The sequence below is a fragment of the Prionailurus viverrinus genome, chromosome B3, assembly GCF_022837055.1.
Source record: "Prionailurus viverrinus isolate Anna chromosome B3, UM_Priviv_1.0, whole genome shotgun sequence".
Classification (NCBI taxonomy): Eukaryota; Metazoa; Chordata; class Mammalia; order Carnivora; family Felidae; genus Prionailurus; species Prionailurus viverrinus.
In genome coordinates, this window is record NC_062566.1 from 59,811,189 (window position 1) to 59,955,367 (window position 144,179).

General features: G+C 41.1%; 2 protein-coding genes across 2 annotated transcripts; one reads left to right on the top strand and one right to left on the bottom strand.

Annotated features, from left to right (window-relative positions):
* Positions 1–8,190: 8,190 nt before the first annotated feature.
* On the top strand, positions 8,191–88,339 carry RASGRP1 (RAS guanyl releasing protein 1). The gene is made up of 17 exons (XM_047862147.1): positions 8,191–8,401; positions 12,834–13,018; positions 52,199–52,304; positions 57,969–58,031; positions 59,005–59,136; positions 61,236–61,389; positions 65,244–65,417; positions 66,386–66,502; positions 68,671–68,946; positions 70,277–70,357; positions 71,618–71,722; positions 72,437–72,546; positions 73,329–73,473; positions 74,424–74,460; positions 75,217–75,369; positions 76,529–76,914; positions 85,812–88,339. The coding sequence occupies exons 1-17, from the start codon at positions 8,367–8,369 to the stop codon at positions 85,944–85,946; spliced, it is 2,394 nt and encodes a 797-aa protein (XP_047718103.1). The 5' UTR covers positions 8,191–8,366; the 3' UTR covers positions 85,947–88,339.
* A 3,109-nt stretch (positions 88,340–91,448) lies between these two features.
* Positions 91,449–128,182, bottom strand: FAM98B (family with sequence similarity 98 member B). Its single transcript, XM_047862148.1, has 8 exons — positions 128,060–128,182; positions 119,406–119,551; positions 118,158–118,292; positions 110,859–111,037; positions 107,946–108,026; positions 107,266–107,382; positions 94,785–94,952; positions 91,449–92,273 (listed from the first exon to the last, which is right to left on the bottom strand). Exons 1-8 carry the CDS (start codon positions 128,128–128,130, stop codon positions 91,866–91,868), a joined length of 1,305 nt encoding a protein of 434 aa, XP_047718104.1. The 5' UTR covers positions 128,131–128,182; the 3' UTR covers positions 91,449–91,865.
* Positions 128,183–144,179: the final 15,997 nt, after the last annotated feature.

The following is a 144,179-nucleotide window of genomic DNA, read 5'->3' on the forward strand; positions in this document are numbered from 1 at the left end:
AGAAAAGATTAAGTGAGATTGGAAATTATCACAGATTCTATAAGTAGAGCACTGCCAGGAAGACTAAGATTTCAGGAGTGACCTGTCTAGTGTGCAAAGCAAAGAAACAAAGAACTGAACTAACAACCCACCACTGTTTACTTAAAAGCTAAGGAAAACACTATAAACCTCAAAGTCTGATGGTCCCTGACCTGCCTTTTGAAACTAGTTTAAGGGTATCCTGGCCTTTGCAGCTCCAGAGAAGGAGAAAGGAGGGAAGTATACCTCCGGGACCATCTAGCCCCTCCAGAAGTTCATTGTATTTCTGATCAGTGCTCTTTGGGAATTTTTTTCTCAAGAAAACAAGGTATGAAATTCAGGAGATTTTTGACGTTTATGTCCATAGTAAAAACGAATGGATGCTTCCAGTTTATATACACAAGTCCCTATTAAAAGACAAAAATGACATATTCAAGGTCAATACTAAAACTGCTCTTAGGCATCGAGTTGAGTACTTGCTTACCTAAACTATAAGACCAGACATGGCACACAGCAAGGGCTGCAGTAGGGATGATTTCCAGGATACACACAGTCTTTGATATGTCATTTTATTTTATTTTTTGTTACATGGGTTTCTGCCTTTTTAAGTGAAACAAAATGACTTAGCAGAGAAGGAGTGCATAAAAATAAAATTGTATAATGCAGATCAATTACGAAGGCTAGCCAGACTTTGCAAATACCTGCTAGAAACCAGGAAACAGAAATGAGATGAACAAAGGCAAAGACAAAAGTTTTACTACCTGTGACATAATCTTTTCCAGAAAGACTCGATGCTGTTTCGGTCAAGAGGCCAAATTTGAAGACATGATGCAATTCTCAATTTGTTACTGACTCACCTTGCAGCCTAAGACAAGTCACTTATCTCTATGCCTTGGGAAGGACTCTGGTGAGTAATAAACAAATAAAAATGGAAAGTCCTCTATGAACTAAGAGGCACCTCCTATCTACAGAAGTCCCAGGAAAAATTCAGGAAGATTTGGGATTCCCCACCCCTCAGCCCTGAAAGTCTAGAACTTTCCTGTGCTAGACAGTCCCCAGTCATGAAGACTCAGTCTAGCATGTTTCCAGAGGACTCCCACAACCCTAAATCTCCCCCAGCAAACCAGTGCATATTTAAACATTTTTTTTTAATTTGAGAGAGAGAAAGCATTTGGGGGGAGGAGCAGAGGGAGAGAGAGAGAGAGAGAGAGAGAGAATCTCAAGCAGGCTCCATGCTTAGTGCAGAGCCCAATGCCAGGCTTGATCCCACAACCCTGGGATCATAACCTGAGCCATAATCAAGAGTCAGATCCTTAACCAACTGAGCCACCCAGGCGCCCCACAGTGACTTAGATTTTTAAGAGGACTTTCTAAACAACTGCCAACATCAATTATATATAATTGTCCAGATCCATCCTGAGTCCAACTCAGATTCCTCACCCCCTCCCCACACAAATACAAACTTCTGACATCAAAGCAATAACACTACAGCGGGATCACACCTGCCTGGGCCAAATTAAGATCCAGCATGTGCTAACCTTCCTCAGGGAACAAAGCCTCACTTCTGGGGCACTTGAAAAATCACAAATAATGGGCACTGACTGGATTTATCACAACATATGGCAATGCTTTTAACCGATTAATTTAAAATCAATTAAGCAGAACACTCAGTTGACTATTGACAGTGAGGTCTCTATCCATACTTACGAAGCCACAATGTAGACTTCTCCATCCAGCTGCACACTTTGCTCAGAGTTCAAAGTATCCTCAGTTTGATACAAGGTACAGCAAAAAAAAAGGGGGGGGGGGAGGGGTTGGTGGGAGGACCAATATGAAACAAAAAAGACAGCTTTCTTTTACAGTATATTTTGGCTATCATTTGGCTGGACGCTGAGATCAGTTGCTAATTAGACATGGAGGCAGATCAGTCTTGGTCAATATTTGCAGCAAATTTAAGCTTTGAGCTTTGTTTTTTAATCAATGCATTTCTAATTGTCATATTGGTTGCTCTCTTGGGTGTGACTTTGTTATTCGTGAAACGCAAACTCTGTACTCAGGGAACACAGTTACCCACAAGGTTGAAGATACACCCTTCTTAGTGGGGCCGACAGAGCCTCATGTCCTACTTCCAAAACCAGAGGAACACAGAAGACGGACGATTCCAGCTCACTTTATACTTTCCTAAGCCTGCTCTCTGCCCAGAAGAGTTTCACTCCTGTTCCTATGACAAAGAATCAGACTGAATACAAAGACACTTACACCCCACGTGGGGTGGGGAAGACTGGGCTTTGGCACAGAGCAGTGGGATGGGGGTGAGAACCCCACCTACTGCTTGTAAGTTGTGTGTGAAATAAGTTACTTCAGTACTTCTTAAATATGAATAACGTATGACCCATTTTAAAGGGAAAATTGTTTTATCTAGATTCTTAACTATATGTCTACAGATGGCCCCCATTTGAGAAACACTCACCCCTATTAATGTACGGTGATTTTCCCCACTGCACACATGCAAGTGCATCTATTAATATTCAGGAGTTTTCATTTCAATCCTATACTTATAACAGTGCTTTTTTGAGTGTGTATTAAACAGTTTTTGTACCCAGAAAACCACATCCTTTGACTGGTCCAGTCCATTTGAATCTTTCTATGAACTGTTTTTTTCCAGCTTTTACCTATGTGTCTTTGTACAGGTTAAATTATTAAGCAGTAACGATGCTGACACGGTGCCAGGTACACAATAGGAGTTTTAAAAATAGTGGTTGCATTCCAAAACTAGCTTTAGCATTTAGATTATTGCCATTCTGTTTGCAATGCCAGCCATTTGAGAGGGAGCCCGGTGTTGGAGTTTAATTAACTCCGGTCCTTTTTCAACAGTTCCTTTCAAGCACGCAAAGGCAGACTTGAGGAGTGGTGTTAATTGAGTCACGTCTAAAGTGGAGGGGATTTAAAGAGCTCATGGGGGGACTCGTCAAGGTGTGAAGCCTCTCAGATTCTGTCCAGGCAACAAGATTAAGTCAGACTTGAGAACCTTATTTATCCATTGGCAGGGGGTGGGGAGAATCAGAGTAATTTCCTGAGTGTCCTACTTAGTTCAGCAAAGCACTTGTTCTTCCCCCTCCTTACTTCCACATCCTCCTTTTCTCTGAAAGACTCTCCCCTCCCCTCCCCTTCCCTGGCCCTTCACCTCCTCTCTCTGTTTGGCTCACTGTTCACCTTAACCTTTGCATAGTAGCCTAGACCTCACTTCCTCTAAGAAGCTGGTTCCCCATGAATCAACAGCTAGGGTACTATCCCTTTGGGTGTCATCACATAGCACTTACTAGGTTCTGGAAGCATTCACTTTGTATGCCCACAACTTGGCACCGACTCATCCCTTAGCGGTTGCTACATGCTAGGTCTCGGCCATGTCATATCATCACCAGCAAAGTTCCATGAGGTAGGCCTTGTTTGTATCCATTTTCACAGACATGAAAATGGAGGTCTAGAAAAGTTAACTTGCTCAGGGTCACATTACCGGGAGGAATGAGGGCTGAAATGCATGAAAAATATACTCTTTGACTTTATATATATATATATATATATATATATATATATATATATATATATATATAAACTTGAACAAAGCAGATTCACCAGCAACTCACCTTTGCTGGTCCCAGCCTCTGGTTTTTTAAAGCCACTCAGGCCAGAATCAGAAGGTAAGCTCTATGTCAGAATGATTCAAAATAGGATTTATTTATTGAATAGATGCTTGTGCATAATACAAAAATAAAAGCTACAAAAGAGGAAACAATGAAAATTAAGATTCTGCCCCCCCAACTCAGAGCCAGCTAGATGCCTTTTCCAGAAGTAACTATGAAGATCTATTGTTATCATGACAGGTAGATCTAGAACTATATTTTATAAACGATGAATCCAGCCTAGTAATGGATCAATGCAGTGGGTCCAGAGCAGCATTCATTTTTTAAGGTCATTAAAAAGATATATTTGAATGAGCACTGGGTGTTGTATGGAAACCAATTTGACAATAAATTTCATATATTAAAAAAAAAAGATATATTTGAAAGGATTATGTTTCACACAGCTTGTGTGTTGGTTTTACACATAGCGTAAATGTACATCGGAGCCACAGAGTGTAAAATGTAACTTTACAGTTCTCATCACAAGGTAATGTTCCAAGCAGTCTGCAAGCCACTCACCTGGTAGACCTAGAAGTTGGAAATTATGAAAGCCACTCCCACATAGAACCTCCATCCTTACCTCCCATGAGTCACTTTGGAACCCAGAAACCTGAATGACCCTAATGAAACAAGTCAGATCCATTTCTTCTCTGTTCAAAGCCCTTCAGGGGCGCCCGTCTGAGGAGGGCAACAGCTATGAGGCAGCATGTATTTCTCTTTGTTTGTTGTGTTAGCATCCTAAAAAAATACATATTCCAAATCAAAAATATGGGCTGCATAATATAAATAAATATGGCTTTGTGGGGAAGGGGCTCTGGGAAGAGACTTCACAGAGATCGGCAGCATCCTTCAAAGCGGCTGAAATTAAGAATGGATATTCACAACTAGGGTCTGTATATGAGATGAGCCATTTTAAAAACAGGACATTTGTACAATTCCCCTGGAAGAATTCTGGGCGTACCTGAAGGAGAACACTGCCCAGAACAGCTGGCCCATAGACAGAGAGGCTCCCAGGGAGGCAGGACTCTGCATCCATGAGAGGATGCCGAGGACCAAGAAATGAGCAGGGGTCCCACACAAGCCCCCAGTCTATAGGCACGAAGCAAGAGGGGCTGCTTCTTGTGTAGGCAATTCCTGCAGCCTTGGTCCAAGGTGAACGGCAGCAGGAACGCAGTGTCTGGTGTGCTGCTGCACGGGACAGCAGCACCATAACAAAATAATGAGGCCAATTCTCCGTGCCTCAGAAACAGGAGCAGCACTCAGCAGGAGAGTAAAGCGTGATGCCGCATCGGCTCCTTCCCTTCCCTCTCCATCCCTCTTCGCTCTTCTCTGGAGCTGTGGCAGCTTTGTCCTCTCAGTTGCATGTGGGGCCTCCACTGGGACACCTCATGCTGTCCCCAGCAGCACAGGGGTAACCAGACTCTGAAGGGGCAGCTGCTGGAAGTCAGAGTGTAAAATCGTGGTGCATTTGTTCATTTGTTGACTTGGTTACTGTCTGTCTGTTGGATTAGTGAGCTTGTATGAACAGGGATCTCATCTGTCTCGTTCTCTACCAAATTCTCAAGGCCACGGACAGCATCTGACACAAAGTTGGCAACCAGTGAATACATCTTAAACGGATGAATGTTCAGCAACAGAGAAAGTGGGAGCTGTGGTGGCCATAGGTTCTCCAAGGACAACTAGGCAGACTGCGAATGGTTTGTACCCCTCTGTACCTGGAAGGTAGCCCTGTATATCCCCTCTAGGGTGACTTGACAGTTTGCCATGCATATGGTGTAGCTGTGCCTTTGTGTGTTTACCAGGTGAAAAGAGACGGCAGGCAGAAGGAAGTTTACAAGCAAAAGCACCAAGGCTTGTAAGAACACAGGGCACAGCATTACCAGGAGTGATGGAGGTGCCGCCTAAGAGGTCAGGTGCCTGGGAAGGCATGGCTAGAGGCTAGGCTGGACAGGTAAGGTCCGGTTGTGGAGACACACACCATTAACAAGTTTGCACTTTATTCTGTAGCCAACCCGGGATCCCTTAGTGGTTTGGAAGCAGACTAATGACGTGATCAGGTAACTCTGAAAGCAATATGAAAGAAGGATCAGAGAAAAGGAGGTTCTGTAAGTAGGGAAGCCAATTATGAGTCTATGACACATGTCCAGATTCAGAGATAATGGGGGCTGAGATCAACGTGTCACCATGGAGATGGCCTCTGGGACAATGAAAAGAGGTGACCAGTTGGAAATGTGAGTGTGAATGTTAGATCAAGGTCGAATATTCAGACCGAAAGTCACATGGGTCCTGTTGAAGTCATGGAAGAAAATAAAAATGCCTAATTTGAGTAATGTATCATTTAGAAAATCTGATGAAAATTGGTGTTTTTAGTTTCAGAGGCTTTGCACATACCCACCAAAAAAGCCAAGTAAAGGTCCATGGACATCAGTTAAGAACACCTGATTGAACAGAGGAAGAATGACGGAGCCCCACCCTCTCTCAACGACTACAGTTGGTATTGGCTACAGCCCATCCGAGAGGTAGGAGAAGAAGACAGGACCAGAGAAATGGAGAACTTTGTTCTTGAGGTCAGAGGTGCCTCACACAACACCAGGGAGACTAACCACATAGCAGAAGATGAATAAAGAGATAGAGCTCACTTCTAATTTTTTACATGTTTAGAAAAGATAAATTGTTTACGTAGAAATGACCAGAAAGCCTCATCAAAGAACTCAGGTGGGTTCAGACACAGTCAGGTGCAGGTGGAGTGCAGCACTCTCAGGAAGCCAGAGATAAAGACGTTTCCCAGGCAGAAGCAGGTCTCTTTCTTCAGTAAACTCAGCAAGACTTGCTTACCGACTGAATCACTAATAATTTCTATACTTCTATACGTAACAGACTCTGGTGTGCAGGTGTGTGCAACTGCCTACATGTGTGTATACACCAAATATATACACGATACACAGTATTGTGTGTATACACCAAATAGCATATTTATCTATATATGTGGATATGAACACATATTTACATATAATTTTTCATTTACATAAAGGTATGTTTATCCACTTAGCATATATACATATGCATATGCCATATAGTCTAGAAAACTGCCATAATGTAATATTTAATAAATATCCACATGTTCCTTCTGTATACGTGGCTTGGACTGAGGACACCTTGGCTGTGACCCAATGTTTATGATGATTCTCTGGAGAAATTTCTTTGTGGTCTTACTATTAAGAAGAGTTGATATTCTCTTGAATAATTTTTTTTGTCTTGCACGTGACAGAAATTTTATTCTAGACCAAGCTCCCTTTTGAACATGACTACTAGAAATCTGGGAGACAAATTTTGGTCCCAGTTGTAACCAAGTGCATAGGGATCTATGTGGTGCGTTAAAAAAACAAAAAAACAAAAACACGACTTTCACTTCTGGCTCCATTTTATATGCCTTATTTTTCACTTTTCGTTTCACTCACTTCTTTCTGTAGGTTATGTGCCTTTGTAAGCTTTTCTTTTGGCATATAAACATGAAGAAACATAGAAATGACATCACAGAGGGAGACTTTAAGGTCCAGAACATTATGGCTGGGAAGAAACCTATTATTGTGGCCGGAGTTAAGGCATGTAACGATGATAATGGGTGTGTTATTAGGACAGCCCAGCAGCGATTACAGGGAGTGAGACAGATCTCAGCCCAGGTCACAGTTCTCTCTGCTGTTAACCAGTCGTGTGGTGGGAGGCATCTTATTCTCCATGTCCTCTCATCTCGAAAACAGTGACTTCTTGGGATTTGGGGGGATGGCTTAAACGAGGCAACGTATAGAAAGCACTTTAGCACAACGCATTCCATCAGTTAGCTACTGTTACCATCACTATCTTTTGGACAAGCAGAGCTAGGTCGCCATTCCTGGCTCGGTCCGCTGTAAGAAAGTTCTCTCCCCCCCACACACACACTCCCCGCATCTCCCACACCCACAGTCGCCAGGCGGCCAGCCGTCTCCCGCCAAATACGGATCACATTTCTGGAGCGCACCTCCGCTCCCGCCGCCTCCCGCGGGAGTGCAAGGCGCCAATCTCCGGCCAAAGTCCCGCAAATTGCTACCAAGAAGGCCCGGGAGGCGCGGGCTAAGGCAGATCCACACCTGAGCGTTAGCTCCTTACCCCGCCCCGGCTGCCCTCTGACACGTACAAGGGGGCCTGCGAAGGGCCCCGGGGTCCTCCGCGAGGCCGGACTGGAATGCGGGGGCGGGGGCCCCAGCGCGCCGCCGGGCTCGCACCTCCCCCGCGGTGCCCCCGGAGCTTCCCCAGCCCTCGGCTCCCCTTCAGACTTGACCCGGGGGCCGGGAGCGGCGGGCGGCGCCGCGGGGCGCTCGCGCTGGATGGGGGCGGGTTTCGGAGAGCAGCCCGACAGCGCCACACATTTCCTACACCGATAGCATCAGCGCGTGTCAGGTGGTTGGTGCGGGCGAGAGAGTGCGCGCGCGCGTGAGGGCGAGAGGGCGCGCTCACAGAAACTTTGTGCCTGCGGGTGCGCCTCGGGCGGGCTCGCCGGCTGCGAGAGCGGCGTGTGGGCGGCCGGGGGCGGAGGGGCCCGGCAGGCGGCGGCGGCGGTGGCGATGCGCCGCGCCCCGTCGAGCCCGTCCCGCCGCGCTAGGTGAGGCGGCCGCGGGAGCGCCGGCCGCGGCCATGGGCACCCTGGGCAAGGCGAGAGAGGCTCCGAGGTGAGTAGGGGCCCGGGGCCTCGGCGGCGCCGACTTCCTTCCTTGGGGCGGGCGACCCCGCGAGCCCTCTCAGGGGGCGGGGGGAGGAGGTGAGTGGGGCGGGCGACGTGGGTGCCTCCTTCTACGGGAAGTTGCTGACCCGGGGTCCGGGCGGCGGCAGGCCAGGGTCTCGGCTCAAGCCCGGGGAAGCGGGCGGCCGGGCAAGAGGGGCGGGGAGCTGGGTCGTGCGCGCCACGAGCTCCGGAGTTGCACCGACGGCCCTCCCCACCCGGTCCCGGCTCCCCGGCGTCCGGCACCTGGGTCTCTCCCACTCGCGGACTTTCCGTACCACCCGCACCTGCGGCGGTCCCGGGGCTCCGGCAGCGCCACCTGCCGGCCTCTCCCTGCCCTGCGGATCCGGGGCAGGGCCCGGAAAGGCCAGCGGCCGTTTGCAGGGAGCGAGTGGCGGTCCCTGAAACATACAGCCTTCTGGGTGGAAACTATGCGCCCCTCCACCCCCACTGCGATTCTAGAGAGATGTGTTAGGAGCGTCTCGAAGATGAAGTTAGTGTGGTAGTGCAAAGTCTTTTGGCAGGGGAAAGAGGCCTGGGGGGTGGGGTGGGGGGGTGGCAGGCAACTTTGAGTGTGCCCCCTTAGAGCAGGGAGGGCCTGGGCACAGCACGCCAGTGCGCTCTTCCCAACTTCCTCCACGTGGACTCTAGTGTGACCGGCCCGCACAGACATGCCCGCGAGAGGCAGGAAGCTTTGCTCTGCTGGACTTTTTGGAGCCGAAGGTTCTTGGCCCTTTCTGCACTCGGGCACCCTGACGGTGTTTGCCCCAGGGTGCAGCCCTGCACCTTCCCTAGATTGAGGGGAGGGGTGTCTGTAAGTTAAATTGAGTATACATTAGAGGGCTGAGGGAGAGGACAGGACTGGAAAGAATCCTAACCAGAAGCCAACCAAAGCCATCTTCTGCAGAGAAAGTTGTGGAAGTCTGTGTTCTCATTCCTCCGTGTCATCGCTTAACTCACTCTTCTTGGCTAGTTTTCCTAAAAAGTTCAACCTGAAAGTGTGTGCCCTCTGCTGAGGCACCTGTGCTGGAGAGGATTTCACCTGAGCCAGGTCAGAGTTTCCACCGCCTCCTTGCTTCCTGAGGCAAATTCCATGCAGCCTTGGCCACTCATAGTTCTCAGAAAACCCCTTCAAGTTAATGTGTTTCTCTCTGGCCTTATTTTTTTATTTTATGTTTTAATTTACATGGGAACATTTGGCTCCAGTCCTTTAAAAATATGCCTTTGGAGACTTAGAGTATTCTTTCTATGATTTTTAAATACTCTTTGATCTACCTATAATGAAACATTTTGTACATCCTTATCTGTAGACCTTTCACCAGAAGACCGAGTGGTTTGAAGGTTTGTCAGGAAGCAGCAGTCAAGAGACTGAGCAGCCAAAGAGCCGAGTTTCCTACTTTATGGCGCAGATAACCCTATCTTCCCAGACCTCTCGGGATGCAGTGTGGTTTTTAGTAGCATCACTTCTCCCTGGTGTCTTGGGCCCAAACTGTGCGTCTCTTTGGCCTCCATTCTCCCAGATTACATTTCTCACTTTCCCTTCCCCCTACCCTAAATACTCCCTTCACACTCTTTTTCTTTCTGTGTGGATCTACCCTTAGTTCCCTCTTAGTTCTGATAAAAGCATCTGCCTCTAAGAATCACCTTGTGAGCCAAAGTGGTTTCCCCTACGGCTGACATTAGGGAGCATTACCAGAATTAGAGCCAGCGCACTTTTCAGAATCCTCAGTGGTCGATGCCACCAATCGAGAGAGAAAATGGAATGTTTCCTGGATCCCACAGTTGAGAGACAGAGATTAACACCTCCCAGCCCCAGGGGAAAGAGCTGTATATGGAGATAGGGCCTGTGGCCTGTGGTTGAGTCCAGTGGCCGCCTGTCTTTGGAAGGCCTAAGAGAAAAAGACGTCTCTTGAGAAGGACTTCGTTTTCATCTTTTTTCCCGCCTTTGCCTTGGTGGGGGTCTTCGTGGTGGAAAGGCAGCAACGGAGGCAGAGGTGTTTCCAACACTGGACAACGAGCACCAGGTTTAGAGAGTTGTCTGTACTTAGAGGAGGGGAAGGGAGCCTAGCCGGCGAACAAAGCGTGGGGTGCAGGAGGGCCGGCTTCTACCAGCCTCTGCTCCAGTGGCATTGCCTTTCTGAGCCTGGACCTCCACATATGTATATGAAAGTTTGGAACGTGACCATCAAGAGCCTGCCCAGCTCTGAAGACTGTTCCAGGGGCCCACAGGAGGGTATGAGGTGGAGACTTTATGTTATCAGCTATGCTTTTGGATGATTTTTGAGTCTTAAACTTTTCAGCCTCTCTGTGGCAGTCTCCTTCTAATTCTAATGTAGTGAAAGTTGTATGGTCCCAAGCACAGTAAATACTTATCAAATAAAGCCAGAGAGGCATCAGGTACAAATCTCAGATCTAGCACATATGAGCTGTACAGCCGTGGCTATGTCATTTAGCAGCTTTTAGATTCAGTTTCAACTTCATGTAATGGAGGTGATCTCTTTCTGGGGTATAGGCTTTAAAAATCATTTAAACCTCCCAGTACAGTGCATGTGATATCATAGGTGCTAAGTTCATTATGGTCATTATTACTTTCTCTTGATTTCAGATACTGATCTGATCCTGGGGTTATCACAGGGCCTGGATAAAAATCAGTCATGGTCAGAAACTTAAGTCCTGTAACACCAACTTGATCTTTCAGAAATCACTTCCTTGGGTTAGTAGATTCTGGGTAGCCAGTTGTTGATGCAATTTCACTGGGCCCACCCCAGGCCAAAAGCAGAGTCCAGTGGTCCCTGCCGGACCAGCGCCACGGAGCTAGTTTGAAACAGATCAGAGGGCATGGTCTTCCCTCCACTAGTCTGGCTGCGTACCGGGTGGCCCATAGTTCAGTACACTCTCTTTTAGTAGAGAATCCATGTGTGCCCCCAGCATTTCATTTTGATCAAAGCATTTCAGCCCCTTCTGGGGGATGAGATTATATCTTACTGGAGCAGCTTCCCCCAACACTCCACCTGGAACTGGTTCTCTCTCTTCTGAGAACATCACGCTTCTTACGCTTGACACCCACAGGACACTTAAGATTTATAGAGCTGTCTTTTCATGGTGTAGGTCTGGTTCTCCAACTAGATTTTTGAATTAAGGAACGTCTAGTTTACCCTTCTACAACAGCAGCAATAACTAATGTAAGGAGTATGTCTTACAGTTTACAGAGTACCTCACATGGACTGTCTCACTCCAGTCCCCTTCCCCTCTGGCCTATCACAGTGTCTTACTAACAGAATAAGTACTTATTAACTAATGCCCTTACGTGTTTAGCAAAATACATAGTGAGTAGCTAAAGTTATGGATCTGAGGTACAAATTTTTTTTGTCTGCTCTTCGGTCGTAAACTCTGAAATAACCAAAGCCACAGAATTAATGATATGTTCAAAGAAGTTAACCAGCAACGACACCCATCACTATTAAACCTGAAAAGATTATAGATATGCATCTGTGTGTTTAAATAGGAAAGAAAGTAAAATACTTCATCATTTTGCAAACAACTTGACCTGTACTGATGAGGTCATGACCAAAGACAAAAGCTAAGTGAGAGAGAACATAGGTGACCTGTTGGATTCCTAAGCCATTTCCAGATCCAGACTCCTTTTACATTCAGTTCTGAAATAAAGCTCACATAAGCTCTGCTTTTTTTTTTTTTTTAAATCAGTATTCCCCAATTAAGGACTTGATAGAATAATATTTAGTGGTAAAAACTGACATATAATGATTGCCAGTATTATCAACAATGGAAAACAGAATCTTCAAGATTTGTGAGAAAGGCAAGATTAGCTGAAAATCTGAACACCTCCACTGTAAATCCTCTCCCTTGCACATGGGTCTTTAGTCTTTGACTTCTCCCCTAAAGTTCAGAGGTGTTTTTGAGGCCACCTGACCTTCTGCAGCATCTCTGGTACTGCTCAAGATGAATGAATTTAGTTGAAGATGAGACCAAATGAAAAAATGCTTCAGACCCAAGTCAGTGGACTTCCAGCTAAAATATTGGTAGGAGCTAAGGACTACCTACATGGCCTGGCCTCTGCCTCTCTGGTTCAGGAGCCAGAGCCAGCACGCCAAAGCAGTTCTAATCCCAGACTGAAGAGCCCTTGTTGCAGCCCTGAAATCTCACCTTATTATTTGCTTGGGAGATGTCTCTTTAACAGCCAACCAGTCCGTTTGGTGCATTTGCCAAGTGGGAGGGGTATGTCTTCTATCAGCCCAACTCTCAGGATTAATTGTCTTATCTCTACTCCTTTCCTGCCCAATCTGCCTTCAGAGCTTGGAGCTGCCAGTCTGTCTGTCCCCTGGCTGCTTGGCTTGCACTCACTGCCTCCCCTCTTTCCCCAGGAAACCTTCTCATGGCTGCAGAGCTGCCACTAAAGCAAAACTAGAGGCGAAGTCAGCCAGCAGCCCCTTCCCTTCTCATCCCAGCCTGGCCCAGATCACCCAGTTCCGCATGATGGTGTCTCTGGGACATTTAGCCAAAGGAGCCAGCCTGGACGATCTCATCGACAGCTGCATTCAATCTTTTGGTGAGTTCACTAACTACCCACATGCATAAAAATCTATTACTTTGTTCTTCCTTAAAAAGTTGCTTTGTGGAATAGCAACCTAGATTGTATTTTGGCTTTAAAAATATCTTTTGAGCCTTTGAAATGTTGGAGACCGTGTGCAGTGCCTATGGCACATGACTGTGTGGGTGTAATAGGTCGTGATGAGAGGCGTGATTTCAAGTGAGAAAAGTTACGGAGGAGAGTTTGCATTTCCATTTCTCTTAGGATGGAGGTTGTTCCTGTGATGAGAAATCTCATAAAATGCTACTGTGCCTCTGGTGCTTTGACATTCTTCTGCCCTTGTATTCGTGGCACACAAAGACAAGGTTACGTGAGCAAACACTGTTATCAAACAGAAATTTGAAAGCCTTTGGATCATGTGGATGATAGAGTGTAATAATCCCCCTTACAATTGGAGGGTAGTTGTGAGGGACTAGGAAAGGACAGGATTTAAAGCCAGAATGTCTGTGACTGGAAGATACTGGTTAGGAAGTATTTGTGATTGGGGGTCAGGGATCTGGGCAGGGGGTAAGCAGACACACACATGGACCGTGAATTCTCTAGAATGCTGCCCTCTGTCATCACCATTCTCAGCCTGAAGGGTGCACGGTTTCATGCAGCTCATGAGCGGTTATCTGCAAAGATGCCCATTTTTTTAAAAAAATCTTATAAGCACTGTCTTTTTTTGGATTGTGATTTGTGAAATAGTGATTGAAAAATACTATATATTGGTTCCCCTCAAAAAAGGAATTATTAAAATCGATGGAAAATTCATAGATTTCCAGCATCACTGTTCCCCCCTCTGTGCCCCCTTTGAACCCCTGCGTCTCCCACCAGGAAGCAGATGAGCACAGGTGGCTCAGCTCAGAAGTGCCTGCCCATCTCAGACCCTCGTGGAGCCTCCTGGGGGATGTAGGGGAGGCTCGACCCGATCCCAGGCAGCACAACACGCAAATCAGTTAGAATTCAGAACTAGGGATTCTTGGCTGGACATGTTTACCGTTGGGCCCGACCTTATTTATGGAATCGGGAAAGATTTGACATCTTAGGGATACTTGTTTAGTACACTTCAAGTACAAAATTGAGTAGTTCTGATGATTTCCACATTGGTTTAAAGCAGCAGTTCTCACATGTTGGTGCAGAATCACACGGAGGTTATCTTTTTTATGAACACAGATTGCTGGGTCCTCTGGTGGACCTGGGGTGGGGCGCAAGGATTTACATTTCTAACAAGTTCCCAGGTGATGCTGATGTAGCTGACCCACGTACTCACTTTGAGAACACTACATTATTGTTGTAGGCTTTTTAACTTGGAAAAGAGGCAGCACTTTTATTATTACTAGGTGAGCCTCAAATTTTAATTAAATTTGTATGTATTTATACTCTAATTTTTCAGTTGAGAATGACACGGGGAGTGGAATGAATGATTGTCTGTTTTAAAATAATCTTAGAAAATACATGGGCAAGGAGGTGAACCTAGAAGTCAGGAGACTAGTGGGCAGGTGGCTGTGAGGAGCCATTGTTCTTCCTGGGTCTTACTTTCAACTGGCTCCCAACTGGAATGAGCTGCAAAGTTCCTCACGCAGTCTTGGTAGTCCTACATACCAGTCTTTTTGCAGGGCACTGTTGCTGTTTCAGGAATAAGGATGTTTATTCTTTTTCCATTTCACTTTTGAGAAAATGGGGACCGGGAATGTATTTATCAGTAACTTTCTTCCTCTTGTGCCAATCAGGCAACTGCTGGCTGAGGTCAAAGCTGTTTTCCTAACCTTCCAATAATCATGACATCTACCTGAGAAATAGATGACCAGTTCTGAAGTCCTTCCCCAAAAGAACCAAGCCTAATCCACTCCCCTCAACAAATCCTACAGGGGCAAAAGATGTATTGTTTTCTGGAATATGTTGAACTGAAAAAAGTACCTTAAAACCCAAAACCTTTAAAAATCCCATAGAGTCCAAGAGTCTTATCCACTCTGAGGAAGCATTGATTAAGCCCCTAATGGCAACAGACACAGGCTAGGCAGTGCCCAAGGAGAATTACTGTGACCAGACCCCTGTTCCAGTATCAGAGCTTAGAATACCTGAGAAATGCACCTTTCAAGGGAAAAAAGATAGATACACAAGGCAGGGAAATAATCTAAGGCATGTAGGAAGAATACATTCTTTATACAGGTGGAGTTTTGAGAAAGTTTATTTCAAGGGTAAGGATGGATTAGGGAGAACAGCCACTGTTCAAACTCCTCTTTGGCCATGGGATTGCAGGGGGAAGGTGGGTAAGTAAGATCTCAAAGTTTTGCATAGTATGCATGCACGGTTTCCTGCCACAGAATTTATATGAAAGAAGTGGAAAAGAAAAGACATGCTACGTCTGGAGGGAGTGGGAGACAGCACGTGATTTTCACTCATGGGGTATCGTGGCCATGTGTCGCCAGGGAGGGGAGGGGAGCGGAGTTCGAACAACAGAGGTGAGCAGAGCTGGGGATCATGAGTAGCTCTTGACAAAGAATAATCCGTGGCAGAGTGCCTGCCGGTGCTTCTGGAGGTCTCCTCGCAGGTGATCCGAAAATAGTACAGAGTGAGCCTTCTGTTTCTCTTGAACCTCCTCTTACTAGTTATTTTCCCATGTTTGTGTCGGAAAGTTTTGCTTTAGAAGAAAGCAGTCTAGCTTAGTTTTTTGTTAATGAGTTGAGATGTCTTATCATTTTAATGCCTGTGAAAAGAGAGGGAAATGGTACAGACATGTGGGGAGACTATTATTGGTTTGGTTTTGGTAATCTTGCACTTCAGACTCTGGTTGCAGCCACTCTCCCACCAACTTGGGGGGAGAAAAAAAAGGAAAAAACACCTGTTTTGAGAATAAAGACTAATTAGTTAATTTCTACTACCTTTTCAGCCGCACCTTCATGCAGATGCTTTGAGGAGGTTTGAATTACCTAAAGCAGTATGGTACAGTATGGTTGCTATTAGCCAGATCTGGCTATTTACATATACATTTCAACTAATTAAAATTAAAGTAAATGTAAAATGTAGTTCCTCAGCCTCACCCGGCATATTTCAAGTGCTCAGTATCTGCAAGTGGTAGCTGCTGCTGAACAGAGTAAACAAAATATTTCCGTCATGTATGGCAGAAAGTCTGTTGTGCAGTGCTGGATGGGGTAGATGGTTGACTTGAAGGGGGAAAGCAACAGAGAGACCTTCTGGAAACTGTGGAACTTGCATATTTCTAGCATCTCTAGGTAATAGCCTGAATACTCGCTAAGGTATCATAGACATTTGGATTTAGCATCCTTACTGATGCCTCTCTCTTTAGTGTTATTAACTATTAATTACCACCCACACTGTTCTCAGAGAGAGGACTTATGACAATGCTTTTAAGGATGGGTGACCAGCACATACATATTAAGGGTAGTCTTGAAGGTCTCACAGCAAGCCTCCTATTGTCACATACAGGGTTACAGATCTGTGATTAGAAACTCAGAGCCTTGAGTCATAGTTCATTGCTTTAACCATGAGACAACCCACTCCCACCTTCTGTTTTAATTGGAGGTCATGCTTTACATTCTCAGCAAATTATTGCCCGTTAATCCACTCTTCAGCTGAGCATAATGAGGCAAATCATCACAACCTGGTACATTTATGTCAAACGTATGTGAATCACACCATCTGTTTCAGGGGTAGAAAAGACCTATGAGATCATCTGGTTTTTAATGTTTTTACTTTTTAAGAGGGCTGCCAGCATTTGGGGCCAAACGGAAGGCTTCTCATGTCCAAATTCACAAAACTTCCCTTGTTCCCTTCTGAATGCCAGACAACTTTCAGCAGCATGAGAAAGAAAGCTGTGAACGTGTCCCAGAAAGGGACCCTCAGCAAGGAACCCTCCTGCTCCCAGGTGGGGTGTAGGCGGACATTCAGTGTCTCTGTCGTACCTGTCAGTGTGAAGGGAAACGCAGCTTAGCTGATACCTCTATATTTATAGAGCGTTGTTTATTTTTTATTGGCGCTCCATATGTATTGGCTTTCTTTTAAACTCAAAACAGCTCTGAAATTGGAGGGTCAGGTGGTATTGTCTCCCCTGGACAAATGAGAAAATAAATTGGGCCTCTGAGAATTGATGCAATTTGCCTCGTGCCCTCAGTCTAGAGAGAAAACATGCTGCTCGAGTGCTTTTTCCTCTGTCCCCAGCAGCCCCTTGCAACCTGAGCTGGGGCTCACTCAGACCCCTCTCCCAGGAAGGCCCCTCTTCATGCACGGGATACCTGCATGGCACACGGGACATGCCTGAACCCTGTGCCCACCTTCTGCAGGCCTTGTCTCCCCCAGATTAGAAGTTAAACTCATTCAATATGAGGACTGTTCATTGGACCCCACATATATATGTCTGCCTGAAATTCTATCTTGAGCAAAGTGTTAATTAAAATATTCCGTAGGTATTGTGCTAATGCTATACAAAGGCCTCCCAAACTAATAGGTATATTTTCTGCAGCACGGAACACTTAGATGTTAGACGTATTTTATAGACCTCAGCTTGTTAAGGGCAAAACACTACACCCACTTTTAAAAATTGGAGCCAAAGAAGGCAAACACACACTTTTTGGGACCACACACAGTTCCCTCTGTGGCAAAGGGAAGGCTAGGGATTTCTCACCACTCTGCAGGTTACAGGCTGTGCACCACAGTGAGGTGTCCAGAGGCAACAGGAACACAAGACCAGAAGCCAAGGGCCATGATATCAAAGGGCACTCAGACCCAAGGATGGGCAACTCCAAGGAACAAAGCCAAGTGTAGTGTCAAGAAGGGACGGAAAGCCATGTCCATTGTCGAACACAGGCCCTTTGTGAAGAAGACCCAAGGTGACCCAGTAGCCTCCTCAGTGGAACCCCCAGGTGCTTGGGTGTCACATACAAAGGATAGTCCTTGGGACACCCATGTTCTAAGGCTTCTAGGCATCAGAACAGCTCCAGGGCGTGCCTGTCGTTAGCCCTCTGGAGCAAATTCACATCCTGTGATCCAGATGCTATTTATTCCAAGCAGTACCTTTGCTGCATCTTCGACAGGCTGGCATCACCCAGTTCCCAGCCTGGCGTGTCCGCCTCTCATGAGTGTGAGGTACAGTGACTGCCAGGCTCAAGAAAGAAGGAGATGGGAAACCCCTGTCACTCGAATCTGTCTCTCCGCCTGGTGGTGTTGACGGCAGGCTTCCCTCTGTCCAGAGACATGAGGGTTACCACTGGGAGACATAGACGGTGGACTGACGTTGGTTGAACACTTACTTCTTGTGGGCTGTAGGGTACTGTGCGTTTACCTGAACTGGGCCCATCAATCTTTACAACAATCCTAATTAATAGGGAGTGGGAGCTCGGGGTGTCACATAACCTGGGGAACTTGACCCAGTTCATTAGTTGGAGAGCCGCTGGGATCTGAACTGTGGTCATCTTGTCTCCGACGCTCTTGTTCTTTCTACTCTACCAGAGGTTCTCCAACTTGACCATGAACAGTAATCATCAGGGGTGGGGTGTGTGCATTTAGATTCCTGAGGGTCAACTCCAGAGATTTTCATTCAGCCAGCAGTCACTGTGGTTTTGATGGAGGTGACCCACGAACTGATGGTGAGAAATACTGTCCTACAGCACACTTGCTATCCCTTCTCAACTGTGCCAACTTCCTTCCAAACTTCCTGCCTGTCAGCGGTTTGGCCGTGGATATAGACAGCGTGGGTGTTCCTTACAACTACAGTTTGGTTCTTTGCACTCAAAGGCAGCATTCCTCGCCTGCATTTCTGCCTTTAAGCCATGCTCAGACCAGTTTACTGGAGTGCTTAGGGCCCTGGACCCCGTTGTATGCTTGTCCCCCATAGGACAGAGCGTGGCTATGCTGGGAAACGGGACAGGTGCTTCATCTAAGTACTTCTCCAGAAGTGCCGCTTTGCCAACAGATGTTTTAAGGCCAGTTGTTGACATGAAGGTTGTTGAGTCCGTGATGGAAACACATCAGGAAAGGATGTGAAAGCAAAAGCACTGTAATCAGTAGTTGACTGAAACAGCAGTGATTGGGCGGAGGCCACTGGAGATGGTCTGAAGTGTGGGTCCTGCCCCAGGCCCTCCTCCTGGTGGTGGGACCCACCCTCTTCTGCTGGCGAGGTTACAGCTGCTGGATTTGGTGGCTTGTTCTGCAGGTAGTTTGGGCTACCACCTAGCTGGGGTTGTCCTAGAGAGGGAGACAACAGGGGAAGACGAAGAGCCTAAGCAAGGCCGGCTTCACCAGCACCATACTCGGTCTAGTGCTGTTACAGTGTTGAAGCTCTTAATCTGCAAAAGCAGTATTAGATTCCCAGGAGTTTTCAAGCCAGTTGTTAGACACAACCACCATTAAAAACCTGAAATTATATTAAAAATGAAGATAAGAGGGGCACCTGGGTGGCCTCAGTTGAGCGTCTGACTCTCAGTTTCAGCTCAGGTCATGATCTCATGGTTTGTGAGCTTGAGCCCCGAGTCAGGCTCTGTGCTGTTAGCACAGAGCCTGCTTGGGATTCTCTGTCTCCCTCCGTCTCTGCCTCTCCCCTGCACACACACACACACACACACACACACACACACACTCTCTCTCTCTCTCTCTCTTTCTCTCTCTCTCTCTCTCTCTCTCTCTCCCCTCCCTCCCCCTCTCTTTCTCTCTCAAAAATAAACATTTTAAAAAATGAAGGGCCTCCTGGGTGGCCTCAGTTGAGCATCTGCCTCTCAGTTTCAGCTCAGGTCATGATCTCACAGTTTGTGAGCTTGAGCCCCAAGTCAGGCTCTGTGCTAACAGCACAGAGCCTGCTTGGGATTCTCTGTCTCCCTGTCTCCCTGTCTCCCTGCCTCTCCCCTGCACGTTCTCTCTCTCTCTCTCAAAAATAAAGAAACATTTTAAAAAATGAAGGGGCTCCTGAGTGGCTCATTTGGTTAAGCCTCTGGCTTCTGCTCAGGTCGTGATCTCACGGTTTGTGAGTTCAAGCCCCATGTCAGGCTCTGTGCTGACAGCTCAGAGCCCGGAGCCTGCTTCAGTTTGTGTGTGTGTGTGTGTGTGTGGGTCTGTCTGTCTGTGTCTCTGTCTGCCCCTTCCCTGCTCATTCTCCGTCTCTCTCTCGTTCTCTCTCTCAAAAATAAATATTTTTTTTTAATGAAGGTAAGAACCCTCAAAACTCATCATTTCCTAATGCATGACCACATTTTACTATTATTCTCTATTCTCCCGAGGTTATGCCTGTGGTCCCCACACGGTATGAATGCTACACGGTGGTATGCTATAGTATATGCATCTCCTCCCCACCCCCTGATCCGTGAAGTCATGCTGGTTGCTTGAAATTGGCCTGGGTTTGGGGTATTTATACCATGGAATAAATGTTTGTCTACTAATCAGGGCTTCACACACACTAGTTACTAATCAGGGCTTCTGGTTGAACCCTGTCCCTGGAAAGGCCACTGTTACAGGTTTCTGAGCATAGCACTTACTCCCAGCTGCAGGGTTTACTTACATAGCGAGGTGTCTGTGGTAAAACGAGAAATGTTATTTTGTATCCCCTAATTAGGAGAAATAATATTTTGTCATCCTTTGGCTTCCTTCATGTAACAATCATATACAACAACTCCATGTGCTCTTCAAAGAAAAGGAACAGTTCACCTCAGCTTAGAGATAAGGAAATCAAATGTGGCTGAAGTTGAAAACTTTTCTTAAAGTGACAGTGGAACTTAAAACTAAAACTCAGTCTCACTCAGAAGTTGAAACTATTTGTTTTCATTTTTGCTTTTTTGGTTTACCTCCTCTAAACATTCCCCATGATTCAGCTGTCTCTCATTTCTGACCAGCCAGACCTCAGTTTTGTGACCTCCGTTCTCCACGTGTTATATGCTCTGTTTCTCAGTCCATCTATGTACTCATTTGCCTCCATTTCCCGCTACGTGGTAACAGGTGCTATTGGTAGTTGGATAGATAGGTAGATCCGTATTTATTTTATATATATATAGGGGTGCCTGGGTGGCGCAGTCGGTTAAGCATCCGACTTCAGCCAGGTCACGATCTCGCGGTCCGTGAGTTCGAGCCCCACGTCGGGCTCTGGGCTGATGGCTCAGAGCCTGGAGCCTGTTTCCGATTCTGTGTCTCCCTCTCTCTCTGCCCCTCCCCCGTTCATGCTCTGTCTCTGTCCCAAAAATAAATAAACGTTGAAAAAAAAATTTATTTTGTATATATATATATAAAATATGTATATGTATAATATATATATAAATATAAAATATATATATGTATAATATATATATATAAATAATTCCAAGCTTTTGTTGAATATGTTTTCATAAGTTTCTTTGCCAACTATATTTCCAGTTTTGTGAACTGTTCATACCCTTTATCACTCGCTGTTTAATGTTCTTATTATTAGAGGTTTGCAAAAGCTTTTTATTTTTTTTTTAAACATTTTTTTAAACGTTTATTTATTTTTGAGACAGAGAGAGACAGAGCTTGAACAGGGGAGGGTCAGAGAGAGAGGGAGACACAGAATCCGAAACAGGCTCCAGGCTCTGAGCTGTCAGCACAGAGCCCGACGCGGGGCTCAAACTCACGGACCGCAAGATCATGACCTGAGCCGAAGTCGGACGTCCAACCGACTGAGCCACCCAGGCACCCCTGCAAAAGCTTTTTAAATGAAAAGCTCTTTGAATACCATTTGCTATAGGCATCCCTCCCACCCCAATCCTATTTTCATATTTTATGTTGGTTTGGGGATATTAATGTCTAAAAATTTTACATTTTTATGTAGTTAGATTGTACCACATGTTTAAAATATTTTGCTTTATTAACTCAAATTTTTTAAAAAATATCCTTTTTACACAGATACAGTGAATGCTCCATTGTCATTTTAATCAAAGTTTGAATAAATCTATTGTATGATACAGTTCTGTATCCCACTCTTGTGAATGATCAGTGAAAGCTTGTCAGTAGGTTTTTGCTGAAGAAAAAGAAGCCTCCAGTTTTGTTTCTGCGACTCATTGGCTTAAAACCAGAGAGTCTGGACAGTCGCTTTGTCACTCAGGGCCTCAGTTTCCCCTCGCCATGATGGCGTTGAAGTGACTTCTGAAAGTGACAGTGTCTGGGAGAAGGTGTCATAAGGTCTTCTTGATCATGATGTTGAATGTGAATTTGAAGAAAGTTCTTTACAAGTAATTTCTATGTTTAAAGAAAATACTTTGTTCTATTTGAAGCCAGTACGCTTAGGGTGGAGACTTAGATAACCAACCAAATTTAAATCCATTTTTTCCTAAATTATTAATATAGAGTGAGTCTGTATTGTTCTTACACGTTTTTACTGTCATAAAATGTGCAAAGCATAAAATTTACCACTTATATAGACTTTTAAACTATTTTAGTAGTAGTTAACTTGAGTATTTACTGTGAACAATATGGTGTTCATATTAATATGTTATAGATACATAGTATCACTTAATCCCCACCCTTTTATAAGTTCTTGTATTTACAAGATCTGACACTTAGCTCTCATATTTACTTTTCACATTTTAATAACTTTAAAAATTATGTTAACTACAGAAAATTTAGAAAATACAGATGAGCAAAAAGAACAAAATTGCAGTCCTCCTTTCTACCACCAAGAGCAAGATAAGCACTATGAACGTTGTTTGGTATATCTCCCTCGATTCTCTTCCGTGCATGTTTACATGTACTGTAGTCTGGTTGACTTTTCTATGGTAGACTTACTGTTATTAACTCTTTGTTTTCCATAATTCACATTTTAAACAATTGTTATCTTAAAACCAATATTAGTATTGGTAAAGAGGTATGCTGGCATACAAAGTTGCTACTCAATCATCAAATTGATTTTTTTTTAAAGTTTTGCCATAATCCCTTCAAATGTGGGACATAAAGTTAAAGGTTGTTTGGCAAGTAAAATGAACCTAACAAGGATCAAGAAAAGTAGCTACTCATTTCTTTCTAATGCTAAGTGCTATAAGCATGACTGATTAGAGTTATGATAAATCAAGGAAACAAAAAAATGCTTCCATTAGCTTAAAATTCTAGATGTGAAGGTTTGTTTTGTTTTTAATGCACAGAGAAACTCAGATGGCTTTTGTTGAAGATAAGCTTTGCTTTCAGAAACAATGAAAAAAATCTCCTGTCTTTATTAACTTTCTGAGAGAATCTTAAGAAGTAGCCACTGGGAAAGATACATAGCAGAAACACAAAGATGCCACAGTTTGGTACATCTGTGATTCTTCTGCAGACTAAGAGAGGTGGTGGGCAGTGGTGTGGCATAGGCTACGTTGAGTACTTTGGTTTTTTCCAGAGAGTGGTCAAGGGCCTTGCTGAGGTTCTTACCAAAATCTTGAAGCAGAAGATACTGCCAGGCTGGAGTTTGGATTGGAGGGATACCAATGATTAATTGAAGTGGACAAAAAAAGTGAGGACTTGAGGCACTATCCTTTTTTTTTTTTTTAAATGAAAGTTATTGTCAAATTGGTTTCCATACAACACCCAGTGCTCATCCCAACAGGTCCCCTCCTCAACGTCCATCACCCACCCTCCCTTCCCTCCCTCCCAACCCCATCAACCCTCAGTTTATTCTCAGTTTTTAAGAGTCTCTTACGGTTTGGCTCTCCCTGTCTAACTTTTTTTTTTTCCTTCCCCTCCCCCATAGTCTTTTGTTAAGTTTCTCAGGATCCACATAAGAGTGAAAACATATGGTATCTGTCTTTCTCTGTATGACTTATTTCACTTAGCATAACACTCTCCAGTTCCATCCACGTTGCTACAAAAGGCTATATTTCATTCTTTCTCATTGCCAAGTAGTATTCCACTGTGTATATAAACCACAATCACTGAATTTACCCAAGGGATACAGAAGTTCTGACGCATAGGGGCACTTGTACCCCAATGTTTATAGCATCACTTTCAACAATAACCAAATTATGGAAAGAGCCTAAATGTCCATCAACTGATGATTGAGGCACTATTCTTGATGGGGGGAGGAAGAAGCAGAGATTGCCAGTTTCATAGTGAAGGAGAGAATGGGCTAACCAGAGTAGTCAAGCGCTCAGAGATGAAGTCATCTGGGAATTTCCGGGGCGGAGGAGAAAAGGTAGCCATGTCTGGCTTCCCTTCACTGATCACTCTGAACCACCATCCAGGACTCATTTTTCTAAGTTTTTTTTTTTTTTTAATTTTTTTTTCAACGTTTATTTATTTTTGGGACAGAGAGAGACAGAGCATGAACAGGGGAGGGGCAGAGAGAGAGAGACACACAGAATCGGAAACAGGCTCCAGGCTCTGAGCCATCAGCCCAGAGCCTGACGCGGGGCTCGAACTCACGGACCGCGAGATCGTGACCTGGCTGAAGTCGGATGCTTAACCGACTGTGCCACCCAGGCGCCCCTCATTTTTCTAAGTTTTAAGAGGGCACCCACAGCATTTAGGAGGCCAAGAAATATTCCAGCATTAGCATTTATGAGTCTGTTGTGTTAGACTTTAGTACAGTCTACAGAAAGTTCTTAAATCTGATGAGCAGTTAATCATTTTGGTCAGTTTTACCTCCAGTTATTTAATGCCAGGTATATAGGGGGGTTTTCGTGCTCCCTTGCCCTCTTACTCCCCAGTTCATTAGCATCATGGGTTCCAGATTTACTCCATCCAAACCTGCCTTGGTGGGTTTACCATTTACCTCTACTCCCAGGTAGTTCAGGTCACACAGTGAGTCCCTCCAGCTTCTATGTGCTGTCTCCCAGAACTTAGTTGTGGTAGTCATGCTGCTGGCTGCCGGGCCCTTCAGTTAATGCCAAGGGTAAGCTGAGTACTTGGTCTCAGCGCGTGACTCTGGGCTTCACCTGTTTGGTCCTGCTTCAAGCCCCAAAGGAAAACTCCCCACACTTACTATACCCATGGTTCCCCAACCCTCTCTGTCCCCAGTGGCTTTGAGTCCCCTTACCTGGTCTGAAACCACCAATATCTACCTGAGATGGACTTAGCTTTAGTTAACTGAGAAACTGTGCCCTCAAAATTGCGAGAAAGCTAGAGAAGAACTCTGGATTGAGAGAGACTTAAGGGACATTTCACCCAGTCATAGTGTGTGAATATTTTTTCTAAAAATTGTGTGCATGTGTGTATGTGCATATACATACACACATACACTGGTAATTATGTTAGTATATGATTATTTGTATTTAGAAATTTGTATGCTGACTGGATAATTCTCATGTTAGGGAATTACTATTCATTTTGTTTTAGGCATGTTAATGCATTTTTTCTTAAGAGTCCTTATTCTTAAAAGTGTATACTGAAACAGTTACTGTTGAAATATCGCATTTGGGATTTGTTTTAAACTACTATGAGACAGAGAAGTGAGTGGGGTACACATGGACCAAAATTGGCCATGTGTTGATAGTTGTTGAAGCTGGCCAAACCCGTAGAGGTTTGCCACAATTGTTTTGCCTATTGTGGTAAATGCTTATAATTTTCCATAAGATCTTGGGGTGCCAGCCGGTAGATCATGCAACTCTTGAGGTTGTGAGTTCGAGCTCAGCATTGGGTGTAGAGATTACTTAAAAAAAATAAAATCTTAGAAATAAATATAATTTTCCATAAGATCTTGAAAAGTGTTCTCAAACCTAAGAAAAGTAGATGATTAAGAACTAAAGAAAATTCAAAGGAATGTATTGTTCTAACTTTCTTGGATGATGAGCTAGAGTACCAGGTTTGTGTTAAGGAGGGAAGCAGAGAGTAAAGAATAAAAATGGGGTACTTTGGTTCCATATCACTGAAATTATTTATTCATGTCCCGTACTCGATTTTCCCCATCACATGCAGCCCGTTCTCTATTCAGCATAGAGATGTTGAGTTTCTTGTATCCAGAAAGACAAAAAATAAAACCAAACACTTGCATCTTCAACCCCATCATCAGAGGTGGGAGTTGGAGTGAAGTGAGAGAATGTCGTAGACTCTCCCCACCGCACCTCACCCCTCACACAGCCAGTTTTGATCTGGAAAATGCCATGGCTTTGGCACAGCCTGATTTCAGCAAGGCAGTGAGCAGACTGCAGAGGGACCCGTGGGAGACCACATAGCACCATGGTCTTTGGGATCTGTCCTGACTCTGCCACTCACCAGAGGCTGGCCTGTGGCAGGCTGTTTTACTGTCATTTTCTCATCTGCAACTGCCAAAGGATCCAAAACCACATTTTGGAGATCTAAGATGGAGATATGTGGCTGGAATGGCTTTGTCAAAGAAATAACCAGGATGTTACCATGATAGACAGGCAGTATGAGCCTAGGAAATAGTGCTATACATATTTTAAAATTTTACATGAACTTGAGCTACATTAATAGTTGTTCAGCAAATAAGTTGTTCAGTAAATAAAGTAATTCTCTAATTTTTCAAACTATTAGAACAATGACAGAAATCTAACATGAACTATCCCATGGAATTTATTAAAAGGAATATAAGTATTTCATATAACTAAGGCACGAGAAGAGTCTAGGATGCCTGTGGAGGCCTTGGAAACATCTAAAATTAGGGACTAGAACATTATCAGGAGACACTAACATGTCTCTGTCTCTTTCTCTGCCCTTACTGTTCCCCTTCTTCTATCTGTTCTCTTTCTCTTCTCTCGCTGGCTTTGCTTCTGTTTGGCAGTTAATCATTCTCTTTCAGTGAAGATTTGTTTCCTTCATGGACAGGAAGTATGGCACTAACATCTGCAAATCTTGCATCTCTTACCATTGGAGATTTAATTTTTCCCCCCTCAAGTTCAACGAAAAAATTGCCAGGGAAGAACTTGATTGGTTCCAATTGAGGCTACTGCTTGAACCAGTGATCTGTGGTCACAAGGGTGAAGCCATTTAAGAATGGAGCCTTTCTCTCTAGAAACACATGAGTGAAGTTGGGGAAGTAATGTTTCCCAAAGGAAGGCTGATGTTCTGGGCATACAAAACAATATCTGTCTATTGCACCAAGACCTGACCAAACACTAGAGTACAAAGTGTTATTAAATTCAGGTTTAGTCTCTGGGTCTTAAGATAGGAATGGAATGTTAGAGACAGGATAGAGGAGATAAACAGTTAAGAAATGATATAGAAATAGAAATTATGAGGATATAAGATGGCAGCACCTGAAAAGAAGACAAATAAGTGGCTTTTTCTTTCTTCTTTGACTTAACAGTGTTGGGCATATGTATGCCCTGATACTGTTAAGCAAAGAAGAGTTGGTATGAATTATTTACCTCCAAGAGGACGAAGAGTAAATGGATTTAAATTTCAGCAAACAACTGAAGCTTCCCGTTCGTAAAGGTATTAAACATCAAAATAAGAACTTCCAGGTTTGGCTGTAATTAAATATTGGGTACTGGAATTATTTTCCTTCTGTAAACAACTATGTAACTGGACAAAATATGTGAAGCAGGTATTTTCAGGTATTGAATGACAGGACAGACTTGTAATTGTGGATGAAATCAAAAGACACAAGGTAAACCCAAAATTCATCTTGGCCCTCTGCTTGGGGGCACTTTACAAATTGTGGTACAGGGAACTAGGGCCCAGATAGCAGTGTCTTACCTGACAGAGGAAACAGAGTTTATATTCAGGGCTTCTGGGATGGCTGGCATTGGTGGAGTTGGGTACTAGGGAGGAGGGATCTCCTTTAGTCTTAGACCAAATACTAAACATGGTGGGAATCCATGACACCAAATAGTTAAGGAGGTCTGTGAGACAGAAGAAGTTTCATCTCCTGAGAAATACTGCAGTTACAACTGGCCAGAATGGAGAGAAAGAACACTTTGGGCATTCAGTTGAAACATAAAAAAGATTGCAACATAGGCGTTGAGATACTCTAGCCCTAGAATAAGAGCTAGTCTTGACCCATCCTAATGAAGCCTAAATCTAAGCCTTGACAAGATCAGTTTGAGGTTCCCATAAAGTAACTGCCTCTGCAAAGAAATGTGATCCAAATTCTCAGAATTGTGTCCACTGTGTCCAGCATGTAACATCAAACTGCAGGAAAATATGACCCATGACCAGAAGAAAGAAGGTTAATAGAAATGAACTGAGTTGATGCAGATGTTGGAATTAGTATATAAGGAATTTAAGAAAACTATTATAAAGATGTTGAAGGATTTAAAATAAGATGAATGGGGAGTGGGGTGCCTGGCTGGCTCAGTTGGTGGAGTGTATACTCTTGATCTTAAGGTTGTGGGTTTGAGCCCCACTTTGGGTAGAGATTACTTAAAAATAAAATCTTTAAAAATAAATAAGGTGAACAGATGGGCAACCTCAATAGAGAAATGGAAACAATAAAAGGAATCAAGTGGAAATTCTAGAAGTGAAAAATACACCAAAAGGAAAAATTCACCAGATGGGCTTAATATACTCCATTGGATACTGAGAAATGGAAGATCTGTGAATTTGAAGGCAAGTCAGTATCTCAGAAAAGACTGGGAAAGAAAAAATGGAACAAAAACTAGAGTTTCAGGTGACACAACTAGAGCTGATATGGAGATGAAAGGACCTGGGACGGCCAAAACAACCTGAAAAAGAAAAGTAAAGTTGGAAATTTTACAGTGCCTGATTTCAAGATTAACTGTAAAGCAACAACAATCAAGACCATGAAGAAAAATATATCAGTGGAACAGAATAATGAATCCAGAAATAAATCCACATATATGGGCAATGTACCAAAGCAAGTCAATGGAAAAAGGAGTGTCAACAAATGGTGACAGAACAAGTGATATCCATGAAAACAAACAAACCATTACCTATATTTCATACCATATACTAAAAATAATTTGAGATGAGTCTGGGACTTGAATATAAAGTTAAAACAATAAAGTTTCTAGAAAGAAATATAGAGGAATATTTTTGCAAACTTGGGGCAGGTATTTTTAGACAGAATGCAAAGGACTTGCCATTAATGATATATTTTGTAAGTTGAACTTCATAAAAATAAAAAAAAATTCTGCTCATCAAAGGATACTATTAAATAAGTAAATGGCCAAGCCACAGAATGGGGGAAAATGCTTGGCAATACATACCTTTCAAGAACCTTTATTCAAAATCTATATATAAAGAACTGCAGCAACCAAATAGTAAAGACCAATGTAATTGCATGGAAAAATAGTTGAACTCCAGCTTCACAAAGGAAGATACATAAATACAAATAAACACATGAAAAATCCTCAACATTACTGGAAAATGTGAATTATAATCTGAGATACCACCAGGCGCCCACTAGAAAGGCTAACACTGAAGACTGACAACAGCAATAGGTGAGGAGGCGGAGCATCTGGAACTCTTAAACATTACAGATGGTGTTGTGAAATGATCTGATCACTTTAGAAACTGTTCAGTTTTTTATAAAGTTAAGTATACATCTACCCGATGGCCCATCACTTCCACTCCTAGGTGTTTACGCAAGAGGAATGAGAACATGTATCCACAATATGACTTGTGTAAGAGGGCCCATAGCAGCTGTAGACCCAAAAATCCCACACTGAAAGCAACCCAAATGCCACTGAACATCAAAAATAATAAGAAGAATGTTATTTATAGAATAACATACTCACCCAGCAATAAAAAAGAATGGACCACTGATACAGTTAACATGGGTTAACCTCTAAAACATTTTGCTTTGTTACACACAAAAATACATACTGTATGATTCCAATCATGTGAAGTTCTAAAATAGGCAAAACTAAATCTGTGATATGAAAAAATTACAATAGTGGCTTCATGGTGGGTCGAGTTGGAGGAGCTGACTAGGAAGATTAGGGAATTTGCTGGGTCATAGAAATATGCTAAGTCTTGAGAGGAGTCTGGGTTACATGGATGTATGTATTTGTCAGAAGATGTCAAACTGTACATTAAGATATGTGCCTTTCACTGTACCTCAATTAAGATAGAAAAAGTTATTTAAAAAAAAAAAAGACAACAACAGCACCCAAACAGGTGATGAGAAAACTGTAGAAGTTCATTCTGTAGGAACTTTAAGAGAGGGGAGGTCTCCTTTTAACAATCCGTGGCCCCGTGGCAGGGTTTGCTAGAAGGCAGAGCAAGACTTTTGAAGGCAGCAGCAGATGACTAACTTCTGGTTCACCTCTGGTCTAATCCTTTGGGTTCCTCTGTGGTTGTGTGTGCTCTAAAATGTGAGGAACAAGATCTGAGGGACAAAATGTCTAGTAACTCAGAAGCTAGGGCTCCCCTGTGATGACTCGTAGGGCAGGGGTAGGGAGATAAATAAGACCACCCACATATTTTGTTTTTTAATCATTCTTTTGAGTTTGTTCCGATTGTTTTACCAGAGTTGCTGAAATGCTATAAAATAACTAGCGTTCAATCAATCCCCCTGTGAGTTCTCTCCCTGGCAGAAGTGTTGTTAGTGGTAAAAAGCCAAGAATTGGGTGGTGAGAAAGGGAATGAGAAGTGTTTTAATATCATGGATAAAATGCCCCAGTTTAAACAAAGTAGACCAGGGTCATCCGTGGGATTGAACTTTTGGTGTCCCTTCATCACGCCTGGGAAGTGATAGACCCCAGTGAACACTTCCTACCATACCAAGGGCAGAGGGGAAGAAGACTGCCTGCACATCACCATAGACAAACACCATTAATGAGGAGAGCCTGTGAAGACCCCAGGAGAGCTGACATCCTTATTTTGGAGAGTTTGAAGGGCCCTCATCTCTGCTTCAGGGGTAAAATACCACCTCAGCATAGGGCTGTGCAAGCCCTATCAAAAAGAAAGCTTTGCTAGTTAACAGTAGGAAGCTCCCTGTGGCCCAGATCAATTACCTTTGATCATGGTCCTCTGGCGCACCCCACATTGATTTCTGATGTGCTTCTGATTGTGCTTTATAAGTTAGAACTAACCAAGGCCCATTGGGCATCGGTAATGTTGATACCAGGTCGCCTGTTTACTTCCCTTGCGTCTAGCCCTGAAAACAGCCAGAAGACCTCACCACTGATCTCTGGAATTGGATGTGTCCTCACGGGGTCATATCATAGCTTGCAGACCTACCCCAGGGTGTGGAATGAACTAAACAGTCTCAATCAGCCTAATCAAACTTGACCAATCATCAGATCCCTAAAGAGATTTAAAAAAAAATTCTGTGCCCCATCCCTGGCTATCTTGATGCTAGCAGGTATGAGATGGGGGCTTGGAACCTGTTTTGGGGGAGGTTGTCTGGTTTATTCTTGCTTGTTTTTAAGCTACCCAGTAGGTCTTGAAAAATCAGGTTTGATACGTTCATATGCTTCTGGATAAGCCTGAACATATTCTTTCTAATATAGAAAACCACTGATTTCCAACCCCCCTCCCTCCCTGAAACTCTTCATTAAGGCCTCCTCACGGTGGGGGGATCCACTTCACCTACCAAAGCCCAAAATTTTACACTATTGGGAACATTTTCTATTATGTTATCTCTTGTCAGAATGACTGTTATTATGTAAATAGTGGTTGACGATTATTGAAGTCTCCAACACCTTAATAGGGACACCTTTCCTATGGTTTCTGTAAGTAGCCACATGTGCGGAGAGGCAGAAGGGAAAGGGAAAAAACACACCAGGTAGGGAAAGCATTGAAGTGCTCACCTGCTTCATACTCAGCTCTAGACCTCTCTGGACTGGCCGAAAATTATACTTTTACTTAAGTCACTAGTATGGATTGGGCAGATATGCCAGGTGGTGCTTCTAAGGGACCAAAGATGAAATGAGGATATTTACCCCCACTGTGATAAAACTCAGCCCAGCAGGTGAAGCGAAAGCCTTGCCAACTTTCAGCCTCCCTCCCTGCTGACTTCTTATACATTTGGGGGGTCTGAATTTGTTTGAAAGTGAGTGGTCCAGCATCTCTGTGACAGATCCGGGGAGCCCTAAAGTCTTTGCTCCCTTGTAATCATGGATGGCTTCCGTATGGTTCCTCAGCTTCTAAAGCAGATGGGGAAGGGTGTGAATGGGGAAGGAAGTTCAGAATTAAGATGCTAAGGCTGGCAAAGTGAGGTGGGAGTGATAATAATTGCAAATAACTGTCTTCTTTAATTGAAAATTAGTTGAGTTTAATGAAGAACAGCATTTCATACTCTGATATGACCTCACTGTGACAGCAAGTGCACATACATATACATACACACTTTCTAGCCTTCCCTTGGTGGCTGTGTCTCTTTGGGTCTTTGCGGTTAGGGGGAAATATGCACATAGAAACTAAAATAAGTTCAAGGTTCTTTAGAGATGATCCACCTTGAAAAGAGAAGGGCCAAGGTTGTAAGGTGCAAAATGTGGTAATTGGAACAGAATGCTGGGTGAGAGGACACTGCTTTGCTCCTTCTGTAGACCATCTGCTCTGGCAGAAGGTGAAGGTCAGAGTAAGGGCAGCTCCCAAGTTTAGTGTGTGAAGTCCCCACAGTGCAACCCTAATCTCCATTTCCACATTTCTCTCCCTGCCTGGCCAGTGCTTTCTGATTCAGCCAAACCGGGCTTTACATCTTTTCCCAGATATAGTTGTAACTGTCTCGTTTCCCACAAAGCCATTTCTCCCCCAGCCCAGAATATGCTCACTTCCATCTTCATCTGTCAAAATTTGAGCCCGCCTCCACACTGCCTTAGTGTTCTGTTGGTACCTCTCTCCAGGCCCTTGCTGTATTTGTACCGTATTTTTTTAGACCTGGTAGCTCCTGAATACTTAGTGGGACAGGATCCTGGTTATCTCTGCACACCCCCCACCCCATACCTGTCACAGCACTCTTCAAACAAAATCCCTCGACTGATGATAAGAACATCCAAACCTGAAACTCCCAACTCTGCTCTTTGGTGATGGTGTTATCCATGAGCCAGTTGTTTATCCAGGAGTGATATGCAAAATACTTAATAACCCGTATGGCACAGGCCCTCATCAACCTGAACAGATGCCAGTTGGGCAGATGGAACATCTGCCCTGTTGTGCCTTTCTCATCTGTAAAAGAGATAGAGTCCCTAGCCACCTCCCAAGTTTATTGTGATAGTCCAATGAGATATGCAGGTGAAAGTATTTTGTAAAGTGAAAAGTGTTATGCAAACCAAGTCAGGGTTGTTGAGTGGTACTTCTGGGGTATGTGTGTGAGGTTGGTTGTCCTGCCCGTTTGCATTGCCCTGTCCTGTGCTCTGAGCAGGATCCCAGGAGCTGACTGAGGAGGTGTTGGTCAGTTGAACAGGCTACAAAATTAGAGAAATCTTGCCATCAACCTATTAGATCCCACAGAAACTCAGGATCTCAACTTGTTCAAGCATCTCCCCTTACTTTTCAGTTCTGAAAATGTAAATTTTTCAGTAAATAAGTTTTGGAAGATCTGATCAAAATGAAAAGACTAGAAAATGCTTTTTGAACATTAGTCTAAAAATTTTCTCACTGAGGGCTTTGTCTTATTTTTTATTGGAGTATAGTTGACATACAATATTATATTAGTTTTAGGTGTACTATATAGTGATTTGCTATTTATCTATATTACAAAATGATCACAGTAAGTCCAGTTACCATCTGTCACCATAAAAGTGATTACAGTATTACTGACTATATTTTCTATGCTGTAGTTTATATCCCTGTGATTTGTTTATTTTATAACTGGAAGATTGTACCTCTTAACCCCTTTTGCCTGTTTCACCCATCCCCCTAGTCCTCTCTCCTCTGGCAACCCCCAGGTTATTCTCTATATTTATGAGTCTTTTTCTGTTTTCTTTTGTTTGTTCCTTTCTTTTGTTTCTCAGATTCCACATATAAGTAATCATGAGGTATTTGTTTATCTCTGGCTTATTTCACCTAACACCTTCTAGGCCCATCCATGCTGTTGCAAATGGCAAGATTTCATTCTTTTTTGTGGTTGAGAAATAGTCTATTGTATACGCATACCACATTTTCTTTATCTATTCCTCTATCACTGGACAAATAGGTTGCTTCCTAGTTTGGCTATCATAAATAATGCTGTAATGAACATAGGGTTGCATATATCTTTTTGAGTTACTGTTTTTGTTTTCTTCAGATATATACCAAGAGGTAGAATTGCTAGATATGATATTTCTATTTTTAATTTTTTGAGGAAACTCCATACTGTTTTCTATAGTGGCTGGACAAGTTTACCTTTCCACTGACAGCACAGGAGGGTTTCCTTTACATTCTCACCAACACTGGTTCTTTCTTTCTTTCTTTCTTTCTTTTAACATTTTTATTTTATTTTTGAGAGAGAGAGAGAAAGAAAGAGAGAGCGAGCGAGCATGAGCTGGGGAGGGGCAGAGAGGGAGATCCAGAATCTGAAGCAGGCTCTAGGCTCTGAGCTGTCAACACAGGGCCCAATGAGGTGCTTGAATCCACAAACCTTAAGATCATGACTTGAGCCAAAATCATATGCTTAACCAACTGAGCCATCCAGGCACCCCAACACTGGTTATTTATCTTTTTGATAATAGCCATTCTGACAGGGATGAGGTGATAATTTATTATGGTTTTGATTGGCATTTCCCTGATGATGAGTGATGATGAGCATCTTCTTATTTATCTGTAGGCCAGATAAATGCCTTCTTGGATGTCTTCTTTGGAAGAATGTCTATTTGTGCCCTCTGCCTATTCTTTACTCACATTTTTGGGGAGGTGTTAAGCTGTATCAGTATTTTACATATTTTGGATATTAACACCTTGTCAGGTATATCATTTGCAAATATTTTCTCCTATGCAATAGGTTGCCTTTTTGTTTTGTTAATGGTTTCCTTTGCTGTGCAGAATTTTTTAGTCTGATCTAGTCCTAATTATTTATTTTTGCTTTTGTTACCACTGCCTAAGGGGACAGAGCCAAAAAAAAAATATTGCTAAAACCAAGATGTCCAAGAATTTACTGCCTATGTTTTCTTTTAGGAGTTGTAAGGTTTCAGGCTTTCTATTTAGGTCTTCAGTCCACTTTGAGTTTATTTTTTGTATGGTGTCAGAAAGTGGTCCAGTTTCATTCTTGTGCATGTAGCTGTCGAGTTTTCCCTGCACCATTTATTGAAGAGGCTTTCTTTTCCCTATTGTGTCGTCTTGTCTCCTTTGTCATAGATTAATTTACTGTATATACATGGGTTTATTTCTGGGCTCTCTGTTCCATTTTTCTAGGTGTCTGTTTTTGTGTCACTCTCGTACTGTTTTAGTTGCTGTAGCTTTATAGTATATCTTGAAATCTGGGATTGTGATACCTCCAGCTTTGTTCCTCTTTCTCAAGATTACTTTTGGCTCTTGGGATGTTTTGTGGTTCCATACAAATTTTAGGATGATTCATTCTAGTTCTGGGAAACTACTGGTTTAATTTCATTACCGGTAATAATTCTATACCGATTTCCAATTTCTTCTTGATTCAATCTTGGAAGATTATGTGCTTCTGGGAATTTATACCTTCTAGGTTGTCCAATTATTGATATATATGTACTTATTGTTATTTTGTAAATTGTCTTGTACGGTTGTTTTCATAGTTCATCTCTGTTTCTTTCTGTCTCTTCCCATATAATTTGATGACTTTCTTTAATGTTATTTTTGGGTTCCTTTTTTTTGTGTGTATCTATTTTAGGTTTTGGGTTTGTGGTTACCATGAGTTTCATATATAACACCCTATGTGCACAACACACAGTTCAAACACATTCTAAAAGCACTAAGTTTTTACCTCCTGTCCCCTAAATGTTTTATGTATTTGACATCATATTTTACATTTTTATTTTGTGTATCACTTAACTAATTATTGTAGATCCTGTTGTTTTTACTACTCTTTTCTTTTAGCCTTCATACTGGCTTTTATAGATGGCTGATCCATTACCCTTAGTATATGTTTGCTTTTACCAGTGGTATTTTTTCTTTCCTAATTTTCTTCTATTTATAGCATTTCCTTTTCTTCTTAGAGAAGTCTCTTTGACATTTCTTACAAGGCCAGTTTAGTGGTGATGAACTACTTTAGCTTTTGTTTGGGAAACTCTATCTCCTTCAATTCTTAATAGGTAACCTTGCCAGGTAGAATATTCTTGGTTGTAGATTCCTCCCCCCTGTTACACTTTGAATATATCATGACACTCTCTTCTGCACTGCAAAGTTTCTGCTGAAAAATCAGCTTATAGTCTTGTAGATATTCCCTTGCATGTAACTAGTTGCTTTTCTTTTGCTGCTTTTAATATTGTCTCTTTAAATTTTGACATTTTATTTTATTCTTGTTTTTTATTTATTTTGAAAGGCAGAGCACAAGCCAGGGAGGAGCAGAGATAGAGGGAGAAAGGATCCCAAGCAAGCTCCATACTGTCAGTGCCGAGCCCAGTGGGGGTGGGGGTGGGGGGCGGGTGGCCCTTGAACTCACGAATTGTGATATCATGACCTGAACTGAAACCAAGAGTTGGCCGTTTAACCAGCTGAGCCACCAGGTGCCTGTAACTTTTAGACATTTCAATTATCATGTGTGTTGGTGTGGACCTCTTCGGGTTCATCTTGTTTGGAGCTTCCTGCAATTCCTGGATCTAAACGTCTGTTTCCTTCCCCAGGTTAGAGAAGATTTTGATTATTTTTTCAAATAAGTTTTCTGCCTCTTTCTGTCTTCTCGTTCTGGGATTCCTGTAATGCAAATGTTAGTACACTTGATGTCCCAAGGGTCCCATAACCTGTCCTCAGTCTTTTTTCTTTCTGCTATTCACTATGGATGATTTCCACTATGCTATCTTCCAGATTACTGATCTGTTCTTCTGCATCTTGTAATCTGTTGTTGATTTCCTCTAGTATAGTACTGGTATTATATTTTCTCTTTGTTGAAATTGTGACTATATTCATCCATTCTTCTCCCAAGTGCAGTGAGCATCTTTATGACCATTACTTTGAACTCTTGATCAGAGGTATTGCTTATTTCCATTCTTGTAGTTCTTTTTCTGAGGTTTTTGTCTTGTTCTCTCTTTTTAACCGTATCTCTGTCTCCTCGTTTTATTGAACTCTCTGTGGTTTTTTTCTATGTATTCAGTAGATTAACTCCATCTCTGGGTCCTGAAGGACTGGCCTTGTGTAGAAGGTGTCTGTGGGGCCCAGAAGCACAGTACCTTTCGTCACCAGAATAAGGTGCTCCACAGGCATCTCCTGTGTGGGATATATGCACCCTCCTGTTGTGGATAGGCTGCAACTGCTCTGTGTGTGGTGGAGGGAAGGGCTGACTGTAAAGCCTAGCCATGACTATTATGGGTACACTGGTGGGCCAGGATGCTACCCCACCCCCCAACGGTAGGAGGTGTTTTGGAGGGGCATTGGTCCCACCTGAGGCCACCTGCTGGGTGTGGCATAGTGGGAGCCACTCGGGCCTGGTGCCAGTCCTGGCTGAGGCCAACTTCTGGGTGTGATGTGACAGGAGCCACTTGGAGAGGGCATTGTCTCAGCCAAGGATGCCTGCCAGGTGTGGCAGGGCAAAAGCCCCCTTGGAGGGGTGCCTGCCAACACAGGCGAGTTGGGTGGGACAGGTCTGCAGGGGAACAGTGGTGTTGGGTGACGATTGCTAGCAAGGTAGATAGAGAGTGTCAGAACTGGCACCCACCAGTGTTACCAGCTAGACAGAAGCAGAGGGGAAAAAAAAAAGTCGTGCCTACAAGCACTTCATTCCCAGAGAAAGTTCCTACAAATCCCTACCCCTCTAGCACGTGCTTGAAAATCAGTAAATCTCCTTTACATGTGGCCCAGATGTTTTTTCATCTGCCATCTCTGTGCTGTGTCTTGGAGCGAGTGAGATTATGTGTGGACCCTTTAAGAGTGGAGTCTTGATTTCCTTTAGCCCTCTAGTTCTGTCTGCATTAAGCCCTGCTGATTTTGAAAGCCAGACTTTATGGGGGCTCATCTGTGGGGGTGCAGGTCCCCAGTGGTGGGGTGTGCCCGAGGTGGAACTCAAGCCCCTCACTCCTCGGAGAGGACCTCAGTACTGGTGATATCCCTCTCACTTGTGCACTGCCATGCTGGGGGTGTAGGTCCTGCCCAGACTGCATCTCTGCCACACCTACCCCTCTCGATATGACTTTTTCTTTATATCTTTAGCTGTGAACGAGCTGTTCTGCTCCAGGTCACTCTCAGACAGAGTTACTGTGTATGTAGTTGCAGGCTTCTTGTGTCTGTGGCAGGCGCTGAGTTCAGGACCCTCCTACTCTGCCATCTTGATCCGGCTCCTCACTTGAGGACATACTGTTCTATGGCACAGTGACCTTAAGACGAAGGATTCTTAAAAGTATCTGAGAAGCTCTTATTGTTACTGTGTCAAGGGACTGTTCTGTCTAGATCTGTGAATGGAAGGAATTAAATGCCAGTGACATTAACACAAATTGAAAGAACAGTCTAAATCTTAGTTCCTGCTTTGTCCTTATAGTTTCTCAACTCTTGTTTTCACCCTTTCTTTTTAAAAACTGTGTTAAAATTTCCTCGTCATCACCACCACCACCACCCCCCCCCCCCCCCCGCATCCTCTCACATTCTCCAGGTCCTGGAAATATAAATCCTTAGCTGTTTCTTCCTTCTAAAGGCATTTAACTCTTCACAGTAAGTGTGTACTTACTGTTGTGTGTTAACAGTGGTTGCTAGCCAATGGCTATTCTTATATGCTATGATTTAAGTGAAGGTAATGAACCCAGTGTTAATGGGTACAGCAGGGGACTAGAGACTGTAGGAAACTGATGGTTTCCATCATAGACTAAAAACCCTGGAGTCAGAATTATAACCAGGACAGGGGTGCCTGGGTGGCTCAGTCGTTTGAGCATCTGACTTTTGATTTTGGCTCAGATCATGATCTCACAGCTCATGAGTTGGAGTCCCACTCAGGCTTGCTTGATAGCACGGATCCCGCTTGGGATTCTCTCTCCCTCTCTCTCTGCCCCTGCCCCACTTGCATGCTCGCCCACCCGCCCTCCCTCCCTTTCTCTCTCTCAAAATAAATAAATATTTTTAAAAAAGAAACAACGATAACCAGGACGGCAGTTCCCTTTCCTCCCAGCCTCTTGTCTTTGGGACCAGTACTGAGTTATTTTACTTCTCTTGAGTGTTTCTTCATGTGTGAAATGGAGAATCATCTAGCGTACATAGGTGGTAATAATTAGAATACCCGGCACATGGGATGCTCGATCCATGGTGGCAGTTGTTGATGTTAGTATTCTCATTTACAGTCTAAGCTGGATCCAGCAACCCTCAGGTGCTGAGGTGAAGGATGTGCCTTTAATCGTCACGCCTCTCAGAATGAGAAGCAGTGGCATTCGGTGGAAAGGGCAGGGCTTGTGTCAAAAGACCAGAATTTAAACCCCAGCAGTCACTCATCAGATGTGTCACTTGAGGCAGATCACACCGCTTTACTCTCCCATTTCCACCCCCCACCTCCCAAAAAATAATAAAAATAATACCTGTCCCACCGATTTGCCATGAGGCTCAAAAGAGCTAGCATCTGAGGAGACTGTGGTCGGCAAGAAAGCACCAATAAATGCACTTCAGCAACAGAGTGAGGGTTTCATGTGCCTACGTGACAACTGTCAGGCAGCCTAGATATTCAGGACCCACAAGTCAACCAGATGTTACATGGTTTGGTCTCAGTTCAGGACCTTGTTCTCCCCAGAAGATATCACAGCTCCTTCCTTATCTCTACTGATCTCCTGATTATCTCTCTACTGGGCGGCATGGGGGCAGGACATTGCCAAGTTCTCACTATGCAAATGAGCAGGCTGTGGCTCAGAAATGATCAGAGCTATCTGAGGCCTGGGAAGCCTGGGTTCAAATCCCTGGTCTGCCACTTCATAACTGAACTCGGGGAAGTTAGCTTAGCCCCTTTCTGCTTCAGTGTCTTTCTTAATCTGTCAGATAATAATATCACCTATGTCATAGAGTTAATACACGTAAAGACTCTCTTACACGCAAGAAGCATTTCATGTGTGTTAACAAAAAGACACAGAGAAGGAGACATGGTCAGGCTAACCTTTGAACGTGGTTCATTTCTTCTAGTCCGATGTCGCATTTACTCCAGCAATGCCAAATATCCTCCTGGCTCTTCCATCTTCTAGTTGGTATCAGCATTGTGTTTCACTGCTGCATTTGGGCTATTTCTGTAAGATGGTGACAGCACCAGTTTCTGTAAGATGGTGACAGCACCCAACACCAGTTGGGGTGTTTTGGAACATTCTTATTTGGCTCTTGGCTCCTGAGTAGAGGGAAGTTTCTTTTTTCCCTCAGACTATAAGAGATTCTTTGCCCATCCCTGCAGTTCTCTCTGGATAGTAAGGCTGTCTTACTATCTGTTCTCTGTGGATAGTAAGGTGTGTAGGTCTGTTAGGACCAGACTTGTTTCTCAGGTCCTCATGCAGATTTCTCTGGCACCTCACTAAACTCTGAGCTGTCCTCCTGTCTTGAGAGTCTAAGGGGTAGGTGCACTTCAAACCCAGGATTGCAAGGAAGTTAGGAAGGCCCCCAACTAACTCTGCCATGGAGCGGGACCGTGCCTGAGAGGAAACCAAGTCCAGTCTCATTGGCACAGGCAGCATTTCATACCACAGTGGATAGCCACTCTTTGAGTTATGGTTATAGTGTTTCATGAAAAGTCAAGAGTTCCATCCGGAGTAGCTGGAGACTAATAGGAGCAACGAGAAAAAACGGTATTCCAAACCCAGCAAGAGAAATAAGAACAATTCACCAACTGCCGGAGTGCCTCACAGTTTACTGAGCACCTTTCTGTATTTAGTCAAACGTAATCTAATCCTATACAACCAAAGAAGGCGGGATGAGACTTTCACAGTAACTTCTGTCTGATTGCAAAAGACTTTGCTGAGTGGCTTTCGCCTACATGGTGATCTGATGATGGTCTCGTACAGGACTGCTCACTGCAGGGGATTATACACCGAGAGCCGAGTCTTTGGTGAAAGCACAGTTTGTGATGAGACTATACTCAGCGTAGTGCTGTCTAATGTCAGTACATAGCAATTGCCTCAGTCCTGTCATGCCCTGGAACGAGGTCTGTTAGGATAAAGTCACACACACTGAGAAAAACTTGTTGAAGAAGGTGGACTGTGAGGCTAACCAATCCATCTCAGCCAGGCCTTGTACTAATTCTTTCCCGGGAGAGCATTTGGGAAGTTCCCCAGGCTGCTTCTTAGTACCTATTCGGCCTGACAACAAATATGCAAAAAAGGCTCAAAATGTAACAGTCAAGAATGAAGCCATAGGAACATGCTCCAGCGAGCAAGGGAAGAGTGCTGTCCCAGATTTTCCTCCCTGTTTTGTTTGCGTTTGTCTCTTTTTCTTTGTGTCCACTCCCCCTTTGCTGGCCTCTCTCCCGGCCACCTGCTGGCAGCTGTCTGTGTCCTCTGGGGAGCCAAGACAGGTATCTGCCTGACACATCCCTGTGCTGCTGTGGTGGGGGAAGATGACTGCATGAGCCAAGTAGGCTCTACTGACGGTAGCTCACCAAAGACTCAAACGGCAGCATAGCTACCCAGGCAGATAATTTGCTCCCAGGGATTTGGACCCAGAGAAGCAGCTGCATGCTGGGTTTAGTTGGTGCTATCTTCTGACAGTGGCTCACAGAGTTTGAGGTCATGGTGTTGTCCTAGGGTCAGATCACGGGGGCCCACCCAGCACCTGTCACACCTCTCCCTCCCTGTTCTCTAGGTGCCAGCCCAGTTCCCCAGCTCCCATCTCAAGAACTGTGTGCAATCTGCAGAACTGACGAGGACAGCTTCCCTCAGCCCCCTTATTCTTCAGACGTGACAGGTCCAGATTGAGGCAGCAGTCCCCAGGGAAGGCCAGCTGTCTTGCTCAGCAGAGGCGACACAGCTAAGAGCTCTTTTTCACATTAGGCGATTCATGCACTTGGTTAGACATTTATAGATTGCAGTCGCTCATCCGAAAAATCTGGGTCATCTTTTACATAGAGCTTCACGCTTTGGAAGAAAAGCCATGCCCAGGGAGGAACATTCCTGCTGATGGCTTGGCCAAGGGAGTGGAGAGAGCACCTGCTGCACCAGAGAGGGGGAGGCAGGCCGACACAGGAGGGCTGGGAGCTCCCAGGGGCCTTGGCATTTCCACCCACATGGCCACTGGCTCACCAGGCATTCTGGGTTCTGGTTGTCCTAGCTAAATTGTGCCAGCAATAGCTGCCTTGTGTTGATGCCATGAAAAGTGGTAGGTTTGTTAGGCTCTCCAGGGTGATTGTTAGTGAATGTGTCATGATTATAGTGAGAAAGTTGGTCTGTATGGGTGCAGGGCTTCTTGGACAGAGAACCAGAAGTGGGGCTGCTGGTAAAGGAGTTAGCCTGGTAGCATGGATGGCCAAAAGGTAGAGCTCTTCCCAGTATAACCAGTCTTCACCCCATTCACCTAATCCCTGAAGGGACACTGGTGCCAAGGTAAGAGCCCTGGGCTGGGGGCCAGAGGATCATTTCTGTCCAGGAGCCTCCACTCACCAGCCCTGTGACCATGGCCAAGGCATGATTACCTTATTTCTTCATCTTTAAACTTGAGCCAACGGTCCCTGAGACAGCACAAAGTTGTGAAACTCCCACGTTCCACACAGGTGATTCTGTATGTGGAAACTAAGTGCTATAAAAACAAAGTATTGCTATTAGGTGTTGTCATCTAGGGAGACCAGCGCAGTTCTCCACTGGCTTCAGGGACAGCGTGTGTGTGTGTGTGTGTGTGTGTGTGTGTGTGTGTGTGTGTGTGTGTGTGCGCGCGCGCGCGCGCATGCGTGTAAGTAGATGCTGTTCCACTTGAAATGCCTGCCTCGCCCTCCCACTCCACAGCTCTGCCCCAACAGGATGGAAAGTAGGTAGAATGAAGGGATGGTGCACAGGTTCTTTTCCTTCACCAGGCATCTCCCTGGTTGGCCTCTCTGGGTCAGGAGTCGAGAGAGGCCTGATTAGACTAGATCCCCTTTATTGTAGAGGCTGCTGAGCCAGGTTTTACCCTTCTCTGAGTCCCTCGCCTTGGCTGTCATCACCCCCCAGGGGTTGGGTGGGAGCAGAGAAAAGAGGTGAGCCTGACCAGCCTCTTCTTGGGTAATACTCTGCTTTTTAAAGGCCTGTTGCAGAAGTTTGAAATTGCAGGTCATGGTTCAGTTGAGGCTTGCGTAGTGTCTATGTCATGGGATTCCCTGGCCATTGCAAATAAATAATTAAAAGCCAAATTCAACCAAGATACTCAGAGCTCCTGGACACTGTACTGGGCCACGGAATAGGAAATATTCTAACTAGTCCTACATCCTCGCACTCACAAGGCAGCCTCCATGCCTTTGGCCTGGGTGTGATATGCCAGGTTATCCCAGAGGGAGTAAGAGCAGGGCTGGTTTTACAAGGCACTGGGAGCCTCCCTTCTGCCACATCCTCACCTTACATTTAAATGTTTGTCCTGGGTTAGAGCACTAACCACTTCAAGAAATCGCTGCTGTGATGTAGATCTCTCTGAGAGGGTTCACCCTTCTCCACCCGAGGAGCTTCTTGATCTGGATTAACTGCTCATTCTGTCACTAGGCGAGGCCCAGAAGGCATGAGGGGAGGAGTCAGGAGCACCTGATAGGAAGAAGTACAGCAGGACGCTGGGCAAGACCGATGGTGTCGACCTTGGGTCTGCTGCTAGAGTTTGCATCTGGCCAGAGCTGACTGCGAGCATCTCACCCCGGCTCCGCGCTCAGTGGCTTTGTGCTAGTTGCTTGGAATTGGCCGTAATGGGAGTATTTAGGTCATGGAAGTCTGCGAACACTACAAATCAGGGTCCCCCTCACCCCCAGGAGAGCTGTTCTCTAAACTCCCACCCGCGTACCGCTGGCAGTGGCCGTACTGATTGTCTCCCTTGCCCTGTGAAGTATGACTCCATCCTGGTAGATCACTCGCTTCCTCCTGCTTGTTCTCCTGCCCCCAGGCTTGCGGGGCTGGGGCACCAAAGCAAGAGCAAGGTGGTATCCGACACGTGTTGGAAGCTGTGCAGGTGGTAGAAGTTGTGAGAGATGAAGGCATGCATCACCCTGCTCCTCCTTCATGCGCACTTGCTGCCCCAGTGGCAGCTGTTGGCACCAGAAAGCAAAACAAAACTAAGGACAATGACAAACTGTTAAGTTGTTTTTTCAGCTTGCTGATTTTTTTACCTTCTCCAAACAGGATTTAATGAATGTAATAGTCTTGCTGTCAAGTAGATTTTATTTCTTTAAAACATTTATGAAGTGTTACACTTCATAATTCTGTGTGTGTCTGTCAGCTTCTCCCTGGATCCAGTCTTCTCATTTCTGGAGACACTGACCTCCATTAGCAGCTTCTGCCCTGCTCTGGGTTCTGGATTCACCTCTGCTGTCATGGTTTTCTGTCCATAGTGTTCCCATTACCATTTTCTGGTCACTGGTTTTGACATACCTGTTACTTCGTGTTATGCCCCCAATGGTGACAGATGGCCTACCTGTGATAAGCCAATTTCTGAGCTTTTGTCTTTGGTCATGAGACTTCTGTGTTAAGAGATTTCTGTGGAAACCAAAACAAAGAGGAAGCAAAGACTCTGTTCTGCAGTTTCTCTGGGGTGGGCCATATTTTATGTCCATTTTGGAGCAAGTGATTTGTGCCTCATTCCCAGGTGAACCTGTGCTGTAGGCAGGTCACCCCACTTGTCAGCAAGAAGCAGGGCCTGGAATGCAGCTGAGTACAGATTTACCCTCACGGGATTCTAATCATTAGGGAGTAGTTCGTTGCTATGAGAGGCAAATATTTAAGATTAAACCAAGGAAAGGAAGAAAAGAGTGTACAGAGTGATTGAGGGGCAAAGGGCTGAACCATATGATCTCTTGAATAATCTCAAAGTTCTGGGTCACTTCACCACGGGTATCAAGATGCTTCCTGAACCATCATGAATGGATGGGTCTCTGCTTCCTCTGAACTTTGCATCCTTCAGTGTGCTCTCTGTAAGAGCTTCACCCTTAATATTTACTGCCTGATATTATCATGTGTCTTGGGTATGTCTTATTCCCCAACCAGATTGTTGACTCCTTAATGACAAGGGGCTTCCTTAGAGCTCCTCAGCTTTCCTTTGGGATCTAAGATAGCACCTTGCACAGAGTAGATTACGGACCAGTATTGGTTAATTGCATCAAAAATGTTTCCGGTTGAAGTAGAATGAAAAGTCACTATATGGAATAATTAGGGAACCATATGCTTTCATTAGAAATGTGCAAGTAGATACTAGGTAACAAGTTACCTGTGGTACTTTTAGGAAGAAACAATGCATGAGATAGAAGGTTAAGGTAGAAGATGTCAGAGGTCTTCTCCACCCTGAGATTCTGTGATTCCCTATAGTGGAGTCATGGCCGCCACTGAGTCTAATGATGGAAAATGGGTTTTTTGGTTCATAGACACATGACTTTCTGGAAGCCACATGGCTTTTCTTTTTCCACAGGTTGGGTGGGTCTTTAATATACCTCCCTAACAGCGTACGTTACTCCCCAAGTCTAGTGATAGATTATATAAGATTGACATTTTGTACCCACTGAGGTTTCAGCCCTTTAAAGAAGTCTCCCCTAAAGTGTTAGGAGGAGCAGATGGTACTGAGAAAATATGCACATTTTATTATGCATTGCACATTTTACTTATTAGAATTTTTAGTATGACACCCTGCATTTTTAAAAGCCTAAAGATGCAAACAAAATGAAATTATTCATTGAAATATTTAAATCAGCTTACAGCAATTATATCAAAATATCAAAATTAAATCTTGCAGTCTGGAAGGTAAATCCCCCTTGACCACCCACTTAGAAATCTGACTTTGAAAGGGAGGCGCTTCCTCTCAAAAAGGAAGAGGTGCTTGTTCTGTGAGATGAAGTCAGGAAGGGAATACATCCTTAATGAGGTCACACGGAGGCCGAAGATAGCGTTGGAGAGATGTGGTGGTAACGAGGGCAAGTGAACATGCAGAAATTCTCCTGGTGAAACAGAACCAAGAAGGGGGTTCTGGATGTAGATGTAGAGTTCTTCCTCCCTCACCCCATTCCTGCCTCCCTTTGCCGAGTGAGTCATCCCCTCCTGGCCTTACCATTTGCCAGCCTTCACTCCCACAGAGCCACAGTGGGGGAACGTCATGGAACTCTGGAAGAGGGGTTACAAGGCAAAAGTGGAGAGTGAATATGGTTTTGAATCTTGGGTACAGCCCTCTTCTTACTGAAGGACAACTTTAATGATCAATATCAATCAGCCAAGGCATGCAAGAGTTTTTCAGAAATCACCAGGAGTACAAAAGCTATTCTTCCAAATGTGCACTAATTCCAACCCTGTATCCCAGAAGCATCTCTTAGATTCAGCCCTGAGCACTGGAAGAGATCTTAAAGCTCATCTCCTTCAGCCCCCTCATTTAACCCTTGAATTCCCTGTCCTGACAAATGGCCGGGCAGCAGGCAGCTGAGTGTAGTGGAAAGAGCTGGAGTTCTAGAATCAAACAGACCTGGAGCCAGATCCTAACTCTTTTTCTCTTTGACCCAGAACAGATTACCGCATCTTTCTATACTACGATTTCCTCGGCTATAAGTTTTGAGCAATATTGCCAAATTATTTTCAGAATTAGAAATAACATCATGAAGGTGCTTAGCACAGCTCCTGGTATTGGTATGACTTCAATAGATAATAGCTGCTATGCCAGTCAAAATGATATAATCAAGTGTCCCTCTCCAGCCTCCTCGTGAGTATCTCTGTGATGGGAGTGCTTCCATTGTCGCAGTCCTGTTGGTTCGAACCTTCTGCTCCATGTGGTGCACAACCCTCTTTCTTTCTCATCCTCTTCTGGTTCATTCTCTCTGGTTCTGCCATTTGTGGCCACACAGAACAAATCTAAACCTTCTCCCACAAATAGTACCCCAGATATGTGAAGACAATCCTGGTATCCCTCCTTGATTTTCTCGGTGGCAAACCTGGTTAGCTCCTCGAATCCTTCCATAGGTCACTTGGTTTTGATCTCACCCAGGACACTTCTAGCCCCTTCCCCCAATACGTGAGCATGCATGGAAAGATGCCAGCCAGCCACAAAGAACAGTGGAGATAGCAAGCATGTCTATACTGAAAAAGCCTGTGACTGTGTCTGTAGCTCCTGTGATATTCCAGTGCATACCCTACAAATATGTTTCAGTTCCCCTGCTTTTTACCCTAGTATTTGGAACATGACGCTACTACCCTGGTGAGGAACGGAGCGTTATAAAAACTATATTGTCAGATGCTGAACTGAAAAGTTATCCCCTCATAACTGTGGTAAGATGTGATTGCATTAGCCCCCTACCCACATTTTCCACTTTCTCAGTGTCAGTGATATTTTTCACAAAACTTTAAGGTCCCTGCTCCTTCACTGGAGACCCCGCAGTGTGACTTGCTGTGGCCAGCAGAATAAGGCAGAAGCGACAGCATGCCAGTTCCAAACCTAAGCTGAAGAGGCCTTCGGTATTTCCAGTTGCCCTTTGGTGCCCTGCCGTCACCATGAAAGAACATACCGCAACTAGCCCACTGGTCCAGGGCAGCTGGGAGGTCTGCAGAACAGAGGCCCCCAGCAAAGCCCAGCCTCTATGTGCCGATCCCCTGTCCCTAGCCAATTCATAGCACTTGAGAAAAAATAATTGATTACTTTCTGAAGTCACTGAGTGCTGGGTGGTTTGTTATCTGGAATTTTTGTGGCAAGAGATAACCATTACAGAAGTTAAGCCAGAAAACAGAGAGAGGAAAACTAACCAGTTCCGTGTAGTTGCTGTATAAACACGTTTGCCGTGAGCATTTTTACCACAAGCATTTTCACTGCATAACTAATCAGCTGAAACACAATTTTCCAAAAAAGATAAAATCACAAAAAAAAAACCAGAAGAGGGACATTCATTAAAAACATGAAAAATGAATAACAAAATTAAAAACACTATTGCAAAATACAAAATGTTTGAGTACATTTACAATGTGTGTTGGCCATACTGTGCAAATAACTGAGTTTATTTTGTGTATTATATCTAAGCATAGTCTTCAAAGTCTTTCATTCATGGTATTATCCTTTTTTTTTTCTTTCTTTTGTTTGATTTGTCTTGTGGCTAAAATTTCTTCCTTCATTAAGAGAGGTATCCATTTCGAAATACTAGGATGCATACTTGTAGCTGAGATTTGTATTGCGTTTTGAAAGCCTTCTCCACTGTCGCTTGTCCTTGGCATATTGTCACATGTCCACTAGCAGACATTCCAAGTTTGGTAGGAAATGTAGGTTCAAAACTCTGCGACTGTATAGACCATTATGAGGGCTGAGCTTTATAGCCTGTAAAATGGAAGTGCTGCATGAAGGAGAGATGAGGCCAAACTGTCCACCAGTTATTTTTTTTAATTTTTATTTATTTTTTGAGAGAGTGTGAGCAGGGGAGGGACAGAGAGAGAGGGAGACACAGAATCTGAAGGAGGCTCCAGGCTCTGAGCTGTCAGCACAGAGCCCAACGCAGGGTTCAAACTCAAAAACTGCGAGATCATGACCTGAGCCGAAGTCAGATGCTTAACCTACTGAGCCACCCAGGCACCCCCTGGTTAGTTTTTTAAATCTTGTACGGCAAAATGGCCTTACAGACTATTAGTTTTGTGGCAAAAACACTTGTGGGCCAAGATGCTCGTGGTGAAAATGCCCAACATGATATTAACCCTTCCTCACTAAGTTGAGAAGAATTGATGAAAGAGTGACAGAACTATAACCAGCCTAACTGAATACTTCATAAAGATGATTTGCCAAGTTTTGTTTTTTTCTTTTTAAAGTTCATTTATTTTGGAGAGAGGGGGAGAGTGTATGAGTAGGGCAAGGGCAGAGAGAGGGAGAGAGAGAATCCCAAACAGGCTCCGTGCCATCGTCAGTCCAATGCAGGGCTCGATCCTGCAAACCATGACATCATGACCTGAGCTGAAATCAAGATTTGGATGCTCTGACTGAGCCACCCAGGTGCCCCAGTTTCTCAAGTTGTAACCTTGAGAAAACAAGTGTGTAGATTATGTATCTCATCAGCAAAACAGCTTATGACAAAGCAAACTGAATATCCAAAAACATGAAAAGTTAAGGGTTCTCCTGTTTGGCACAGTTCACTCATTGACTCAACAACTATTTAATGAATACCTGCTATGTATCCTCCTTGTTCTAGGCCCTGGAAATATGGTCATGGGAAAAACAGACAGGGCTCAGGTCTCATGAAGCTTATATTCTAGTGGAGACTCAGAAAATAATAAACAAAAATATAACTTCTAATAATGGATGATAAGTGCTGTGCAGAATCTCAGGCAGGGGAATGGCCACCTCAGGTGGTTCAAGGAAGACCTCTCCAAGGATGTGATGTTGAAACTGAGACCCGAATGACATGAATAGGCCAAGAGAAAAAAAGACCACATTGCAGGAAATATCAAATGCAAAGGCCATAAGGTGCATGAATAACCTTGGAAGGTCTGAGGTGTAAATAGAGGGATGGAGAGGAGTGATGTGGTGTGAAATGAAGTGAAGGATAGTAGAAGGGGGCAGAACATATGGAACTTCACTGGCTACAGCAAGGATTTTGTGTTTTGTTACAAGTGTAATGGAATCCATGAAAGTGTATGAAGGACATGACCTGGTTTATGGGTTTTAGGGGCTCACTCCTGGCGTGTGTGTGGAGGATGGATTGTAGGGGGACAAGAGGGGAAGCAGGGGTCTTTTAGGTCACTCTTGGGTGGTACTGGTGACATTTTGCAAGTAGAATTCAAGACTGGCTGATGGACTGTGTGTGAGGGAAAGTGACAAATTAAGGATGACTCCTAGGTTTTCTGTTGGGGTAACCGAGTGTAGTTGGTGCTGTCATTTCCTGAGAGGAGGAGGAGGAATGGGCGGGGGGTGGGGGGGGGAGAGAGAGGTCAAGAGTTTTGTTGGGATGAGTTAGTTAAGTTTGAAATTGGACGTCTGAGTAACTTTGCCAAGGAGGATGTTGGACATGTTAGTTTGGTACTCAGGCTACAGATGAGAGTTGGGCAGTCATCAGCAAACAGATGTGGGATTTTAGCCATAGGAATAGATGAGTTCACCTAGAAAAAAGTTAAAAAGTTAAGCAAGTTAAAAAGTTAAAATTTTCAATTTAAAATTTAACAAGTTTCAAAATTTTTAAATTATTTTGAAAAGAAGTGGGAGGATTAAGCCACAGAGTGTGGTGACATTTAAATGCTCAGCAGAGGAAGAGGAGATAGAAGACGAGCGTGAGAGAGAAACTGAGACAGTGTGATGTCGTGGAAGCCAAGAGAAGCAAGTGTTCCGGGAAAGATGGTTGTCAACTTAGGTTGGGTTGGGCTGAATGCAACTTGACTCATAAAGTTAACATGAAGCCAGAGAAAGAAACTATTGGATTTGGTGACCCTGAGAATAAAATATTTAGTGGGAGGACAGAGATAAAAGTCAAAATGGGACGGTTGAAAATGAATGGCAGGTGAGAAATTGATGACAGGTTCTGCTACAAAGGGGAACAGAGAAACGGAGAAGTCTTAGACGTGGTGAGAGCTTAAGGTTTTGTTTCATTTTGTTTTAAATAGGAGATTGGGGCAAGGCGGGGGTAATGTTTAAATGCCATAGGTAGGTAAGGCAGGAGAGAGAGAAGAGTTGAGAATGCAGGAGATAAAGTGGACGAAGGCAGGATCATCACCCTAGAGAACAGAGGAGACCCCAGGCATGGTGGAAGCCATGGCCTCTGCAAGGCCTCTCATGGAAACGGGAGGGCAGGCAGTGAGAGTAAGAGCATGCACACGAATTGGCGGGGTTGGTGAGGGGAAGGTAAGTGATCATGTCCATTCACTCATATTTTCTCAGTGAACTGTGACTTCAGGTCATCATTTGAGGACGAGCCAGGACTTTCTGAATCCTGAGCCCCGTGTCCTTCATTTGTCATTTGGTGCCCTCGGAGAGATGAAATGGCAGGGCAAGTCGTGTCTGTTCTTCCATCTGATACTGTGCCCGGATTCATTCAAGTTCCCGTCAGAGAAGCGAATTCATGTGGTTTGTTTAAATGAAAGCACTCAAACGAAGGAACTCCTCACGGAGATGAGGATGCTGTTAAGGGATGCTGCACCCAGGCTGTCAACAACCACAAGTTACCCCCCACCCCCATCACCACCATCTAGGGCCACAGGGTCAAGGAAGATTAAAAGTGTTAGATCCAATGAGAGCTGGAGTCATGGGGGAGTGGCCAGCCAGTGTGGTCATTCATTGAAGAGGCCTATAGATGCTATCAGGGAAATAGCGCCAAAGCAGAGAGAGGATATGAGAGAAATATCTTGAGTCCTCACCCCTCCCATCTGTTGCTGATGCTTCCCCATGGCTGAACCCAACTGGAAGCTGGCTGGCAAGGGTTATGCAGTCCATGGTGAAGGACAGAGAATAGATCTGGCAGCAAATAACCAATACTTCAGGCCACAGGTGTTGAAAAGATTTTAAAAACCACTCCAAGGGGAGTATTTACACCCAATGCCATATATAGAATGCATCTCATTATTTGGTTCCTGCTGAGACTTGGAAAACCTAGCTAGCCATGATCTTTGAAGTGAACCATCATGGATACTTGTAACCCACCCATAAATCTCCAAATGTAATGTTTGTCCATAGTCTTCCTCCTTTATTTTCATCCAGAGGCATATTGCTCTAAAACTAGGAAAGCTTGTTCAGGGCCCCTCACTGGCGTGAATACCTTCCAAGGCCATGGGAGAGCCACAGTCGTGTATTCTTGCCATCGTGTGTTCTTGTCAATTTTACAAAAGTAGTATGTTTAACTGTAATCTGTTAAGACTGTGTTTTTTCACTCTGACCCTAGAAAGGCCCCCCCCATTATATGCACTTTAGGCCCCACAAAACTTGTATCTGCTTCTGTTTCCAACAGAGACTCAATGATACAGTGCAAATTTTATCCCTTTCCCCAAATTCTCCCATCTTTCAGGTGGGGTGGTTAAAGAACATCAAAATGAACAATTTGGGAAGGGGGGAATGCAGCAGGAGGGTAAGAAGCAGAGAAGGGAGGGGTGTGCAGTGCTCAAGACGGGGAGAAGAGCACTGTGTGGAGTACCCCCTCTCTGGCCATCCACCTTCAAGTGACGGAGGGTTGTCACGTGTCCCGCGGGGGACTCATTTCTCACGGGGGCCTCGCTCAGATGCTGCTCTTTATGCTTTCAGATGCAGATGGAAACCTGTGTCGAAGTAACCAACTGTTGCAAGTCATGCTGGCCATGCACCGAATTATCATTTCCTCTGCTGAACTGCTCCAGAAAGTTGTCACCCTATATCCTTTAGCACACTGGCTGATGGTCCCCAAGCGGGATTCATTCAAAAGTATTTCAAATCTTGAGATTTGAAATTTGCTTTCATGTTGATTGGTTTGGAATAACCCCCAGTGGTAAATGGGTCCAAATGTCCTTTGAGAGGTATGGGGTTTGTCTGTGTGTCTTGGGTGTCCACGTGCACATGCACACGTACATGTCACTTCTGTTGGGTGGGGCAGTTTTAGCAATGCTGATTGCTCTGGCAAGTAGTCACAGCAACGGGCAAACACAGTGGTCTTCAGCGTGTCTGGCTAGTAAAAATACGTGTCCTGTAGGTTAGTAAGAATCCCTGTTCATCCTGTGCAAACTGACGGGGGGGGGGGGTGCAGTCATAACTCAGATGAGAAACTGGCTTTCCTGTCCAATTCCTCAATTTTCCCCAGGTTCTGGAAAGAGCTGCACGACACCCCAGTAGCTGGAGTCTGCTGGTGCTTCTGCTTCAGGCAGAGATGGCTCTCAGCCCAGCAAACCTGGCTGGATTTTAACTGTCTTACAGGGTGCAAAGCGAGTAGGGTGGAGAAGGAGCCTGCCCTCTCCTGCTCGCGGAGCACAGTGTAAGCTGTGGCTGTAGTTGGGGTGAGACTGTTGAGCACCTGAAGCCCGGGTCCCTGGCACTGAGTCACGAGTGGTGGCTCTTCTGATCCTTCACCCCTCCCCTGACCCCCCTCCCATTTCATCTCATGGCACACCAGAAGGTAAAAGCCACCAGAAGAGACTGAATCTCTTCTATAACCCTACTTATAAATCTTTACGTTTCAGATCAAAGGAGATGTTTCCAGCAGCATTCCAAGGGAAGAGCATTGGGAGGGGTCTCTGTAATAAGAGGTGCAGGTCGTAAGTGGGTGTCTGGTCTGCAGAGAATTTTTAAACCGTCATAAAGCTGACTCACAGTCTTCCGACTTTTTGTTAACTCCACGTACCAACAGTTCTAAACAGTATCAGTGATTAAAAACTCCTCAGTGAAACACTTGTTGGTCTAGGGACTCAATTGTGCCCCTGGCTGTCCCCATGGTGGGCAGACCCTCTCCCCTCCCCCTGCTCTCTCCCACCCCCCCAGAGGTTTGACCCCTCACCCCTGTCCCTTTCCTCCACCTTCACCTCTGCCTCCTCAATGGCACCTGCCCCTCAGCCTAAAACGCATTCAAGTCTCCCCAACCTAAAAATAAACTTCTCAGCCCTGCCTTCCCTCTGTTCCATTGTTAGGGTTAGAAAATTGATGCACAAATGTCTTAAAATAGTCTGCACTCACTATCTCCAATCTCTCAACTCCCACTCACTTCTTAACTGAGCCTGGGCCCCCACCCGTGCTCAGACTTTCCTCTGATGTCACCAGTGGCCTCCTGGTGGCACCAGTGGCCTCCTGGTGGCTAAGGCCAGGGGCTCTTTTATGTCCTTGCTTACTCTGGGCTTTGTGGACAATCCCCTGCTTCTCCAAACCCTCTCCTGCAGGGCTCCCAGGCGGTGCCCCCTGGCTCTCCTCCTTCCTGAGCCACCCCTCCTCTGACTTCCCATCTGGCGCCTTCTCTGAGCACATCTTAAATAAGGGGACAGTGTCCTGGTTTACTTCTCACTCTACCTCCTTCCTGGGTGATTCCCCACCAGGCTCTCCACCTCCATCCTTTGGTGCCATGGACTTTCAAATCTATATTTCTTTAACCCAAGCCATTTTGTAAAAAATATCTGGACTAATTTGTCCTGCCAACACTTGGATCTTAATATGCTCAAGCCTTAATTCGTTTTCTCACCAGCTTCATTTCCAACTACTGCCCATTAATTCTGCTCTGACACCTGCATTTTCAGTTTCAGTTTCAGTGCATGGTGTCATCGCCCATCCGATCGCCCTAACCAGAAACCTCAGAAGCACACTGGACTCCTCCCTGCCTTTCACCTCCTACAGAGTCCACTACTCAGTCCCAGGGCTTCTCCTTCAGAAATGACTCTTAGCTGTTTTCTTCTCTCCCCCTGCCCCCCCGCCCCCCGCCACTCCGGGCTTCATGTGGGCCTCCATCTTCTCTCCTAGGCCCCTCTCTGGGACTGCTGTTCTCCCCCACGTGCCAGTTCACAAGCCACCTTGGACGTTACTTTCTGCACAAGCACGTCACATAAGCCCGTTGCTCCAGAGCCCCTGTAGGCCGCACGGGTAACGCCCCACTCCTCAGCTGCCAGGACAAGGCCTCCACAGTCTGAGTCGGGGTGTCCGTTCAGCTCCACCCTGCAGCTCTCCCAGAAGCCCTTTCTTCCCGACCTGGAACTGCTCAGTACACCTGTGCCTGGCATGCCTTTGCCTCCCTCATTGCCTAGCAGGCAGACTCTTTCAGGATCCTTCTGTGAAGTCTTTCCTGACCTTTTCAGGCCTCCACACACCCCTCCCTTTTAAAGATACATCTAGTATTTTTAAATAATGCTTTGAAAATCTAATTCCTGTCACTTTAGTTTTGTATTGCTAAAGTCAATGTGTCTCCCCTCTCTGGTCCGGATGTAACCTGCCTTGAAAAGCTTTCCATCCGTGACTGCAGAAAGTGTGAGGTATTTCTATTCTGTTAGCTAAATAAATTGACCTACCAAGACTTCTGTCTGAGTTTTGCCAGTGTGATACATATGTGCTCTGATCTTTATAGATGACTGTTTCAAGTCGATTGCCGAAACTTTGCGTCTAGCTGCTGTTTGATTTGTGTTAGTAATATAGGAAGTTGCAAAGGTACTAAAAATTAATTTGATTACAAGTCAACTTAAGAAAAATATATAAATTTTTAACATATATTAAAAATATATACGCTGTAACTTATCCACTTACAGGTCTCCTCTACTAATCCGTGTGTCCATCGACATCAGGAACCAAAGCTTATTTATCTTTGTTTCTCTAGAACTTAGCTCAGGGACCATCTCATGATTGGACACAACAAATGTTGCCTTACCATTCATGAAAAACATTGGATACTCTTTCTATATTGGGACTTTTAGGTGAAAAACTCAAGCTTTGCTCAGGTCTGGGGTGGTAGAAGAGATTCTAAGAAGGGAATATGAAATAAGACTGCCTACCATTGAAACCCAGGTTAAACACTGGAGGCAGAATGATTTTCTCTTCATGTGTCTGTCTCTGTTTTCTGACCTGGGAGTAATAGAATTATTAGTTAAATAAGCTAAGGGTTTCCTGTTGTTTCCTGATTTTTCACTGGTAAAAAAAAAAAAAAAAAAAAAGACTGGGATTTTGAAACATGCTTTGAATGGCTCAAATGCCTGAAAAGTAGTCAGAACTGTACTGTACTTCATAGTCCTGGTACCAGATGTGAAGAGAAGGAAAATGCGTGGAGCCTGAAGCTTCCAGCAAACAATGGCCTTAAGCCTTGCAAGGCAGACAGACCCCTGAGCCTCTTTTACTGGCCTGCATATACTGGGTGTTCCCCTTCTCTCCCAAAGGGAGAAAGCGGGTGCTCTGCCTTACTTCAGGGCTGCCTTCGCTATGGTTTAGGGGCTCTGATGAGCGGGGAGGTTCTGCCCTTAGGATGGGTGCCCTGCCTGCCTGCCCCCTGCATGCAGAGCACCCGCATGCACACTGACTGGTTCACACAGGTTCTGCCCCGCCCTCGGCCCTCGGCCCACAGGGATGGATGGTCAAAGGGAGGGAAGGACAGGGAGTGACTGGGAGGAAGAAAAGTCCATAGTAAAGGGCACCATGTTGATTTATAGATCTACTTGGTTGTTTTAAAGGAGAAGTATGTTTTCTCTGCCTTCCCCATTAGAAAGGAAGACAAAAATTTCGAGAAGTCCATCAAGTAATAGAAGTATAGAAGCTGAGACCTATTGATCTGGAATGTGCCTTGTGCTTGAATCTCTTGGCACTGAAGGCAGACATTTCCTCAGCAGTGCAGCATAAGAAATGTAAAGTCATTCTGGTTCACTCTTAACTTCTATGCCCAAAGAAAGGCAGTCATCAAAGCCTTTTATTGCATGCAGTTTGCTGGTTTCCTGGGGTTTTTATTTTTATTGTCCATGTTGTTATGCATGTGGGTTTTTGTGTTTTGTTTTTGTTTTGGTGCTTCTGAAGACAGATTTTATAGGCAGTGAATCTATTAAAATTTAGTTTTTAAATTCAAGTCATTTTATTAAAAGTACAAATTATACAACCATAGCTCTTCTTTAGGGATTCAGGTTTAGCTTGCAAATATTATTCTTTCTATAAGCCTAACATGTTTCACCAAGCATTTTTAAGGGACCCTGAAAAATGTTTGGTTAATTTGAATAATGGTAATTAAGTACTTCCAATGGTTTTAAACTACAATTATGAATTTTAAATTTTGGATTATTTTTAAATACTTAAGATGCCTTCCTGAATTCTAAATGGTTTTTATAATAGTACATTGAAGTTATAAACAGTTACCATTATTTTAGAAGTTCCAAAACTATGATTAAACTTAGTAAGATTTCAGTTTAAAAGCACAAGTCTGAAGCACTTAATTATATATTCCAAATCAAAGTTTCAAGACTATCGTTCTAATATGCTCTAAAATATTACAGGGAGACAAAATCCCCAAATGCTCAGATTCCTTCCTAATCAGAAAACACTAATCCTAAGATGTGGACTTTCCCTTTTCTGTATTTACCTGTGAATTTTTCAGAGGTTTAGGATACACATTCCCACTGAAGGAAGACCACTCCGTCCCGTTGAGATCTTTGCCATCTTACTCACTGGCCTCCTCACTGGACTACTCCTACTGAATTCCCAGTAGGGCCTGGGAATCACTGAACCCTGTATTGCAGTTATGATGGCGCAGTTTTTAAAAGGGAAAGAAGGCATCGCCTTGCGGGGGCACACAGTGCACATACCAGCCTGATTCCTCAGTGTGTCGATCAAAAGTGGTAGATCCACCTAGGTTCACCATTGGATTGGATTTTGCATTTCTTTGGCTCATAAAAGAAATATTCTTCCCATGTATTTCTAAAGATCTGCAAACTTAATGGGATCTTACTATTCTTTGATATTCTTAGGATGGCACCCTTCTCATGGAATATTCCGAATGCCATGGATCCTTAAACGTGATCAATGATTGTATTTTGGATTGTTCACATGGCTTTGTCTGACTTGCCATCACAACTTACAAGGTCCATCTACTGAGCCCCTTAGGCGCATGTTACCATTTTTCACATTACTGCTTTTAATTTTCATGACAATACATCTGAATATTCATTCCCCTTCTAACTTACAGCACAAATTGTTTATCCATTACTGGAATCACTTTAAAAGAGAGGGGCTCCTCTTTTTAAGTTGTTTCAGTGGGAGTCCTCATCTCTTGGGCATGGGCAGGAGGCCTTTTGCCCCTTCACTTCATAGAGGCCACCTGTGCTGGGACCTTTCCACGCTGTTGGCTTCCCACTTCTCCTCCTGCAAAGGACTTCTCCTTCTTTCCACAAGCCATTTCAGTGTGGGCTACATGGAAGGTCATCACTGTCACCCTTCCAAGGTGATAATATGCAGACAGCTGCACACATCAAGTTGGTTTTTATCCTATGGCCAGAAAGAGAAGAAAACATCTGGGAGGGGGGTAGTTTTAGCAAATACTTCCACAGATAAGAAGTTGTTTGGTTTCTGTAACAGAGGCTTTTATTTCCCTTAACCACAGCCCTACCTATAAGGATGCCTTGGCAAAGAATTCGCCAGGGCTTTGCCTGAAGATCTGCTATTTTGTAAGGTAATGTTTGTGGGTGCAGTTGGGACTTGTGGAGCGGGCGGAAATGAAAGACTGAAGCAAGGGGTGTTCGTTTTTTCCTCGTGCTCCCCACCTATCCTGTCCTGTCCATACATCACCTCTGGGAGACTGGAAAGGGCAGTGCTGCGTGCTAGAGATCCCTTATTGGAGCAGTGTTTTTCTAGCATGGCTGAGCTTTACTATTTCATACCAGCCTTTTCTTCAGTCTGATAGCATTTTGATATCAAATGGCAGTAGGGAGAGATACAGAGATAAGGAAGGATCTCTTCTCTTTTTCATTTTTATTCCTAATTATAAAAGTAAAACAGGTCATATTAGAGCATTTTGAAAATACAGAACAGAGGGTAACTTTAGTAATAGTTATTCATATCCCACCCCACATTTTGGGATATTTCCTCTGTCCTTTTTCTAAGCAGATTTTTTTTTTAACATAGCTGAGATCAAAATACATACAGAATTTTGTGTCCTATATTTTTCATTTCATATCATAGGAATCTTCTTCGTCATTAAAAACTTTGTAGACAGTATTTTTAATGGCCATATAATATTCTGAGATCTGATACGGTGTAACTTACATGTGCACTACCCTGTCTTTGGACATTTGGTCTGTCTGTAGCTGTGCCCCTTCTAATTATCTGTGACACACATGCTGGTGCCTAAATCTTTGTCATGGCTTTTTCTGTTATGATTCGCCCCTCCTATCACAGCATGCCGGTGTGCAGGGGCAGAGGACTGCCGGCAGGTGGTTTTCTTCCCATCCCCCACCCCCTCATATTCTGTATATAGAATATGTATTCTGTGTTCCCAGGCATGTAGAAGGACAGGCCAGCCTCTGTGTCTTCCTCATTCCTCTTCATGGGGAAGAACCCACCAAAGCACGAGTCCTCGGCTGCAGTTTTGGATTGTTTGTTTTTTTTTTGTTTTTTTTTTGTTTTTTTTAACTCCCACCTTTTAGGTACTGGATAACAGAATTCTGGATCATGTTTAAAATGGATGCCAGCTTAACACACACCATGGAGGAGTTCCAGGAACTGGTGAAGGCCAACGGGGAGGAGCTACACCGCCGTCTGATTGACACGACCCAGATGTGAGTTTCCGGGTTCGGGCTCGCCTTTCCAAACCACCCCCCCTTCTGTGCCACCTCTGACAGCAGCTCTTGGCCCACTCGGAGAAGCCCCTCACACAGGCTCAGATTGCATCTGATCGGCTGAAAAGTGAAGAGACTGACATTTAATAGGAAAGCAGATAAAGCTATAAGTGACTAATATCCAAGAGCAGAAGAAAAAAAAAGTCCCAGTGGAAAAGAAATCAGGTAGCAAGGTACTGACTAAAATGCACCCAGGTCGTGAGAAACTGAAAGCACCTGCCTAAGCTTCCTCAGCAGCACGTGCCTCAGGTGTGGGCCCTTGTCAGTGAGGAAGGGGCGGTGCAAAAATGCATTGAGGGTTTCTAACCTGTATGGGTGTCCACGACAGATGCTTAGAGTTGCAGAGATGGGAAGGCTCACAGGAACATTTCAGATCATACCTTGGATTTCTTATCTATGAGATTGGCCCACTCTGGAAGCAGGAGAGCCTTTCCTAAGTCAGGGAGAGGACCGTGCACACACACTGCGTGCTAAGGTTTTCTCAGTGTGGCCACTTTGTTTTGGAATAATACACATCCCTGGAATATAGACTTCTAGGATTGAAGCATATTCTGGAGATCATTTCATCCAACACCCCAGGAAATGGAGGCTTGGCAAGGTCATTTGGGGTCACACAGTGGCAGAGCCGAAGCAGGACTGTGACAGCCCTGGCAATGTGCTGTCCCATAGCCACACAGAAATGACTTCAGAATCACATTTCACGGCCCCAAATATTTTTCTGTATGACAGTTTGGATTCACTGTACTTCTCTGCTTAGAATTTACAAATTGAAAGATAAAATTTCAAAGAGTGGTGCCTTGGTGGCTCAGTCGGTTAAGTGTCAGACTTCAGCTCAGGTCATGATCTCACAGTTCCTGGGTTCGAGCCCCACATCGGGCTCTGTGCTGTCAGTGCAGAGACTGCTTCAGACCCTCTGTCTCCCTCTCTGCCCCTGCCCCACTCACACACTCACTCTCTCAAAAATAAATAAATTTTTTAAAAACTTAAAAACAAATTTTTTTAATATAAAATTTCAAAGTAACAATGCTCTCTTTTTAAAGTTATAGAACCTGGGGCATAGGGCAGTTCTCACACCCCAGTGTCTTTGTCCCAGTATGTACCTAGCTGGCTTTTTTCTACCAGGATTTCCCACAGTAAGTTCTTTGGGAAGTAGTCAGTAGGATAGTGCCTGACCAGATCTGCTTGAGAGGTAGTGAGTGAAGCTTCCCTTTGCAGCACATCTCACCCTGTAACGTGTTCATTAACCAACGGGGCTACAGAATCTGTAGCATTTCCCAGACTCATTTGAGCACAGAACCCTTTGTCAAGAGACAAGGTGCTCCTGAATACCAGTTTGGGAAACACAGATCTTTACCCTGCTGCCTCTCAAAATATGGCTGCTTCCTTCTGCTAACTTAGTGAGGGAAATTGAAACACACCGATGGATTATAAGAAATTATAAGAATTATAAGAAAATGTGGGGATTGGGGGGGGCACTCTAGGGTTAGCTAGGTTTCCTTGGTCATTTCAGTGGCTGGGAATATCTGAGGGAAATGCCACAAGTCTGCTCAGAGTGACCACACATTCGTGCACGATTCCCTGAAGCACAGCTTCTCATCTCTGTGGTTCTCTGTGCTCTCCTGGCACCAAAGCTGAGATCTCGAACCCAAAGAGAGAGTCCCCATCACCCTCAGGAGAACGAAGGGACACACGGAGGGCATGGAGACAGCAGACATGCCAGGGGACAAAGGAAAGCAAGGATGAAAGGCCAGGAAACTGTGACCAATGCCCGAGACTGTCTTTCCCACGGCCTTAACATAGACACATTCTACCCAGTTCCCCTTGACATGCTCAGAAGGTTTGTTGAAAACAAGCAAGGCTTTCCTTGTTGGTGCCCTAGAAAAAAAAGTTGATTTGAGGAAAGTGTTAATGCTTTGTTTTGGTCGAAGACAGTTAGCTAATGGTGCTTTGTATATTCTTGTAGATTTACTCGAATTAAAAAATAATTCTGACCTATTCCTTTTTCCCCATCTTCTCCCTTTCATGTTTGCCCACAAAAGCAATGCCCGTGACTGGTCCAGGAAACTGACTCAAAGGATAAAATCAAACACCAGCAAGAAGCGTAAAGTCTCCCTGCTCTTTGACCACCTGGAACCAGAAGAGTTATCTGAGCACCTCACGTACCTTGAGTTCAAGTCCTTCCGGAGGATATCTGTATGTACCCAAGGGGCGGGAGGAAAACTTCCCTGTGCTATTTCAGAAAATAAGCAGAGCAATTCAACAGCTCATCTGCCATCTAACCCTGGAGTCCCTCCACCCCTCCAAAGCTCAGGCTTTCCCATCAGACTTTGTAGAGTCTGGAAAACGAGTACACTAGAAATTTCTTTGTTTCTCCGCTGTGTTCCTCACCTCCTGTCCTCCATGCCATCCCACCACTCACTCAGGTGACAGTTCTGTGGGCACAGGTGACACCCTGCACGCATACATAGACAAGTATACACACGCACGCGCGCGCATGCACACACACCTTACCCTTGATAACCATTAGGCTTCCAGATTTTTATTTTTAAATTTTCCTTCAAAAAAAAAAATGAGGATATGTCCTTACAGAGTTTGATTCTAGGATAGTCTTTGAATAGCTCTGGGAAATCCTGAAATAAAGTATATACTAATTTTCTAGCCCAGAATACAGCCGAGTTCTTGACAGAGTGCTGACAGGGCCCAGCAGTCACCCATGATTCTAGAGATAAACCATGCTGACCCAAACCTTGCTCCTTAAAACTCCCTATGTGATACCAAAGAATGCTGGTTCTGTACAAGAGAACTTGTCGGCATGTCAGATGCCAACAGACCCTCGCTGGCCAATATGCTTTCCTGAGAAATGACACCTGTCGTCCACTCTGTGTCCACCCCTGCCAAAAGACAGTCTTCAACTTTGCTCTAAAAATACAGACTACCTAGTTGCCGGATGCGTTTCTTAGAATGACCTGTGTTCCCCAGATGAGGGGACGGGCTGCTCAGAAAGTGGCCTAAACAAGGTCACTCGGCCTGTTAGACCAGGGCTGGGGCCACATGACTCTTTGTCACTCAGCGCCAACTTATTGAGCCTGCTTGTGTCTGGAAGGAGAACTACAAACCAGGTTACAGAGTTACTTCATCTTTTCTCCCATGCTGCTGACATCGTCCCGTTTACACACAGCCGAGCGGCCATTCAGCCAGCCCCCCAACTCCCATGTGGAGACAAGCCTCCAAGCACTGATTCACTGGCAAACCAACCCCCGCCCCCAACCCTGACAGAACCACAGGCCCTGACTGGGAAGCTCCTCCCGGGGAGTTTCCATTTGGCAGTGCCTCCCGTGTCACAGGGAGGGACACTGAAAAGAGCCATTTATCACACGGGGAATCTGAGCTGTGCCAGGCCCCAGCTGGCGAGGTGGCTCCAGCAGGCCTCCGGGATGTCTGCACGACGCCAGTGCTCAGACCGGCAGAGGCGGAAGAAACTGCTGTTGAACTAGGACTCTGAGCTAGTGCTCTGCCCGAGTTGAGACCACGTTCTGTTTGCAAATGAAAACATCAGTTTAAATTTTTATTTCTTCGGGGTGGCATGATGCCTTCACAGAAGAGGACTTGGGGGATTTTGTTTCACCTACACAGTTCTAAGCAGTTTTCCCAAACAGTAGTGTCCCTCTCATTTGCTATTTCCCGCTTATTATAGTACTTATGACAGTACTAATTATATTAAAAAACAAGTGGATTCAGTGTTATAGAGAGAAGGGTATATGAATGTATTCACTGGAATGAGTCATGGGAACTTTCTCTCAGAACCAGTAAGATTGCTTATGTGTCCCTCTTTTTTTTTTTCATGATTGACTGATTGATTTACAAAGGGGGAGGGGGAGCCCATAGGGGGAAGGGCAGAGAGACAGAGAGAATCCTACACAGGCCCCACAGCTCTCAGCGCAGAGCACTGCGTGGGACTCAAACTCACAAACCCTGATATCATGACCTGAGCCAAAACCAAGAGTCAGACGCTTAACTGACTGAGCCACCTGGGTGCCCCAACTTATGTGTCCATCTTGAGTACTTTTGGTCTGCTCTTATTTTTCCACCCATCAGCAATCACAGCACAGCAAAATGGGGCTCAGCTAATTTGCATGTATTTGGTTTAGGTTATGAGTTTTTCTCATCAGTGTATTGCTTACAAGTCAGGCAGGACTACGGTTCGTCTACTGAAGTAACAACCCCCCACCCCCACCCCACCCAATCTCAGTGGTCTAACAAGGCAAGTTTATTTTTTTACTGACAGTAGAAGGCTAACGTGGGTCAGCAGGGCCTCTGCGGATCCCAGTCACTCAGGGACCCAGAAGTAGGAGGGTTCATCTTGACACGAACTTCTGCCATCTCTGTGCCATTGGAAAGGCAATGCAGCACATCATTCACTGGCTCTTATATCTTTCCCTCAAAAGCCCCATCACTTGCACCCAATGTTCTGGCTAAACTGTGTCACATCTGATTTCAAAGGGGAGTTCAGAAGCAGAGAGCTCAACATCCCTGGGAAACCGCACCAAAAGCTTCCACAGGCCTGCTAGAGCAGAGCAGACGACTTGTCCCTCGTGGTCATACTGTCTGAACAGAGGATGGTTTGTAATAGGGACAAGATAGCTGCAATCATTGGTTAGACAGCGATCTCCTGACACATTTCCAGTTTCACATAAGCTGTTCACCGTCAGCCATAGTCAGTACCTTTGTCCACTTGGAAAACTGTGGTCACTATGTTGTAATAGCTAAGCAGGTTTCATGTACCCCACTCACGTGGCCTCTGCCCGAGCTGGTGAGTTGAAGGAATTCCAAACAGGTTTGTTTCAGCATGAGGTTAATAATTACCCTGTCAGTAGCACCTCACGTGTGCAGCGCTCTGAAAAGGTAAAGTGCTTTCACACATTGTTGTGTTACATTAACAATTCCTGTCCTGGATAGGCCAGATTTTATTCTCCCATCTTTTTAAGACGGTTGTTTATTTTTTGAGAGGGAATGAGAGCGTGAGCAGGGGAGGGGCAGAGAGAGAGGGAGAGGATCCGAAGCAGGCTCTGTGCTGACAGCAGAGAGCGTAATGCAGGGCTCAAACTCACAAACTGTGAGATCATGACCTGAGCCAAAGTCAGACGCCCAACCGAGCCACCAGGCACCCCTGTTACCCCATTTTTAAGTTAAGAAACAGTTGGGGGTGCAGGGGAGAGAGAGAGAAAAAGATTTTTGTGAGAGGATTATCTGCTCGTCCCCTTAATTTCAGCAACAGAGCTGGAACTAGTACAGATCTTACTCAAGTTGAAAATATCGTTACCTCGAAATGCACGTAATACATCTAAGCTGTCAGCATCATAGCTCGGCCTAGCCTACCTTAAATGTACTTGGAGCACCTTACATTAGCCTACACTTGGGCAAAATCTGATGCAAAGCCTATTTGTAATAAAATGTTGGATATCTGCTATAGTTTATTGAATACTGAAAGTAGAAAACACTGGTTATGAGTACAGATGGTTGTAAGCAGATCAGTTGTTTACCCTCCTGATCACACGGCTGCCTGGGAGCTGCAGCTCGCTGCCCAGCATCACAAGTTTTGTACTGCATATGGCTAGTCTGGGAAAAGGTCCAGATTCAAAATTCAAAGTATGGTTTCTTGCGAATCCATATGGCTTTTGCAACATTGTACAATAAAAAAAAAAAAATCCTAAATCAAACCATTCTAGGCAGGGACTGTCTATACTGAGATTTCTGTTCTATATTCTTTAGAATTTAGAAGGGACACAATCAGTAGCTACTCAAATACAGTATTTGGGTTAACTAGTGTGTGTACACATCCACTTATGCCTGATGACTTTTGATGGAGAGAGGCCATGCTGTGGGTAGAGTAAGAAAGATTTCCTTCCCACCATTCTCATCAGCCAAGTGGAAGACATGCGAGAAGACGAGAGTTCCCCTGTCCCGTAGAATCAACTGAGCAGAGGTGATGTGCCCCTCGGATCTCCCAGAATACCAGAGGCAGTCCTGATGGATTTCTTTTTCCCCAGTTCTCCGATTATCAGAATTACCTTGTGAACAGCTGCGTGAAGGAGAACCCCACCATGGAGCGGTCCATTGCCCTGTGTAACGGCATCTCCCAGTGGGTACAGCTGATGGTTCTCAGCCGCCCCACCCCGCAGCTCCGGGCAGAAGTCTTCATCAAGTTCATCCAGGTGGCTCAGGTGAGTGACTAGAGTTAAGAATTTTGGCCTGGGCAATGAGCTAAAGTATCCCCTCTCCTCCAACCTAGTCTATCAATTAGGGCTGCTTTCCTCTCCTAAAGCATGGTGGAGTTTATGTGCCTTGAACTGTTCCCAGATTTAGATATGATGATTTGTCTCTTTCCCATATAAGGGCAGTATGGTGAGGACCATACATACTATCTCAGGGGTCAGGATACAGTTTTAGATCTGTTTAGATCTTTTAACATTTTCAGAAGATGCTTACCAGCCTACATCGTTGCCCCCAGTCTGGCCCACACAGCAAAGGGAAATTTTCCAGGATTTCCTGGAGCTGGACCACCTCAGTTCTTAGGTCTTTGAGCCCATATCGTGTCGAATGGCTGCATTTAATGTCTGAGGGCAGAGTTTAAGCACTTGATAAGTGGAAAACAAGGTAGTACGAACACATAATTGAAATTCCCGAGATTCTACCTCCTTTCCCAGTTACTGTCTTGCATAGACACTGACATTGCACAGAAAAGACAGTCCTTGTCCTTAAAAATACAAGTCTGGTTATTTAGGATCAAGGATATAAAATATTAGCTCTAGGTGGTCAAGACCAGTGCTTCTCAAAGTCAGTACATGGCCCACCTACTCTGGTATTACCTAAATGTTTATCCCTAAGGTCAGCCGTAGATCCCAGGAATCCAAATAGCCGTGCTTGGATCCAGAAATCTTTGGGTTAAACAAGTACTTTGGGCGGTTCTTAGAAACCACTGATGTAGAGGATGGTCCGCAGATCCAGTGCAACAAAGGAGGATGTGACACCGTGCTAAATTTGGGACCTTTGGTCTGAAATTAAGCCTAAGGGGGAAAGTGGTCAAACAACTGCAACACCTCATTGCTAGGCTTTGGTATTAGGAAGACTCAAATTGAGAGGCGTGTAACTGACATGTATATTGACTACTCTCATCTCTTTTGTGTCACAGAAGCTCCACCAGCTACAGAACTTCAATACATTGATGGCTGTGATAGGTGGGCTGTGTCACAGCTCAATCTCCAGGCTCAAGGAGACAAGTTCGCACGTCCCACATGAAATCAATAAGGTCAGTGCTACTGGCTTCTCCGGGGCCACTTAGTACCATTCCCAGGACGAGCATCAACATTTCCCCCTTAAGAGGCAACCCAGAGAGCCTTTCCGGGGCACATCACCCTTTGTCAATTAGGCAAACTGCCAAGGAGGCAAACCCCAAGAAAACCCATAGGATGGGAACGACCCAGGTCTGAGAGTCACTGTGATTCAGTCTGGGCTCAGCGTTACTACACGTTCCAACTGATCAGTTGAAAGAATGTGTCTCTCTCTCCTGCACTCCTATGAATATTCGGAGTCACCGTCTTTAATACTGACTCTCTTCCTCCAGCAACTTGTTCCAAAATGTTTTCCTAAATAGTGCTTCAGTTGACTGTAGTTCAGTTTGCATGTGAGACATGTACAGCAAGCAACACATTAGAAACCTACCTATTCAAATCCTATGGAGAATGACATTCTGGATAGTTGAAAATGACCTTTTCAGGTGCCACTTTGTAATAGTGTTTTGTTGAGTATTTTTCTTAAATGTCCTATGCACTTTTCTACATTCTTTAGCTGTTACAGAATAGACTTTAGCTCTTTATAGCATAGGGCTGTTGTGATGAATATAAACCACGAAGACGCACTGGAGATAAGAATGCAGCTCTGGTGTGGACCAGATTAACTGCTCTTTTGAGCATTTCCATCTTGTGGGAGAGGACCCCCTTACTAACCTCAACCCCAGGCCTCCCAAACTGCATGGACAGACTCTTCTTAGGGAGACATGCCTGTGTCTCATTGCCCCGTTTTTCCCGGGTGTTCAGCCTCCTTCTGGGGAGTCTCAGATTCATCATTCCTGCTCTCACCCCACCCCCACCTCCCAATTCCCTACTAGTTCTGCCAGAACTCGGTGGAACCACTGAAAAGGTTCTTCATGTCTCAGAAGTCACAGAGGGAGACAGTCATGGAGATTAATATACTCTTGTGCTGTTTCACTTACAAGATACACCTTGCTCCTCTTGGCCTTGGGTCCCTCCACAGCAGTGCTTTCTTGTCTGTAGCTGCTTGACCCTCAGGGTGGTCTGCAGCCAGACTTAAATCAAGTATCCCCTCATCCCCTAGTAGTTTATTTCACCTTCTAAGGAGAATAAAACTATCTCATTTTTGCTGCTAGTCTCTCATCATGTGAGCACTGTTGGCTCAGAGGTGAGGAAGAGGCTGTCTTGCCAGCTCATTGTGAATGGGGGAGGCTAACTTCAAACCTCAAATTCTTCACTGAGGAGAAATGGTACTTCTTAGGCCACAATTTTATTAAAGGAATTTCCAGCAGTGTTTAAAATATTTTGTGCTGTAACATAATTAGTGGTCTTTACTTCCCATCTTTGCCTGTGAGGAAGCCGGCCATCATGCATGGGGATTGGGGTTCTGCAGACTGCCACCTTGAACCAGGCATATTTGACAAGAATACCAGAGGTGGCTGCTCCCTTTTTATGCTGTACAGACCTGCCCTTTCCTGGGCCGGAAGCCCTAATGAAGAGCTCCCCGGGGCCTCGGCCTCACCTTGTCACATGCCTTCTGCTGGAAATTGGCCTATTGGTTCAGTCTCTGGTTCAGGATTTCAGTCTGTGAGTGGAACATCACCTGCTTCCTTGACGTAGGCCTGTTCTGAGAACCGCTGAGAGAAGGCCCACAGAGGGCAGCGTAAGTCAGACAAATGCTCAATAGACCACTGAAGCTCCCAGCTGTTCCCCATGCCTGCGACGGTCAGCACTTCCGACATCACATTCCACACGCGTCTCTGGAAGCATTCAGAGGATACTAGGGAGGGGAACTGCATGGCATGGGGACAGAGGTCAGGGGGACGCTTACTCTCTGCTGTATATTCTTGGACCGTTTTCATTTTTATCTCAGGCTTTTATGTTTAAATTTCAGTATAAAAATAAGACCTCACTTAAAATTTCCCAGTAGATAGTACAATCAAGTAAAGCATACTTTGTGTGTGTAAATACACTCTGACATTTGAAATCAGCTAGACTTTTTTAAATCTGGGAGTCACAGTCTGTAGCTTTTAGCGCATCACCTCCCGCCTGACAAATTAGGGATGGGGTGAAATAGTGGGACAGGCTGAGAGGAAACAAGGTGGCCTCTGCGGACAGTACACCCTGCCTGGTGGGCACCTGTGAATGGGTCTCTTCTGTTTTGTAGGTTCTGGGGGAGATGACCGAGCTCCTGTCCTCCTGTAGAAACTATGACAACTACCGGCGAGCCTATGGGGAGTGCACCCAATTCAAGATTCCCATCCTGGGGGTGCACCTCAAGGACCTCATCTCCCTGTACGAGGCTATGCCCGATTACCTGGAGGATGGGAAGGTGAACGTCCACAAGCTGCTGGCTCTTTATAATCATATCAACGAACTGGTCCAGCTGCAAGAGGTGGCCCCACCCCTGGAAGCCAACAAGGACTTGGTGCACCTGCTGACGGTGAGGCTCACACGGGAGGCAATTACTGAGGGCTGTCCGTATGCCACACACCACTCTCTGCGCCTTACCAAGTATTAGCTCAGTTCATTTTCATGAAACACAATGGAGTAGGTACTACCATCATCTCCATTGTTTGGACATGGATACTGAGGCATAAGGATATGATGTGTCAGAGGACCACACGTGAGTAAGCAGCAGAACCTGGGTTCACACCCAGGTGGTAGGGACTCCAGAGGTTATGCTCCTGAGCAGTATGCCCTCCAGAATCCTAGAATTGTTTCTTGCCCCCAGCTACAAAAGCAATCCTCAACTTTCTGGGAGGAAGGAAGCTGATAACAAATTAGGATACAAAACTTCGTAAGAGTTAGGGATAGTGTATTCTCAGTTACAAAAGGGTAAGGCAGTGAGTAAAAAAAGCAAACAAAATGGAGGCATTCGAGTCAAGAATAGGTGAACACATGTGGTGGTGCAGGAGCCTACCTGCATGGTCAGATAAACTCCCTTCCAGAAGCATGATTCTGTAGCTCACCACTGTGTGACTGTGGGCATGTAACTCTAAATCTGTTTCCTCCTCTGTAAATCAGAGATTACTCTCTGGGATAACTTATAACTTCTCAGTTCTAAAATTATACAACTTTTATCTGTATTTTTGTAGAATGGAGTAACTGTTACAGCCTCTTCCTCCCTCACATCATGATTCTGATAGAGCCGCAGGATTCACAGCCAGCTGGGGTCTAATGTTAGCCCTTTTGCTAACTGGCCAGATGACTGTGGCAGGCCTTGGCCTTAGACATTGTCTGTTAAAAAGATGTACCAAATCTTAACTTTCTTGGATCACAGATCATGTGGTGAAAACCATGAACCTCCCAGAAAAATAGACACGAGTTCTGGACCTCTTGAAGCCATCCGTAGACTCTAGGTTACAAACAAGATTAGTTATATGAAATTGATTAACTCTTAGTATCATTTTATAATACCTGTTGTCATTTAAACTGGGTTGTTGTAGGGAACAAGTGAGGTGTGGACCATCTGACCACATAGGGCCTTCTGCCTAAGCTCCAGATACAGGCTTAGATATTAAATCAGATCTTAAAAGAGGACATCTTGAAACTTCTCCAAAATTTAAAACATTTTAATAAGAAGGAGCTAATGTTTGCCTTATTGCAGTACCAAGTGTTACACCCTATAAGCTCTGTGAATCTTAAAAACAAAGAGCCTAGAAGAGTAAATAAACAACAGGAGAGGAGGAGGTACCAAGAAAGAAACCCATCAACCCTGGGAAAGGCAAACAACATCCTAGCAGTTAACCCTGTTCTGTTTTGATCTGCAGTTGTCCTTAGATCTCTACTACACTGAAGATGAAATCTATGAGCTGTCCTATGCCCGGGAACCAAGGAACCACAAAGCCCCAGTGAGTTGTTCATATTTTTATGCTAAGATTGCTGCATGTAACAGGTGCTCTACAAGTTGCTCATCGAGCTCATCATCTTAAGGAACAAATCTTTATGTGATAAGTACTGTGTTTCCACTCTGCCCAACCTTGTGCTAGGCAGAGAAAACTTCACCATATGTACAAGTAATTCTTGGCCAGAAAGAGCCTGCAGTCTACTTGAAGGGATGAGACTAATACAGGAACTGTAAATATATGCCCTAAGCACATCCAAATGACAGGTGCAGTCAGTCAGTGGTTTACTGAGGAGGGAGATGGTGTCGCGGGCCATAGTGACATCTCCTTCCTATTATAAAGTATCCTCACATCATTCATTTCTCTTCTCTGATTTTTTTGATGATAAGTGTATACTACTTAGTAAAGCCATAGAGATCACCCTGTATTCATCTGGGTCAGAAAGGACAGTCTCCTGGGTCTTTTGACCTCTTGTGCTGACAAGTCCTCACAACAGTGCAGTCCTGGTGCTGCAAGGAAGGATCTACACAGGTTGTCTCGCCCCACCTCCCATACAGGCAGGTGAAAATTTCAGTTTTCCTTGTGAAGGACCAGAATTCCCCTGCAGTCTCCAGGGAAGCTGCCCAGTCCCCAGATAGTACTCAGGGGAGAGAGTTATCCACACATAAGAAATTCAATTTGTTCAGGTGGCTACATGATACTGTCTCTACAACCGAAAGATCAAGTTCTAGCTCCTACTCTAATGAAAGCTGTTCACTGAAAATACTTAGCAGGTTCCACTTTCAGGGTGTTAGAGGCATTTCCATGGAAAGGGTACCTTCCTCCATTTGGGTCAAGTCTCAAATATTTAGGAATGGATTCCATCTCCCCTTGTGCAGGCCTCAGGCTTTCTTCCTTGTGTTATCCTGCCTTTTAGCTGTTTTTCTCCTCATCCACATCTTTATTAACCAGTAAGTAGAGACAGAGAGGAAATTTAAATGATCCAGTCTTTTGCTGACAGTTTGACAGAAAGTCTAATGGGTAAGTTTAAATTATCTGTAGATGGAGATAATATACGTGAGAAGCATTTTGTCAGCTATGAAGCACAACAGTTGTTATTAGCCAGGATTAGAGCTCAAGATTTCAGTTCCACCGGCTCTCAGTTCCTGGCCCTGGCACATAGTTGAGGGCTGTCCATAGATGCAGCCATCAGGTAGCGGGAAAGGAAGTTGCTGCTGGTTGTAGTGCTTTATAGTCACAGGGATTTCTCTGAATATTTCATTTCAGCCACTAACACCTTCAAAGCCCCCAGTAGTAGTGGACTGGGCTTCTGGAGTATCTCCCAAACCTGACCCAAAGACCATAAGCAAACACGTCCAGAGGATGGTGGATGTAAGTACAGCTGTGCTCCGGCAGACGAAGCAAGGCACATACAAACTGGCATAGTTCTGTATGCGGCCTGGGGGACACGGTGGCAGACGCGCAAAGGTGGGAAACCTGACACTTGTTCCTAGCGCACACCTCATATTGTGCCTGCAGGACAGTTGATAGGTTACATTTTGCCAACACGCTTTGACCTCCTTTTGCCGGGGGGTGTGTCTCCTCTTAGAGACCAAGCAGGAGAGCAAAGCCGTGGATTTGGGGGCAGAGAGGTGGTAGAAGGGTTTTAGTAGAAATAAGGATAATAAGGAGAATCTAATACTGCAAATTTGGCCCTCCTGATTCTCTTCATGGTTAACTGCTGAGGAGAGTGTGTGTCTATATTCATCCTTATGGACCAATCCAGCATAACAGAAAAGTGAGAGCCAGTACGTGTCAGAATAATTAGTAGAGGACTACAGGGCAGGGAGCGCTTGCAGCTGGGCTGTTCACAGAAGCAGTGGAAGGGGGGCAGAGCAGAGGGGACACCCCTGTGCAGTGAGCTAGGAGCATGCAGGCACCGGGCAGACGGCACGATTGGTACACTAAGGGACCTGAGGGAACCGTGTCCTCTCATTCAGGCTGAGGAGAGGCTTTTATCAGATGCTCAACCCTTTGTCATTTGGCTAAAGGGAGAAACGATCGGTTTCGCTTTGGTAATCACCAGAGAAACTCCTTTTTTCACAGTCGGTCTTCAAGAACTATGATCATGACCAGGATGGATACATTTCTCAGGAAGAGTTTGAGAAGATTGCTGCCAGTTTCCCCTTTTCTTTCTGTGTGATGGACAAAGACAGGTGAGGATCTGTGTATGGAATATGAGGCTCTTGGTGCTAAGGGAGCAATCATCACATGAATGCCTGTCTGGTTTTGGTTCAGATCACAACAGACAATAAAAAACACATCTGTGTTAAATGTCTCAGAACTGAAAATTTCATAAACCTGCCAGTTTAGTCAACAAGAAATAAGAAAAACTTTAGTCTTCCTTCTGGCTACAGATTATGAGAAACAACTATTTATTAATACCTTGCCTATTTTTCTGAAGTTGATAGAAGCTCTCTTGGTTTTCTGTGTGAAATCAAAGGTATGGCACGTGGGTTCCAGTTATATGTCATGTACTGTCTAAAGGCAAACCGCAGCATAAGGTATTTCTCTCCCTATACGCAGTTTCCATTTCTTTTTTCAAGTCTTAAAATTTGCTAGGAAAACCTGCTTTGGCCAGATAACACCTCTGTAGAAGTGGATACTACCACGTCACCTCTTTATCACATGCTGTCCATGTATCGCTATTTAAGAGGGCTCATGGAAGTAATCCTCAGTCCTATGTGCTGTACTGCCACGCAAGGATAGAAACAAAAGTGAGGGGTGCCTGGCTGGCTCAGTCGGTGGAGCATGTGCAGCTCCTGACCTTGAGGTAGTGAGTTCGCGCTCCACGTGTGGTATAGAGATTGTTCAAATAAATCAACTTAAAAAAAAAATTAAAAACAAAAAGCAAAACAAAAAAGGTGAGTTTCTAAGGCTAGAAGCCAGTCTTGCTACCTCAGACCCTACTCACACCTGGTCTGTCACTCGCTGGCAGGGAAGGCCTCATCAGCAGAGAGGAGATAACGGCCTACTTCATGAGAGCCAGCTCCATCTACTCCAAGCTGGGCCTGGGCTTTCCTCACAACTTCCAAGAGACCACCTACCTGAAACCTACTTTCTGTGACAACTGTGCTGGATTTGTAAGTTGTTCCTAGAGTGCTTCAGGTCGAACTTGAAGAGAGGTATGAGATGGTATGAATGAGCTTTAGGCCAGGCACAGACCTCATAACCCTTATCAACTATGCCAGCTTAGAGCCTAAGCTCTAATAACCTTGTTCTCAAATGGTTTGATGCATGGTTAACTTAAATTTAATGTTAGCATTTCTTCCGGATATTGTTTTTACCTCTGGTGCATGAGGCTTGGGACAAATGGTAAGGAAATGTTATATTTGGGACATACTTTTTAAGTAATTATATTCAGATGCTGTTTCCAATGTTAGGAAAAAAAAATAGGAGACATCCCTGCTCTTCCCCCTTCAAAAGGAACTGCTGTTAAGAAGCCATGTAGCTCTGCCCCTCCCCTGTCCAACCTAATCCCTGACCACAGAATTCTGTATACTTGTTCTTTAGTTTGGAGTTCTGAGAAACCTGTTTATTCTTTGATTCATCTACTTCAAGCCTCAAGAAGGCCTAGACCATAGAGGTGCCTGGGTAGCTCAGGCTGTTAAGCGTTCGACTTAGGCTCAGGTCATGATCTTACAGTTTGTGAGTTTGAGCCCCTCATAGGGCTCAGTGCTGACAGCTCAGAGCCTGCTTCGGATTCTGTGTTTCCCTCTCTCTGCTCTTCCCCCACTCATGCTCAGTCTCTCTTTCCTTCAGAAATAAACATTTAAAATTATTTAAAAAATGAAGGCCTAGGCCATAAGTCCACACTACTGAGCTTCTTCAGAGCATGAGACTGTGATCACAAAATCTTCGTGTTTGCAGTTTAAGGTCAGGAGGGTTAAGACAGGAGATAAACAAGGCTTTCCTTCCTTGAGGAAGAGAGCACAATGAGGGAAAATAAAGAACGGGTATCAATGTCTTGCCTAATACCAGATTGATGAAGGATGTATAGTGTGCTCTAACTGTCTCCTATCTTGTCTCATAGCTCTGGGGAGTGATCAAACAAGGATACCGATGTAAAGGTAAGGCTCAGTTTTGTGGATTGTCGTGCTTTTTCTGGTCTTTGACGCTCTCCTAATAAAGCATTTTTTACCGATAGTAGTTGTCCATCGAGTCCACAACTTCTCAGTGCAGCTTACAGCCTCATCCCCAAACTGGCTTCCCTAGAGCACCCACTGAGAGTGACTGCCACCACAGAGAAGAGGAATGCCTGGGTGACCGGTTATAAAGCTTTCCCTTGCAAGGTCCTCTCTCTGTGTGGGTTGTTCTGGAAACAGAGATCACTGGTAGGAGAGGCTTTCATATGGCCATGAAAAGGTGGGTCCCTAAGGAAAGGCACTTTGGGAATGGAAGTGATTACCAAAGGGCCTTGCCAGTTTTCCACTTATCAGTAGGAACCTCAGGGCCTAATTGTCCTTCCTTATGACTAGAAAAATTCAAGAGTGGACAGGAGACTTTTACTGCAAGGAAGAAAGAGTAAGACCTAAGAGCTGGGAGCCTTTAGGGGGTCTCCTTAAGGTAGGCAGTATATGCAGGATGACTAGGACATGACTTGTCTCCAAGACAGTGGATGCTGCTTGAGACTCATGATAAGGGCTACAGCAAGATGGTAAGATCCAGAGTTGACCAAATACGACTACTAGGTTCATTAGGAATAGCAGGTGTCCTAGCTCCAGACTAGGACAGGCATGTGTGACAAGACAGCCCTGCATGAGTGTGGTTTTGAGACTCTGGAAAAGAAAGCCAAAGCCTTCCTGACTAGGCTGTCTTGTCCACAGACTGCGGGATGAACTGCCACAAACAATGCAAAGATCTGGTTGTGTTTGAGTGCAAGAAGCGAGCCAAGAACCCAGCAGCAATAACCGAGAACAGTACCCCTGGAGGGCCAACATCCAGCCTTTGCTCACTGGGAGCCAAAGACCTGCTCCATGGTAAGGAGACACTGAGAACATTCCTCTTGGAAAGTGAAGTGGGAAGGGTAAAGTTTTCGGGGAGGAAAGATGACCTTTGTCCTTCCCATTCTTAATAGAAACCACCACAGACACCATTGTGGAAGACACATTTTCAGAGTTAAACATCATCTTTAGGGACCACAATTCTGTCACATAAAATACAAATTTTGATGGGAGAAAGGTGGCAGAGAGCAGCATGAAGGTCTGGGGCCTATTAAAGAAAAGTTAAAAGATGGAGATACAAAATATCATCATCCAAAACACTCCTCCAAAAAATACAGGGTTGTTACTTTAGGATAAATACAGTAATTTAAATATTCTGATTCTGATACTTCTGTTAATTACAGTTTTGAACTTTATTTGGGTAAAAATTTAGTGTTAAATTATGTCCTCTGGGGGAAAGTTAAACTAGGAACCTTATAAGGTTTCTAGTATTAGAAATTTTTTTGTTGTCCAGAAGCCACGTTGGATTTGTACACTATCCAGGCTGGGTGCTGGGCAAGGGTGTTGGGTGGAAGAAGAAAACCAGAATGATTCCTCTCTCCTTTCCAACCAGTATCAAACAAAACTAGAACTTCCCTATGCTATTCCCACTATACAAATGGGTCCCAAAGAAAACTCCTACCTGCTCCTATAATAGGACCAAACCTTGAATGCTGAGAGCTCCCAAATCCCAGGGTCCACAGAAAATATTTATGGACTGGGACCCCTGGGTGGCTGTCGGTTAAGCATCGGACTCTTTATTTCAGCTCAGGTCATGAACTCACGGTTGGTGAGTTCGAGCCCCACATCACCTGGGCTATAAGAGTGGATCCTCCTCAGGATTGTCTCTCCTCTCTCCCCTTCCCCCTCATTCACATATGCTCTGAAATAAAAAAAAATTTTTTTTTGAAATGTTTACTTAATATTCATAGACCGTTTCTCTTGCACTGAGGCAGGGACTTGAGCTTACCTGCAGAAACAAATCTTCTGGGCAGCCTTTGTGCAAATAGAAAAAAAAATGCCTGTGGCTCTGGTAGCCTTTATCCCCTAAAGAGGGTGCCTGCAAATGAGTCCACTTTGGGCCTAGAATAACAAAGTTGTCAGTTGAGTCTGTTTTTCTGACTAGAGTACCAACATGCCACGTATCTTCCTACAGCACCTGAGGAGGGACCTTTCACATTCCCTAATGGGGAGGCTGTGGAACACAGTGAGGAAAGTAAAGATCGGACCATCATGCTCATGGGAGTGTCCTCACAGAAGATTTCTGTTCGGCTGAAGAGGACTGTCGCCCACAAGGCCACCCAGACGGAATCCCCACCTTGGCTTGGCAGTGAGCGTCCCTGTGGTCCCTTTGTGCTCTCTTCCCCAAGGAAGACAGCCCAGGATACTCTGTATGTGCTTCCTAGTCCCACATCTCCTTGCCCCAGCCCAGTCTTGGTCAGAAAGCGGGCTTTTGTCAAGTGGGAGAATAAAGAATCCCTCATAAAATCAAAGGAGGATCTCCGTCATCTCAGACTGCCAACCTACCAAGAGCTGGAACAGGTACCTTCCTTTTCTTTTCTTTCAGACGCCGAGAGAAGTGGGGCTAACCCAGGGAAGAGCACTGAAGACGCTGACCAGGTTGATTTCTCGTAGGATAGAGCCACAAAACAACAGAAAGGATTCTGGCTTTCTTTCAAACCAGTGGAGGCCCTGGCTCACATTACATGAGTAGAACAAGACCGACAGGGCTCCCTGTATGCCAGAAAGGTACCATTTTAAAGTGGTGGTGCCAGGCCCAAAGTGTGTTCACAACAGCCTCCTTGAAAAAAACCAGTTTCTACTGGTCAGGTCTACTGTGCTGACACCACACCCTTTTTCTAGATGAAATTAAATCCTCCTCCCCTAGAGGTCTTTGTTAACCTACTCATCAGGATGTTTTGGGACTTTTACGGTTGCCTAAGCATTTCCCCAAAAAAGCATGTAAGCCTTCCTCTTAATATAAATGAGCAAGGAAATACATCTTGTACATCTTGTAATACCTTGATCTTGTAAATACATTAGACAGTATCTGGCAGATACACAGCTGTACATAATATAATGTATAAACTGGTAACTGTTATAGTACCAGGAGCTTCCTTTTTTTGGTTAGGTTTAGGAGGTCCAGAAAAGGGCATAGTGCAAGAAGAGGATAAGGAAAAGGACAACAGGCAGTTGTTCAGACAAAAAGAAGATGTTAGTAATTGGCTGACAGGATTGAGTATTTGGAGTCCAGAGGTCATGTTGAGGGCTGGCTCAGGTTTCTACCAGTGATGGGTAACTAGGGATGCTTAGATCTAACATTATCACTCACTTTATTAAAGGTTTTCTTTTTTCCAAAACATCCAGGTTGGCCATGTGTTTTTGGAGGCCTATCAGTACAAACCCCAAATCAACATCCAGTAGCTAGAATTCCTTAAATAATTCTATGTAGTGAAATTGCCCAAAAGGGCCTCAGAATTCCCTACCTTGTCCTCAGTGTTGTTCCTTCCCTGTCAAAGACTCCTAGAAAATGAAATACAGAAACATTTGAAGAAACAAGTTAGATAACATATGTGAAACTCTTGGTGCTTTGAACAAAGAACGTAATGTTAAGAGGAACAGATGAAAAAATACCAGGTTTTCTAGATGAAAGGTATTCTCTTGCTCAGAATGTTTTAAGACATGCTTTAACTTACACAAACCCCTTTCTCTTTAGGGGTAGAAACTGCCAAAAGCAGCTTACAAGAACTCTGGTCTTGGGGACAAAGACTTGTGATTCTAGTCCCAGACATTTCTTAAACTAGCTGTTAAACTGCACCTTACTTGCTCTTGTGTAAAATACAAGGCCAAGAATCCATGCTCTCTACGAATTGCTGCAGATTGTGAATAATTACTGTTATCGTCTGACACATTACCTAGCACATCGCTAGCTAATTTTTGTTGAGACACAACTCATTGTATGCAAATCACCCAGAAATTGCCCACACTTGTGGGGAGGGAGTCATCAATCTGATATAACAACACTGGATTCCAAGTCCAAAGACAAGAGACGTCATCATGGCAGCGGGAGTTGTACCTTTTCACTCGCCCCTTTATTTACAACAAACTGGTTATTCATAACCAAACAAAAAGTGACTGCGTTACGTACCCAGGAGACTTTTTTAAAAGGTGGACAGGACCTCAGAGGGGGCTTTGGATCCAAGGGAACTGGTGACCCTGCGTGCCCATCTTGCCATGATCAGGTGAGAGCACTACTGGAGAGTGCAAACCAGGGTGGACATGCAAGGAAGATAGAGAAGTGGAGGTCCTGCCAGCCAGGGGGGCGTTTGGAGGCGTCCTCCCTCACAGAGGACAGGGAAAGCACGAGTGGTGACTGACCAACCACCTGGCTGCACAGGCTGCATTTGGAGGGACCCCTTTCTCTCCAACAGCACTCAGATTTCTAAACAGGGACCTCCAGGACTAGGGGGAAAGAGAGGAAAGAGGCAGACGAGAATAACAACGGGCACTGAAGGAACGCATTCCCCGCTGCCTCCCTTGGGGTTTCAGCAGGTTTGCCCACGGACCTCCAGGAGCACCCCCACTGGAGGATCCCCTCTCATGCCACAGGCACCCCTCCAGCACTGTGTACACCAACTTTTTTAGCACACACTCCCAACTACACCACCAAAGTCAGCTCAGGTAAAAAGAAACCCAAAACTTGAGCTACAGCATGTGGCCACCTTAGGAAAAACAGAAAGGATTTAACTGCCTGTCTGTTGAACTGTAACAAAATCAACAAGAAAAGTGTGTGCTACTTCACATGTGATGGCAGAGGCACGTTTCATCGAATATTCTGAGAAATCACAGTATATTCCAGCAACCAAACTCAAAGGCATGGAATATTGGGATCTTAACTGATCAAGAATTCAGAATAGTTGTTATGAAGAGATTCAACTCAGAAAGCTAATTCAATAAACCAAAGAATAAAACTAATGAACAGAAGGAGTTAATTAGCACAAAGACTGAAATTTTTTAAAAAACACCAGAGATTCCAGAGCTAAAGAATTCAATGAGATACAGAATGCAGTAGACTAGAAAGCTTAGGAAATCAGATCAAGAGCTAACAACTTAGAGGATAGGAATTTAGAAATGATTCAGAAGAGGCAAGAGAACTAAAAAGTGAAGAAACCCTGCAGAAGCTATCAGATATAATGAGAAAACTGTTAACAGGGCTACCAGAAGGAAAAGGGAGAGAGAGCATATTTAGAGAAATAATAGCTGAGAATCTCTTCAACATGGAGAAGAAATTGGAGAACACAAGTCCAAGAAGCTAATGGACCACTCAATTAATGTACAAAGACCTTATTCAAGACATTATAAGCAACTGTCAGAAGTCAGTGATAAAGAATCTTAGAGACTGGAGAAAAAGGAGAAACCTACAAAGGAACCCCCATTAGCTGTCAGGTTTCTCAGCAGACACTCGAAGGCCATGAGAGAGTGGAATGACAAAGTAGTAAAAGATAAAAACTGCCCATCAAGAATACCTTTCAGTCAACTCACCTTTCAGATACAAAGGTAAAATGCTTTCTCAGACAAAATGTGAAGGAACTCACCACCATGAGACCTGCCTTGCAAGAAATGCTGAAAGTAGTTCTCCAAACTGAAATGAAAAGATGCTAATTAGTGACATAAAAGCAAATGAAAAGTACATAAAATTCCACCAGTGATGAGAAATAAACAGAAAACTGTGACTATATTAGAATGGTGTATTCAACCTCTTAGAGTATAAAGGCCTCAGGAAAGGAGCATTAAAGATAACTATAGCTACTATAATTTCTCAGTGAATTCACAGTAAAAAAAGATAAGTTGTGACATAAATATAAAAAGGAAGAAATAAAAAAGTAGAACCTTTATAGGTAAACAAAGGCAATAAAAAGGACCAAGGGGCACCTGGGTCAGTTGGTTAAGTGTCTGACTTCGGCTCAGGTCACAATCTCGTGGTTTGTGAGTTCAAGTCCCGAGTCAGGCTCTGTGCTAACAGCTCAGAGCCTGAAGCCTGCTTTCAATTCTATGTCTCCCTCTCTGCTTGCATGCTCTCTCTCTCTCAAAAATAAACACATATTGGGGTGCCTGGGTGGCTCAGTCGGTTAAGTGTCCGACCTCACCTCAGGTCACGATCTCACGCCTTTTGGGTTCAAGCCCCGCGCTGGGCTCTGTGCTCACAGCTCAGAGCCTTGAGCCTGCTTCCAGTTCTGTGTCTCCCTCTCTTTGCCCCTCCCGCACTCACACTCTGTCTCTCAAAGTTAAAAAAAATTTTTAAGATAAAAAGGACCATTTTATTTATCATTTATACATAAGTCACATGGTAACCACAGAGCAAAAAAAGACCACCACAAAACATTAAAAAAAAAAAGACTGCAAATCACCACGGAAAAATCACTTTACAAAGGTAGAGAGGAAGAGAAAATGGAGATATAAAACAACCAGAAGGCAAATAAGATGGCAGTGGTAAGTCTTTACCTAAGAATAATCACTCTAAAATATAAATAGATTGGTTTCACCAATCAGAAGTCACAGAGTGGCTCAATGGTTAAAAAATAAGACCCAATTCTATGCTGCCTAAGGAAACTCATTTCAGCTCCAAACAGCTGAAAGTAAAGGAATGGAAGAGGATATTCCATGCAAACAGAAACCAAAACAAAGCGGGAATAGCCACACTTTTATCAAAGAAAATAGACTTCAAGTCAAAAATCATAACAAAGGTCGTCATATAATGATAAAAGGATATGATACATCAACAAGATAACACAACAGTAATATGTACACACCCAATATTGGAACGCTAAAATACTAACAGATCTAAAGGGAGAAGTAGACAAAAACAGTGATAACATGGAGTTTCAATACCCCAATGTCAATGATAAACAGGTCACCCAGACAGAAAATTAACAAGGAAACGTTGGAATTGAACCAAATTCTTAAACAAATGGACTTAACATACAGAACATCTAACAGCAGAATACAGATTCTTCTCAAGTGCACAAAGAACATTTTCTAGGACAGAATATTATGATAGGCACAAAACAAATCTCAGCAAATTTAAGGAGACTGAAATCAGACCATTTTTTTTCTGACCACATGGTCTGAAACTAGAAATCAACCAGAGGAAAGCTGGAAAATCTATAAGTATTTAGAAACCAGACAACACATTTCTGAACAAATGAGTCAAGAAACCAAAAGGAAGTTTAAAAATTATGGAATGCAGCAAAAGCAACTCTGAGAGAGCTTTTACAGTTAAATGCATATATGAAGAAATTATTTCTCAAATACACAACCTAAAAGAATTAGAAAAAGAAAAAAAAGGACTAAATAAGCCCAAAATTAGCAGGAAGAAGAGTCCAGAAAAATAGAAAGGATCGACTAAAATAAAACCTGGTTCTTGAAAAAGATAAAATTGACAAATCCTTAGCCAAACTAAGGAGAAAAAAGAAGTCTCAAAATTAGAAATGCAAAAAGAGGAGCACCTGGGTGGCTCAGTCGGTTAAGCGTCCGACTCTTGATATCAGCTCAGGTTTTGAGATCAAGCCCAGTGTTGGGGCTCTCTTAAGATTCTCTCTCTCTCTCCCTCCCTGTGTGCTCTCTCTCTCAAAACAAACATACATACATACATTTTAAAAAACGTGAAAGGAGACACTGCAACTGTTACTACACAAATCGGACCATAAGAGACCATTATGAAAATTATAAGCCAACAAATTAGATAACCTAGAAATAAATTTCTAGAAACACACAACCTACCAAGACTGAATGAGGAAGAAATAAAAATCTAAACAGACCAATCAAGGGCAAAGAAATTATATCAGTAATCGAAACCTAGCCAACAGAGAAAGCCCCAAGATCAGACAGCTTCACTGGCAAATTCTACCAAATGTTCATCTCACAATCTTCCCAAAAAATGAGGAAGAAATGCTTCCAAACGTATTCTAAGAGAACAGCATTACCCGATACCAGAGCCAGATTAGGAAACAAAACTACAGACCAGTATTGCTGATAAATACAGATGTAAACATTCTCAACAAAATATTATCAAACTAAATCCAAGAACATACAAAAAGGATTATACACCATGACCAAACTAGGATTTATCCACTGAATGCAAGTAGATAACATAGGCAAATCAATAAATGTATCACATTAGCAAAATGAAAGATAAAAATCACATGATCATCTCAGTAGAGGCAGAAAAGGCATTTGACAAAATACAGCAAACATCCTTTCATCATAAAACAAAACAAAACACCAAACTGGGTATAGAAGGAACATACCTCAACATAAGGGCCCAAAACGATAAACCCACAGCTAACATTACACTGAATGGGGAAAAAAGTTAAAGCTTTTCCACTGATCAGAAACAAGACACAAGGATGCCTACTCTCACCACTCTTATTCAGCATATCACTGGAAATCTTAGAGCAGCTAGGCAAGACAAAAAAAATAGCATCCAAATCAGGGAAGAAGTAAAACTGTCAATATTTGCACATGAGTCTGTATATATAAAATCGCCAAAATAACCAAAATACTGTTTGAACTAATCAACAATTTTGGTATAGCTGCAGGCTACAAAGTCAACATAAAGAAATCAGCTGCATTTCTACACACTAAGGATGAAACATCTGAAAAAGAAAACTGTCCTATTCACAGTAACACCAGAAGCAATGAAATATTTAGGAATAAATTTAACCGAGGAAGTGAAAATTCTGTACAATGAAAACAAGACTCTGCTGAAAGAAACTGAAGACACAAACAAATGGAAAGATATCCCATGTTCATGATCTGAAGAATTGTTAAAATGTCTACACTACACAAAGCCATCTACAGATTCAATGAAATCCCTATTAAAATACTAATGGCATTCTTCACAGAAATGGAAAAAAAAAATCCTAAAATTTGTATGGAACCGCAAAAGAATAAAGGCAGAGGTATCATACTTCCTGATTTCAAACTATACTCAATGCTACAGCAATAAAATCAGTATGGTACTGACACAAAAACAGACACATAGACCAGTGGAACAGAGAGCCCAGAATTAAACCTTGCTTATACAGTGAGCTAATATTTGATAAGGGCGCCAAGAGCACCCAAGGGGGAAAAGGATAATCTCTTTAACAAATAGCGTTGGGAAAATTGGACAAGTACATGCAAGAGCAATGAAATTAGACCCCTATCTTAACACCACTCACAAAAATTAACTCAAAATGTATAAAAGACTTAAACATAAGACGTGATAACTATAAAACTCCTAAAAGAAAACATATGGAAGAAGCTCCCCAACACTGGTCTTGGCAATGACTTTTTTTTTTTTTTGATATAACACCAAAAGCAAATCAACAAATGAGACTACATCAAACTTAAAAGGTTTTGCAAAGCCAATGAATTAACCAAATAAAAAGGCAACATACAGAATAGGAGAAAATTTTCACAAACCATAAACTGGTTAAAGGGCTGCTATCCAAATTATATAAAGGATGCCTACAACTCAGTAACAACAACACAGTCTGATTAAAAAATGAGAAGAACTAGGGGCACCTGGGTGGTTCAGTTGGTTAAGCATCTGACTTCAGCTCAGGTCATGATCTCACGGTTTGTGGGCGCAAGCCCCGCGTCAGGCTCTGTGCTGACAGCTAGAGCCTGGAGCCTGCTTTGGATTCTCTCTCTCTCTGCTCCTCTCTTGTTCACTCTCTCTCTCTCTCAAAAATAAACAAATATTAAAAAAAAATTTTTTTAATGAGAAGAACTAAAGACACACTTTTCTACAGAATACATACAAATGGCCAACAGGTGCATAAAAAGATGCTCACTATCACTCATCATCAAGGAAATGCAAAATCAAAACACATTGAGATACCAACTAACACCTGTTAGAATGTCTAGCATCAGGAAAACTAGAGAGCAAGTGCTTGCAAGGATGTGCTGAAAAGGGAGGAACCCTCATGCACTGCTGGTGAGAATGTAAATTACTACAGTCGCTATGGAACACAGTGTGAAGGTTCCTCAAATATTAAAAACAGAACCATCATATGATCCAGCAACTCTGCTTCTCGGTATTTATCTGAAGAACACAGAAACACTAACTCAAAAAGATATCTGCACCCCACGTCCACTGCAGCATTATTTAACAATAACCAAGATATGGAAACAACCTAAGTGTCCATACCTCATCAATGAAGGGACAACACACACACACACACAGAGTATTAGCCACAAGAAAGGAATGTGCAACAACATGGACATTGAGCACATTATACTAAGTGAGGTAAGTCAGAGCAAGACAAGTTCTGTATGACATCACTTGTATATAGAATTCTAAAAAGCCGAAGGTGGCACAGTCAGTTAAGCGTCTGACTTCAGCCAGGTCACCATCTCGCGGTCCGTGAGTTTGAGCCCCGCGTCGGGCTCTGGGCTGATGGCTCAGAGCCTGGAGCCTGTTTCCGATTCTGTGTCTCCCTCTCTCTCTGCCCCTCCCCCGTTCATGCTCTGTCTCTCTCTGTCCCAAAAATAAATAAACGTTGAAAAAAAAAATTAAAAAAAAAAATAAAAATAAAAAATAAATAAATAAAAATAAAAAGCCGAACTTATAAAAACAGAAAAAAATGGTGGTTATCAGGGGAAAAAGGGTGGAGAGTACAGATGTTGTTTAAGGGTACAAACTTACGAGTGGTAAATAAGCCCAAAAGATGTAATGCGTAGTATAATGAATGTAGACAATACTGTACTATAATGAAGCCTGCTGACACCAGATCTTAAATTATTCCAATTATTTAAAAAGTTTAAACTAACATGAAAGGTGCTGATTATTGCTACAATGGCAGTGTTAAAATTTAACTATCAATTTACATGTTGTACATCTTAAATTTATACAATGTCATATGTCAAATATATTTCAATTAAAAAAAAAAGTGGAAATTCACCACCACAGAGAATTAGATACCTAATTCCCATTTAGGGGGTAGGATAAATTCTTTATCAAAAGAGTCCATTAGTTTTCTATGATTTGGGAGGGAAATTAGAAAACCATCATATGACATAGTTCATTTCATTTAAATCACTGTTTTCATACCTCAGACTTGACCACAGACTCTCCGTTTCTGCCAAGTTTAGGTTTCCCACTATATAACATCCAAAGGTTTTATTATCCACCTATCGTCTGGGAATGATGTATTCTGCTTGCTACCCATTCATATCTTTGATATGATAACAAAAACTAATTGCTGTTTGCACATGCTCATTTGGTATTTAACTTGTTATGTTCTATTCAGAGCAAAATAACTGCCTCGAAAATAGTTTTTAATTCTCAGCCACAGTGAATAGGAAATGCCAATCAAGTGTAGTACTCCCAATATTGGAACTGATTTGCTATTCATTGCTGCTTTATTAACATACATCTCCTTTCCCTTTAGGAAATAAATACCCTGAAAGCAGATAATGACGCTCTAAAGATCCAACTGAAATATGCACAGAAGAAAATAGAAACTCTCCAACTTGCAAGAAGCAATCATGTCTTAGCTCAGATGGAGCAGGGTGACTGTTCTTAGCCAAGAATCTCAAGGAGCACAATGTGTAGATGAGTATATCAGAGATCTCACTTAACTAAAATAAATAACAAACACCTGGTGTACCTTAGATCAACCAGCTCTTTTAAAAGGTCCCTTTAAAAGAGAAAAGCAAGTTACTTTTTTTTTTTTTTCCTTTAACCTAGTAAGTGGAACTGTCTTCTCTTCCAGTCACTTGAATCAAAGGGGAGGAAAGCTGAAGAATGCAAAATTTTTGCCTTTCACACCACAAACATCTGCCACCCCCCACCCCGGGACTAATACCTACAGCTTGATAAAAACATGGCTGTAGTTTTCTGACAAGGTAGCTTCTCTGTGGCCTGCCTAGCTACTTCCTCCTTAGAACTAAAATCCGTGGAAAATGAATTTGCTTCCTTCTGTGGGTTTTCTGGGAGCTGAGGGATTTACCCTGTTCCATCCAAAGCTTGCTTACAGTGGAAAAATACATTCCACAAACAGCTTTACTTCCTCTATATTCCAGCATTCTTTTCGAATCTGGTTCCCACTTCACTACCTCAGGTCTGATCAACTAGCCTTCTCCCACTCCTTCCTCACTAGGCTCATACTCACATGAGGATATCTACCTACAAATAAACATCTAAAGATGGAGCCACAGATCAGGGGGGAACATTATCCAATTACAGGTCAACTCATAGTTTTAGTCACACAGTCATAAGTAGCCAAACTAAACACCTAGAAACATGGCAAATACCACTTCAGACATGACTGGCCAGGTAGCTAAAATAAACATACTAAAAACATGATGTCTGTCCTCACAGATGTACACTGGATAGAATTAAGAACTTCAGGCTTTTTGAAAAAGAGTCTGTTAAACTTTTCATGTGCCATCTTTTTTTTTTTTTTTTTGGAAGTTAACTATTTTGAACTGAATTTGTGCTTATACGGTCTTAATACTATTTAGAAATAAGCTAATTGGATCAGAGGCTTCAATAACAGCCCAGAGTGTATATGTGTATATTATGTATATACAATATCAAGCATGCATGTGGCTTGGAATTTTGTCTCCTCCTTCATAAAATGTGGAATTAAACAACTTTTAGTCATTTACACAAATCCACAAATTTAAAGTTGTTTGTTACAAGATAAATAGCTCACCACATAAATAGTATTGTTGAGCAAAATCACAAGAATCCGATGAGCTTTCTAGTAATGAAGGTTAATGATAAATGGGCTTGTTTAGTTGGGCAACTGTTTATAAACTCCTTTATCAGATTCTTGATTTCTCTAAAAAGTTCAAATTATCATTCTTTTTGAGGGGAACTTACCTTCCATGTTGGAAAGCTTGGTACCAAGCAGACTTGAAATTCATACAAGTTGACCAACAGCCAAGAACTTAATCTCAACAATTTAAAGTTCCAAACCTAAAGCCAACAACACCAAATCTTAATCAGAATATGAAGAACATATACAGTATAGCTTCCTTGGAGGATTCAGACTATTTAAGAAGTTTCCTTGATGAAAGACCAGTTCCCATTTGCATACCTCCTTGCTCTGAGCATTAGTGACAAAGCTAGTGAGTAGCTTTCAGTGTTTCAAAGAATTACTTTACACACAAATTTACCCTTTCCTAAATCCAAACTCAGAAATCCCCCCAGAAGGCTGCTTAAGTCCATCACCTGGTATCTAACTTAAGAAGCACTTTGCTACTTACCTTATATGGAACAAATTTATGATAATCTTTAAAATTCATACTCTTCACTGTTCTTTTCCTCTGATAAAGACCAAAGGTGATACAGCTCAATTTCTTTATATAGTTATCTAACACAAATTTTTTTTCATTCTCCTTACCCTCCAAAATACAGACCCTAGGTTAGTTTCTGTGTAATCTGTAATCCTAGAACTCCAAAGGTCAGAACTCCGTTAATCAGTCAAATGTATATGGCTAGAGGTCTCAAACATTCCAGAATTTATCACTGAAATGGGTAAGAAGCAGTTTTATCACAAGTTTTTGCAGTCCAGCAAGGGCCAAAGAAGAACAGCATGTAAATTAGTATTATTTGCACTGAGTTACATGGGATTAGTGGACTATAGAAATAATCTGGAAAAAAATTTTGGTCAAGCCTAGGATACAAATTTTTGTCTTGTACGGACTTGAAATAAGTTTGAGCATATATTTTTATCTGTCAAAATAAGGACAAATCTTGTTCTGTCAACAACAACATTACTTTTCATTTTCTTTGGTAATTGACTTGCCTTTTTACTGACCACTTGTGAATTTGTCTAAGGATGTACAATGTAAAAGAACTGCAAGGAAAAAACAAGTGTACAGATTGTAAAGGTTTTTTTTTTTAATATCTAATGTAAGTTTTCTTTATGTAATATTTATATGATAAAAGATATTAGGATCTCTACCACATAGCTGTCTTGTGTTTCTTCTAGTTCATGAATATATAGAAGCTTCTCTTGAATTTTTACTATAATCCACAGCTGACACCACTTGCTTATTAACCAAACTGAGTTTTCCTGGAAGGAAAAGCAAAGCAACTAATTATTCAGTAGAAGTCTTATCTAAATCGTTTCAGAACATGCAGAAATAACAGTTCAAAAATATTCTACCTTTTCCCATCTTACTGCATCAGGACTCACAGTGGTCCCAAAATATTGCCTATGAATATTTCACAATGAAGGAGACAAATTTGAGCTTGCCATTTCTCTGTGGCTTTTGTCTTTAATCTCACAGTTCTAAGAAAACTAGCAAGTAAAGGAGAACTTTGAAGTTGTGCGTGAAACTGGTAAAGAGGGTGGTTCAGTCCAGGGTAGACCACCCACAGCGATTCGTTTGTGTTCATGATTACTTAGAGTGATTAAGAGATAGCCGTAGCTTTCCCTTAATCCTCAGCCAACTTTTGTTTAACCAGACCAATAAAGAGTGGGGGTAAATTCCAATCACTCAAATTCTGAGGAATGCATTCTGGTACATTTGGATGTGGGTGTATCTATCATTTTGGCAATTCGTAACACTTCAAGTCACATTGACAACCTGACTCTGAAGAAGAGATTAAACTGCCTCCTCTCTTTCCTCTCTTCCATCCCCAGTTCCCATCCCAAATTTCTCCACCCTGTGCTCCTTATAAGGAGTTCTCATTGCTCAGAACATTCTCTGGTCACAAATTTTTTTTGGGTTACCTACCTTCTTTTGACACAAAGGTAATTAGGTGTACTTGGTTTAAAATGTGTTTTTCTGCTTAGAGAGGCAAGGTTTCCCTGATCTACAGAACATAAGGGAATAGGTTCAAAAAAAATACCCGATCCCTTCTTTCGCTGAGAGCTCACGTCTACAATGGATGGGAACACGAATTCTTTATATAGTCCAGATAAGAGATTATTTTTTTTTAATGTTTATTTTTTAGAGAGAGAAAGAGACAGAGTGTGAGCAGGGGAGGGGCAGAGAGGGAGGGAGACACAGAATCCGAATCAGGCTCCAGCCTTTGAGCGGTCAGCACAGAGCCCGACACAGGGCTCAAACCCACAAACCATGAGATCATCATCTGAGCAGAAGGTGGATGCTTAACTGACTGAGCTACCCAGGTGTTTCCCCACCCCACCCCCCACCTTTTCTTTAATGTTTAAGAGATTAGTTACTTCTTTAATGCAGAGTCTCTCAGTAAGGTCTTATCTACATGGGCTATTTGATACCAAAGGCTAGACTAAGGTAGGGGGTGGGAGGGGAGGATAAATGAGATAATAGGAAAAATGAAATTAGAAGAGTAGGCACATCAAAAGGTATTAGATTGCAGAAAGCAGTCATGTACCATTCATCATACTCTATGCATTGCCCTCAATTTATAAAACATTTTTACATTATGGCTCTTCACATCAAAGCCCCAAACTGCCTATTGCTGGCCTAGATATTGCACAGGACACTCTTCTACAAATGAAATTTTTACTGAAAAAAGGTATCATGAAAATCCTACCTTCCAGGGGAGAGTAAGATATTAGGGTCTAGATCACCCTGGTTTTCACTCAAGTGACATTTATAGGAATGTATAAACACCAGTGGTCCCAGCTCCAATACAATTCCAGGAGCAAGTGATAAACTTGCATAACACTTACAGTGAGTACAGTGGATAACCCAACAGCACCCCTATGAAAGTACACAGAGGTGTTACAGAAATGGATAAATTAATGTTTCTGCAATTATTTGCCATAAACCTCTAGCGATAAAAGAAGTTAAAGCAGTTGAAAACCCGTTCTGTATCAGCAACTATAGTCCAGTAGTCTTTGATTATATATTTTTAAAAATTATTTATTTTTCAGAGTTCATAGCTATTGAAAAAAGTTTTTTCTTAATTATGGAAAGCCTTTTTTTCCAACTATCACAAATGAAATTAAGTATATTCATTAAATATAAACACATTTTAAAAATCTATTTTACAAATAACCTAAAGTTTATGTTTTCCTATCCTGAACAAATTTCTTTGAAGAGTTAGCTTGAAAAATACATGGCAAAGACTGCAGTATATTTACCCTTAAAGTTTTAACATTATTTTAGATTTCACTACAGGGTTTACTGGAAGCAAAACAACAACGAAACTGCCAAATGCCAAATATCATGTGTCCACTGGTACTCCACTTTCTATCTGTTGAGTTTGTTAGATCAGAGGAAGTTGTTATGCACAGGTGTTAACCAAGCGCCCACACCAGGACATTTTATAGTGGGCATGAAAAAACGTGTGTGACTATCTTATCTAGCTCTCTTTACTAAAAGAATAATGCAGTACTGAGCCCACTTCTTAAACCATTTACAACAGCCCTCAACAAATCACACTATACTTAGGTCTTTATGAAACAGTTTGAGAAGAGATCAAGTGTCACAATCCCCATCTGACAGATGAGGACAAATCAGTCCTTGAGAGCTGTGGTCGGTTCACCTCACAGCGCCCCTGGGCTAGTGCCATGATTCAAATTCACAACTCCTCATCTCCAAACCTTTACCTGTTCCAACCACCAGACCACATGTAACCATTCACTAAGCCGGTTTCCCAAATCTAGCTGTGAATCAGAATTTCTAAGGGATGCCTTGAATCCTGCCTCTGATGGACTGAAATAGGAAATAACTGTCCTAATCCTGAGCAGTGCAGCTCAGCCTGCCTTTTAATATTCAAACGCCTAAAGCGATGGCATAAGTGATGAAGAGACCAATTTATACGAGTGTTTTCTACATCGTAATGTAAAATTACTTGTCTTAATCCCTTCAGAATAAATTCTGACTTCAGTCTTTAACTTTGCTTTGTCAAAGAAAATCACAGGTTTCAAATCCTCTTGGAAAATAAATCAAATATGCATTGCAAAAAGTAGATGTGAGCTTCAATTAATGGAACTTTAACAGAAGCCTGGCGAGAAATTGTTTCCTAAACAAGAGCAAACAGGTCATGACAACTACCTATTGAACACAACAATCAGATAAGTCCCTTTCCCTATTTCATAAAGAATAATTAACAAATACAAACACAGCCACAGGAATACAGATGAGGCAATAGTCTATATTCCTTTCCATTACAAGTGGGGTAATTTATGTGTTTCAAACCTGAATAAAATACGGGTAACAATCTAAATTCAATCATGACAATAAAATACTTTCCATTTTCCAAGTTTGATGGTAATAAATATTTACATTTTTAAAAATAATTTTTGTTCATTTTTTGTTTTTTAAAAAGACATGCTCAAGGGTACACAGAATATGGAAAAATCATCACTTTGTCTAAGAGATCAAATGGTAGTATAAAAACAATGCTCTTACATATTAACCCAATTTAAGAATGATAACAAGGAAGCTAACATGGTGTTTACTTGAAAGCTGACATTCAAGTATGTTACTTAGAACACTACACCTAATGTCCCTACCAAGAAGTAAGCACTGCTATCTAATTTTGGTGGTTTTTAATACCTTCTATATCCACCACCACCTCCCCCATACGGATCTCCATAACCTCGTCCCCCATAGCCCCCTCCTCTTCCACCATAGCCTCCTCCTCTTCCACCATAATCTCCCCTCCCGCCATAATCTCCCCTGCCTTGAAAACCTCCTCCTCTACCGCCCCCTCCCCCACTTCCACCCCACCCTCCTCCGCCACCTCCTCCTCCTCCCCCACCACCTCCCCAACCTCCTCCACCTCCCCAGCCACCTCTTCCACCCCCACTACCTCCTCGACCACCCCCACCACCCCCACCACCCCAACCACCCCTTCCGCCGCCTTCTTGTCTCTTTTGCCAAGGGGGCATTTCCGGGGGCGGCGGTTCAATTTCATTTGGCCTTCCTCCTCTGTCAGGCACCCTTCCCATCAGCACCTGTGTGAAGAAACATGGTCTTTCAGTTTCTAATATTTTAGAAGTTACAATTTAGATAAAGGATTTAAGTGGTACTGAACTTACTCTTCTCATAAAGAAACAGAAGCCAAACATTTAAGGACGTGGAAGTATCAGACATGCAGTACAGATTAATATCGAAAATATAAATGTGATATGTGAAAAATTCCTCACAACATGGTATTATTTTTAAATAATCTGGGGAATATTTCAGAAACTTAAGAGCTTTGTTAATTTCTCCTTATTTAAATTTGCTTACCAAAAAAAAAAAATTTTTTTTTTTTGAGAGTGAGCCCATGCATGTGCATGCATGAGCAGGGAAGGGGCAGAGGGAGAGGGAGAATCTTAAGCAGACTCCCTGCCCAGTGTGGAGCCTGATGTGGGGCTCAATCTCACAAGCATTAGATCATAACCTGAGCTGAAATCAGGAGTCAGACACTTAACTGACTGAGCTACCCAGGCACCCTGTTTAACCATTTTTTGTAACAAATGTGGTACCCACCACACTAAAATATTTTAAGCAGAACACTTTCAATATACGTAAACTATTCACCCTATTAATTAACTTCCTATCTATACAACAACTCTGGACTTTCCACTGCCATTCATTTGGTCATGGGTTATCCAATAAAAGACTATATTCTAAGCACATTTTAACAAAGTATGAAGTATATATGGTGACATGTGGGTTTAATGAGACGTCAGAGAGGAATATAATGACTATTACCCAAGGTATTATTCCAGAGATAAAAGGATTCTCAATGAACTATTCCCTTCTTTGAAACTTAACCTCACAAACTTTCAATGATGATACTAGTTACTATATTATTATACAGAAAATAAAGACTTAACTAGGCTTTCTTAACCATGCTCGATAATACTTTGAAGGATAAGTCAGGGAAGAGTTTGGTTTAAGTCCCCAGCCTTCTGTATAAAGGAGCTACCTGATATGCCCATAAAGAAAAACAGACAGTGGTGAGGAAGGAAGCTAGGAAACTAGCTTCATGCTAGTTTCTTTCAGGAAAGAAGGTAAAACAGTAAATGCCTCAACCAAAATGACCTATAAATCAACTGGGTTCTACTTCCATTGATCCTCTAATCAAAACCATGTTTTAGTAATTTATGTCATAAACAAAAAACAAAAAGTACAACACCCTTACTATGGGCCAAAGTTTGAAGAATGCAAACACTCTTTTAAAGTCACCAATAATGTCCCAATCATCAATGAAAAAGAGCTTTTCTTGGTTGTTATTCTCATTGGTCTCACCATCAAACATGCTATGTGGATGGCTATATGGGGACAGTGTTGCAAGAACTGGTAAGACTGCCTTCAAATAATTAGACTACAAACTTGGAAAAGAGATGGACAATGTAACTTAAGAAGTAGAACTCTTAATCTGGCAAGACTAGATCATTGCCTGATAGAAGATACTAAGTAACATTTTTTTTTTAATTTTTTTTCAACGTTTTTTATTTATTTTTGGGACAGAGAGAGACAGAGCATGAATGGGGGAGGGGCAGAGAGAGAGGGAGACAGAATCGGAAACAGGCTCCAGGCTCTGAGCCATCAGCCCAGAGCCCAACGCGGGGCTCGAACCCACGGACCACGAGATCGTGACCTGGCTGAAGTCGGATGCTTAACCGACTGCGCCACCCAGGCGCCCCAAGTAACATATTTAAAGACAATACTTTCAGAAGCTAGAGGAGACTGATCTAAAATGGAAGAGAGAGGAACAAACACTGGTGACTAACTTAGCAATAACTAACTTTACATACAAACCATACCTCTAGCAAGACATCCTGTATAGAGAATAGTTTTTTCACTATACCGAGTGAGGAGCAATGTTTTAAAATTGCCCAAATCCCTTCTGGTTTTTTGCTCTTTTGTAATAAACTCTGCCATACATGCCACTCAAACTGACAAATCTAGATTAGTTTGTCACTATTGCTGCTATTGTAAAGTAAAAGATTCGGTCTCTTTGAGCTTGTTTAAAAGCAGTGTTGGAGAAATGGATCTATACTCTGAATCAGAAAATGGAACCTCCAAAACACTCAGTAACTTGCCCAAGGTGATTTCTCTCTGCAAATGATACAGCTAGGATGTGAATCCTGATCTGTATGACTCTCAAGCAAGTACTCTTCCTTCCTTCCCAAGTATATAAGGAATCTGTTAGTACTTAAATACTACACATTTTTACTGACCAAAAAAAAAAAAAATGACATTCTTAGAAGGCAAATTAATTCTTGCTAAAGCTATTGACAAAAACAATTCTTCGTTCTTCCAATTCAAATAAAACTGTGGCTTAATTTATGAATCCAGAAATTCAAATGAACATGCACACACAAAACATAACTAAGCCTAGATGAACTGAAATGCTTTCACCACTCTCTTTTCTAGGAGTTTACCACAACAAAAATGGATTAAAATCTGTAAAAACATCAAATGAGGATATTATAAATTCATTCTCCATTGCACTGAAAAGAAAACCCAACCTTATTAATGGCACATGCCGTCTTCTCTCGGCTGGAGCCGCTACTTGTTCTTATGATCTTGGATAGATCTTCACGAGCAGCAAGTAGATGTGCCAATGTAATCGTTGTCTTCGGTGATAGAGCATAACGCTTCGGCTGGTAAATTCTTGCTATGTCATCTGTTTTTACCTAAATAACCAAAGTTAGGGGGGAAAAGGAACCAAAGACCATTTCAGTGAAAGAACAATAAATCATAGTCTTCAGAAAGAAAAAAAAAAAGAGATCATGCACAAGCAAAGAAATGGAAAAGAGCAAAATATTAAATAGCTCAATATTTGTATGCAGAATGAAAAAAACAGACCAACAGATCCCTAAAGAACACATAACTACCAATAACAAGTCATTAAAAAAGTAACACACAAAAAAAGATTCCATCCATAGCTAATAACAAAATAGCTAAAAATAACTTTAACCAAAAATCACTTATAGGACCTTTAAGAAGGAGACATTAAGTAAAGCTTATAAAAACAAAAGGAAAACTTGAATGAATAGAGAGAAATGCCAAGTTTATGGATAGGGACAGTGAGTAATGTCATTTTCCCACCACATTAGCTTATAAATGTATCGTAATCCTACTGGAATGGTTTGTGATAGGATGGGGAGAAAAAAGGAATGTAAAGTTAATCCAGAGGCTATATATGTAAATACAACTAAAAGAATTTTGAAAGAGGGCTAAATATTAATATGTGATATATCATCATCAGTCTTAACAGCTAACATTCCTTGAGTAGTTATTAAATATGCCAGGATACTGTCCACTTAATAATCATTTCTAATTCTTAAAATACCTTTTAAAAAATGGTTGCTTTTATTATCCCCTTTTGCAGATGGAAAAAGAAATGAGACCGGGAAAGCTTAAACAGTTCCCCCAAAATACACAGAGTCCCAGCTGTGCCTGGGTCCAGCTGACCCTGCCTTACCCCAGGCACAGGTAGAGATAACAATACACTATCCTACCTCAGCCTAAATGGGACTTGGGGTAAAAACAGACCGATGAAACAAAATAGGCAAATGAGATTCAGAACCTCATAAATATATGAATGCAAGAAATGACAGAGGAGGCACCAAAGATCAGTGAGAAATGGGGGAAGGGGGTAAAAAAAAAAAATCAGTGAGAAAGGAATGGATTAATTTTTAAATGGTGTTGGAATGAACTGTTGAACAACGGAACAGTAATAAGGCATACCATATAACAGAGAATTCCAAATACACTAAAGAGTTCAGTGTTTCAAGTTTTAATTTAAATTGAAAAACTTACCTATATTATAAAGATTAAAATTTCTATACATCAAAAACATAAAACAAGTGGTGTAAATATATTCCACAAATAAATCAACTAGCTAACTTCCTTAATATATAAAAAGCTCAATCAAAAGGAAAACAGGAAGACCCAAAGGGGAAAAAGGACAAGACAAAAAGAGATTTCGAAACAAGAGGAAATTCAAATGACTAATAAGCTTACGGAAAAAAGTTGAACTTCACTAATAATGAAAATATACAACTTAAAACAATTTAGTCTTTTTTAACCATCAAGTTAGTAATCAAACTGTTAATATTCTAAATATTAAAGAAACTAAAGTGAGGACAAAATTTCATTTACTCTCTTGGCCGGAGTTTAAATTCATAAAAACCTTCCAGAAAACAATTTGGCCATGTGAATCAAGAGCATCAAGAGTCATAAGCTTTGGGACACCTGGGTAGCACACTCGGTTAAGCATCCAACTCTTGATCTCAGCTCAGGTCATGACCTCACAGTTTGTGGGTTCGATCCCTGTGTCAGGCTCTGCACTCTCGCTCTCTCAAAAAAATAAACTTAAAAAAAATTTTTTTTTTTTTAAAAAGAGTCATAACCTTTGACACAGTAAACTTCCACTAAGGAATCCACCATAGGAATATACTTCGAAATTTACAAATAAAAATTACATATATTAATATTCCTAGCAATTAACACAGGAAAAAAATGTATAAAATAAAAAAATTAACTATGGCATCAATATATGATAAAATATAATGCAGCCATAAAAAGGATACTGAAAGGAAGTACTGTTATATTCAAAAACAACGGATGAATCTTGAAAGCATTATGCTAAGGAGCCAGACATAAAATGCCACATAGTGTATGATTCCACTTATAAGAACTGTCAGAATAGGTAAATCCAAAGAGACAGAAAGCAGATCATAGTGGCAGCTGCCAGAGAAAGGGTACATGTTTCTTTTTAGGGTGATGGAAATGTTCTGGAACTAGACAGTAGTAATGGTTACAAAAATATAGTAAATAAACTAAAAGCCACTGAACCGTATGTACACCTTACGATGGTGAATCATATCTCAAAAAAAAGAAATAAATTAAAAATTAACTTAAAAAGAGTATTAAAACTTTTAGAGATACAGGACAATGACCACAATATGTTCAGTGAAAAAAGCAAACTATAAAATTATACTCACAGTCCTATCTCAATACTAACAAAATAACAGAGAAAAGAAATCAGATTATCCATACTAATATATATAATCCTTCTGAAGGGCAACCCTGCAGTATGCATCAAAAATATTAAAATCTACTTATACATATTATTTCATCAAAAAATCCCATTTTAGAAATGTATCATGGACATGAACAAATATTCAGCTCCAAGGATTTCATTAAGGGTCAAGCAGATAAAATTAAAGAAAACCTCAATACCAACAGAGTATACCTAGATGATAAAATATCCTGCAGAGTTTAAATGCTGTAGAACAATATTTTATGAGTCATTCGACAATCTCAGACACATGAAATAGGGGGGAAATAATAATAATGTGTTAAATTTAACAAGAAAACGTGGGGTCCAATGCATGTATTCATATAATCAATTGAAAAGGATCAAATGAAAAGACAAGCTGACCCTAAGAAAAAGAATTTTTAAAAATCATCCAAACTAAGGAATAAAGAACAAAAACACAACCTCCTTTACCTAAAACATGATGAAAAAAAAACCAAGATGAGAAGATAAATATCAAGTTACTTCCTACAGGCATATTTTCTCAAAGTCCCCAAGATGAAGGCTAGTAAACAGTCAACGTGTCCATGAGTCCATGCCACTCCAAATGTTCAAAGAAAACAACCTGTCAAAAGTTGTTTTTGAGCCTGCCAGCTCAGGTCATAATCTGTGCTAACAGCTCAGAGCCAGGAGCCTGCTTCAAATTCTGTGTCTCAGTCTCCCTCTGCCCCTCCCCTGCTCATGCTCTCTCTCTCTCTCAAAAATAAACATTAAAAAAAAATAAAAAAAAAAAAACAACTTGTTTTGGATTTCTGTGTAAACTTAAGGTCCATACTGAAAGTATCCTAAATTAGTATATTAAGATCCTTTTAGTGCACTACATTTCATAGTTTTCCTTATATTCTTAAATTCCTTTTCATCATTAAAATTCTATCAGGTTAAGCTGAAGACCCAATATATAAACAAACTATTAAATTTATAAAACTGGTACCTCCCATAGTGATTGACACATATGAGGTGCTGAATAAATGTTTTTTGAAAGAAAATACATGAATGACAGCTCTACAACTCTGCCTTATAGCTATTCTATGATTCCTATGCTCAAATGTTTCTCAGAGGACAGTTCAGATGGTGGCACGGGAGGATCCTGAACTCACTACCACCACTGGTCAAAACAAATATGAAACTACATATAGAATAATTCCCTCAAAAAAAGTCCTGAAAACTGAATGAACAGAGCCTCCACAAGGAGGGACTAAGAGGAATCAAAGTGGCAGAGACCTCCTCCCCACCTCCCAGAGGGGGGAAAAAACCCACACCACAACACAGCAATCCACAGACAGGAAAGAATTTCAAAAACATGGAACTTCTTCCTGAGGAGTGAAGGGTTGGAGGTCCACACAGGTACTCCAACCTTTAGATCCTGCACAAGAGAGAAGAGAGCCCCAAAGCCAGACTTTCAAAACAGAGATTACATCCAGGAAAACCACAGAGCTACAGGGAACAGAGAACCTGCTCTTAGAGGGCTCATGCTGCTCAGACAGGCAGGCAATTGCTAAGACACACTCTAGAGACGGAAAACACCGTCAGGGGCCCTTTTGAAGATCACATTCTACTTTGCTAGTGCTGATGCTAGCAGGTGCCATCTTGGAACTCTCAATCTAACATGCTAATGCTGCTGGCACCCCACTGAAAGCCTCACCCACTGGCCGAGTCCTAGAATAGGGAGGTATACGTAGCTCACACAGAAAATGCCTCTTGAGCATGTGGCTCTGGTGATGAGGAGGGAGTGCACTTCTGGGCCCCACCGGACATCTCCTATATAAAACCACTCCTTTAAGACCAGGAGAGGTAGCCAATTTGCTCAACACATAGAAACAGAGTCAGACAAAATGAGGAAACACAGAAATATATTCCAAATAAAAGAACAAAACAGAGGCGCCTGGGTGGCTCAGTCGGTTGAGTGCCCAACTTCAGCTCAGGCCATGATCTCACAGTTCATGGGTTCAAGTCCCATGTCAGGCTCTGTGCTGACAGCTTGCTCAGAGCCTGGAGGCTGCTTCAGATACAGTGTCTCCTCTCTCTGCCCCTCCCCGACTCGTGCGCTGTCTCACTCTGTCTCTCAAAAATAAATAAATGTAAAAAAAAAAAACAAAAAAACAAAAAAAAAAAAAAACAAAACTTAAAAAAAAAAGAACAAAACAAAACCTCAACAAAAGCTCTTAATGAAACAGAAGTTATCTGAAACAGAGTTCAAAGTCAATGGGCATAAAGATGCTCATCAAACTCAGAAGAATGGATGAAGTGTAAGACAGTACTACTGTTCAAAAGTGTAAGACAGTATTAATCAGAGCTGAAACATGCAACAGATGAAACAAAAAAGAGGGAATCAAAAAGCATATTAGATGATAAAGAAGAACAGAAAGTGACCTGGAAGATAAGGTACTGTAAATCACCACCATCAGAACAACAAAAAGAAAAAAGAACTTTTAAAAATGAGGATAGTTTAAGGGACCTCCAAGACATCAAATGTACTAATATTCACATTCTAGGGGTTCCAGAATGAGAAAAGTGGAAAAAACAGGCAAGAAAACTTATTTGAAAGAATAATGGCTGAATATTTCCCTAACCTGGGGAAGGAAACAGACATTCAGGTCCAGGAAGCAAAGAAAAACCCAAATAAAGAGATCCATACCATTGCACATTGATAATTAAAATATCAAAAGTTAAAGATAAAGAGAGAAACTTACAGGCAAGAAGTGAAAAACAACTAGTTATATACAAGGAAACTCTCATAACTCTATCAGCTGATTTTTCAGCAAAAAGCTTGCAGACCAGAAGGGAGTGACATGATATATTCAATGTGCTGAAAGGAAAACTTACAACCAAGAATATGCTATCCAGCACAGTTATCATTCAGGATTGACAGGGAGGTAAGGGTTTCCCAGACAAGATAAAGTTAACAGAGTTCATCAACACTTGCCAGATCCCAAAAGAAACATTAAAAGGATTCTTTAAGTAGAAATAAAAGGCCATGACTAGAAATAAGGAAATATATGAAAGAAAAAAATCTCACTGGTAAAAGCAATTACATAATAAAGGTAGGGAGTGGATCAACCACTTATAATGCTAGTATGAAAGCTAGTATGAAAGCTAAAAGACAACAGTAGTAAAAACAACTATAACTACAATAATTAGTTAAGGGATATATAAAATAAAATGACACAACATATGATGCCAGAAGCATAAAACACTGGTGGCAAGGCAGAGTATGCATTCATTAACATATTCTAAGTGACCATCAACTTAAAATAGACCACTATATATACAGGTTATATGTGAAACTCATAGTAACCATAACCAAAAACCTTATTAATAGATACACAAAAAATAAAGCAAAGAGAAGCTAAACCTAACACTAAAGAAAGGCATCAAACTACAGGGAAAGAGAGCAAGGGAAGAAGACAGGGAAGAACTATAAAAATAACCAGAAAACAATTAACAAAATGGCAATTAAGTACATACCTATCAATAGTTACTTTAAATGTTAATGGAACAAATTCTTCAATCAAAAGGTACCTGCACGTTTTGAACAGATAAAAGAACAAGGACCATTTATATGCTGCCTACATGACACTCACTGTAGATCTAAAGATAAAAAAGGATGAAAGTGATGGAATAAAAAAAGGTATTCCATTCAAATGGAAATGAAAACTGGATACCAATACTTTTATCAGACAAAACAGACTTTAAAACAAACACCATAACAGAAGATAAACAGGGGTATTGCACAATGAAAAGGAGGTCAATCCAACAGAAGGATATAACATTTGTAAATATTTATGTACCCCAACAAGAAAGTACCTAGATATATAAAGCAAATATTAACAGACATAAAAGGAAAAGTTGAGAGCAACACAATAATAGTGGGGGACTTTAACTCCCCACTTACACCTATGGATAGATCATCCAGATAGAAAAATCAACAAGGAAACAATGGCCTTAAACAACACATTAGACCAAATGGACTTAATAAATATATACAAAACATTACATAAAAAAGCAGAACATACATTCTTTTCAAATGCACACAAAAAATTCCCCAGGACAGATGGCATGTTAGGCCACAGAAATCTCAATAAATTTAAGAAGACTGAAGTCCTGAAAGGCACCTTTTCCAACCACAACAGCATGAAACTAGAAATCAATTACAAGAAGAAAATCGGAGGTGTGCCTGGGTGGCTAAGTTGGTTAAGATCCAACTTGGGTTCAGGTCATGATCTCATGGTCTGTGGGTTCAAGCCCTGCATTGGGCTCTGTGCTGACAGCTCAGAGCCTGGAGCCTGCTTCTGATCTTGTGTCTCCCTCTCTCTCTGCCCCTCCCCTGCTCGTTCTCTCTCTCAAAAATAAATAAGCATTAAAAAAAAAAAAAGAAAACCTGAAAAAATAAACGTGTGGAATTAAACGTGTTACAAAAAAAAAAAAAAAAACAATGAGTCAACAAAGAAATCAAAGAAAAAAATAAAAAAATACTGGGACAATGAAAATGGAAACACAATATTCCAAAATCCTTGGGATAAAACAAAAGCAGTTCTAAGACAGAAGTTCACAGCAATAAAGGCTTACCTCAAAAAACAAGAGAAACCTCAAATATTCTACACCTAACGGAACTAGAAAAAGGAGAACAAAGCCCAAAGTTAACAGAGGAAGGAAATAATAAAGATCAAAACAGAAATAAATGCATTAGAGATTAAAAACAAAAAACAAAAAACAGAAAACATCAATGGAACAAAGAGCTGGTTATTTGAAAAGATAAACAAAATTGATAAACCTTTTGCCAGACTCATCCAAAAAAAAAACCTTTTGCCAGACTCATCCAGAAAATATCCCAAACAGAACTAAGAAATGAAAGAGAAATTACAATTGGTAGCACTGAAATACAAAGGACCCTAAGAGATGATTATTGAACAATTATATGCCAACAAATTGGACAACTCAGAAGAAATTAATAAATTCCTAGAAACATACAATCTTCCAAGACTGAGTCAGGAAGAAAGAGAAAATCTGAATAGACTGATTATTAGCAATGAAGTTGAATCAGGAATCAAACAACTCCCAACAAAAAAAGTTCAGGATCAGATAGCTTCAAAGCTAAATTCTACCAAACATTCAAAGAGTTAATCATCATTCCCTTCTCAAATTATTCCATAAAACTGAAGAGGATGGAATGTTTCCATACTCATTTTACAAGGCCACCATAACCCTGAAACCAGACAAAGGCACTAACAAAAAAATTACAGGCCAATATCCCTGATAAACACAGATACAAAACTCCTCAACAAATGATTAGCAAAACGAATTCAACACTACATTAAAATGAATATACACCATAATCAAGTGGGATTTATTCTACAGACACAAGATGGTTTAACATCTGTAAATCAAACAAGACACATCACATTAACAAAATGAAGGATGAAAATCTTATGATTGGGCAGGAAGCCTCGGTGGCTCAGTTTGTTAAACATCTGACTTTTGATTTCAGCTCCGGTTATAACCTCACAGTTCTGAGATTGAGCCCGCATCAGGGTCCATGCCCAGCCTGGAACCTGCTTAAGATGCTCTCTCCCTCTCCCTCTGTCCTTCCCTTCTCACACATACACTCTCTCACATTCTTTCTAAAAAAAAAAAAAAGAAAGAAAACATCATATGATCGATCATCTCAACAGATGCAGAAAAAAACATCTGACAAAATTCATCATCCATTAATGATAAAAACTCTCAACACAGTGGGTAACATACCTCAACAAAATAAAAGCCATATAAGACCAAACCTTTGCAAACATCACACTCAACAGTGAAAAGCTGAAAGACTGCCCTCTAAGATGGATAATTTAATAGCCAGGGCAATTAGGCAAGGAGGGGAAAAAAATGTGGCATTCAAACTGGAAACCAGCAGCAAAACTGTCATTAAGTGTAGATGACCTGATATTGTATCCAGAAAATCCTAAAGACTCCACCAAAAAACTATTAAAACTAATCAATGAACTCAGTAAAGTTGTATGATAATATAAAGAAATCTGTTGTTTGTATATATTAGTAACAACTATCTGAAAGAGTTATTAAGAAAACAACTCTATTTACAACTGCATAAAAAAACAAATCAAAACCCTAGGAATAAAGGCTTAGGAATAAAATTTACCAATGAGGGGAAAAACTTGTACAGTGAAAATTACAAGACACTGATGAAAGCAACTGAATACAAATAAATGGAAAGATGTACCATGCTCATGAATCAGAAGAATTAGTATTATTAAAATGTCCATACTACCCAAAGCAATCTACAGATTCAATGCAATCTCTATCAAAACCCCAACAGTATTTTTCACAGAACCAGAATACCACTACTATAAAATAGTACTAAAATTCCTACGTAACCAGAAAAGGCCCCAATTCGCAAAAGCAACTGTGAAAAAGAACAAAACTGTACATATCATGTTCCCTGATTTTAAACTGTACACAAACTATAATAATCAAAACAGTTTGGTAGTACAAAAACCAGACACATAGATCATCTTAACACAATAGGGAGTCCAGAAATAAATGCATGCTTTACGGTCAATTAATCTACAACAAAGAAGGCAAGAATATACAATGTGGAAAGGACAGTCTCTTCAATAAATGGAAAACTGGACAGCTACATGTACAAAAACGAACCTGGACTATCTTCTTACACCATACACAAAAATAAACTCAAAATGGATTAAATGCTTAAATTAAGACCTGAACCCATAAAATTCCTGAAAGAAAACAATTAGTAAACTATTTGGTATCAGTCTCGGCAGTATTTTTTCGATCTGTCTTCCCAGGCAAGGACTGCAAAAGCAAAAATAAACAAATGAGATGACACCAAAGAGGACACCTTCTTCATAGCAAAGAAATCAACAGAACTAAACAGCAACCTACTGAAGGTATGGTTCAAAGGATATTATCAATAAGGGTTTAACATCCAAAATATATAAAGGACTCATTCAACTCAGTATCCAAAAAAATCGTATTAAAAAGGCAGAGGACCTACATAGACATTTCTTCAAAGAAGACCTACAGATGGTCAACAGGCACATGAAAAGATGTTCAGTATCACTCATCATCAGTGAAATACAAATCAAAACCACAATGAGATAACATCTCACACCTGTCAGAATGGCTATTATCAAAAAGACAAGAAATAAAAAATGTTGGCAACAATGTGGAGAAAAGGGAACCCTCGTGCACTGTTGGTGGAAACATAAATTGGTGCAGAAACTGTGGAAAACATTATGAAGGGTCCTCAAAAAATTAAAAATAGGAACTACCATATGATCCAGTAATACCACTTCTGGCTATTTACCCAAAGGAAAAAACCCACTAATTTGAAAAAACAGACGCACCCCTATGTTCACTGCAGCATTACTTATAATAACCAAGAAAAGGAAGCAACCTATCGGGGGACACTGATAGATGAATGGATAAAAAAAGATGTGGAGAGATTGTGCGTATACACATATATATAAACAAATAATGGAATATTATTCAGACATAATAAAGAATGAAATCTGGCCATTTGCAACAACATGAGTGGATCTAGAGGGTTTAATGCTAAGTGAAATAAGCCAGACAGAGAAAGGTAAATACCCTACGATTTTACTTATATGTGAAATCTAAAAAGCAAAGCACACAGCTTTTCAATGTCTTGCTCTTAATATGATCAACCAAGAACCATCCTGCATTTGAGGAAAACCACCATAAGCAAGAGACTAAGAAAAACCAATAAAAAATTACGCTGGAGGAAACAGAGATAATTTAAGACCCTTTTTTTTAATTTTTCATTTTTATTTAAGATGATAATACATCCATAAAACAAGAAAAAAAGGAAAACTACAGAATCAAAAAGATTCCCTGGAAATTAAAAAATGATGGCAGAAACAAAAATTCGATACCAAATACAAAATAAAATTGAGGGCATTTCTAAGAAAACGTATCAAAAAAGGAAAACAGATAGAAAATGGGAGAAAAAATAAAGCAACTTAAGTGGATGTATACAGGATGTCCAAAATCTGACTAATAAGAATTTCAGAAAGAGAAAATAAAACAAAATGAAAGAGATTAATGAAGAAAAATATAAAAGATAAGAGTCTATACATTCAAAGATCCATTTACTGTTTTAGCACAATGAATGGAAAAGACCCATACGAACCCTTACTATGAAATTTCAGAACTCCAAAGCTAAAGAAAAAGCCCAAAAGTTTCCCAAGAAAAAATTTTAAAAGTTATCCAAAAGGACACAGAACTACATCAGGTTTCTCACCAGTAGCACGAAACACTAGAAAACAATGAATCAATGCCTTCAGTATTTTTAGGGAAAAATAGGTTCAACCTAGATTTTTATATTTACCCACACTATCAATCAAATGTGACAAGAGAATAAATACATTTTCACAATGCAAGGATTCAGAAAAATCACCTCCTATAGTGGTAAGGAAGATGAGGTGTGTGGTAAATTAAAAAACAGCTCCCCTAAAGATGTCCACATCCTAATTCCTGGAATATGTTACCTGACAGCTGTAGATGTGATTAATTCAAAGATTTTCAGATACAAACATTATCCTGTACTATGTGAGTGGGCCCAGTATAATCACAAGAATACTTGTAAGAGAGACACAAAAGGTGATGTGACAATGGAAACAGAAAGACTGGAAGATCTTACACTACTAGTTTTGAAGATAAAAGGATGACATCACGAGTCGAGTCAAGGTAGCATTAAGTCGAGTATGCAGGTAGCATTAAGAAGCTAGAAAATACAAAGGAAAGAGATTCTCCCCTATGGTATCTGGAGGAATGCAACCTTGCTAATACCTTCATTTTAGGACTTCTGATCTCTAGAACTATAAGAATAAATGTTCATTATTTAAGCCACTAAGTGTATGCTAATTTGTTACAGCAGCCATAGTAAACCAATACAAAACACCACGTAGAAACAGAGACCACTTAAGAACCAAGACAGGCAAAGCACACCAACAATCAGCAGAACCCACACTATGAGACAACCATCTTGAATATTCCAGCCCAGTCCCAGCATCAGCTGAATGAAGCTGCACAAGTGCCCCAGCTGATACAACATGGGGTAGAACTGCCTAGTCAATACAAAAAAACATAATGATGACGATGACGACGATGATGATGGTATGATATGTGAGAGTAAGAGGCACCAGATTTACCATCCCACCTGAAACAAAAGTGGACAACCCATGTGAACTAGTGATTTCCACACACTGGACATGAAGGAGCACAGAACAGTAATCCCTGAAACAGGGGACGCAAATGATGCAAGCCCTATTAACTGTCCCAGCTTACTGTCTGGAGAATTTCTAGACTATGATGCAGAGTGGGGCAGGGTACCCAGACGAAGCTTGAATACAGTTTAAAGGCATAAAATGGGAGTGATGGGAGACAGCTCTCTAGAAAGCTATGTGATAAATCCATTATTTGGGAATGCCCCCACCATCCAACCTCCTCTTAAACCAGAACACAGTCCAGAGCCTTACAACACCTTTCAGAAGACTTGTTCTGGCATCAGCACTACCTACACCTATTCCGATGGTCTCCTTTCTTGACCGGTTGTTTACTGTATCTATCTCACTGCCTCATATGACACCCCTTCTTTTATGCCTATCATTGCATAAATCACAACATGTAGTAGTTTAAAATCAATGTGAAAACATTTGGAAAGAAATCAAGATATCTGCAAACAGGGATTTACAAAAGACTAGGATCATTATGTAAGAGCAGTAGTTGGCCCGGGCATGTGCTTCAGAGTAAGTGGTAAGTGCAAATGTGGCACAATTACATAATGACAAACAGTGCAGCCTGAAGAGCTGTCACAGAGTACCACCTACAGGACACAAATGAGAAAACAGCCCTACCTTTGCTCTATCAGACCAACCAAAGGACTGCACTGTCACATCTAATCGTTTCATCAACATCCGCCGGCGGCATTCATATTCACAGGAAAGAGCTTCATTAATTCTTTCTAGTTGTTCCTAAAGAATTCAGAAACAAAAATCATAAACTTTACACTCTGTATACACAGAAATTTGAAAACTGTGGTCAATACCTCCTGATTCGAAAGATATTGTACGTGGTAACCATTTTCTGATCCCATGAGACTTTTTGGTAAATTTTTTGAATAATAAAGAGTATCTGAGAGAACATTTATGATATTCAGAAATACTAAACATATGAATTAAACTCTACAACTGGGAGACTTTACCTCATCTTCAATCAAGCGTTTTAAGTAAAGCATCTACTTGCTAAGTGATCTGGACCAATAAGGAAAGAAAATGCCAAAAATTTCCACCTTGTTGGCTTTTGAGCTACTATCTTTTTCTAATCACAACTATGCTAACATACTGGGTGCTATCTATACTCTTGGACAATTAATAATCTGAAATGTCAGGACCTATTACTCTAGGATGTCAATCCATTTTAATTCTCTAAAGTAATAAAGGTATGCTACCCACCGTAAAATCTAGGTGTCCACTAATAAAATTAGGTCATATTCACTAATTGAATTACATAAAGCGAATAAAGCAAGGTATTTTACCGCCTGTTCCAGATTTAAATCAATTTTCAGCAGTGGTTTTCCCACATGATTTTTCTGGACTTTTGAGAGAATATCCTTCACCTAAAAGTAAATATAAAAGATTGTGAAAAAGTATATCCCTAATTTAAAACAACATTATCCTTAAAATGCTGTTTTGAATGCTGAAGAATAAGTGAAATGTTCAAGTAAAATAAATGAAATATACCTTCACACACTAGGAAAGAATATCAGCACAGTGCAGAGTATCTTCTTTTCCAGAATAAGAAATAATGTATATAGACGACTAAAGAAGTAGCTACTGAAAGGTTTTACTATGAGAATCTGTGTGGCCTTATGTGAAATAATTTGGGGAGCTTCTCCTTGAAATGGCACACTCTTATGCATGCTTCTGTATACAAGCCAAGTGCAAGCATTCTGGTTTCATTGTTCAGCAAAACGCAAGAGAGCAAGTCCTCTAAATTATAGTCACCACATACACATTTCATGACTTTTGCAAAGCCACTAATTTGAACTACTTGCAACACTTTTGTTTTAGTAAAGAAGTTATTAGACATTTGTTTTTGCTCTAGCAATATCAGCCATTCCAATAACAGTAATTTATCCCGAACAAAACGACTGAGAAATGATAGCCTAAGTTGGGCTCACCCTAACTGAAGAAATTTTCATTATCTAAAAACAATTTCAAAACAGAATGATATATCTACAGTTTCTTAGTTATAAGGTACAATCAAGACAGTTCAGATTTTGAGGAATATCAAGCTTATTTAATGTTAAGGGCATTCTTTAAGAAAAAGTTAAAAAAAGGGAACACAAAATTAACTTGGAAACTGCTGGTAATAATGGGGAGTGACTGTAAATGGACAGAAGGTTTCTTTGGAGGCTGATGGAAATGTTCTAAAATTAGATTTTGATGATGGTTGTATTCTCTAAATAAAATTCATTTATCTATTTTAAGCGAGTGAAGTTTATGACATGTAAACTCTACCTTGAGAAAGCTATTTTTTTAAAAATTAGCTTAGAAAGGCTTGTACAAATGAGAGGCCCCAAAGCTTAAGCTCTATTAGCTTCGTGGCAAATCTACTCTACAATACATTTCTTACTTATTATAAAGAATTAACTTATTTTCTTAAGATACTCAACTTCTGTAGATTTCCCAACTATTGCAAACACCTCCAATTTTGATTATTTCATATGTTACTAAAAGTCTGAGTTGTAACTCCTCACTCGAGAGGGATTCTGAATGTTTACTTATAACTTCTTACATGTAATCATGCTCAGTTCCATTCCCAGGATTTCAACATTGGACAACAGTTTCAGTAAGTTTGAGAGTTCAACTCAAATAGAGAGGAAGTTAAGAGCACAGACTCTGGAGGTTGCCTGTATTTAAACTTCAGGTCTGCCTCTACTACTTAGAAACTTGCTTGTCCAATTTATTCCAACTTTCAGCACCTCACTTTCCTCATATGGCTGTTGTAGATAATAGCAACTACCTCATTATATGTGACGTGAGAATTAAATGAATTATTATATGTAAACATTTAATACATTTAGTAAATGTATATGTATATGTTTGCCATTAATATTACTATAATTACTTTAGAGTCACACTTGAACAGCTTCAAGTTAGAAAACACTAATTTTCTTTCCCAATGGTGACAAAGCATATTCAATAAGGAATGGAGAACAAAGTCCTTTTAGGAAAATATTTGGCCACAATGGCCACAGTAGCAACTACCTTCAGATTAGCCTGCCAGCACTTGAACGTAGGCATTATGCATAGCCTACTTCAAGTAGAGAAACAACAGGTTCAGGGATATTTTTAATTGTAACTGAGACCCATAAAAAAGAAAAGCCTTTTGGGGATCAATATGTAGAAGCACAGGAAGATTAGAAAAAGCCTAGATATCTATCTCAAGGTGAAATTATCCCAGACATTCTAGCCAACCCTAGATCATTCTTAATCCAGAGGAAAAGAGAAAAGCATTGAAGAGTAACTTGTTAACTCCATAACGCTTTTGAGTGACTCAAAAACAGTTATTCTTTGGTCTGCAGGTTCCACAAAAAGAAAAAATGTTTTTAAAATTGTGTTTTCATCTTAATGACACCAAAATTCTGTTATGTTCAATTAAGACAAATCTTTTTATCTTTTCAGTTCCTAAATTATCAATGCAGGAATATTTTATCCAAGAATTTAGTATAACACAGCATGTATAAAAATGGAGCTTTAACCTGTTCTTGAGAGTAAGAACGTTCTTTTCCTTTAAAATGAATCCTGTGTTATTCTCCTTGAGGAATCCTAGGAAATAGGCTGGAATTTGGACTGCAAGGGTAGCATTCTCTCTAATATGTGGCTCAACAGGGAAGAAGAGGAGTTTAATAATTGAAGAGAAAATTTCACAAAGTTTGAGGTACACAGCTTGTGGCTGTTTTTAACTACATCAGGACACTTATTCATTCATTTATTTTCTATACAACAAAGATTTCCTAAACACCTATCCACCAGAAATTGTGATTGCTCACTGCCAAAGCCAACTACATTACAATTCTATTAACAATATCCATTTTTTTAAAAATGTAGTTTGCCTTCAACTTTGGATTACTCTACTTCTTTCATTATACTACATTCTAACTTTACTTGGGAAAGGGATCCTTTAACTTGCAAAGTGATTTCTACCACAGAATACTCTTGCAAAGCCTAAAGGCCCTCACACTCATTAAGATCTGATTCCTGAATATTAGCTATTGGCAAATTAAGTCACATACGCATATGAACTCAGAATCCAAAATTTACTTTACAGGAAGATAAACTTCTCTTGAAATGGAATGCATCTTAAAGGAAATATTTTCATTTTCAGTACATTTACATGTTAGCATTTAGTTCCATTTTTGGGAAATGAAAAATAAATACAATACCTTTGATTCCACTTGGTTTAGCATAAGCGGAATGTCAGAAGTTGCTGACTTGGGTACACCAAGAGTATCACAGATAGCTTCAACTTCTTGATAAATTTCACTGTTTTTATCTAATTGAGAATTTTTACGTTTCTTATTCTGTAGTATCTGTAAAGCTTGAAGCTCTGTACTTAAAAACACTATAATAAAAAAAGGAAAAATGAATAATGTTAAAACATGCAAGAACTTCTTAAAAATCCCACTTTTAGGTATATATCCAAAGGAACTGAAATCAGGATCTCAAAGAGATTTGCACTGCCCTGTTGCTCTGCAGTACTGTTCACAATAGCCAAGATATGGTAACAATTTAAGTGCCCTTCAACAGATGAATAAAGAAAATGTGGTATATACATACAATGGAATATTACTCAGCCTTAAAAAAAAAAAAAAAAAAAAAAGGAAATCCAGCCATTTGCGACCACACAGATGAAACTGAAGGACACTAGGCAAAGGGAAATAAGCCAAACACAGAAGGACAAATGTTATGCAATATCACTTTTCTGAGCAATCTAACACAGTCAAATTCATAAAGCAGAGAGGAGAATGGTGGTGGCCAGGGGCTGGGGGAGGGGAAAAACTGGAAGTTATCAAATATAAATTTCTGAAAAACAGGTGATCTGTTTTAATGAAGCTTTCAAATCAGAAGGACTTGGCAGAGTCCTCACAAGCAAAGTCTGATAAATTTTGGTCAATTATACAAGATGATTTAGTCCCAGAGACCAACTTTATAGGAAAGGGACTAGTTAACAATAATACTGTATCATATACTTAAAAATTTGCTAAGGGGATGCCTGGGTGGCTTAGTCGGTTAAGCTTCTGACTTCAGCTCAAGTCATGATCTCACAGTTCTGGAGTTCGAGCCCTGCATCGGATCCTGCACTGACAGCTCAGAGCCTGAAGCCTGCTTCAGATTCTGTGTGTGTCTCTCTCTGCCCCTCCCCTGCTCATGCTCTGTCTCTCAAAAATAAACATTAAAAAAAAAATTTTTTTTTTTAATTTGCTAAGAGGGTAGACCATTATGTTAAGTATTCTTATCACAAAGACAAATTAAAGAGGGCAGGAGGAAACTTTTAAAAAGTGGGATAGTACCTACTGCAGAATTTAAAGTCTAGTAGGAGAGACCTACCAGTAGTAAATCAACAATTTAAGAACGTATAAGTGTAAAAGTGAAAATATTTTCTCATATGAACAGAGTGCTCAACCCAGGGGAGAATGTTAGCTCTAACCAACCTATAAGCTGACAGAGTGGTTTGAATAACCATTGGCCTTTAGAATAGACCACCCCCGGCTGTTCACAAGTCCTTTCACTGCCATGTCATTTAATCCTTTCAATAGCCATATTTAAGCAAATTACTTAAAACTCTTACATGATTATAGTTTTGTTTTAAATTCTATAGTGTTTAAAATACTGAATTTTGGGGGCGCCTGGGTGGCGCAGTCGGTTGAGCGTCCGACTTCAGCCAGGTCACGATCTCGCTGTCCGGGAGTTCGAGCCCCGCGTCGGGCTCTGGGCTGATGGCTCAGAGCCTGGAGCCTGTTTCCGATTCTGTGTCTCCCTCTCTCTCTGCCCCTCCCCCTTTCATGCTCTGTCTCTCTCTGTCCCAAAAATAAATAAACGTTGAAAAAAAAAAAAAATTTAAAATACTGAATTTTGTTTTTGTTTAAAGTCACGCGCACACAGGGGTACCTAGGTGGCTCAGTCAGTGAAGCATCTGACTTCAGCTCAGGTCATGATCTCGCGGTCTGTGGGTTTGAGCCCCGCATCAGGCAATGAGCTGTCAGCACAGCTGACATCCAAGCCTGCTTAGGATTCTGTCTCCCTCTTTCTCTGGCCCTCCCCCACTCACGTTCTGGCTCTGTCTCTGTCTCTGTCTCTCAAAAATAAATGCTAAAAATTTTTTTAAATAAATAAAGTTATGCACACATACTACCTACACACCCCACAATACAGTAGTTTCAACTTCACCTGAGAAATATCTGAGAAACTGTTTAAAAGTAGTTTTACTGCACCTTCACAAACGATTGCGTTTTTACAAATTGAGGGTTTGTGGCAACTCTGTGCTGAACAAGTCTATCAGTGCCATTGCCATTTTTCCAACATTGGTCACTTTGTATCCTGCGTCACATTTTGGTACTTTTTTTTTTTTTAAGCTTATTATTTATTTGGGGGGGGGGGGTGAAGGGAAAGACAGAGGGAGGGAGGGAGAAGGAGGAGGCATGGGCACAGGAGGGGCCAGAGAGGGAAGGAGAAAAAGAATCCCAAGCGGGCTTGGCACTGACAGCGCGGAGCTTACTCTCATGAACTGAACTGTGAGATCATGACCTGAGCCAAAATTAAGAGTTGGATGCTTAACTGAGCTACCAAGGCGTCCGTCCCCCTCATTTTGGTAATTTTTGAAGGAGATTAAAAAACTGCTACTCCAGTGAACACACGAATAAGAAGGTGCAACAGCCTGACTGCTGATATGGAGAAAATTTTAGTGGTGTGAATAGAAGATCAAACCCAGCTACAACATTCCTTAAGCCAATCTAATCCAGAGCAAGGCCCTAATGCCCTTCAATTCTATGAAGGCTAACAAAGGTGAAGAATCTGCAGAAAAGAAGTTTTAAATTTGAAGCTAGCAGAGGTTGATTCATGAAGTTTAAGGAAAAAAGGTGTCTCCACAGCATGAAGTACAAGGTGAAGCAACAAGTGTGATATAGAAGTTGCAGGAAGCTACCCTGGATATCTATCTAGAAGACGTAGCTAAGACAATTAATGAAGGTGGCTACACTAAACAACAGATTTTCAGTGCAGATGAAACAGCCTTCTATTGAAAGATGCTATGTAGGATTTTTCGTAGTTAGAGAGAAATCAATACCTGGCTTCAAAGGACAGGCTGATCCTCTTGTTAGGGGCTAATGCAGTTGGGGACTTGAAGCCAATGCTCATTTACCACTGTAAAAATCGTAGGACCCTTAAGAACTATGCTACACCTACTGTGCCCGTGCTGTATGAATAGAACAACAAAACCTGGGTGAAAGCACATCCATTTACAGCATGGTTTATTGACTATTTTAAGCCCACTGTTGAGACCTACTATTCAAAAGAAAAGATTTCCTTCAAAATACGACTGCTCATGGACAATGCACCCAAGGGCTCTCGTAGAAATGTACAATGAGATTAATGCTGTTTTCACGTCTGCTGACACAATATCCATTCTGCAGCCCACAGATCAAGGAGTAATTGTGACTTTTAAGTCTTACTATTTATGAAATATAATCCTTAAGGCTACAGCTGCCATAGTGATTCCTCTGATGATCCAGGCAAAGTAAATTGAAAACCTTCTGGAAAGGATTCGTTACTCTAGATGTCATTAAGAACATTTATGATTCAAGGAAAGAGATCAAAATACCAACATTAACGGGAGTCTGGAAAAAGGTGACTCTGAACCTCATGGATGGCTTTGAAGGCTGAAGACTGCAGATGTCGTGGGAACAGCAAGGGAACTAGAAGCAGAACTGAAGATGTGACTGAACTGCTACAATCTCATGACAAACCGCAACAGATGACGAGATGGATAAGAAAATGATAACTTGAGATGGAATCTTCCCATGGTGAAATACTGTGAAGATTGTTGAAATGACAATAAGAGATTTAGAATATTCCATAAATTTAGTTGATAAAGCAGCAGGGTTTGAGAAGATGGACTCCAATTTTGAAAGAAGTTCTACTGTGGGCAAAATGCTATCAAACAGCATCGCATTTTATAGAGAAAATGTTTGTAAAAGAGTCCACTCATGCAGCACACTTCGCTGTTGCCTTGTTTTAAGCAATTGCCACAGCCACCCCAACCCTGAGCAACCACCAACATGATCGATCAGAGACCATTGGCATATAGAGTCAAGACCCTCTAGCAGCAAAAGATTACAACTTACTGAAAGTTGAATGATAGCTGGCATTTTTTTGGAATAAAGTATTTTTTAATTAACGTACATTGGGTTTTTTTCAGACATAATGCTACTGCACACTTAAAAAAACTGCAGTATACTGTAAATGTAACTTTTATATTTACTGGGGTAACCCAATATATATTACTGGGAAACCAAAAAATTAATTTGATTTGCTTTACTGTGATATTCACTTTACTGCAGTGGTCTGGAAATGAACACACAACATCTCCCACCCTCAAAGATTCTGAACCAGCAGATTCTGAACCAGTAGGAGTTAAGTATGCGTATGATGTTAGACCCAAGGTGATTCTCATGGGCAGGCAGGATTGAGAGTCACTGATTTAAAGACTTTTCCCTGCAATCTACACATGATAGTCTAAGGAGCTCACAAAAAGTTAAGACAGTATGTATCAAACTGTACTTATGAAGACTATGCCAAGGTCCCTCTGATTTCAAAACTTCATTCAAACAGATCACCAGTTCTTCAAAAATGTGTACTCTGGACAGAATCTAAGCTGGTCTGCCTTTGTTCTGTGGGAACGTGCTCTACGTAATACTACAAACAAGAGTTCAGTCTAGTATTTAAAAGGCTAATCCATGCAGATGGTAAACAATACAGTGAAAAGTCTTCTTCCCACCACAGATCTTCAGATTCCCCTTCTCCAAAGGCAATCAACATTAATGTCTGGGATATCATTTTAGGCATATGTGTATGTACATTGAGAATGCATATCTACCATCTACATGCTTTTGTTTCTTTTATATAAATGAGTGTACTGCACATATCCGTATATATTTTTAAAACTTACCAATACATCTCAGAAATCATTCCATACCATCACATTTGATCTATTTTCAATCTAATGGCTATATAGTGGCATCACTGCAAAGATATACCATTTCTATTTAACTACTATGAATAATGCCATAATGAACACCCTTTTCATATATCTGTGTACACTTAGGGAAATAAATATGTATTCCTAGTTACGGGATTTCCGAGTTAAAAGGTAGGTGAATTTTAATTGTGATATTGAGAATTTGCCCTCAAATAATTAAGTGAAATAAAATATATAAAATAAATAAAATAAAAAACTATTCTAACAGTTATTCTCTCACATTTTAATGCCTAACAGTATATGAGGATGCATATTCCCCCAAACTTGTATCATCACATTTTTTTTAATTTTTGTTATTTACTTGTCTGTTAAGTGAAAAATGGTATCCTGTCATTTTATTTTTGTAACTCTTTGAGTGATACATCTTTTCATGATTAGAAGCAATTTTTTAAAAACTTTTTTCTGTGGAGTGCCACTTCATTTCTTTCATACTTTATGCATTTTTCCACTGAGTTTTTATCTTTTTCTTCTGGATTTATGAAAGCTCTTCACATACTAAGGACTCTGGCCCTTTTTGTTTTATACATGTTGCAAACACTGCAAGAAAAGTATGAAGAGACTTACTGCATCATTATGTTTTAAACACAGAGTCAAGACAAAGACAGAAGAGATGGCGGTAAGACTGTGAACTGGTTTAACAACTCTGGAACAAAATATGGTAATACATACCTAGAGTTTATTTTTAAATGTTTATAATCTTTAAGTAACAGTAGCCAAAAACATGAACAATGAATTAAAAATAGAAAAGAATCTAAACACCCATTGTACAAAAATGTTATGTCCATAGCATAGAATGCTCTGTAGCCATTTAAATTATTCTTTCCAAAAAAATATTAAGTGATGGGGAAATGCTCACAATACATTAAATGAGAAGGAGGAAGACAAGGAGCTTCATCTACGATAGGCTCTTAATCTTACTTACATGTGTGTGTAAAAAGGAAAAAGAGAAGGAAAAGAAAATAACACCAAAAACAATTGATGATTCTGAGGAGTGAGATTATCAATGATTTTCTTCTTAACAATTCTCTATACTTTGTAAGAATTCTATGATGAACATATAATTTTAAACACATAACATAAAATTTACCATGCCATTTATAAACATACAACAGCATTAAGTATATTTGCACTGGTAGGCAACCATCACCCAACTCAAAAACATTTTTTTCTTCCCTAACTGATACTGTACCTGTTTAACACGAATTCTGTTTTGCCCCATCTTCCAGGCATACGTTTTCATCATCAGAAAAAATTATACCAATTTCTCTTTTACCTCCTTATTTTTACTTGTACCAGAAACCTGTATTGCTATTATTGTTCAGATTTTCAGCAGATAAGGCAAAAAGGGAAACACAATGGAGCACACAGTTCTCACTGACAGAGCGCCCATGTTCCTCTGGGCCAAGGCTTCTCAGCTTCCTTTCTGTCCCCAAGGGTTACTGTGCTCTCCCATCACTAACAATGGTTCCTTAAATCAGTGACTCCTACTGAATGGGAGGAAGATGGGGAAACAGTATAAGAAAAGGGTGTTGGGAGGCGGGGGAGGGGGGGGGGACATAATTTTTATCCCCTGCAACCCACACAAGGCAATTCAAATGTCAACACTTCTATCACCACCACTTAACACTTATGATTTCTGTGCCAATTAAACAAACACTACAGCCTATGAGGAATATATCACATGGAGTTTTTTATAAATGGTAGAACCTGAAATAACAGAAATCTTCAATAACAGATGCTAGAAAAATTCTTTCAAATGACCATTGTCTGCAGAACTTTGAAAACAGCATGAAATTAACTGAATTTTTAAAATGTTTAAAGGACCCGAATACAAATAAATGGATTAGTTGTGGTAACTGTTTGGATATAGGGTAATCTATATTCCAAACTCACCCCTGACAAAAACAGGTAACACTCACTAGAATTCAAATGGCCAGAGGGCACAATCGTTTTAAAAACTGATATAACCCTAGTGCCTAGAGCAGTTTCCAGTTTAATAATAGATCAGTAAATATTTTTGAACCAACTCTCATTCAATGCCTAGCACTAAAAACAAGATCTAATAATGCACTTCACTGCCTAGTTTCAGAGTTTTAAGAATAAACAGGGCTCTAAATGACCAACCTATTCATTTAGGTATAAATGCTGAGTGATGAATTACATGAAGAAAAAACTAAAACAGTATGTAAATCACAAACACAGCATTCTACAATGGCCAAATAAACCTTAAGTGTTAGAAATCTCAGCACATTAGAATTTATACATTTATGTAAGTATTGCTAAGTCAGCTTCATATTTTAAGTCAAATATTAAAATCTTTTTAACATACAAAATGTCCAAAACTTCATTTATCAAATTTCTAAATCTTGAACGTAACAAAAACCACATCAAACACATGAGTTTAAATGTTCAAAGAAAGATAACTTACACAGAAGCTTCAAACAGTCATCCTTCTTTTTTAAACGGTCCTTAATATCTCCTGATATGAGTACAGAATACGGACATGCCATTTCTTTTAAAAACCCACTTATCTCAAGCTGGAAGCTTTCTAGATCATCTCTCCCTTTAAAAAAGAAAAACCATAAAACACTTACCGAACATTTTACAATATAATCTGAAACTATAAAATCTACCGCTAGTTGATTTCAATTTTATACTTAATTAAAATTTTTCAATTTGACGTAAAATCCTTACATGTGTGACACCCCCATGCTTAGGTATAGATAATCAATTCCTACATAAAAAAAGGAACACTTAAATTTAAGAACTTAAGTATCTAATCATGACATAAGTATTTTTATATTTCAATCCCTGTTTTCCAATGGACTTTCCACAAAAGCAGATAAACTGGAACTATTTTACGTCAGTAAATGAAATACCGAAAGTGTTACTGTGACTATAATAACTGGCTTCACAGCAAATGATGTATTTCTATTGTATTTCTATGGATTCAGATAAAAAATGCAATCATTTGAGCTTCATTGCTTATCTTTCTTTCATAATCTAACGATGTATGAATTTGTGCCACATGTTTTCAATTCAGCTAATTTTACTTTGCTTCAAGGGAATTCTACTGGATTTGTCAAGAAAGGAAAACAATTTAAAAGGACAGCTCCAGAAGAGAAGGTTACTTTGTACCCTATCAAGTGCTCAATAATTTTTTATTTTTCATTTTAATTTGCTATCTGAAATTCCACCAAAGAGCCACAAGGACTCCAGTTACCAAGACAGTAACAAATTAAACAAACATTTCTGATCTAGCACAGGAGTTTTTTAGAGAAGTATTTCTACGTGAATCCATGTCCTGAATTACAGGCATGGTAATTCAATTTAAATTAGGAATTACATGTACCTTAACAACAAAAACAAAACCTAAATTCAAAGTAAGCAATATTCAAAATTTTAACCTTTTAAATAATCAAATTCAGACTCTACTTTCTCTGAAGAATGATACTAAGGTTAAGATCGTAAACAGTTGTTGTTTATAATCTTACATAAATTTAAGAACCAATTTTGAATTACTATAAAATTTAACCCAAAGGTATTCAGTTTCACATGCTGCAGTTCTTCATAATGTTACTGATTTTTCTTTGCAGGCACATTGCAGGTAAAACTATAAATCATAAGCCATCATTTCATTTTACTACTACAGAAAAACAAAATACAATGGCAATACCAGCTGAAGTGATACTTTCTTCCAAGTTGCACAATGATTTTATCTGAGAGCCTAACCAAACACAGAGCTCTGAAAATTCAGGCGAAGACAGTCCACCCTCTGCTGCCTTGGTAAGGGCTTGCTCTTCTAACAGTGGTCCCTTGTACCTAGAAAGAAAGACGTAAAAGGTGTAAAAAAAAAAAAAAAAAAAAAAAAAAAAAAACCCAAACTGGTAGTACTGTATATATCAAGGCCTGGGGCCTATTTTTATAAATAAAGTTTTACTGGAACACAGCCAATAAATGTATCCATTTACAAACTATCTCTGGCTGCTTTCATGTTGCAACTGCAGAGTTGACAGTATGGTCAGCAAAGCCTAAAATTACTATTAGGTCTGTTATAGACATGGTTTGCCAATTTCTGCCCTATTTAATTGGCATTTGGCTTTTTGTCAACATTTTATCATGTTTTAGTAACATTATTAACCAATTTTAAGATAAATATTACAACTAACACAAAGTCAAATAGAGCAGTCTAATAACCATATACTAGTTACAAAATAAGCAAAAAAAAAATTTAGCAAAAAAAGAACAGACACAAATTTTATTTTATTTTTTGAGAGAGCCCAAGTGAGTGAGGGGCAGAAACACAGAATCCCACAAAGCGCAGAGAGATGGAGACAGGGAGAGGGAGAGGGAGGGGGGAGGGGGAGGGGGAGGGGGAGAAGCGGGGCTCATCCAAGGCAGGACTCGAACTCACTAACCTTGACACCATGACCTGAGCAGAAGTCAGAAATTTAACTGACTGAGTCACCCAGACACCCAGATGCAAATTTTAAATTAAAAAATTAAAACTGAAAAGGACCTACGTATGAGATCATTTTAACCTAAACCATTTATTTTATAATTTTGTACTTTTAAACACTGCTACAAAATGTATTTGAATAAACCTAAAATTTTCTAATTTTATATATTAACTTCATTGAATTATATACCAGTTTTCTACTTTTATTGTTCTTCCTGCAATTATTTTTTTTCCATTATAAACTTTTAGATTTTAACATATTTAAATTTAATCCACTGCCACTTATGTATGTATGTATGTATGTATGTATGTATGCATGCATGTATGGATACTTAAATTGTCCTACCTCTGCTTAGTGGGAGCCCATTCATATTGGCCACGGAATCCTTTTATTCCCTGTATTCTCTGAATTCTTTCCTTGCTTTCTATGACAAGATGTTCCTGCCCTATACCTGTAATTGGCCATTTCTCCAAAAAGCCCTGATTCTTTTTAATCATACTTAAGAGTACACAATCTGATACTAAAGGTAAGTCATTGTATATGCATCTTTTTAAGAGAAATTACATCAGGAGTTCACATTGCTATTTCTAATTCAAATTTAGAATTGTAGGATATTTACTTATTCTGTTTTACATTTCTATTATCTCTCAGAATGAAATTCTGGTTTGTAATGACATTTACAGAATCCTACTACACATAAAAATAGATTTACAGATAGCTTCAGAATGGGAAAATCAAATAACTAACAATAAAATTACTGAAAACAATTTTTATCTTTAGAATATATTCTATTAAGGGGCACCTGAGTGGCTCAGTCAGTTAAGCGTCCAACTCTTGGTTCTGGCTCAGGTCGTGACCTCAGTGAGTTCAAGCCCCACATCAGGCTCAGTGCTGCTGGTACAGAGTCTGCTTGGGATTCTCTCTCTCCCCCTTTCACACTCGCGCATGCTCTCTCTCTGTCCACCTCAAAATAAATAAATAGGGGCGCCTGGGTGGCGCAGTCGGTTAAGCGTCCGACTTCAGCCAGGTCACGATCTCGCGGTCCGTGAGTTCGAGCCCCGCGTCAGGCTCTGGGCTGATGGCTCAGAGCCTGGAGCCTGTTTCCGATTCTGTGTCTCCCTCTCTCTCTGCCCCTCCCCCGTTCATGCTCTGTCTCTCTCTGTCCCAAAAATAAATAAACGTTGAAAAAAAATTTAAAAATAAATAAATAAATAAATAAATAAACAAACAAACAAACAAACAAACTAAGGGCACTTGGGTGGCTCAGTCAGTTAAGCGGCTGGCTTTGGCTCAGGTCATGATCTCATGGTTCATGAGTTGCAGCCCCCATCAGGCTCTCTGCTGTCAGCACAGAGCCAGCTTCGGATTCTCTCTCTCTCTGCTCCTTCCCTGCTCACTCTCTCAAAAATAATAAATAAAAAAAATTAAAAATAAATAAATAAGCTTTAAAAAAAAAGAATATATTCCAGTAAGGATGTAGGAAAAAACAATCCCTTTCCATGGGATGAAACCATCTACTCCATATACTGGTAAACATTTGTTTCATTTTGCTTTCAATTTTCAGCAATTTTTCTTGCTTTGATTTCATTTTATTTACTTTTGCTTTATAATTATGTAAAACGTGTACATTATTTCAAAGTCTAATTTAGAAAACCAGGAATATTCAACAAACTTAGCTTGCAATCTTAATCTTGTTCCCTCTACTCTGTTCCTTCCTTCCTGTGCATGTTTATTAGGGGTGGTCATTCCATAATGTTTTAAAATATAAACGTATATATACTTTTTTAGGTAAAGGCAGTCTACTACACACTGTCCTATTCCTTGCTTTAAACACATACACACTCATACACATACATTTACATATATAGCAGACCCAAAAACAAGGATTTAGGGGTGCCAATCCTAACCCTGCATATAACTTTGGACTCCTGAAAAACATAACTACTAATAGCCTACTGCTAACTGGAAGCTTTACTAATAATATAAAAAGCCAACTAACACGTACTTGGTATGTTATTATGTATCACATACATATTCTTACAATAAAGCAAGCTAAAAAAAAATCATAGGAGTTTTACAGTATTATACATATATTTTTTTGAAAAAAGTCCATGTACACGAGGACCCATACAGTTCAAATCCATGTTGTTAAAGGGTCAACTGTACTGGAGATCAGCAGAGACACTGCCCAATTATTTTACAGTTATATAGTACTCCACTGTAAGGAGTACTAGGCCCCCAGTTAAGGACATTTGGGTTATTTGTAGTATTGTGCTAACAGAAAAAATTTGGGGTGCATCTGGGTGGCTCAGTCGGTTGAGCATCTGACTTCAGCTCAGGTCATGATTTCACAGTTCATGAGTTCAAGCCTCACATAGGGCTCGCTGCTGTTAATGCACAGAGCCCACTTGGAATCCTGTGTCCTGCTCTGTCTGCCTCTCCCCCACTTGCACTGGCTCTCTAGCTCTCTCTCTCTCTCTCTCTCAAAAATAAACATTAAAAAAAAAGAGAGAGAGAAGAAAAATTTAGCAAATTTTTGTCAGTTTTTACCTGCGATAGATTTCTAGAGGTCAGACTGTTGGGTCAAAGGGTAAATGGATATCTAACTTTGCTAGATATTATTAAATATTCCTCTACAGGGGCTGTACCATCAAGGTGTAAGAGTACCCATTCCCACACAACTCACCAAAGTTGTCAAACATTCAGATTTTTGACCATCTGGTATCTCAATATAGTTTTAATTTACATTTCTCTTAAAAGCAAGGCTGTACATCTTTTCATATGTTTAAAGGCCATTTGCGCATCTTTTTCTCTGAATTCTCTGGTCAGAGCTCATGAAGGTATTTTCAAATCCCCATTTTGCAAGTAAGAAATTAAGGCTTTGGACACCTGGGTAGCTCAGTCCGTTGGGCATCTCACTCTTGATTTCGGCTCAGGTCAAGATCTCAGGGTCATGGGATCAAGCCCTGCATCAGGTTCCACAATGTGCACAGAGTCTGCTCAAGACTCTCTCTTTCTCTCTTCTCTCTGCCCCTCCCCACCCCAAATAAAAATTTAAAAAGTAAGGCCTAATGAGGTTAAGGTACCTGCCTTCAGTAGCAGGCTAGGCACAGTAATGGGCAAACATAGATAGATATACGGTACAGATATTGATAATTATATTTATTCATAAATAATTTAGCCTTTACAGTAATGCTTTGGAGTCAGCATTATCTCAATTCTATAGGATCAGAACTAGGTGATGACTCTAGGATTTAAATCCAGATTTGAACCCACACACTCCACATGAAGTCACACTTCTGTCTATACTAATAAGGAAACTAAGCAAATAACCTGGCCAGGTGATGCAGCCAAGTAAAGGCAGAGCTAGGACTAGACCACTGCCCCTGTTCCTATAGGCAAGACTGGTTCCTCCATATGTTACCTTTCCTCCAGATCTTACAGTGCCTCTTAGTGAGACTGAATAGTAAACATCTTCTTTCCCCCTACTTGCTTTCACTTCTGCAGTAAAGAAATAATCATAAACTCTTAAATAAATTTAATTAATTCATATCATTGGTGATAAATTATTTTTAACTGATATGCCACTTATAAAATTCAATTAAAACTTTTTAAATCATCAAAAATAATTTAGAAGAGAAAAAAAACCATAAATCTCAATGCCTCAGCTCATCACATGAGGTAAAAAATAAAAACAAGAAAAAGTGCATTTAACCAAACTGACTAATAATAATCACAGTTTTAGTAGTAATACCACAAACTGCTCTTATGGTAGGCCAGTGCTGTGTGCTTTATGTATTTAATTTAATTACCTCATTTAATTGCCACAATATCCTATACGATAGGGATTATTATATGCTCTTAGTTTTTTCTATGTATTTTTATGTAATTAAGAAAGTGCTATTATTCCAAACACTGGGGACACCTCCCCTAAGCCTAGACTTCCCCACAGTTGCTGGTCTGGCCCTGCTTCAATCTGGGTGATCCAAATCTTCAAGTCCATTAAGGCCATCGGCAAACCTCCACAAATACACAGCCACTGCCTAATTTACTTTCTCTTTTCCATCAGCCAACATATACAGTATGAGACCTTTCCTTCCCCCTATCATTTACACACCCTACTGGCTTGCCTCTAATCCAGCTCTCCACTTCCTGCATCCCAGACTCTTACACTAGGTTTCATCCATGAACAACAACTCTCCTAGATTGTCCCTCTCTTCTCAGAAAGATTATCCCTGCCACCTCTAGCTTTGGTGATTTTACTCTCTGAAGTTCTTCAGGAGCAGATGGTAAGGTTTCTGTCCTTTTTGCTTCCCCAAACAGCATCCGTATCACTGCTTCCCCATCATCTTATAAATATTCCTGGTCTCTCTAGGTTCAGGCCAGTCAGATTTGCCACCCTCTTTCTCTTGTGGTTTTCACCTATTAATTGTTTGGACACTCTCCAAAATTCCCTGCTCTCAGTTTTCCTCTCCATCCCTATTTCTGCCATTGATCTGTATGTATACCCTATACAATAACCTCAGCTCTAATTCCTGAACTTTGTCTTTTCTGACCTTTGCCACTTCATGTCAGTGAGCCACCCCTTAGACCTTACCATCACTGGGAACCACTCCACCTGCAAAATCATTAATTCAACCACAACCTACTACCTATCCTTGGGCTTGCCCTTTTGACCACTCACTGACAACTATTCTTGGATCTCATCTCTACCTCCATTCCATTGGTCCCTCCATAATCTCTGTATTGACTAGCTCTCTGCTGTCTTCATTTTCTTCCCTGTCCAATTTAGATTCCAAGGTGCATCCTTTCATTTTGGTTCAATAAATACTTACTGAAGAAATGAGTCATTGATACCATCATGTTCTTCAGCTCCAATATCCAAGCAACCACTAAGTTCTGCAGTGCACTTCTTTCCATATCCACTTCCACAAAGCACCCATCACTTCTTGTCTTGACTATTAACTAAATTCTCCCATCCATTCTCCACCTTACTGAGGTAACTCTTGAAACTGGACATCTGTTCTCTCCCCTTTTTATTTAAAATCCTTCAATCATGCCCCACTGCTGTTACGACAAAGAACAAAATCCAGAACACAGCCTAAAAAGTGTTGCATGCCTTGGTCCTCACCTAACTCTTCAATCCAATTTTCCACTATCTTGGCCCTTCAATCTTGCCCTCCAAACAATACAGCAAGCTTCTTTCCACTTCAGGGTCTTCCATTATTTTGTTCTCGCTTTAAGGACACCCTTGTTCTCCTTTCCCATCCAACTTCACCTAGCTTACTCCTGTCCTGCTCCTGTCCTGCCCTTACATAGGTCCTCCTGTCATGTTATGCCACCCTTTTTGTCCTTTAAAGCATTTAACACAGTTTATCACGTTTGTGTGATCACATCTGTTTCTCCACTAGACTGCCCACCCGGACAGGGCTCAATTCTATTTTGCTCACCACCGACTTCTCAGAACAAGGTGCAACACAGAGTTGTGACCAGTAAACATTTGAAATAAACCCCCTTCCATAATGGTGATTCTCAAATAAGCTGTGAAGCTTTTTCAAAATATGCATGCCTGTATGCACCCTGGAAGATCATGATCCAGTCAGTCTGGTACATAACAGCCTGGAACGTTTTATTTCACAAGCTCCATACATGATTCTGATGTACAACCAGGGCTGAGAATCTACTGTACAAAATCAGACTGTCAAAACTAAAAAAGAACTCTGAAATCATGAGCTTGAACTCATGAGGAAACAGTTATTCCTACCCAGTTTTCAGTATATCACCAAACTGTTCTTTCACATAGATTTTCCCTTTTAATTCCTCCCTTTAATTTCTAATTTTACTTGATAAAGTACTTTCACTGATACCCTCAGTGTTTTAATCACAACAGAAAATGTGGTATTCACAAACTACACGGATATTTAAAATTTTTTTTTTCAACGTTTATTTATTTTGGGGACAGAGAGAGACAAAGCATGAACGGGGGAGGGGCAGAGAGAGAGGGAGACACAGAATTGGAAACAGGCTCCAGGCTCCGAGCCATCAGCCCAGAGCCCGACGCGGGGCTCGAACTCACAGACCGCGAGATCGTGACCTGGCTGAAGTCGGACGCTTAACCGGCTGCGCCACCCAGGCGCCCCTACACGGATATTTTAAAACCTAGTGCTCAATTACAACACATATTTTAAGTAAAAACTGTTTTCTGTATTTCATTATCATTGTAAGAAAACTCAAACTTCAAAATCATGTCCTCACATATTCCAGGAAAAATCAGTTCTAACATACGTAAACTGTTTTATTTTCCATATTGAATAATCTGAAACTAGTTTTCCTTCATAAAAGTCAAGGTTATAGCAAACTTAATTTTTCAAAACACCTATAATAGGCACAATTAAAAGAATGAAGGAAGAGAAAAAAAGCACTGACTTTCTCTTTTTCATTAACTATTTACATAATCATACTATTTTTATCTGGAGTACTCAGGATCTCAAACTATTTGGGGCCTACACACTCCTAGTAAGTATTTTAACTTCTTGTTTTGGCTACTTCTGTAACCAAATTAAGTGAAAATTTCCAAGAGATTTCACAGAGTAAAAATACCCCTTAAATAATCTGACTCAGTTCTTTCATTTGACAAACATTTGTTCCGATCTGTAACATTGTCAAGTAGGTATTATTGGGGTCCAAATGAAGCAACTGACAGAAGAGCAAGTGCAGTTTTAGAAAAAAAAAATAATAATAAAGTGGGTGGGGGTTTCAAGCTTCACAATAGAACTGCAAAGACACAGCCTATCCCATTCAAGAAACTCCAGCACGTGGCAGGGCAAACAACTGCGCAGATGGTCCCAATCTCTAAATTTAAGTAAGGAGTATTTTTTGACTCCCAACTATCTGGCCCTATCTCTATCTCTGTGCATTCTCTTCCTTGAACTTTTTTTCATTTACCCATTCATCGAACCATAATTTATTGTACAGGCCGCCACTGTAGGACGTTGCTGGGAACAAGACAGGTAAGGCGCCTGACTTCCTGGAGCGGGAGGAGGTGGGGGCACTGCGAGAGAGGATAAATACACGCGACAAGATAGTTTGGGATACGGACAACAGCTGGGAGTAAAAACAGGATGAGGCTGAGGGAGACTTTGCACCTCATGATCCCCGTGCTTCAAAGCATTAACATCATTCTAGGAGTTCTCATGGCACTTAGCATCCTGAATTGTAAATTCCAGTAGACTCTTTGTAGCCCCAACTATGTGAGCTACTAGTAATCTGAAAACGGTCTTTTTCCTCTGCCTTAGCGCATAAACATGCGTTAATTAATATGTATTAACACCACGGCCGTATGTTAAACGAACGGATGAAACGGTAGAATGAATGGACCCACACCAACTTAAGGACACTTTCTCCGGTCAAGGAAGCAGGAGATTCGCTCCCGAACCCTAATTAAGCCACAGGTTGTACATCGCAGGGACCACAGTCCCCAGCCGCAGTTGGGGTTCCAGCACCCATCGCCCCGGGGCGCGACCACTACGTCAACAAAAATACCAGCCGCGGCGCAGGGACACGCTCCTCGGCGAGGCTGGCGCTAACCTGGATGCTCCGCGCCAACGCCGCGGGGACCGGCTGCGCAGTTTCGGGGCCAAGAGTTTGGAAGAGGGGGCCACGCGACCCAGCTCGCCGGCCCCGCTCCACCCCTCAAACGGATTTCTCTCCCGCCTCCCTCTTAACTCCGTCGGCGCCGGCGGGAGCGCGGCTGGGAAGGCCTCCACCCAGCTGCCCGCGCCCAGCAGAGGCCCACGGGGAGGAGACCCCAGCGGCCAAACGGAGGGAGAGCTTTACGTTTTCAGGGGAGGGCGTCCCTGGGAATACTCACCCCAGCGCCTCCAGGGTGTCCAACACGTCCCCTTCCATCGTAGGTTCGGGACCCGACTCCGGCCCTCTCATGGTCCTTGGGCCCAACGCTGTTCGGCGCTCTAAGAAGCCCGCCGGAAACCTGCGTCACGGCGCCAAAGTTCCGGGTGGAGTCTCCGCCAGGACTGCTTAGGAGCGCCGCTGAGTGGGGGCGTAACCGTTCCGGCCGGAGGCAGTCGGAGCTCTGTGCCTGAACCCGCTTTACGTAACAGTGCGAAGTTTTTTTAATTACGATAAATTATAGTAATAAAAAGATTTCTTTGTGCTGGCTCTTTTCTGTGTTGACATCAATCTTAGGAAACATCGTGATTCTACCCAAGTTGTTCTCAACCTATCAGACTCCGGACCTTTTAGTAACAAAAGTCCTGAAATGAAATCATTATCTGGAGTAAAACTGGTATATAATATTACGTATCAACACCTATATTTAAATCAGTATGCACGGCAATGCTCCAACTTTAAATAAGAAATAAAGGGAAAGTAATGTATGACAATATTGGTACACTGTGAAATGTAGGTCAACAAAGTAATCGGGTGCTTGTTTCTATCTGTAGAAACCTCTTAAACACACATACGGAGCATGTGTTGTGTAAGAAACAAAAATACCAAAGGCAAAGTAGGGTAGATGATGTGATCTTCTAAAATTGGGACTAACTCTCCATAAAGTCCCAAAAAAACAAAACACTATTCCTTCTATGTACTATTCATGGAGAATTCAGTCTCTATGTAAACCACGCAAAAAACATTTTAGGGTTCATATGTAAAATAGAGTCGGGTATAGGGTAAAATCATTATTAACCTGTAAAATAGAGTCGGCTATAGGGTAAAATCATTATTAACCTACACGAATATCCAGCGGGACTATGGAAAGTTGTGTGAGACACATTAACTATTAGCCCTTGTGAGGTAATGTCCGCTGCCTTGCATAGCGTCGCTTGCCCCAGTCCACTAAGAGTAATGCTCTTACCTCTCTGTTATTGCTACAGATAAAAAGCTTACCAATAAAATTGTAAAACTCTCTGACGGTCACTTAACCATAAATTTGAATCAATTTCAATAATGACTGGTCTACCATATATCCCAGGCTTAAATATAAAATTACTTGCAGTTGAATGTATTGGAATTCATCTCTAAATCAGAGAGAGAGAATGTATATTCTGAGGAGTTATTGCCTCCCTCAAAAAGTTGCAGTCATATAAAGTACTGTTTTTAGTAATCTTGGCCAAAAAAAGTGGCTATTAATGTCATATAGAAATGAGGTAACTGTTCTTTATTAATGTTGATCTTGAATGTTCTGCTATTTTTTCTTTAAAGTGAGGCACTGAAAAAAGATTAAAAATACAATAAAAAAGATGTGACAGATATATGGAAAAAGTAAAAGGGAAGATGCAAGAAGAGAGTCTAGACTCATTCTTAGATCACATTACCTGTAAATATTATTAATGAAAAAAGATTAAAAATTAATTATCTAAGTGTGAATCTCAAGAAGCTGAAAAACAAAGGAAATTAAATCTTCAAAAACAAAAAGAAATAATAGAGATAAGAGACATCAATGACAGACATCATCAAAATGGGAGAAAATAGGGAAAATTAAGCCAAAGTTGCATATTTTTTGCAAAAACCAATAATACTGACAAATCTTTAGCCAAGTTGATCAAGAAAATAAAAGATGATGACACAAATAACCAATATCCAAAATGAAAAAGGGGACATCCTTACTATTCATCAGACAATAGACAGTTAATAAGATTTCAGGAACAACTTTATGCAGACAAATTTGAAAATTTAGATGAAACTGATACATTCTTTGAGAAACAATTTAAAAGAAATAATATAAGGAAGAACTTAAATATGAATAGTTCCATGTCTATTAAAGAAATCAAGCTACTAATTAAAATCACTGAGGAAGAACACTTCAGACAAATTCCTACACTGGCTTCTGATCAGTTTCTCTGTTGAACAGTGTCCTCCTTTCTAGATAGTGTTCAGTAACTATTTGTGGAATGAATGGAATGGATCATAATAGAACAGACCACAGTATTCAGAGACACATTGTTATTTGATGCTGTGAATATTCTATAATTTCTGGCCCAAATATCACCTATCAGAAACTATTAACTTCTGGAAATTCCTAAATTTCATTCAGTTTAGTTTTATGCTAATGACATCAGTAGTAGTTTAGGGACATGATTAGACAACTACTGATTGGTTTGATTAGAGAGAGGAAATGCTAGTCCTTGAACTCAGGACTGATTATATAATGTTGTGCACCCAGATAGCAGGGTACCTGGTGGCTCAGTCGGTGGCTCAGTCGGCTCAGGTCATGGTCACAGTTTCTAAGTTCGACCCCACATCAGGCTCTGTGTTGACAGCTCGGAGCCTGGAGCCTGCTTCAGAGGTTGTGTCTCCCTCCCTCTCTGCTCCTCCTCTGCTCCCTCTCTCTCTCTCTCTCTCTCTCTCTCTCTGTCTCTGTCTCTGTCTCTCTCTCAAAAATAAATATTAAAATTTTTTTTTAATTAAAAAAAAAAAAAAAGAATCTCAAGATAGCAAAAGCAGAGCATTAAACCCAGAGTAGAACTCTGGTAAGGGCAGGTTTGGTGCAACTGCACAGGTCACATGCCCATTAAGTTGGCCCTTCTTGTACCATCCAAAGGCAAAGAGGAGTTTATGAATTCCAACACTGAACCACTGGAGGCTCTACAGCAAAAACTACTTTTTTGCATCAACCCAGGAACCTATCTCACTGATCTCAATACAGACTGATATATTCAGAAAAAAATATTCTGTATTCAAACTTATCTTCTGGACCAAGGAAACTACCTCTACCTTACTAGTTGCCAAGAATGCGTGGGCCCTCCTAGACTGTATGTGTAGAAAGTCAGAGCTTCTATTGAGCATCATACAAACTAGAGAAAACAACAGTAGCCATACACTCTTCTTGGTACCAGCTCTGTGGATTCCTCAACAACAGAAACAGGACTCTAAGGAGGTAGAAATGTGAGGCTGTACCCTTGACCAATATATAGTTACCATGCAAAGGATTTGAAGCGGTATACACAAAGAAATATATAGCAAGGGCTCCCCATTCACCTTTCCTAACAACTTCAAGTTAGACATGCATGCCTTCTCCATGCTTTAAAGTAACTGGTCTCACTGTCAGTCCAGGAGCAGGGTCATTTGGTCTAATATTATCCCATCTTCCTTGTGAGAATGAGCGTGACATAATCTTTATCAGTATGAAATAAGGGGGAAGTGTCAAGCCAATAAAAGGATATTATATTTGTAAACATATATGAACCCATCATAGGATCACCTAAATGTATTAAAAAATATTAACAGAACTAAAGGGAGAAATACGCAGCAATATGATAATAGAAGGAAACTTTAATACCCTACTTTTGTCAATGGATAGTTCATCCACACAAAAATCAATAAGGAAACATTGGCCTGAACCGGCACATTAGACCAGATGAACTTACAGATATGTACAGAATATTTCATCCCAAAACAACAGAATACACATACTTTTCAAGCACACATGGAACATTCTTTAGGAAAGATTATATGTTAGACCACAAAGCAAATCTTAATAAAATTAAGAAGACTAAAATCATATCAAGCATCTTTTCCAACCACAATGGTATGAAACTAGAAACGAATCAGATGAAGAAAACTGGAAAACTCACAAATGTGTGGGCATTGAACAGTATGCTACTGAACAACCAAGGGGTTAAAGAAGAAATCAAAATAGAAATTGAAAACTACCTTGAGATAAATAAAAATGGAAATGAAACATACCAAAACTTATGGGATGCTGCAAAAGTAGTCCAAAGAAGGAATTTCATTGCAATAAATGCCTATATTAAGAAACAAGAAAGTTCTCGGGGCTCCTGGGTGGCTCAGTGGGCTAGGCATCCAACTTCCGCTCAGGTCATGATCTCCTGTCATGAGTTCGAGCCCCACGTCAGACTCTGTGCTGACAGCTCGGAGCCTGGAGCCTGTTTCAGATTCTGTGTCTCCCTCTCTCTCTCTGCCCCTCCCCCACTAGTGCTCTGTCTCTGTCTCTCAAAAATGAATAAACGTTAAAAAAAAATTAAAAAAAACAAGAAAATTTTCAAATAACCTAATTTTACACTTCAAGGAACTAAAATAGGAAAAACAAAGCCTGAAGTTAGTAGAAAGAAGGAATTAACAAAGATTAGGTCAAAAATAAATGAAACAGTAGGAATGCAGGCTGGTGCAGCCACTCTGGAAAACAGTAAGGAGGTTCCTCAAAAAACTAAAAATAGAACTACCCTACGACCCAGCAATTGTACTACTAGGCATTTATCCACAGGATATATGTGTGCTGTTTCGAAAGGACACATGCACCCCCGTGTTTATAGCAGCACTATCAACAATAGCCAAAGTCTGGAAAGAGCCCAAATGTCCATCGATGGATGAATGGATAAAGAAGATGTGGTATATATATACAATGGAGTATTACCTGGCATTCAAAAAGAATGAAATCTTGCCATTTGCAACTACGTGAATGGAACTGGAGGGTATTATGCTAAGTGAAATTAGTCAGAGAAAGACAAAAATCATATGACTTCATGCACATGAGGACTTTAAGAGACAAAAAAGATGAACCTAACAGAAGAGAAACAAAAATAATATAAAAACAGGGAGGGGGACAAAACAGAAGAGACTCATAAATATGGAGAACAAAATGAGGATTACTGGAGGGGTTGTGGGAGGGGGGATGGGCTAACTGGGTAAGGGGCACTAAGGAATCTACTCCTGAAATCACTGTTGCACTATATGTTAACAAATTTGAATGTAAATTTTTAAAAAATAAAAAATAAAATAAAATGACTAAGCAAAAAATAAAAATAAAAAAATAAATGAAACAGGGACTAAATGACAAAAAAAAACAAATAAAATAAAAACAATGAAACTAAGAGTTGGTTTTTGAAACAAAAAACAAAACTGACCAACCTTTAGCTAGACTCACCAAGAAAAAAAAGACAGGACTCAAATAAATAATAAGATGGGGAAAATAAAGATGGTATAAATGATTCCACAATAATACAAAGGATAATAAGAAACTATGAACAAATACACACCAACAAATTGGACAATGTAGAAGAAATGGATACAGTCCCAGAAACATACAATCTACCAAAAATGAATCATGAAGAAATAAAAAATATGAACAGAATGATTACTACTAAGGAGATTGGAGGTTTTTAATTACTGATTCAAAAAAACAAAAGTCAAGAATCAGATGGCTTCACTGGTGAATTCTACCAAACATTTAAAGTTTACATTTACAATTACACCAAAAAGCATAAGATACTAGGAATAAACCTAACCAAAGAGGTAAAAGATCTGTGTGCTGAAAACTATAGAAAGCTTATGAAAGAAATTGAAGAAGATACAAAGAAGTGGAAAACCATTCTATGCTCATGGACTAGAATAACAAATATTGTTAAAATGTCTATACTACCCAATGCGATTTGCACATCCAATACAATCCCTATCAAAATAACATCAGCATTCTTCACAGAGCAGAACAAATAATTCTAAAATGTGTATGGAACCAGAAAAGACACCAAATTACCAAAGTAATGTTGAAAAAGAAAACCAAAGCTGGAGGCATCACAATTCTGGACTTCAAGCTGTATTACAAAACTGTTATCATCAAGACAGTATGGTACTAGCACAAAAACAGACACATATAAATCAGTGGAACAGAATAGAGAACCCAGAAATAGACGAACAAATGTATGGCCAACTAATCTTTGACAAAGCAAGAAAGAATATCCAGTGGAAAAAAGACAGTGTCTTCAGCAAATTATGCAGGGAAAATTGGACAGCAACATGCAGAAGAATGAAACTAGAGCACTTTCTTACACTGTACACAAAAATAAATTCAAAATGTATGAAAGACCAAAATGTAAAACAGGAAACCATCAAAATCCTACAGGAGGAAACAGGCAGCAACTTCTTTGACCTTGGTGCAACAACTTCATACTAGACATGTTTCCAGAGGCAAGGGAGACAAAAGAAAAAATGAACTATTGGGACCTCATCAAGATGAAAAGCTTCTACACAGTGAGGAAAACAATCAATAAAACTAAAAGACAACTGATGGAATGGGACAAGAGATTTGCAAATGACATATAGGATAAAGGGTTAGTAGACAAAATCTGTAAAGAACTTAACCGAACTCAACACCCAAAAAAAAAAAAAAACAATCCAGTGAAGAAGTGGGCAGATGACATAAATAGATACTTTTCCAAAGAAGACATCCAGATGGAAAACAGACACATGTAAAGATGCTCATCACTAATCTTCAGGGAAATACAAATAAAAACCACAATGAGATACCACCTCACACCTATCAAAATGGCTAAAATTAACAACTCAGGAAACAACAGATGTTGGCGAGCACGTGGAGAAATGGGAACACTTTTGCACTGTTGATGGGAATGCAAATTGGTGCTGCCACTCTGGAAAGCAGTATGGAGGTTCGTCAAAAAATTAAAAGTAAAACTACCGTAAAATTCAGCACTACTAGGAATTTATCCAAAGGATACAAAAATGCTGATTTGAAAAGGCACATGCACCCCAATGTTTATTGTAGTGCTATCAACAATAGCCAAACTATGGAAAGAGGCTAAATGTCCATCAACTGATGAATGGCTAAAGATGTGGTGTGTGTGTGTGTGTGTGTGTGTGTGTGTGTGTGTGTGTGTGTATATATACACAATGGAATATTATTACTCAGCAATAAAAAAAATGAAATCTTGCCATTTGCAACAACATGGATGACTCTAGAGTTTATTATGCAAAGCGAGATAAGTCAGTCAGAGAAAGAAAAATACCGTATGATTTCACTCATATGTGGAATTTAAGAAATACAACAGATTAACATAGGGGAAGGGAAAGAAAAACAAAATAAGATAGAAACAGAGAAGAAAGCAAACCATAAAAGACTCTTAAATACAGAGAACAAACTGAGGGTTGCTGGAGGGGTGGGCTAAATGGGTGATGCACATTAAGGAGGGCGCTTATTGGGATGAGCAACAGGTGTTATAAGTAAGTGATGAATCACTAAATTCTACTCCTGAAACCAATACTGCACCATATGTTAACTAGCTTGAATTTAAATAAAAACAACAATGAAGGAAGGAAAGAAGGAGGGAGGGAAGGAAGGAAGGAAGGAAGGAAGGAAAGTTAATACCGATGCTTCTCAAAATATTCCAAAAAATAGAAGAGGAGAGAACATTTCCAAACTCCTTTTATGAGACCAACATTGGCCTGATGCTGAAACTGGACAAATACACCACAAGAAAACAAAATTGTAGGCCAATATTCCTGATGAACATAGATGCAAAAATACTCATTAAAATATTAGCAAACCAAATAAAATATTCTCCAGGATAGATCATGTTAGGCCACAAAATATGTCTCAGTAAATTTAAGAAGATAGAAATCATATCAAGCATTTTATCTGATTACAACAGTATGAAACTAGAAATCAATCACAAAAAAAAAACTGGAAAAAAACACAATCACATGGAGGATAAACATCATGCTAATAAACAACCAATGAGTTGAATGTAGAAATCAGAGAACATCAAAAAATACCTTGAGACAAATGAAAATGGAAATACAATGTTCCAAAATTTATGGCATGCAGCAAAATCAGTTCTAAGAGGGAAGTTTATAGCAATACAGGTCTATCTCAAGAAATAAGGAAAGTCTCAAGTAAACTATCTAATCTTACATGAAAGGCAATAGAAAAAGAAGAACAAAACAAAACAAAAAATTAGTAGAAGGAAGTACTAAATAAAGATCAGAGCAGAAATAAATGAAATACAGAGGGAAGAAAAAGTACAAAAGATTAATGAAACTAAGAGTTGGTTCTTTGAAAAGTTAAACAAAATCGACAAATCTTTAGCCAGACTCATCAAAAAAAGTAAGAGGTCCCAAGTAAATAAAATCAGAACTGAAAGAGAAGTAGAACCAGCACCACAGAAATGAAAAGGATTATAAGAGACTATTAACAATTATACACCAACAAATTGGACAATGAACATTGGACAATGGATAAATTCCTAGAAACATGCAGTCTACCAAAATTGAATCAGGAAGCAGTAGAAAATCTGAACAGACCAATTAGTAGTAATGAAATTGAGTCTGTAATCAAAATACTCACAACCAACAAAAGTCCAAGACCAGACAGCTTCACAGGTGAATTCCACCAAACATTTAAAGAATTAATACCTATCCCTCTTAAACAGTTCCAAAAGACTGAAGGGGAAGAAATGCTTCCAAACTCATTCCACAAGGCCAGCATTACCTTGAAACCAAAACCAGACAAAGGCACTACAAAAAGAGAGTATTACAGGCTAATATTCCTGAAGAACATAGATGGAAAAATCCCCAACAAAATATTAGCAAAACGAATTCAACAATACATTAAAAGAATCATACACCATGATCAAGTGGGATTTATTCCAAGGATGAAAGAATGGTTCAGTAACCAATCAATCAACCACTAATCAGTCAACCTGATACTCCATGTTAAGAAAATGAAGGCTCATCATATGATCACCTCAACAGATGCAGAAAAAGTATCTGACAAAATTCCACATCTATTCATGATAAAAATTCTTACATAGTGGATATAATGGGAACAACCCCACATAATAAAGGCCATAGATAACAAACCCACAATTAACATCATATTCAATAATAAAAAGCTGAAAGCTTTTCTTCCAAAATCAGATATAAGACAAGGATGCCACTCTTTCCACCTTTATTCAACAGACTATTCAAAATCCTAGCTATAGGGATCAGACAAGAAAAAGAAATAAAAACCATCCAAATTGGCAAGGAAGAAATAAAACTGTCACTATGTGCAGATGACATGATGCCATATATAAAGCCCCAAGGGCTCTACCAAAAAGCTATTAGAATGAATACATGAATTCAGTAAAGTTGCAGAATACAAATTATTATACAGAAATTGGTAGTGTTTCTGTACACTAAAAAATGAATTATCAGAAAGAGATATTAACAAAACAATTCTATTTATAATTTCTCAAAAAGAATAAGATACCTAGAAATAAATTTACCCAAGGAAGTGAAAAATAAAAATACAACTATTCCCTGAAAAATATAAGGCAATGATGAAAGATATTGAAGAAGACACAAATAAATTGAAAGATACACCATGCTCGTGAACTGGAAGAATTAATGTTAAATGTCCACACTACTCAACGCAATCTACAGATTCAATGCAATCCCTACCAAAATTCCAATGACCTTTTTCGCAGAAATAGAGCAATAATCCTAACATTTGTAAGGAACCAAGAAAGATCCCAAATAGCAAAAGAAATCTTGACAAAGAATAATAAAGCTGGACATATCATGCTCCATGATTTTAAACTGTACACAATGCTATAGTGATCAAAATAGTATGGCACTGGCACAAAAACAGGCACACAGATCGATAGAACATAATAGCCCAAAAATAAACCCACACATACATGGTCAATTATCCTATGACTAAGAAGACAAGAATATAAAATGGAGAGAAGCAGTCTCTTTAATAAATGGTTCTGGAAAAACTGGACACCTACATGCACAAGAATGAATTTGGACCACTTTCTTACACTGTATACAAAAATAAACCCAAAATGGATTGAAGACCTAAATGTAAGACCTGAAATTATAAAACTCCTAAAAGAAACATAGGCAGTAAAGTCTTTGACATTGGTCTTAGCTATATTTTTTCTGGATCTGTCTCCCCAGAAAAGGGCAACAAAAACAAAAATAAACAAGTGGGCCTACATCAAACTAAAAAGCTTTGCACAGTGAAGGAAATCATCAACAAAATGAAAGGCAATGTACTGAACAGGAGAAGATATCAGCAAATGATATTTGTGATAAGGGGTTCATACCCAAAATATATAAAGAACTCATTCAACTCAATGCCAATTAACAATCTAAAAATGAAAAAAAAAACAATTTAAAAATGGACGCAGACTGAATAGACTTTTTTTTTCCAAAGAAGACACACAGATGGCAAACAGGCACATTAAAAGATATTCAACTTTACTCATCATCAGGGAAGTTCAAATGCAAAACACAATGAGATAACACCTCAGACCTATTAGAACAGCTTTATTAAAAGACAAGAGGGGCACACAGGTGGCTCAATTGATTAAGTGTCTGACTCTTGGTTTTGGCTTAGGTCATGATCTCATGGCTTTGTGGGTTCGAGCCCTACCTCGGGCTCTGCACTGGCAGTGTGGAGCCTGCTTGGGATTCTCTCTCTTTCCCTCTCTCTTCCCATTCCCTACTTGTGCTGTTTCTCTCTCAAAATAAACAAACAAACAAACTTAAAAGAAAAAGGACAAGAGATAACAAATGTTGACAAAGGTGTGGAGAAAAGAGAATTCTTGTGCACTGCTAATGGGAATGTAAATTGATGCAGCCTCTATAGAAAATAGTATGGATGTTCCTTAAAAAATTAAAAATAGAACTACTATATGACCCAGCAAGTCCAATTCTAAGAATTTATCCAAAGGAAGCAAAAATACTAACTCAAAAGATAGCTACACTCCCCTTTTTGTTGAGCATTACTTAGCAATAGTCAAAACATGAAAACAGCTTAAGTGTCCATTGTTGGATGAGTGAATAAAGAACATGGGGGAGGAGCCAAGATGGTGGGACAGCATGGAAGTTTTTTGTTGTGTCTCACGTCCATGAAATACAGCCAGACCAACACTAAACCATCCTACACACCTAGAAAGCTGATTGGAGGATTAGCACAACAATCTGCACAACCTGAACCACAGAATTCAGCAGGTATGTGGCGTGGAGAGGTGAACTTGGGGAGAGAGAAGCCGACAGTGGGGAGGGAGCAAACTTTGCAGGCAGAGAGAGGACAGAGATGGTGGCGGGGGAGATTATGGGAAAAGCACCCCTCCCCAAAAGAAGCTAGAGAGAAAGTGGAAAACTGGAAAAAGCTGCAGGGACTAACTAAAAAGGGAGAAAAGAGAAAGGAGAGGGTTTAAATTCCATTAATACTGTAAACAAGGGGAGCGCAAAGTCTGCAACTCCGCAGCTCGATACCTGGTGACGCTCTGGTGGGAAGGGCGAATCCCCAGGGACAGAGTGGGGTCCGGGAGGTTCTCCCGGGCCACACGGGGAAAAGCAGTTCCACTGCTGGAAGGACATTTGGTAGAAACTGTTGAGGCCACCTGGTCCCAACAGACCCCAGAGAATAGCCACATTCGCTGGTGCTGGAACAAGTACATTAAGGGTGAAGCCTGGTGCCAGATGTGTGTTGTGATTTTCCACAATCCCTGAAATGCTTTTTCTGGGGCAGGCTGGCACCTGGCCACAGTCTCGGGGCACCGGCAGCAGCACGGTCTCATGAACTTTCCTGGGTGCAGCTGGCATTCAGCCATTGCTCCATTGCTCAGTGAGACCCTCTGTAGAGGAGCGGAACAGGTCAAAGCCACAGTCCCTCAGAAGTTAGGGACCAGGGAAAACAGCCGCATCTGAGACAAAACACGGGAGAGAGGTACTGCCTGAGGCTTAGTCACGGCCAGTGAAAAAGCGGGAAGTGGACAAAGCTGAAGACAGAGGATGGGTGCTTGATTGCTGATCAGAGACAACAAAGTTCCCATACTAGAGACTGGGTAGCTGGGTGACACCATTTTCACCGCTCCCCCGCATGTGCATACCCACCTATGAGCTCCGCAACAATCTACCCCGGTAGGCTAGCAGCACCATCTAGTGGAGAACAGAGCCATTACACTGAGCCCTGCCCAAATGGCCCAACCTCGCTCTTCAAGATGACAAGTCTCACCACCTAGTTTATGAACTATGAAGCGCTATATAGTCTGACTTCTAAGGAAAATGAAGTAATTTCAGTCCTATTTCAATCTGTTAGCAGGTCCATCTATTCAATTTTCTTTCTTTTTTTTTTTCTCTTTTACACTATTCTTTTTCTTGACTACAGAAAGAGAAAAAATTCATTTTTATTTTCAATTTTTACTAAAAATATTTTTCTTTAATTTTTTTACTCTATTTTTACTTTTGTGTAAATTTTTTCAAACTCTATCTTCCATCATTCTATCTTAGTCTACTTCAGTGTATTCACCTTTTCAAATTTTCAAACAATTTACTTGTTTTCTTTTTTCTTTTTTTTCCTCATTTTCGTTTCTTTTCTTTTTATAGAATGCAGAAAGTGAAAAACTTCACTTTTACTTTCAATTTCTATTAAAAATATTGTTCTTCAAATTTTTTTACTATATATTTTCTTTGCTTTTATGCAAATTTTTTCAAATTCTATTTTACTTCCATCATTTTATTTTAGTCTACTACAGTGTATTCACTTTCTCAAATTTTCAAACAATTTCGGATTTTTTCTCTTTTTTTTCATTTCTTTTTCTTGAATACAGAAAGAGAAAAAAATTCATTTTTATTTTTAATTTTTATTAAAAATATTTTTCATTAATTTTTTTGCTACTATGTTCCTTACTTTTGTGTAAATTTTTTCAGATTCTATTTTACTCCCATCATCTCATTTTAGTCTACTTCAGTGTATTCATTTTTCCAAATTCTCAAACAATTTCCTCGCCCCTCCCTTTTTTCTCTAATCTGTCAAACCACTTTCAACACCCAAACAAAAAAATACCTAGGATCTAGCATCATTTATTAGATTTTGTGTGTGTGTGTGTGCGTGTGTGTGTTTAAGTTTTTAATTTTAATATTTTTTTAATTTTAATTTTTCTACCTCATTAATTCCCTTTCTCCTTTCAAAATGACAAAATGAAGGAATTCACCCCAAAAGAAAGAGCATGAAGAAATGAAAGCCAGGGATTTAACCAACACAGACACAAGCAAGATGTCTGAACCAGAATTTAGAATCATGATAAGAAGAATATTAGCTGGAGTTGAAAATAAATTAGAATCCCTTTATGCAGAGATAAAAGAAGTAAAAAATAGAATAAAATTAAAAATGCTATAACTGAGCTGCAATCTCTAATGGATGCCACAGCAGCAAGGATGGATGAGGCAGAATAGAGAATTAGCAATATAGAAGACAAACTTATAGAGAATAATGAAGCAGAAAAAAAGAGGGAGATTAAGGCAAAAGAGCACGATTTAAGAATTACAGAAATCAGTGACTCATTAAAAAGGAACAAGATCAGAACCTTAGGGGTCCCAGAAGAGGAAGAGAGAGAAATAGGGATAGAAGGGTTATGTGAGCAAATCATAGTGGAAAATGTTCCTAACCTGGGAAGAGATGCAGACATCAAAATCCAGGAAGCACAGGGGACCTCCATTAGATTCAACAAAAACTGACCATCAACAAGGAATATCATAGTAAAATTCACTAAATACCCAGGCAAGGAGAGAATCATGAAAGCAGCAAGGGAAAAAAAAGTCCTGAACCTACAAGGGAAGACAGATCAGATTTGCAGCAGACCTATCCACAGAAACTTGGCAGGCCAGAAAGGAATGGCAGGATATATTCAGTGTGCTGAATCAGAAAAATATGCAGCTAAGAATTCTTTATCCAGCAAGGCTGTCATTCAAAATATAAGGAGAGATAAAAAGTTTCCCAGACAAACAAAAATTAAAGAAGTTTGTGAGCACTAAACCAGCCCTGCAAGAAATTTTAAGAGGGACTCTCTGAGGGGAGAAAAGATAAACAACACACACACATATATACATATATAAATACCAAAAGCAACAAAGATTAGAAAGGACCAGAGAACACCACCAGAAACTCCAACTCTACAAGCATAATAATGGCAATAAATTAATATCTTTCAGTACTCACTCTAAATGCCAATGGACTCAATGCTCCAATCAAAAGATATAGGGTAACAGAATGGATAAGAAAACAAGATCCATCTATTTGCTGTTTACAAGAGACCCACTTTAGACCTAAAGACACCTTCATATTGAAAATAAGGGGATGGAGAACCATCTCTCATGCTAATGGTCAACAAAAGAAAGAGTAGTCATACTTATATCAGACAATCTAGACTTTATTTTTTTTTTATTTTTTAATGTTTATTTAGTTTTGAGACAGAGAGAGACAGAGCATGAACGGGGGAGGGTCAGAGAGAGAGGGAGACAGAGAATTCGAAGCAGGCTCCAGCTTCTGAGCTGTGAGCACAGAGCCCAACGTGGGGCTTGAACTCACGGACTTTGAGATCATAACCGGAGCTGAAGTCAGACGCTTAACTGACTGAGCCACCCAGGCACCCCTAACCTTTAAAATAAAGACTATATCAAGAGATGCAGAAGGGCATTATATCATAATCAAGGGGTCTATCCACCAAAAAGACCTAACAATTGTAAACATTCATGCGCCAAATGTGAAAGCGCCCAAATATATAAATCAATTCATCACAAACATAAAGAAACTCATCGATAGTAATACCATAATAGTAGGAGACTTAAACACCCCACTCACAGATCATCTAATCAAAAAATCAATAAGGAAACAATGGCTTTGAATGACACACTGGACCTGATGGACTTAACAGATATATTCAGAACATTTCATCCTAAAGCAGCAGAATATACATTCTTCTCCAGTGCACATGGAACGTTCTCCAAAATAGATCATATACTGGGACACAAATCAGCCATAAGTAAGTACAAAAAGATCAAGATCATACCGTGCATATTTTCAGACCACAACACTATGAAACTCGAAATCAACCACAAGAAAAAATTTGGAAAGGTAACAAATACTTGGATACTGAAGAACATCCTACTAAAGAATGAATGGGCTAACCAAGAAGTTAAAGAGCAAATTAAACAGCATATAGAGGTCAATGAAAATGATAACACCACAACCCAAAACCTCTGGGACACAGCAAAGGCAGTCATAAGAGGAAAGTATATAGCAATCCAGGCCTTCCTAAAGAAGGAAGAAAGATCTCAGATACACAACCTAACCTTACGCCTTAAGGAGCTGGAAAAAGAAGAGCAAATAAAACTCATAACCAGCAGAAGACAAGAAATAATAAAGATTAGAGCCAAAATTAATGCTATTGAAACCAAAAAAAAAAAAAAAACCAGAACAGATCAATGAAACCAGAAGCTGGTTCTTTTAAAGAATTAACAAAATTGATAAACCATTAGTCAGTTGGATCAAAAAGAAAAAGGAAAGGACCCAAATAAATAAAATCAAGAATGAAAGGGGAGAGATCACAACCAACACAGCTGAAATAAAAACAATAATAAGAGAATATTATGAGCAATTATATGCCAATAAAATGGGCAATCTGGAATAAAAGGACAAATTCCTAGAAACATATACACTACCAAAACTGAAATAGGAAGAAATAGAAAATTTGAACAGACCCATAACCAGTAAGAAATCGAATTAGTAATCAAAAATCTTCCAAAAAACAAGAGTCCAAGGCCAGATGGCTTTCCAGGGGATTCTACCAAACATTTAAGGAAGAGTTAACACCTATTCTCTTGAAGCTCTTCCAAAAAATAGAAATGGAAGGAAAACTTCCAAACTCTTTCTATGAAGCCAGCATTACCTTGATTCCAAAACCAGGCAGAGACCCCACTAAAAATGAGAACTATAGACCAATTTCCCTGATGAACATGGAGGCAAAAATCCTCACCAAGATATTAGCCAACCGGATCGAAAAATACATTAAAAAAATTATTCATCACGACCAAGCGGGATTTATACCTGGGATGCAGGGCTGGTTCAATATCCACAAAACAATTAATGTGATTCATTACATCAGTAAAAGAAAGGACAAGAACCATATGATCCTCTCAATAGATTCAGAGAAAGCATTTGACAAAATACAGCATCCTTTCTTGATAAAAATCCTCAAGAAAGTAGGGATAGAAGGAGCATACCTCGAGATCATAAAAGCCATATAGAAATGACCCAACGCTAATATCATCCTCAATGGGGAAAAACTGAGAGCTTTCCCCATAAGTTAGGGAACAAGACAGGCATGTCCACTCTCGCCACTGCTATTCAACGTAGTATTGGAAGTCTTAGCCTCTGCAAT

Bases quoted from the DNA above. Each gene is read 5' to 3' on its own strand.
- FAM98B (XM_047862148.1), bottom strand. From the start codon at position 128,130: ATGAGAGGGCCGGAGTCGGGTCCCGAACCTACGATGGAAGGGGACGTG. The intron at 107,383-107,945 runs GTAAAATACCTT...TGAATTCTTTAG, and splicing joins ATTTAAATCTGGAACAGGCG to GAACAACTAGAAAGAATTAA. The intron at 94,953-107,265 runs GTAGGGCTGTTT...TTGGTTATTTAG, and splicing joins GTTGGTCTGATAGAGCAAAG to GTAAAAACAGATGACATAGC.
- RASGRP1 (XM_047862147.1), top strand. From the start codon at position 8,367: ATGGGCACCCTGGGCAAGGCGAGAGAGGCTCCGAG. The intron at 58,032-59,004 runs GTAATGTTTGTG...CCCACCTTTTAG, and splicing joins AAGATCTGCTATTTTGTAAG to GTACTGGATAACAGAATTCT. The intron at 66,503-68,670 runs GTCAGTGCTACT...TCTGTTTTGTAG, and splicing joins TCCCACATGAAATCAATAAG to GTTCTGGGGGAGATGACCGA.